Source organism: Phocoena sinus, chromosome 16 (assembly GCF_008692025.1).
Source record: "Phocoena sinus isolate mPhoSin1 chromosome 16, mPhoSin1.pri, whole genome shotgun sequence".
NCBI lineage: Eukaryota > Metazoa > Chordata > Mammalia > Artiodactyla > Phocoenidae > Phocoena > Phocoena sinus.
The window spans coordinates 76,131,502-76,232,725 of NC_045778.1; the positions used below are offsets into that span (position 1 = coordinate 76,131,502).

The 101,224-nt window shown below is 42.6% G+C and overlaps 3 protein-coding genes across 6 annotated transcripts; 1 reads left to right on the forward strand and 2 right to left on the reverse strand.

Moving 5' to 3' along the window:
* Positions 1-24,602: 24,602 nt before the first annotated feature.
* C16H10orf120 (chromosome 16 C10orf120 homolog) lies at positions 24,603-72,763 on the reverse strand. 4 transcript variants are annotated; one of them, XM_032607960.1, is made up of 6 exons: positions 72,648-72,763; positions 39,766-39,973; positions 28,345-28,521; positions 26,221-27,944; positions 25,938-26,013; positions 24,603-25,399 (listed from the first exon to the last, which is right to left on the reverse strand). In XM_032607960.1, exons 4-6 carry the CDS (start codon positions 26,418-26,420, stop codon positions 24,644-24,646), a joined length of 1,032 nt encoding a protein of 343 aa, XP_032463851.1. In that variant the 5' UTR covers positions 26,421-27,944; positions 28,345-28,521; positions 39,766-39,973; positions 72,648-72,763; the 3' UTR covers positions 24,603-24,643. The 4 variants fall into 4 exon arrangements, with proteins under 4 accessions (XP_032463851.1, XP_032463847.1, XP_032463850.1 ...); XM_032607956.1 differs by having other exon boundaries at positions 28,345-28,700; positions 72,648-72,760; XM_032607959.1 differs by lacking the exon at positions 28,345-28,521 and having other exon boundaries at positions 26,221-26,273.
* On the reverse strand, positions 55,445-56,820 carry FAM24B (family with sequence similarity 24 member B). The gene is made up of 2 exons (XM_032607603.1): positions 56,729-56,820; positions 55,445-55,628 (listed from the first exon to the last, which is right to left on the reverse strand). Exons 1-2 carry the CDS (start codon positions 56,818-56,820, stop codon positions 55,445-55,447), a joined length of 276 nt encoding a protein of 91 aa, XP_032463494.1.
* A 171-nt stretch (positions 72,764-72,934) lies between the features above and the next one.
* LOC116741830 (ATPase PAAT-like) lies at positions 72,935-90,906 on the forward strand. The gene is given in 7 exon segments (XM_032608926.1): positions 72,935-73,213; positions 73,991-74,194; positions 75,029-75,101; positions 78,157-78,363; positions 84,452-84,906; positions 89,710-89,905; positions 89,907-90,906. Coding segments are annotated over 7 exon segments (1,341 nt in total). The 5' UTR covers positions 72,935-73,049; the 3' UTR covers positions 89,949-90,906.
* The last annotated feature ends 10,318 nt before the right edge of the window (positions 90,907-101,224 follow it).

Genomic DNA, 101,224 nt, shown 5'->3' on the forward strand with positions numbered 1-101,224 from the left:
ACAGAAGACAACTCAACAGGAGGAAAACATACAAGTTTATTTAATGCAAGTTTTACATGACATGGGGAGAGACTTCATAAGAACTGGAAACCCCCCAAACTGGGAAACCTACTTGCTTTTATATGTGTTTCAACAAAGAGAAACAACGGTGGAAAAGTAATTACACTGTGTGAGGAAGACAAGATAATTAGAATTATTTTACCAAGGTCTCTGTGTATAGAATTCTCTGGACTCAACTTTATGTCCTGATGACAAGGATGTTATTTCCGTCTGGCATCAGGAGGATGCATTTCAATGGCAACTTATCTCCTGTTTTTAAGAAAAAGAAAGAAGGTCAGAGTGCACGTGAGTGTGTTGTTGCTTTGGATTTGTCTTTTTTCAAGTGTCTTTAAGTCAAAACAGTCAATATGCCATATCAACATACTTTCTGGTGGCAAGTTCTGAATTCCTTCAGGGTAAACGTGAAAACAGGTTCAAGATTTTAAATAGGCTCAATTGTTTTAAAGCTAAGTCATTTCAAACTTTAGAGTCACTCAGGAGCCTCTCTGGTTGAGCTGGTGCAGGGCAGTGATCTATAGTCCTCCTGTTCCCAACTGTGATTCTTACAGAGTCGACTCACCAGTCACTTTGAGAAATGTTCCTTTGCCTTTGGGTAAAAACCTCCCTGAAATTCAGCACATGACTATATGGATAACATAGGGAAAAATCAAAAGCTCACGTGGGTTCAAATAGAAAAGTAATGTTTCTAAGATCTGGCAACACTGATGACACAAAAATGGCCGGTAGGTTGAAGCTCAGGGGTCAACTGAGAGCTGGGAGCCGCCGTGTCCTCCACTGACATGACCTGCTGGGAGGGCCAGGAGCCGGCCAACCACATGGGGACTGACGTGCATCCACCCGCCCAACGACCACCAGCTAAGGGAGGCTGATGAAGACCTTCTGCTGGACCTGGGGCCCCGCTGTGGGAGACGGAAGGTGGACACAGCGCAGGCACTCCTGGATCTCTGACTAGATCTCCAACTAGATCTGCAGTATCTCTGCAGGAGATCCAGCTGGCCCAGGAAAGAGCCACGGGGAGGTGACTGTGAAACCACTAGGACCAGGAGAGGAGACTGTGGGGACAGAGGATGGGGAGAGGGCTGCGGGAGACACAGAGATCATGAAGATATCCCGCTCCAAATGGACCTACAAAACCAAGTGACAACACATTTATTGAAGGAAATGCTAAGCATGTTGGCCAAGGAAATCAACAACTGGCACAGAAGTTTACTCTGGGTTAGTGTGTTTGGGGAGATTGTTTCTTGTTTTTTGTTTGTTTTGCCTCACGTGTCTAAATGACCAACTTTATTTAATCAGTGATAAGTTTCCTCAAAGGTGTTCTAAAAGCCATTTGGCTCTTTTATGTTTTTTTTTAACATTTTATAATTTTATTTATTTTTTTATACAGCAGGTTCTTATTAGTTGTCCATTTTATACATATTGGTGTATATATGTCAATCCCAATGAACTGGGAAATTGAGATTATTTTTAACGACGTCACATTTACATAACATAAAATGAACCATTTCAAGGGTACTTCAGTGGAGTTTGGTATTATCACCGTGTTGTACAGCCACCAAGTCTATCTAGTTCTAACGCATTTTCATCAGCCCTAAATGAAGCCCACAGCATAAATGGTCATCTCTTTTCCCCTCCATCCTGTTGGAAGACTGACACTACCTTGCCACCACCCATCTGCTTCTGTCTCTATGGATTTACCTTGTCACTCCAGATTAATTTTTAAGAACACTCCTGCAAAGACTGTAATAGGAATCTTGAAGGAGATCAATGGTATCTTGAAGGCATAACTTCTGATATTTAAAAAAATAATTATTTATTTTGAAATAATTTCAAAGCCATATGGGCAAGAATCTTCAACAAAATGTTAGTATGTTGAATCCAATAGTGTATACACACGATCATGTGGGATTACTTATGGGTATGTAAGGCTGGTTGAACATTCAAAAGTCAATTATTGTAATCCAGCACATCAATAGGGTGAAAAAGAAAAATCACATGATCATAACAATATATGCATGAAAACATTTGACAAAATTCAACTCATTTATCATCAGTATTCAGGGTAAAATAGGAATAGAGGGAAACTTCCTCAACTTCAGAAAGAATATGCATAAAAACCCCATAGCAGGCATCATACTTAATGATGAGAAATTCAAATCTTCCCATGAATATCTGGTACAGGGCAAGTATATTCCCTCTCACCACTCCTTTTCAACATCATACTGGAAAGTTTTGCTTCCAGTATGCAATAAGGCAAAGAAAGTAAGTAAAAAGTATTCGGATTGGTAAGGAAGAGATTAACTTTGTTCACAGATGACATGATCATCTCTTAGAGAATATGAAAGAACTGTTAAGAAGAAAAAAAAAAACCTCTTGTAAGTAATACGTGATTATATCAAGGCTGCAGAATAAAAAGGTTAATATACAAAAGTCAATTGCTTGCCTATATATTAGCAATGAACAAACAAAATTTGAAGTAAAAAACACAATATAATTTACATTAATACCCCAAAAGTGAAATGCTTAGGTTTTAATCAAACAAAATTTTTACGTGATCTACATGAGAAAAACTACAAAATTCTTTTGAATTAAATCAAAGGATAGCTAAGTGAATGGAGAGATAATCCATGTTCATGGGCAGGAAGACTCAATATTGTCAAGATTTTAGCTCTTCCCAAATTGATCTATAAATTCAATGCAATCCCATTCAAAATCCCAGCAAGTTATTTTGTGGGTATGAACAAGCTGACTGAAAACTTTATATGTGGAGGCAAATGACACAAAATAGACAAGAAAATAGTGAAGGAGAAGAACAAAATTGGAAGACTGACACTATCTGACTTCAAATTTTCTATAATGCTACAGTTATCAAGACAGCATGAACAACTCATACAGCTTAATATAAAAAAAAAGCTCAATCAAAAAATGGGCAGAAGACCTAAATATCAATAGAAATTTCTCCAAAGAAGACACATAGATGGCCAACAGGCACATGAAAAGATAATCAATATCACTAATTATTAGAGAAATGCAAATTGAAACCACAATGAGGTATCACCTCACACCAGTCAGAATGGCCATAGTTAAAAAGCCTACAAATAACAAATGCTGGAGAGGGTGTGGAGAAAAGGGAACCCACCTACACTGTTGGAGGGAATGTAAATTGGTGCTGCCACTATGGAGAGCTGAATGGAAGTTACTTAAAAACCAAAAATAGTGTTAACATATGATCTAGAAATCCTGCTCCTAGGAATACATCTGGAGAAAACTCTAATTCAAAAAGATACATGCACCCCAATGTTCATAGCAGCACTGTTTACAACAGCCAAGACATGGAAGCAACCTAAATGCCCATTGACTGATGAATGGCTAAAGAAGATGTGGTATATATATATATATATATATATATATATATATATATATATATACACAATGGAATACTACTCAGCCATAAAAAAGAATGAAATAGTGTCATTTGCAGTAATGTGGATGGACCCAGAGATTATCACATTAAGTGAAGTAAGTCAGACAGAGAAAGACAAATATCATATGATATCACTTATATGTGGAATCTAATCATGTATCATGGTATTTACACAAAAATAATTGAAAACTTATGTTCACACAAAAATCTGCACTCGAATGTTATGCAGCTTTATTAATAATTGTCAAAACTCAGAAGCAACCAAGACGTCCTTTGGTAGGTGAATGAATCAATAAAGTGTAGTACATCCAGGAATGGAACATTATCCAGCACTAAAAAGAAATGAGCTATCAAACCATGAAAAGGGACTTCCCTGGTAGTGCAGGGGTTAAGAATTCACCTGCCAATGCAGGGGACATGGGTTCAATCCCTGGTCTGGGAAGATTCCACATGATATGGAGCAACTAAGCCCATGCACCCCAGTTACTGAGCCTGTGCTCTAGAGTCCACGAGCCACAACTACTGAAGCTTGCATGCCGCAACTACTGAGCCCACATGCTGCAACTACTGAAGCCTGTGCACCTAGAGCCAGTGCTCCACAACAAGAGAAGCCACCACAGTGAGAAGCCCGTGCACTGCAATGGAGGGTAGCCCCTGCTCACCGCAACTAGAGAAAGCCCACGCACAACAATGAAGATCCAACACAGCCGAAAAAACAAACAAACAAACAAACGAAACAAAAAAAAGAAAAGACAAATGGAAGAAACTTAAAGGCATATTGATAAGTGAAAGACGCCAATCTGATAAAGCTACATACTTTACCATTCCAGCTATTTGACATTCTAGAAAATGTAAAACTATGAAGACAGTAAAAAGGTCAGTGGTTTGCAGGGCTTAGGGAGGAGTGATGAATATGTGGAGCACAGAGGATTTTGAGGGCAATGAAAATACTCTGTGTGATATTATAATGATGGATATATGTCATTATACATTTGTCCAAACCCATAGAATGTTCGAACACCGAGAGTGAAGTCTAATGTAAACCACCGACTTCAGATGATTATGATGCTTCAATTTTGATTCATCAGTTGTGACAAATGTACCACCCTGATGAGTTATGATGATAATAGACTAGGCTATGCATGTGTGGGGCTTAGGATATGTGGGAAATCTCTGTGACTCCCTCACAATTTTGCTCTAAACCTAAAACTGCTTTTAAAAATAGTCTTATGACAGGAATTTCTTGGTGATCCAGTGGTTAGGACTCCGAACTTCCACTGCTGGGGCCTGCGTTCAATCCCTGGTTGGGGAACTAAGATCCCACAAGCTGCATGGCATGGCCAAAAAAAAAAAAAAAAGGTCTCATGAAAACAAGGGTAATGAGACAGATTTTTTAAATAACTATTTTATCCATTCATCCATTCATTAATTCTTTGATTCAATAAATGTTTATTGTTTGCCCAAAAAATGGTATTAGTAATTCAAAGTGTCCTGCATCAAAAAACCATAGTTCCTGATAGTTTTTTAAAGAAATATAACTCTCAACAAAATGAGTATAGAGGGAACACACCTCAACATAATAAAAGCCATATACGACAAGCCCACAGCTAATACCATACTCAATGGTGAAAAGCTGAAAACATTTCCTCTAATATCAGGAACATGACAAGGAGGTCCACTCTTGCCACTTTTATTCAACACAGTATTGGAATTCCTAGCCACAGCAATCAGAAAAGACAAAGAAATAAAAAGAGTCCAAATTGGAAAGGCAGAAGTTAAATGTCACTGTTTGCAGATGACATTGTAGTATACATAGAAAATCCTAAAGATAAAACCCAAGAACTACTGGAACTCATCAATTAACTTGGTAAAGTGGCAGGATACAAAACTAATATAAAGAAATCTGTTTCACTTCTATACACTAAACACAAACTATCAGAAAATGAAATTAAAAAAACAATCCCATTCACAATCACATCAAAAAGAATAAAATACCTAAGAATAAACCTAAGGTGGTAAAAGACCTGTACCAAGAAAACTATAGGACACTAATGAAAGAAACTGAAGATGACACAATCAGATGAAAAGATATACCATGTTCATGGATTGGAAGAATTAATATTGGTAAAATGACTGTAATATCCATGGCAATCTACAGAATCAAAGCAATCCCTATCAAAATACCAATAGCATTCTTCACAGAACTGGAACAAATACTTCTAAAATTTGTATGGAAACACAAAATACCCTGAATAGTCAAAGTAATCTTGAAAAAGAAGAACAAAGCTGAAGCTATCTCTCTGCTGCCTGATTTCAATCTATGTTATAAAGCTACAGTAATCAAAACAGTCTGGTACCAGCAGAGAAACAGACACATAGATCAATGGAACAGAATGGAAAGCCCAGAAGTTAACCCACACATATATGGGCAATTAACGTAAGATAAAGGAGGCAAGAATATACAATGGGGAAAAGACAGCCTCTTCAATAAACTGTGTTGGGAAAACTGGACAGTTACTTGTCCAGCAAAAGAATGAAACTAAACTACCCTCTTATATTGGTCACAAAAATAAATTCAAAATGGATTAAAGACCTAAATATAAGACTAGAAACCATAAAACTTCTAGAAGAAAACATAAGCTCTTTGACATTGGTCTTAGTAATATTTTTTGGATATGTCTCCTTGGGCAAGGGAGACAAAAGTAAAAATAAATAAGACTACTTCAAAGTAAAAATCTTTCACACAGGGAAGGAAACTATCAACAAAACAAAAAGACCACTTACTGAATGAAAGAAGATATTTGTAAATGATATATCTGCTACTGAAATAAGGAAGATATTTGCAAATGATATATCTGCTACTGAACTGAACTTGGGTCCACATGCCTGATGTGCAGCAAAGCCAATATATTGACACTGGGTTGTGGTCAAGGAAAGTACAGCATTTATTGCTGGGTGCTAAGCAAAGAGAATGGGCAACTCATGTTCATATGGCCTGAAATCTTGGATGATTTTCAGGGGAGGGTTTTTAAAGACAGTGTGAGGGAGAGGGTCACAGGGTGTGTTTCAGCTCATGCACAATTCTCTGGTTGGTTGATGGTGAGGTAACAGTGTGATGTTTCAGGAATCTCAATCATCAACCTTCTGGTTCCAAAAGGTCTGGGGTCTACATACTGGTGGTCAGCATACAGTTAACTTCCTTCACCTGGTCGGGGTTTTAGTATCTGCAAAACGACTCAAGGATATGGCTCAGGATATTCTCTATAGCCCTTAAGGAGGAACTAAAGGTCCTTGACTTTGTTTTATGGTTAAACTCTTATTATGTTGTCTTGCTTGATTGCTTTCCTTTGTTTCTGCATATTCTCACTTCTCTGATTAAATTTGTTCTTTGGAACTCAGGGAAGGTGTAGGATGCTAAATCTTCTCTCCAAACAAGAGGAAGGAAACAGGAGGGCGTCTGTCCCCAGGAAAGCCCTATAGGGTCCTATTCTATTTCGTGTCCTAAAAGGGATTAATATCCAAAATTTACAAAGAACTCATACAACTCAACGTGAAAAATAAACAATCTGATTAAAAAAGAGGGTCTGAATAGATATTTTCCAGAGAAGACATACAGATGGCCAACAGGAACATGAAAAGATGCTTAACATCACTAATCACCAGGGAAATGCAAATCAAAAGCACACTGAGATATCACCCACACGTGTCAGAACGACTATTTCCAAAAGAAAAAAGATAACAAGTGTTGGCATGGATGTGCAGAAAAGGGAATCCTTGTGCACTGTTGGTGGGAGTATAAGTTGGTGCAGCCACTATGGAAAACACAATGCAGATTTGTAAAAAAATTAAAAATACAACTACAATATTAACCAGCAGTTCCACTCCTGGGTATTTATCTGAAGAAAATGAAAAGATATATGCACTCCAATGATCATAGCAGCATTATTTACAATAGCCAAGATATGGAAGCAATTTAAGGGCCCATCAATAGATGAATGGACAAAGAAGAGGTGGTACATACATACGATGCGATGTTACTAAGCCATAGAAAAGAATGAAATTTTGTCATTTACAACAACATGATAGACCCAAAGGGTTCTATGATAAGTGAAATAAGTCAGACAAAGACAAATACTGCATGATTTTGCTTATAGGTGGAATCTAAAAAACAAAACAAATGAACAAACATGATGAAACAAACAGAATTACAGACATAGAGAAAAAACAGGTGATTGCCAGAAAGGAAATGGGTAGGAGGAGGAAAGAAATAGGTGACAGAGATTAAGAGGTAGATACTTTCAGTCACAAAATAAGTGAGTCACAAGTATGAAATATACAGTGTGAGGAATACCATCAATAACTAAGTAATATCTTTCTATGGTGACATCGTAACAAAACTTTGAAACGTACAGGAATATCTCTTCACTATGTTATGTACCAGGAACTAACATAGTGTTTAAGGTTGTTGTACTTCAAAAACAAACAAACAAACAAACTCACAGAATAAGATATCAGATTAATGGTTACCAGAGGAGGTGGGTAGGGGAGGGAGAATTGGATGAAGTCAGTCAAAAAGGACAAACTTCCAGTCATAAGAAAAATTAGTACTATGCATGTAATGTACAACATGATAAATACAATCAACACTGTATGTTATACATTAAAGTTGCTAAGAAAGAAAATCCTTAGAGTTTTCATCACATGGAAAAAATTTTTTTCTATTTCTTTAGTTTATAACTATATGAGATTATGGATTATCACTAAACTTATTATGATAAATATTTTATGATGTATGTAAGGTAAATCATTATGCTATACACCTTAAACTTATACAGTGCTGTATGTTAATTATATCTCAATAAAAGTGGAAGAAAATATAGGAATTCAGAGATTATTTAATAAAATATGATGGCGGATGCCCTGAAATTATCCAGAGTGAAAAAAAAAAAAAGTTTTCTGCTCAAAGGCCATAGTTTCAGGCAATTTTACAAGGAAATATCACTGTTTTCAATCATCTTTATCTTTTTTTTTATAAAATTATTTTATTTTATTTATTTATTTTTGGCTGCATTGGGTCTTCGTTGCTGCGCACGGTCTTTCTCTAGTTGCGGGAAGCGGGGGCTACTCTTCGTTGCGGTGCGTGGGCTTCTGACTGCGGTGGCTTCTCTTGTTGCAGAGCACGGGTTCTAGGCACACAGGCTCAGTAGTTGTGGCTCGCGGGCTCTAGAGCACAGGCTCGGTAGTTGTGGCGCATGGGCTTACTTGCTCCGCGGCATGTGGGATCTTCCCGGACCAGGGTTTGAACCCGTGTCCCCTGCATTGGCAGGCGGATTCTTAACCACTGCGCCACCAGGAAAGCCCAATCATCTTTACCTTATTCAAAATATCTTAGAGGAAGTAAAAAGCCTACCCAGATCGTTTTAAATTTAGAATAATCTCATAAAATTATGATCTGATGTGAGTAATAGGCAAGGACAGTACAGGAGAGGAAACTAGGCAAAGTTATGAACATAGATGCAAATATAAGATAAAAGAAAATGGAATAGGATAGAACTTTAGGGAACTGAATTTAGTAGTTTATAAAATATTCTTAAAAAGTAAGGTTTTACATAGATATAGTTGGATACTGCTACTAACCACTTCTTATTTAAATTTATCAGTAGATGAGATCATTTCCTTCTTTGCTGGTTTTTAAAGTTTTATTTTTTGTGTGTGCAAGGACTGAATTTGAATAAAATTAGTAAACAAGGGGGAAAAAAGTAAGGTTTTACCCTAAGAATGCAAACGTAATTTGAAATCAGAAAATCTATTAATGAAATTTCTCATATTAATAGAATTAACACTAAAATCCATATTAACACCTCAATGGATACAGAAGCAAATTCAACAAAACCGAATAGCTATTCATGTTGTAACAAAACGCTTAGAAACTAGTCATTGAAGGAAACAAGTTTAAGTTCATAACTCACAACAAGAAAGAACATACAGCAAAACATATAATTTATAACTGAGACGTCAGGAGCAAGCCTAGAACACTACAGAATGACTGTCATCAAGTTTAGTCAACGTTGGGTTGGAGGCTTTCCCCCAGTATAGCCAATATAGCCTTTCCTCTAAAGAAAAGTGAGATGGAGCAGGTCTGCTCAGCTTGGGGGGCTCAAACAGAAGACAGCTCTTGTTCTTCTGAGTCTCTAAGGAAACTTAGAAGCACTTTCTGTCCTTGGATTCATGAGACCTTAAATGGGTGAGGATGTTTCCTGCTGCGTGTGATTGAAACCCCATCTCAAATACCTTCAACAACAAGGACGGGGATGACTCCTGGGGCTGGAAGAGTGGAGGCTTTGGAGGTGAGGTTGCCCAGTGGCTCTGGACTGGCAGCCCCACCCTCCTCTTGCCTTGTGACTTGACTTCACTCTCAGTTGGGAGGAAGTGGAGAGCAGACCTCGCCCACCTCCCCTGCAGCCAGACCTTTCCTTTCACTTCAGTGGCCCATTTAGGGGACACGCTCATTCCTGCACCATCACCAACCAGGACGGGGAGCCCCCAGGTGACACTCACACCACCTCTTCCACCACTGAGGCCAGTTCTCAGAGCTGGGTCTGGGGTCAACCTCTCCCAAAGCCCATGGGACATTCAGGGGGAAGAGAAACTGAATAAACCTGTGGTTCTCTGTCAACGAGGAGAGAATCCATGCTGGGGAGGCAGCTTACAAAATTCCCAAGAGACCCTTGAACGCTTCCGTGAGAATAAAGCCTGGGTGCTCAGCAGGAGATGATGCCCATCTAGAAAGAGAGTAGATGGAAAGTTCTGATGGGGTGGAAGGCACTTAGGGGGTCTGTGAGCCAGGTGGAGACAACTTGTACATCTCATGGAGAAGGAGAGGTAAGATGTGCCATGGAGCAGTCCACAGGGAAGGAGCTTAGAAGGGGGGAGACCAGGCTTGTTTAGAAACCAGGTGTGACCTCTGGGGACAGAATCCGAGGGGCAAAGATCCTCAAAAACTGCTGTTAACCCATAAATTTCCTCCAGAGGACGTTGTGATTTTAGGAACCTTGAATTTCCCTGGAAAAGGGACCGTGCTTACTTTTTCTCCCCAGGCAGCCAAAGCCGTGCTTGGACACTGCTGGGAGGACAGGCGGCCTGACACTTTGGAGTTGAAGGCAGGTGCTTGGGCTGGGATGTAAGATGAGGAACTGCCTTTTCCCCAGGGTTCCCGTGTTGACTCAATTCTTGCATTTATATCCATTGGGGAGCTCATCCGTCCTCTCCACAGACCAGGGCTGGGTAGTATTCTGAGTAAAGGTGGCTGTGAGGGGTAACAGGGAAGGATTAGGAAAGGGATATTCTAGACGGAAGGAGAACTGTGAGGAAATATTATATTTTATATTGGTAATAACCAGGGAGCTTAACGACTGAAGCTGAATTCTCATTGTATCCTGAGAGGGAGAAACTGTCCAGTGCGCTTCCTCTCCCATTCATCAGCCAGGAGAGCTTGAGTGACCAGATGGCTCAAGGCAGCTTCCCTGGGTTCTGCTTGGGGTGGAATGTTTCCCCACACTGTGAACCCATTAGGGCCTCTATGAAAAGAGACAGGGATTGGAAAGGACAGGAAGTTTCTACAATCCCTAAGAAAAAGATGAGTGATGCAATAGGAATAGAAAACTGGCCCAAAGATACGTACGAACAGGCATTTCACCAAAGAGCTGCAGTTGCATTAGAAACATTAAAAGAGACCAACTCCCCCGGCAATTGGAGAAATAACAATTAAAAGAACTAGATATTAATTATAGGATTTTTGACCAACAAGAAATTTGGAAAGATTTGGTAAAATCCAGAGATGTTTATTTTTCAGGGAACTGGACTCTCATGTTTCTGTTTGGTTTGTAATCGCTAATACTCCTTCGAAGGCAGTTGGGCTGCCACTTCTCTTTATGGCTGAATGACTTCTATTGTATGGACAGACCACGTTTCACTTACCCATTCATCAGTGGTTGGACATTTGGGTGGTTTCCACACTTTGTCTCTTACAATAATCCTGCTACGAATATTCATGCATAATTTTCTGTGTGGACATACATTTTCATTTCTCGGGTAAATACCTAGTGGAAAGCTGGGCCATATGGAAACTCCTGTGGAGTCTGGTGAGGACCTGCTAGACTGTCTTCCACAGGAAGTTTCCCTGGGTTCTTATAACTGTGACACTCCTTGGACCGAGCCATGTGGTATTGGTGTCATAAATATAGAAGGAATTCCGACGCGTGTACCCATGTCATCCTTGTGGAGACACCACACGCGGGCTGGTATGTACTACAGCTGCTCCACCAATCCTGACCCACACCTGGAGCAGACTGGGGGCTGTCTATGCGCCTTTGCCCTGAGTGACAAAGGAGGGCTCTCAGAGAGACCAGGCGGCCAGGAGGTCAGACCTCATCCCGCTTCTGCCACTGTCACCCTGTGATGTTGGGCAAGTCCCTTGATCTCTCTGGGTCTCAGTTCCCATCCTGTCCAAAGTGTCGTGCGGCTTCTGCAAGTTACTAGAGGTGAAAGTGCTGTCACTTAACCCCAGGCAGGAGGTGCTCCCAAACAGGAGTTCCATGTGGCAGGTGGTCAACTTGCCACCCTTCATTCAGGACCACAGGAAGAGGAGAGGGAGAGAAGAAACTGCCCATTATTTCCCAGTCTGGGTGAGAAAGGACACAGAAGTGTCTGAGAAAGACAAGGGGTAAGTAGCAGGCAGCCTCCCTCCCTCTAGAGAACCCGAGGCTCCTGCAGCCCTGCTGGCCTGGCCTCCAGAGGGAGGGAGGGGATCAGGTGTCAGCGGCTGTGTCTATATAGCCCCAGGCCTCCAGGGCCAGGCTCATTCCTGAGGCTGCTGCCAGGCCTGCTAAGATGAAGCTGTCCAGCGCCACCCCTTGGGCCTTGCTGTTCAGCACAGGTAAAGCCTGGCCCCCAGCCCCTTACTCCTGGGCCTCTCTCTCTGCTTCCTGTTCAACCTAGAGATTCTATGCAGTTTGCTTGTTGCCAGCGAAGACAGTCTGCAAGATACTCTCCTCCAACGAGATGTCTCCCTCACCCTGGGCTGGAGGAGGAGGGGTCCAACAGGACGGCCATGACCCTGGGCTGAGACCACCTTGATTTTTAAACATTCTCTGGGCTCCCCTGTCTTTGTTCTGAGATGTTTTCTTGGGTCTCCCTGCCTCCCGCCTCCCTCCTGCCTTAAGCCAATGTCCCTGGGATGCACTGCGGGGCAGCCAGGGCTCAGCCCAGACCTGGATGAGGGGAACCAGACGTGTTTTCGCTTTGGAGGGGTTCTTGGAGTTGTGACTGTGTGGGTGCTTGGAGGGGGGACCCTGGCCGGACCTGAGCTGGAGGGGGTGACCAATGGGGAAACGGGGGCCCCTGAGGAAGCCCCAGGACAGGTGGGTATGCTCTGCACCTGCCCCCAGGGATTGAGACGTGGCAGCTACACAAGTTCGGGAACGAACAGCAGGAACAGCAGCTCCGTCCAGGGGCTGAGGATGTCCTGACAGGGAGAGCCTAGCCCTGCCGCTGGGACTGCCCTTGACCGCAGGAGGGAGAGCAGCCCTGATTCCCGATGCTGGGAGGAAAAAAGAAGCCGTCATTTCCTCAGGGAGACCTCTGGCTTCTTCTCCCTCATTCTGTGTCTCTGTCTCTTTCTGTCCTTCCCCCTGCTGTCCCCCTTTCTGCTCCAGCTCCTCTCTTCAGCTCTGCTCACTCTGCTTCCCTGCCCTCGCCCTATTGTTCCCCCCCTGCTCACCTTTGCCCCTCACACTTCGGGGCAGGGCGGCCCCCATCACTAGGCTCTCCCCTCCCCTCTGCTCCTCACTGCTCTCATCTCCTTCAGGCAATGCGGGTCGGGGCTGGAGATGCAGATGGTGGCAAGTGGAAGGACAGGTCAGTGCGGTCAGTGTGTGACCACAGACCCCTGTCAGCGTCCATCCCAGGCTGCTGTGAGGAGGACCTGTCCGCCTGGTCCTGGGGGGCGCCATTCTGATGGGACATTTTGTGGGCAGCTTGTGGGTAGAAATGCGTCCATCAGAGCCCTTCCTGCATCTGCTGTTTCTCAAGTGCCTTCAGTTCAAATCATCAATATGCCAAAATGGCATGTTTCAGGGTGACATGTCTCGAACTCCTACAAGGGGCTGCATGTTCCCTCTGCTTCAAAGCTGGGACCTGGGGCTTCCCTGGTGGCGCAGTGGTTGAGAGTCCGCCTGCCGATGCAGGGGACACGGGTTCGTGCCCCGGTCCGGGAGGATCCCAAATGCCGCGGAGCGGCTGGGCCCGTGAGCCATGGCCGCTGGGCTTGTGCGTCCGGAGCCTGTGCTCCACAATGGGAGAGGCCACAACAGTGAGAGGCCCGCGCACAGCAAAAAAAAAAAAAAAGCTGGGACCTCAGATTCTAGATCAGAGGGGTTCACTGTAGATGTGGGTCCAGTCTAGAGACGCCACCTGAAGTGACGGGGATAGTTTCTGGTTCTGCACTTGACACCTGCTTTCAGGCAAACCTTCATTTATATTTTCCAGAGCAGACGTGGTGGACACCCCAGGGTGGGGAGGTTTCTTTTGTGCCCCCCAATCCAATGCCACCTCAGGGCCCAGGAAGGGCAGCTGGAGATGGACTCCCAGTGTTCAGGTTGACATTAATGGTCAAATAGTTTCCAGAGCATTTGTTGATTTCTACTTACTGAGGAAAGAAGTATCTAGTTGGGAAAGGAAGTGGCTGTCATAGGATGTTGACAGTGGCGGGTAATGTACTGGAGAGGCTCCCTGGGCTGGCCACTGAGCCGTGTATGCGTGGATTATCCTCCAGAACCCAAGGAAGCCGTTACTATTAAATCCCCATTTTACAGATGAATGGACTGAGGCTTAGGGAGAGTAAATAACTTGTGTAAAGCCATCCAGCTCTCATGCCCACAGGACTGTGACCAGGGCCGTCTGATTCCTGAGCTGTGCTGTGCCCACTCGTCACACTGTGAGGATAAACCATAGGGCACATCAACAGTGGAAGCCATGTGATTGCCGTCAGAACAGCACAACAATCCATGAAAGTTGTGATATATAATATCCCAGCCCTCCCAAAATGTGATGAATTTGAAATATTCATACCAAATGAGATATTTAATGCACAAATCAATAATAAGGATAAAAATTAAAATAGTTACTAAAAAGTAGTGGAAGAAAGTCCACTAAGAAGATACAACAATCACAAATTGCACACTTAACATAACTGCAAAGCAAAAACTGATTGTGGTAGAAGGAGAAATGAATGTGGTGGGTGATTTTACCACAAAGTGTGAATATTTAAAATTTTGATCTAAAAGATGAATATAGGACTTGTACCCTAGAAATCATGAACTGTCTTTTCAAGGACGTGTTGAACATTCACAAAAATTAATCGTGTCATAGATTAATTTTTAAATCCAGTAATTAAAGATGTCATATAGACCATGTTTATAACTTCAAGGCAATTAAATAGTAAAATAAAAGTATTAAATTATTTGTAAACTTTGAAAATGAACTCCAAAATAAAATAATTCTTGAGAGGGAGGTAAAATGGTAATAGAAATTATTAAATGTTTAGAATATAATGATGATGGGGCTTCCCTGGTGGCGCAGTGGTTGAGACTCCGCCTGCCGATGCAGGGGACACGGGTTCGTGCCCCGGTCCGGGAAGATCCCACATGCCGCGGAGCGGCTGGGCCCGTGAGCCATGGCCGCTGAGGCCACAGCAGTGAGAGGCCCGCATACCGCAAAAAAAAAAAAAAAAGATAAAATAGGATAGAATGTTAAGAAATCGAATTTAGCAATGTAAAAAATAATCATGAAAATATAGGATTTATTCCAAGTACACAAGGATAATTAGAAAAACAGAAAATCTATGAAGGGTAGCAGAACAGGCCCCCCAAATATGCCCCTTTGGCATAAGGATTATTTTGAGCTGGTTATTTCTGAGAAACTGTAGAAGCAGGAGAAGGTACCCTTCTGTAAGGGAAATCTACATTCATAAAGGAAATTTCCACTAGAAAGAGTATTTGTAAGGGAGGAGAGCTACTCCCAGAGATCACTTTTTTTTCACCTGAGATTTACCTGCCTGGAAGGGTAAGAACTTTTGTTTCCCATACATTTTCTCTTCCCACCTGTCCTTGAATTGCCTTCTCTTCACCTACAATTCCTATCCTTTTCCTTAGCTCAGGATGGCTTATAAGTCCCAATCAGCTGGCCATATTTTGAGTCCCATATCTTTATGGGGCTCCATAAATATATCCATAATTAAATTTGCTTTTCCCCCCAGTGGTTAATCTGTCTTATGTCAGTTTAATTCTTAGAGCAGGCACAGAATCTAGAAAGGGTAAAGGGGGAAATTTTCCCTCTCCCACACTATGTGCACAGACAGCTGGGATGTAGGGGCAAGTGAAAAACAGGTGTATGAGTCCTTTCTTCCTTCAGCTATTAGAGGAATAGTTTCTATTGTTATAATATTTACCATTTGATGCTTATAAACCTGGTACTCACTAGGATGAAAATAAAATTAACTAACATTTCCCCCCCTCATATTTCAAGCCCTTGAATACCACCATGATTCTGAAACCAAGAATGCCATATGTCTCTTTAAAAGCAATAGTGTTTCAGGTTTAAATGGAAAATTTTCTCCCCTAAACAGGAAAGAATATCTTATACCCTCTATTTCAAAAATTGCTAAAATAACACCTGATATGGGTGACGAGTTGAACTGTCAAAAGCTGAGATGGAAAGGATGTCAGGGTAACGTATGGCTTAGAAGCTAAAAGCTATACTATTCACCAGTAAGAGCGCTTACCAAATGGTAAGTAATGAACCTAATTGGAATGTCTCGAACATTCACTGGTGCATTAGGGTACTCTTGTGGATTTTAAATCTTTTGCTTAATCTCTCAGGAGGCAATTACCACAGAACACAAAAGAAAAAGAGATGCAATCAGGGCATGATTTAATCTATCTAGGAATTTGGGTTTTTGCACTAAAAAGCAAGCCTTTTGAACTTCCTGGGTTTTTTCATATGAAGAATTCTGAGTTTGTACCAAAGATGAACAATAATTACTCAAACTGATACTGAGGCTCTTTTATTCAATGTGAATATGACAATGTAGCTCAGGGTAGCAGTATGGGAGCCATTGTTCTAATGGTGTCACGGTTTCCATGATTTGATTTTTCCAGTCAAAAAAGTTTAAGAATCGTTTCACGTAAGAATCGTTTTATGTAAACCTTTAGGATGGATGTTTCCAAGCATTATATTTTGCATATTTCCCTCTGGTTATCCTTGATATTTTTATCAGGTTGTCTTTTCTGACAGCTTTGCTGGCTTTTGGAGACTTTGATGAAACACTGAACTGAAGTAGCAGACATGCGTATTGTAGGGGAAGAAAAATTTTCTTCGACTTTCTTAGGATCCCTGGTTGGGTCTAAAAATTAAACTGACAGATTGACAGGAGAAAAGCATATACATTTTATTGAATTTTTACATGGGGGGCTTCAATCAGATTAAACCCAATAACAATAATAGAGATTCAGATATTATAAACTCTCAGCTGATATGAAGTAGTTACCAAGCCTCATGCTGAATTAACTGTTCTCAGTGTTTCCCACACATTTCCTCATTTAATCCTCCAACATCCCTGTGATTATTGGTCCCATTTACAGGTGAGGAACCTGAAGCTGAAAGATGCCTGGAACTTGACCTAGATCCCACAGCTCACCTCATAATGGAGCAAGGACTTGAACCCAGGTGTGCCCACCACCATAGCCCAGGTGGTCCTTGAACTCTCAGCATCTCCTTCAGGGCAGAATCTGAAGCCCTGTTTGCTGAAACTGGAGATTCATGGTGCGGGAGAGGAAGATAAACTTGGATAGGTGGGGCTCCATGGTATTAACATTTTTGAATATTTGTCTCATTCTTTAACCAGTTTACAAGCTTGTTGAGGGTGGAGTCCAAGTCTTCCTTTTCATCGCCACCTGGGGGTTTTATGTGGTCCCTCTACCCATGCACCCTGCCTTACTCCATCTCACTAGCTCCTCCCTCCTCTCTCTCCCTTCTTTCTCCCTTTTTCAAGAGGAAATGGAAAATTCCTCTCACTTCCCCATGAAGAAGGCTTACCCATTCTTTTGTTTTGTTTGAGGGGGGCTCCTCAAGTATCCCATTCCAGCTCAAAATGGATTGTAAGGTTATTTTTCCCCAAGAAAGACAATTTACCCTAAGATACATCCTGGTACCAGCTCTTAAGGAATGTAAATGTCACCTCATTACAGTGATGTAATGATTTATGGAGTACAGAAGGTGTGCTAGGCACTAGGGCTGCCAGAATGATTAAGTTGAACCTAGGCACTGGGGTCACACAAATGGCTCATCAGCCAGCGGGTTATACATGAGGAAAGATGAAACAGGGAAGGTGGAACAAAGTCAGATTGCTGTGGGATCCCAAAGGGGGGCAACAGACACAGTCTAGGGGTGAACTATAGCAGGAAGCACCCAGTGTCTCTTCAGGAAATGGAGCTGAAGGTCTGGCCATGTCCAAAGTGCTAGCCAGATGTTTCACCCCAGAATCTTCCAGCTCATTTGGTCACCTTCTTCAGACACCATCCTCGTAAATGAGCCCTCTCTGACACCACAGGGCTCCTGTGGGTCTCGGGCAAGAACAGATTAAAATCTGTACTGGTTCTAAGAATGGAAAAGACAATGAGGTCTGTTTCCATAAGTAATTCAAAATAAAACTGATACTAAACTTTAAGTTTAAGGAAGTCCAAAGAAGTTCTGACTTTTTCCAGTAATGACGACACTAAGCTTATGTGAAAATCAACTATCAGATTATTTTTTCCTCTGAAATATCTACCTATCATCTATCTATCTATCTATCATCTATCTCTTTTTGCCTCTGTATATTGAATAACCAATACTGGACTTTTGGGAAAAATTTAATCTATCACTTGTCCCACAAGGCTACTTTGTATCAGAGTTCTCAAGGAATAAAGAATTGTTACAAATTTCAGATTAAATTACTCCTTACCAGAACTCTCTTTGGGCTGATGCCCAAAGGCTTTCTAAGTTCCACCATAGTTCTTTAAAAAGTAAAAATAGACTTACCATGTGATCCAGCAATCCCTCTCCTGGGCGTATATCTGGAAAAGATGAAAACTCTAACTCAAAAAGATACATGCACCCCAATGTTCACAGCAGTGCTATTTATAATAAACAAGATATGGAAGCAACCTAGGTGTCCAATGATGGAGAAATGGATAAAGAAGACGTGGTACCTCTCACCACTCTTATTCAACATAGTTTTGGAAGTTTTAGCCACAGCAATCAGAGAAGAAAAGGAAATAAAAGGAATCCAAATCGGAAAAGAAGAAGTAAAGCTGTCACTGTTTGCAGATGACATGATACTATACATAGAGAATCTTAAAGATGCTACCAGAAAACTACTAGAGCTAATCAATGAATTTGGTAAAGTAGCAGGATACAAAATTAATGCACAGAAATCTCTGGCATTCCTATATACTAATGATGAAAAATCTGAAAGTGAAATCAAGAAAACACTCCCATTTACCATTGCAACAAAAAGAATAAAATATCTAGGAATAAACCTACCTAAGGATACGAAAGACCTGTATGCAGAAAATTATAAGACACTGATGAAAGAAATTAAAGATGATACAAATAGATGGAGAGATATACCATGTTCTTGGATGGGAAGAATCAACATTGTGAAAATGACTCTACTACCCAAAGCAATCTACAGATTCAATGCAATCCCTATCAAACTACCACTGGCATTTTTCACAGAACTAGAACAAAAAATTTCGCAATTTGTATGGAAACACAAAAGACCCCGAATAGCCAAAGCAATCTTGAGAACGAAAAAAGGAGCTGGAGGAATAAGGCTCCCTGACTTTAGACTATATTACAAAGCAACAGTAATCAAGACAGTATGGTACTGGCACAAAAACAGAAAGATAGATCAGTGGAACAGGATAGAAAGCCCAGAGATAAACCCACGCACATATGGACACCTTATCTTTGATAAAGGAGGCAGGAATGTACAGTGGAGAAAGGACAGCCTCTTCAATAAATGGTGCTGGGAAAACTGGACAGGTACATGTAAAAGTATGAGATTAGATCACTCCCTAACACCATACACAAAAATAAGCTCAAAATGGATTAAAGACCTAAATGTAAGGCCAGAAACTATCAAACTCTTAGAAGAAAACATAGGAAGAACACTCTATGACATAAATCACAGCAAGATCCTTTCTGACCCACCTCCTAGAGTAATGGAAATAAAAACAAAAATAAACAAATGGGACCTAATGAAACTTCAAAGCTTTTGCACAGCAAAGGAAACCATAACCAAGACCAAAAGACAACCCTCAGAATGGGAGAAAACATTTGCAAATGAAGCAACTGACAAAGGATTAATCTCCAAAATTTACAAGCAGCTCATGCAGCTCAATAACAAAAAAACAAACAACCCCATCCAAAAATGGGCAGAAGACCTAAATAGACATTTTTCCAAAGAAGATATACAGAATGCCAACAAACACATGAAAGAATGCTCAACATCATTAATCATTAGAGAAATGCAAATCAAAACTACAATGAGATATCATCTCACACCAGTCAGAATGGCCATCATCAAAAAATCTAGAAACAATAAATGCTGGAGAGGGTGTGGAGAAAAGGGGACACTCCTGCACTGCTGGTGGGAATGTGAATTGGTTCAGCCACTGTGGAGAACAGTATGGAGGTTCCTTAAAAAACTACAAATAGAATTACCATATGACCCAGCAATCCCACTACTTGGCATATACCCTGAGAAAACCAAAATTCAAAAAGAGTCATGTACCAAAATGTTCATTGCAGCTCTATTTACAATAGCCAGGACATGGAAACAACCTAAGCGCCCATCATCGGATGAATGGATAAAGAAGATGTGGCACATATACACAATGGAATATTACTCAGCCTTAAAAAGAAATGAAATTGAGCTATTTGTAATGAGATGGATAGAACTAGAGTCTGTCATACAGAGTGAAGTAAGTCAGAAAGAAAAAGACAAATACCGTATGCTAACACATATATATGGAATTTAAGGGAAAAAAATGTCATGAAGAACCTAGGGGTAAGATAGGAATAAAGACGCAGACCTACTGGAGAACGGACTTGAGGATATGGGGAGGGCGAAGGGTGAGTTTTGACAGGGCGAGAGAGAGTCATGGACATATACACACTAACAAACGTAGTAAGGTAGATAGCTGGGGGGAAGCAGCCGCAAGGCACAGGGATATTAGCTCGGTGCTTTGTGACAGCCTGGAAGGGTGGGATGGGGAGAGTGGGAGGGAGGGAGACGCAAGAGGGTAGACATATGGGAACATATGTATATGTATCGCTGATTCACTTTGTTATAAAGCAGAAACTAACACACCATTGTAAAGCAATTATACCCCAATAAAGATGTTTAAAAAAAAAAAAAGAAGACGTGGTACAAATATATAATGGAATACTACTGAGCTAAAAAGAAGAATGAAATATTACCATTGCAGCAACATGAATGGACCTAGAAATTCTCATACTAAGTGAAGTGAGTCAGACAAAGACAAATATCATATGATATCACTTATATGTGGAATCTAAATTAAAAAATGATACAAATGTACTTATTACAAAACAGAAACAGACTCCCAGACATAGAAAATAAACTTATGGTCACCAAAGGGTAAGCGGCGGGGAGAGATAAATTGGGAACTTGAGTTTAACAGATGCATACTGCTATATATAAAATAGATAAACAAGGACCTACTGTATAGCACAGGGAACTATATTCAATATCTTGTAATAACCTATAATGGAAAAGAATCTGAAAAAGAGTATAAATATATATACATATATGTAAATATATCACTGAATCACTTTGCTGTACACCTGAAACACTGTAAAGCAACTATACTTCAATAAAAATATTTTTAATTAGAAATAAATAAATTTTTAATTAAATTTCACCATAGCCTAAGGCTCTTGCAGGGCTCTTTAGGTCACTTATCTGTTCATCAAATATTATCATCTGGGTGTGTTTATATAACTCCAGGTAAGCAGTTAGAAGGAATACATACTTCATTCAGAGATTTTTCAGAAACCTTTAATAATAAATAAATCTAAGTTTATTTTCATATATACTTCCTAGAAGATGGCACACAGATACACAAACCTGTATGGTTAACTGTGGGTTATTTCTGGATGGCTCCAAGTAATTAATGTTTGTTGTAATTAAAATGACACTATCAACAAGGTTGTTAACACCTTCCCTGATTTATTCTCAGAGGTGACTACTGCACTCAGTGAAAATGTCTCCAGACCAGCACCACCTGGTGCTGTAACACAGTTCTTAGGTTGGGACACTAAGCAGATGGTGAGCAATGCAAACTCCACTGCAAACAGCTAGTTAAATGAATCCCAGAACTGGACCTTGGTGATGCTCTAGTTGATGAGCTCATTTAACTGCTGAGGAAGCTGAGTCACAGAGAGCCTTGTGGTTTACCCACACTTCCCAGCTGGTTGGTGGTAGATCTCTAAGAAGAGCACTGGTCTCGCTTCTCATGCAAAGAACTTTCTACCACATTGCAGAGCTGATCTTGAGCAATGTTTAGGATCCAGCTAAATAGCTTTAAAATGTTTTCAAACCGGTTTGAGTTTTCACGTGTTGCTTTGATATTCACAATTTTATAGCCATTGGAGAAGTTATATCAATATCGGAAAAAATACTTTCCTTCTCCCTAATTTCCAACTTTGCCCCAGTTGAAAAGTTCGAGCAACCCTTTGGTTTATACTGATTCTTCCACTGATGACTTTGGAATTATGCTACCTCTCCCTAAATCGCTCTCTTGGCAATAGCTGCTACCGATACAATACTTTCTCTTAACCTGTGGCTATGGCCAATGGAGTTCTCCTGGAAAATGGGAGAGGGTCAGCTTCCCGCCCATGACTCCCCCTCTGCTTGGAGGAGAGCTGTGGTTCTGAAAGAGCCAATTGCGAAAAATCCATGGAGAGGAACGATCTAGAAAGAATGCTGGCCTTGTCCCCGGAAGCTGTACCTGTGGGCAAGCTCAGTGTCTTTCCAACTGTGTGCAGAGTTGCCGAGGACAGTGTGTGATTAACCGGGGGATTCTTCTGGGTTTCAGATGCAGACAAGAAACGAATGTGTCATCTTCTCAAACACTGAAATATCTCCCAGATCTGCCACCTTGGGGCTGAGGCAGGGCCTTCATGGCAGTAGCAGTAACTGACCGCAGGGACCTTGGATTATCCTCCTGACACATCCAAAGGAATTGTGCCTGCTACAGCCTTGCGTGTCCCGTGCCTGCACTTGACTTGATGGGGAGGGTGTAAGTCACATGGCTGCCCAGAAGAGGAGGGCGGCAGAGATCAGGCCGGGAACAGGCTGGCTCTGCCTTCCAAGGTAGAAGCTGCATGTCTAGGGAAGAAGTGGGGAGCATGGAACAGACCTCTAGCCTTTAGGCCTGGGCAGCCTCTTTCCTGAGCAGGGTTCCTTCCCCCGATCTGGGCTACAGGCTGGTCCCAGCTCCAGCCCCAGGGGCTCTGGGGCAGACTAACTGCAGCCACAGTCCTGTCTGTACCAGCCTCCCTGAGCTCATGCCCTTTTGCAGTACGACTTTCCACCTCCTCCCAACAAGAGGTGAAGTCCATTTACACACCCTTGCATCTGGACCTGGCCGTGTATCTTGCTTTGGCCAACAGAGTGTGGCAAAGTGGTGGTGTGCCGGTTCTGGTCTTGGCTTCAAGAGTCCTTGCAGACTTTTGCTTGCTCTCTCGGCTCCTGCAGCAGCCCCGTGAACAAGCCTGGGGCTGGCCTGCTACAGCTGCTGGAAGAGGAAAGATGTAACCCATCACTCCCACTGACCCAGCTGATAGCTCTCCCCCGAGAAAGAGAACCACCCAAATGATCCGCCGTTGACTGCAGACACACGAGGAACTCAGCTGAGACCAGCCCAAATTGCTGACCCACAATTAGAATTATAACCTAAATTAATGAAAGTTGGTGTAAGCTGTTAAATTTTGGGGTGACTTGCTTCACCGAAGCAGGTAACTGATGCAGGCAGGTCCCATGGGAGTAGATGAAAATTTCGGAGGAGTCTGCATCCTGCGAAGGCCTGGGCTGCTTGGGGTCGGGGGAGCAGCTGACAGCCAACAGCTGCCTGACACCAGGAAACCTCAGCAGCTAGGTCTTACCTTGAGGACGCCCTGGAGATCGGGTCCTGTAAGGAGAAAAGGAGGGAAGCCACCAAACAGAAATAGACTCACAGACTGAGAGAAAGAACTTATGGTTACCAGGGGGGAAGGGTGGGGGGGATGGATAGTTAAGGAGTTTGAGATTGACATGTACACACTGCTATATTTAAAATAGATAACCAACAAGGACCTACTGTATAGCACAGGGAACTCTGCTCAATACTCTGTAATAACCTAAATGGGAAAAGAATTTGAAAAAGAATAGATACATGTATACGTGTAACTGAATCACTCTGCTGTACATCTGAAACTAACACATTGTTAATCAACTCTACTCCAACATAAAATAAAAATCTGGGGGCTTCCCTGGTGGCGCAGTGGTTAAGAATCCGCCTGCCAGTGCAGGGGACATGGGTTCGAGCCCTGGTCCGGGAAGATTCCACATGCCGTGGAACAACTAAGCCCGTGCACCACAACTACTGAGCCTGCACTCTAGAGCCCACAAGGCACAATTACTGAGCCCACGTGCCACAACTACAGAAGCCCATGCGCCTAGAGCCCGTGCTCAGCAACAAGAGAAGCCACTGCAATAAGAAGCCTGTGCACCTCAAAGAAGAGTAGCCCCCACTCGCTGCAAATGGAGAAAGCCCGTGCACAGCAACGAAGACCCAACCCAGCCAAAAATAAGTAAATAAAATAAATTTTTAAAAAATTAATAAATAAAATTTAAAACTTTTTAAATCAAATTTTTTTAAAGCTAAGAAAAGAAAAGAATGAAAAAAAGAGAAAGAGGGAAGCCACCTGGGGCAGAGCTGCAGGAATAATAAGGACCAGGGCACTCGGTTTCCATGGGGAATAAATAAACCTTTAATAATGGTGGGAAGCAACTTTGTGCATGTACTCCTTCCAGGCGCTGCCTTCTTCCAGGCAGCTGGCCTTTGACACATCACCGGGGTGGATTCCCCGTGATATAAAATCCTGATTCATCAGCATTAGGTCTCCAGGGAATTCGGCCAGGTGCAAAAGATTTCTGTTTGTTAAGCCAGCGATGGATCTTTCTGCTTTTTTTGGAGGGAGGAATGGTTTTAGATCATTTGGATGGTACGTTACACATTTTTTTGGTTCTTCTGACTTGAAAATTACGTTCATTTTTATTTCCTGTCTTTTCGTGGTTTTGCTCTCTGCCTCATCTCTCTTCTCTTGATGGGCATAGTCGCAGTGATCGGCGTCTCGGTCATCCTTGCCTTCCCCAGTTTTGTCCCTTGCCGGGAGGCCCAGGTCCCCTCCAGACAGAAGCAAAGAGCTCCTAAAACTTTCAATGTAGGGTAAAGGCTGCTTATTCCTCAGGGCTCGAGCGAGCTGCATTCGTTCTATGTGCTTGCTGACGTTCAGCCTCTCCCGCTGTGGCATTTTGAACTCCTCTGGGGGCACTATCACCTTCGCCGTCCATATTTTTTCTAGGGGTCCACAGGTGGCACAAGGAGGGGTGAGTTGCTTCCTATATTCCACCGCCCTTTTATAGTCTGAAGACAGCACCTTTAGTTCCTTGAGCATTTCCCGTTCTTCTTCTTGCTTATAAGTCAGAAACCTCCTGGCTGCTATGGTGTGAACACCACCTAGACGCTGACAACGGGAAAGGGATGGTTAAAATCTCAACGGGACAGGAGTAGGGGGGACCCACAGGAACAACTACCTAGTGGCACCTTCACCCTCCATCGCTGAGGGTGCCCGAGCCCCTGGGTAGTGAGAAAGAGCACAGATCTTTGGGGTTAGACGAGCCTGGGTTCAACTCCTGACTCTCCTTCTTACCTACTATGAATTTGAAAGAATTTTATTGATCTTACAGGTCCCTGTGAGGTCTCCATAAGATATATATGAAAGCAACTAGTGCAAGATAAGGGCTTGAGAAAAGGCAGCTTCCGTGATTTGTTATCACTTGTAGGTATATTCCTACTTGGGACTTCGAAATAAGAGAGTATTTTGCTTTTGCTATGCAGGTGTGGAAGCCACTAGCTCACAACGGCCAAGTAGTGGCCAACTCCAGTCTGCTGTTTGGGAGACTTACATCTCTATTGCTGGTGGTTTTTGAACCTCTGGCTCCCCTAGCCTAACTGCCTGGCTTCCATGGGGCTTCCCTGTGTATAAATTTCACAGCACTTACTAGGATCTCTTTTTCCAAGGGGGAGTATTTTCCGAGGGCAATGCGTGGGTCTGATTTGTAGCATTTGGTCCATATCCTGGAAGGCAGAGAGGTGTATTAGAACTCGGAAAGGGTCATCCTAGTTTTCCCTTTGGAATGGGAAATCTCACAAAGGGTGATTCTACATTAGTCAGGGCAGGGTCACTGTGACCAGGGTTTCTACAGCCTTAGAGTGGGCTCCTCCACTTGGCCTTGTTCTGACATGGGTGGGAAGGAATAGACCAGAAGCACAGGTCATACTCACCCCAATGGTGAAGCAGAACATGGATCCCCCTGGCAGCACAGGGAGTCTTTATCCTGAAAGGAATCGTTTATATTGAATACTTGGACTGGTGTTCCATTCTTATTTGACTTCCCCTCTGTAGTCATCCTTTCTTGGGCCCTTGAATCTCTAGCCCTCTGTTTTCCAGTCTTCTGACAGCCATTCTCCCATTCTCTGACCATACTCTGGCAATAGGCTAAGATGGGAGGTGTCAGTGCCTGGAGTTTCTTTGTAAGACAGTTTTAATGGGAACCCAAGGGACAGTCACACACTTCTTGCATCATAACTGGCCTACGTGGAGCTACTGTGAGGTCTGAGTTTAGGCAACAAATGACCCCTTGGGGTGAAATGGACACACACTACCATGCTCCTGGCGTGTTGGGGTCTAGAGGAATAGAGTGGGCAGAGAGTGTGGCTGGGAGGTGATCTGGCCACGTCACTGCCACTTATGTGCCCATAAAGACGGCTCGGTTCTTTCAGGATGAAGGCTCATCAGCTAACGTCTCTCCCTGCTGTTGGCTTTGCCTGTCCAATCTTAGCTCCGATCTTAGTTCCTCATGCTCCGTCCATGAACTCTATCTATGGTTCTTGGAATCAGCTTCTAGACATGCTCCCCCCTGTCTCAAATACCTCTCTCCCCCTAGACAACTTGCTTGTCTTTCAGGGCCCAGCTTAACTATTGCTTCCTCTGAAGATTTCCTTGCAGAATAAATTATCCCTTGGCCCACATTCTCACAGCACTTCCTGTATCATGCTATAGTGCTTTGTCACGTGTTGACTTGGTTGTCCAATAAATAGGTCTGTCTCTCCCTCGGCTCAAAAGCAGGTGACAATAGCATCTTGTTCTTTGCACTGGGGTTGTTTATCATGGGATCTAGTATAGAGCAGATGTTCAGCCTGTTGACCTAATAAGCAATCATCTTGGGTTCCTGCCCAAAAGTGGGGTCAAGAGTGTTGCTGCTGGGAATGTATATTGGCACAATCCTGTAGAAAGTAATTAGGCAATATATACCAAAAGTTACAAGTGTGTTTACCCTTTGACCCAGCAATTACATGTATAAAATAAAATACGCACAAGTTTGTCAGTGCAGCCTTGTGTGAGATGACAAACCTAATGGGAAACTCAAATGTCCATTAACAGGTGACTGGCTAGAGAGTTATGGTTGACCATACAATGGAATACTATATAGGAGTAATAGGACTATAGAAGTAATAAAAAGATCTTTATTTATTTGGAAATATCGCTGAGAAATATTGTTCGTGCAAAAAGCAAGGTGCAAAAGTATATAAATTGTAGACGACTTTTTTGTGTTGGAAAGGAAACTTGTATTTGCATAAAAAAACTCTAGAATAATACATACCCAAAAAATGATAAAAATGGTTACCAGAGGTGGGTACCTGGCAGATGAGGAAGAGGTGGGAATGAGCCTTTTCATTGTGTACATTATTATTTCGTCTTGAATTTTAGAACAATGTAAGCATACTACCTATTGAAAACATAAGTTTAAAAAGTAAAGAAGCAGCTTATGGAAGAAGTTGTCTCTGACAAGTACTGGTCCTAAAGCTTTCCTTTGCTTCTACCAGGAAACATCCCCACATGGGGATATTTAGAGCTCAGTCCAGTGCTCGTACCGATGCCAGCCACCCAAAATACATTGGTGCTCCTCTTACCTGGGCAAGTTCAGTTACCTGGAACAGCTGTGAACCTGGAAATAGCAACAAGTGCCTCTGAGCCTCCTGCCCTGTATTCATTGACTCACACGTTTGTCCTACGGTCAACTGCTTGCACAAGCCACACAACACCTGGCACATTGCAAGCACTCAACAAATATTTGTGGAACAACCAATGAATGATACATGATAGAATATTATGGGCCTATCAAAAAATCAAGTCTTTGTCAAATTTCCAATAGTATGCTCACGATGTAATGTGATATTTTAAAAAGAGAGAATACAAAACTTATATAGAGTATGATCCGGATGCTGTCAATCTACAAATATGCAGGAGGAAAAAAGACTAGAAGGAAATTCACAGAGACATCTGCAGTGGACTGTGGGATGATGGGGGATATTCTAGGCCTGGCCATGTACCAGCAGCCTGGTTACCTCCAGGTATTGAGATGGAGAAGCTATGGCCTTGTCCCAGCAGGTCCAGGTAGAAAAGGGTGGCACTGTCAGTACTCAGCTCCTCCAGGCATCAGGGAAAAGGAGAGTGAGAAAGGGCACCCTGCCACTCTGCCCAGAAGTGATGTCACCATGGCAATGATAGGTTTGGGGTGGGATCTAGAGACAGAGAGAAATTTATTTTAAGGAATTAACATACATGAGTGTGGGCTGGAATATCCAAAATCTGCAGGGTGGTCCAGCAGGCTGGAGACCCAGAGAGAGCCCATGTCGAAATTCAAGTCCACTGGCGGAATTTCCTCTTGTTCAGGGGACATAAGTCTTTGTTCTCTTCAGGCCTGATTGGATGAGGCCCACCATCATTATGGAGCAATGGGCAATCTGCTTTACTCAAAGTATGCTGATTTAAATGCTAATCTCGTCCAAAAACACCTTCACAGAATAGGATTTCCCTGGTGGTACAGTGGTTAAGAATCCGCCTGCCAATACAGGGGACACGGGTTCGAGCCCTGGTCTGGGAAAATCCCACATGCCGTGGAGCAACTAAGCCCGTGCACCACAACTACTGAGCCTGCACTCTAGAGCCCGTGAGCCAAAACTACTGAGCCCACGTGCCATAACTACTGAAGCCCGAGCAACTACAGCCTGTGCTCTGCAACAAAGAGAAGCCACCTTCTCTTCAAAGAGAAGACTCACTTATTAATCAGTCTTCTGTTGTTTACATTTAGGCTGGTTTTTTTAAAATTTGGGGCACATTCTTGTCATGTTTCCTTGCACTTATTCTGTCAGGTGCATACCTAAGAGTGGAATTGCTGAGCCCTAGGATACGTGTAGCTTTGATTTCCTAGAGAATTCTCAGCTCTATTCCAAAGTGTCTCTACAATTCACCATTCCACCAGTAAAGTATGAGAATTCACTCTTGCCAACACTAATGGGTATCTTGTGATATCTCACTGTGGCTTTAATTTGCGCTTTCTGATTACAAATGAGGTTGAACACTTTTTCTATTGCCCGTTGAGATTACCCTTAGTGAAATGTCTATTCAACAAGTCTTTCGTCTATTTTTTCTAGTATTTTTTTCTTATTGATATGTACAACTTCTTTACATATTCTTGATATAAGCCCTTTGCCAGTAACCTATGTTGCAAATATCTGCTCCTATTCGAGACTGGCCTCTCTCCTTTCTTACTTTTATGCCAGCTACACTCCAATTTATGAGTCTTTTCCTTGATGGTTAGTGCTTTTCATGACTTGTTTAAGAAATCATTTCCTATCCTAGGTAGGAATGATACTCTACTATATTATATTGCGTATATATTTATGAGTTCTCTTATATTATTCTCTAAAAACGTTTTTCTTTTGAACTTTCTTAACTTCCTACCCTCATCTTATTAACTTTAATGTTCATTTTCTACCTCTTTTTCTTTAAGTACATTTTCCAATTTATTATTATAATGGCTATCAAGGAGTATGTGTACATGTGTGTGTTTGCGTGTGTGTGTGTTTGTGTGTGCAAGTCATACACAAAAAGTCCGGGCTTCTCCTCCCCCCTTGCCACATCTGTCCCTTCAGTCACCTCCTAGGCTCTGGCTCCCTCTGGTGGATCTTGCCACTCACTGAAAGATGGCTCTGCAAAGACCCACCAGCCATCCCCTTACCCCTGGGCTAAGATTCCCTATGGAGACAGCCCCCTTGGTTATGAGAATGGTGCTCCTTTCTAACACTGCATTATATCCAGACTTTATATGAGAAGCTGTGTGCCTTAAAATCATAGTTCTCATTACAAAGCCGTTGGCTCTGGGCAGACCAGCCTCCTGGACAGTCTTCTAGGTCAGTGCTTCTCCAACATTAATGTGCATATAACCCTCCGGGGAGATCTAATTAAAATGCAGAGATTCGGTAGATTTGGGGTGGAACCTAAAGATCTGCACCTCCAACAACTTCCCAGGGGATGCCAATGCTGCTGGTCCAAGAGGAACAAAGTTGCAACTCAATGTGTGGGACTCCTCAGCACGAGGTGCTACTCAAAGTGTGGCTAGGGGGCCAGCAGCAGTGGTATAACCTGGGAGCAGGTTAGAAATGAAGAATTTCAGGCCTTGTCCCAGATCAACTGAGTCACAACCTGCAATTCAACAAGCTCCCCAGGTGAGTCCCACACACAGAAAAGTGTGAAAGGCAGCTGCTTGGCCCCGTGAGGAATCAGATGACACACAACCTCCACATGGACCCCCGTGGCGTCAGCCCAGAAGGCTTGTGGTCAGGATTCACCTGCTGTGCACCAACCTGTTTCTAAAATCCAGTTTCCCAGACTTACAGATATTGAAAACAAACTTATGTTTACCAAAGCGGGAGCAAGAGGGAGAGGGATAAATCAGGAGCTTGGGATGAACATACACACACTACTATATATAAGATAGATAACCAACAAGGACCTACTGTATAGCACAGGGAGCTCTACTCAGTATTCTGGGATAACCTATATGAGAAAAGAATCTAAAAAAGAACAATTGTATGTGTATGTATAACTGGACCACTTTGCTGTACAACTGAAACTAACACAACATTGTAAATCAATTATACTCCAATAAAATTAAAGTTAAAAAATGAATCCAGTTTCCAGCTTCCTGTCTGCTTCCTCTTGGCATAAGGATTGAGGAGATGCTGGCTCAAGCAGAGTTGTTACAAATAGTTACTTAGGAATAAATAGGTCCACTTTTGGAGCCTCTTTGGGAGGTCCACCCAGAACAGTGGAACCTATGGATAAGGCGAGGCCTGTTTCCATTTAGACCTCTGGGGAATGCTTGGTCACATGGAGGTGTCAGAAGCAGGGTCTCTAATTCTTTTTTTCTGACTGAGGGGGAACAGATTATTATCTGGGGAAGGTCAAGTCCCAAAAGGGTGATCTAATCAGACCTCAGAATCTAGGCCAGGATGACGATATTCCTGCCTGCATGTGTTTTTTATTTTTTCCCACCAGAATTTCAGGCCCACCAAGGAGGACTCCCCCTCCCCAGTGGAATCTGTCCCATGGAGGTGAGTTGAGGTAACAGACACCAGGGCACAAGAAGGAGGGTCTTCCCTAGCCCTTCCCTCACCGATTAACGCAGACCACTGTGCAACACCACCTTCTCAGTCTGAAAGGAGGCTTTGAGAATTCTCCTTTGGCTGCCTGTCTTGCTGTTAAGATCCTACCCAAGAGAGTCTGATAGGGTGTGGCCTGGGCATTGGGATGTTTGGATGCCCTCCAGGTGGTCTTACCATGTGGGTTAAGAATTACTGTCTTATAGCGACCTGTAGTTATCTTTATTACTATCTCACTCCTCCCATTAGAATGTAAGCTCCAAGAGACCAGGAACTTTTAAAATCTTACTTATTGCTATTTTCGCAGTCCCAGCATGGTCTGTGACACATAGAAGGCACTCAATAAATATCTGTGGAATGAAAAAAGAAATAGCTAAGATAGCACTGGAAGTGAACCAAGCAGCCCTGGGCCATAGGATATACTTTACCTACCATAAAATGTGCCTGTTTTAGACATGCAATTCAATGATTTTTAATAAATTTGCTGAATTGTATAATTCACAATTCAGTTTTGGAATATTTCCCCGAAAAGATCTCTCATGGTCATTTATAGTTAATCCCCTGGCAACCACTAGTCTACTTTCTATCTTGACAGATTTGCGTTCAAGTGTTTTCTTTTTTCTTTTTTGCGGTACAGGGGCCTCTCACTGCTGTGGCCTCTCCCGTTGCGACACGCAGGCTCAGCGGCCATGGCCCTCATGTGGGATCTTCCCGGACCGGGGAAGGAACCCGGGTCCACTGCATCGGCAGGCGGACTCTCAAGCACTGCGCCACCAGGGAAGCCCAAGTGTTTTCTTTTTAAAATGACCCCTTTCTAGCTTCAAATTACCCTCGCCTCCTTGGCTTTCTGCTGTAGGATGCGTTGGGTTTTTTTGTTGTCCCTCTGTCACCACTAGAGGCACTGCTAAATCCGTGCTCAGGAAACCTGCCCTCTTCCCATGAAGCCGGAAGTACCTGCCTAGGCTTGTAGCTGGGATAATGCCTGAACTCACTTGGAGAATCAGGCTGAAGATCATCTTACCTTTCCGTAGGCTAATGCAGAAACAACTTAGCAGTTCCAAGACTCTATCAGATTATGGAGGGAGGGTGTTAATTGCGGTTTCCCTTATCTTTAAATGACAACTTCCTGTATTAGACTGGCGTGCAGATGGTGCCAGGCAAACCAGACCATGATTCTGCTGGTCCCACTGCAAGCAGACAAAGCAGGAGACCAGGGCATGGACAGTTTCCTGTATCTGGAACGCTCCTTCCTGCCTGTCACTCCTTGTGAAATCTGGACACAGATAAAATAGGAGAGAAGACCCCCCCTTTCTGGGGCCACAGCAAGTCAAGACTGTAGGACTGTGGTGTTACTCTCCCTCCATGATGGGGAGGAGTGGGAAAGGGGATGGGTTAGGTTGGGGAAGGGTATGACTAGGCAGAGTCCGGGCTCCATTCCTGTCTTGTGCCCATGTCCCCCTGACATCTTATTTAGCTCTGTCCCCTGTCTGGGTTGCTACAAACTCTATCTGAGAAGTAAACAACCAGAAAGAGAATGTGAGAGAAAAGGAGCTGGCCACGTCTGGGAGGTACATCCCAACTAGCTCACCAGAGGCAGGGCTCACCAGGGTGCTCATTCGACCTGTGCAGAGTTAAAAAAAAAAAAAAGGGATGAAGAGGAGTTACTCAGGGTCATGTGATCTAGTGGCAGAGCTGAGTCCCCAGGGCAAGGAGGAGCCACCAAATACAGAGGCAAAGACCTGGCACATTTAGGGTCGGGATATAGTGATGGAAAGAGACTGGCATTTGACTGGTAGGTGGACAAACTTTTCACTTTTTCTTCTCTTATGCACAGAAGCCCCCCAGACAGTGGACTAACCATTAAATGTCTGCTCTGCACATTTTGCAAGTATTGACATTACTGGCAAAAGCTGCCCGTTATAGATGCACGTTACAGGGGTATCAAAGCAGGATACTTAGTCTACTTAAATGTCTGCTTGAATGTAATACTCCGTAAGGGAGAACATTTTTCTCTGGATATGCTTTCTTTGGTACTCACACATTCATACATATGTTCATGTGTGCACGCATGCCTCCACTCAAGCACGCCATGAGCTCAACTCTGCTAGATGTTGAGGAAACACAGAGGAACAAGACAGGACAGGGTCTCTCTTTTGCAGAAGATCTCACAAAATGGGGTGCCACAGGTATACAGAAGGTCAGTGTAGAATATAATAATGCACATTATAACTGGTGCAAGAAAGGTGGTATTCTGGCAACATTGGGAAGATTCTTAACAGCCAGGGGCTCAGAGAAACTTCCCATGGGGCAAACTATGGGTGTTCAGAGATAAGGTGCATGAGAATTTGGGGAAAGGCTATGCAAGTTTATCCACCTCCCGGGCTTTCTATTAATTTTTGGCCTGGAAGAGATTCTACAAACTGCAGTGGGCCTGGAGCAGTAGAGGAGATGGGTGAAGAGAAGCAGGTTGAGGGCGTTTGCTGAGTGGGGTGAGTCAGTGTTGGCGAGGGGTCTCTGCCCGGCTGCAGGGGAGAGTTGATCTCTCACACGGGCCTCTCCCTTCTGCAGTGGAACAAAAGTAGGAATGAGATTTGCCAACAGCAGGAAGGAAGTAAAATTTGCCGTTGTCCCACGGGGGTTTCCGTCATCCTGGAATCCCAGAGTCTTGCATCTGCTCGGTGGCCTCTCTGGAGCACTCACCGCTGTCGGACCCCAGCACCAGACAGTCTCAGCTGGAGACGCCAGGTCTGGCCACTCAGCTCCTCTCTGCCCTGTCCCTCCAGAAGAGTCCCTGGGGCCAGTGCTCTACCCTCAGGGGGACTTCACAGTTGAACTTCCCAGTTCCCAGCCTGACTTGGGGAAGGAGCAACCTCACCTTTGTATCCAGTATGTAACTTTATGCCAGGAACCTAAAGAGACAGAATTTGGGTAGACCCAGGGTCCTGTGCAACAAGTTGGAACCAGATGAAGGAAGAAGTCTGAAGTAAGAGCTCTGCACTGTCTCTATGTCAGAATTTGCTAATCCTGCGTTACTCCGGCATTTAATTTATCTGAGTGGGGATGTGTCAGGATCACCTTTAATAAAAGGATCATTTTGAACATGAAAAGTGGTGCTCGTCTACAGCACTGGCACCCAGACTTGGGAAGTGCAGATTCTTTGTTACAACAGGCAACATTTGAGAATTGTTCTTGGCTTAAGGTGAGGGTGAGGGTCCAGCAGGTCTGAGACATCAGACAAGGAAGGTAGAACGCGCCTTCAGCTCCTCTCAATGTAAACATCGCTCACATCTCTTTCTGGCAGGACTCTTGTTCTTTGTCTCTGTGACTCAAGATGATGGTAATATTTTAAATGGGTCTTTTCATATGCACGTCACTCAGATTGCATCTTTCAAGGTGGCATATAAACAATGTGACATTTGGAGAGAAGTGGAAAACAGAAACAGGCTTTTTAAAAAGTATGCATACAGGGCTTCCCTGGTGGCGCAGTGGTTAAGAGTCCACCTGCCGATGCAGGGGACACGGGTCTGAGCCCGGGTCTGGGAAGATCCCACATGCCGCGGAGCGGCTGGGCCCGTGAGCCATGGCCGCTGAGCCTGCGCGTCCGGAGCCTGTGCTCCGCAACGGGAGAGGCCAAAACAGTGAGAGGCCCACGTACCGCAAAAAACAAACAAAAAAAACAACCACTTAGCTGTCTGTCACGGTTTTGTGGGGCAGGGCTTGGATGGGACAGTCTTCCACTCCACATACCACTGAGCAGGGTCACCTAGTGGCTGGTTTGGACAGTCCAGGACAGCTGCACTCCAATGCCTGGGGTCCTCGTGGAGCCCTGGAGGGCTCAGCCAGGGGCCCTCTTCCTTTCCAGGCAGTCTCAGGGCCTCTTCACATTCCCAAGGTCTCTCCAGGTAATCAGACCTCTTACGGGGTGGCTCAGGGTGCCACGAGCAAGCCACGGTTCCCAGAGACAGGAAGTGGAAGCTGCCAGTGTCTTAAGGCACAGCATCGCTTCTGCCATACTCTGCTGGTCAGAGCTGTCACAGAGCCCACCCAGGTTCAAGGGAGGGAACCCACCTCGTGACGAGAGGCATGTCCGAGAATCTGTGGCCTTCTTTAACCTACCACAGGAATTCTCTCAGCACCTTCAGACTTTTCTCAGTTCGCACTAAGTACATGGACATTTCTAAGGAGACCCTTTACATTTTGCTAACCTAGTAGATGAGACTATTTTCCCCTGGAGGTCATCAGTATCTCCTTTTTTCTTCTCCTTCTGGGTCTTTCCACAGCTTCTCAGGATCGCGTAACAGGTAGCCGCTTGTTTTAAATTGACATGGTAATAACTCCATGCCAAGAGAACCATCATAGGAGATGCCAGGCGGTGTGCTCAGGAAAAGGCACAAAGAGGCTGGTGTAGCGTGGCTGAGGGGCTGCTTCCTTGCTGCTCAAGCCCATCCTGCTGCAGCCCCTTCCACAAGAAGGCAGGGCAGCCAGGACTCAATCGGAGGAGCGTCTCTGTCCTCACTGCAGCCTTGCCGAGGGGCGTGGCATTAGTACTTCTAATGCCTGTAAATGCTGACTTGTTGGTTTATGATTTTTTTAAAAATTTTGTTGAAGTTTAGTTGATGCACAATATTATATGGTACAGGTACATGACAGAGTGATTTACAATTTTTAAAGGTTATACTCCATTTATAGTTTTTATGAAATATTGGCTATATTCCCCACATTGTGTAGCTTATTTCATACATAACAGCTTGTACCTCTTACTCCCCTACCTGTATATTGCCCCTCCCCACTGGTAACCACTACTTTGTTCCCTATATCTGTGAGTCTGCTAAGAAGCATATTTTTAATGAAAATAACTGGATAGAAGTAGCAGAATAAATGCCGACATCCATATATAATGAAGGGGAACAATAAGTTTTGTGTAAAATTGTAAATGCTGACTTTCAGGCTGGGAAAGGGGCGTGTGGATTTGCCCAGGTCAGAGTAGGCAGGAGGGTGACAAGGGACTTGAAGAGAAGGTGGCTCGGTCCGTCTGGCCGTTCTCAGCCCGCTGCCTCTGGGCACCGTCCAGCAGCGGACACCCATGACGGGCACCAGCTCATCACCCCCTGCCAGCTCCCCGGGGTTTCAGCATCAGCGTGACGAGGCCCAGTTACTGTAACCTACAAGCGCAGTCAACACTAGCGCTCTGTGCCCGTCACCACTTCCCACCACCCATCGTGGGCAAGGCCAGGAATCTGTGCGATTCCAGGAGGAGGTGGGCAGGGGAGAACAGAAAGAAGAAAGTTAAGCATCTTCATAATTCGGCCACAGGGTCAATAAAACATTATGTTTCCAAATTTCCTCTAAAATAATTTGACAATTCTAAGTTTTCTACTTTTTTGTGTGGCGTGCTGCTTTACATATGTATGTTTGTGTGTGTGTATCAATTGATATTAACATGACAACTAGTATGGAAGAATTAGATTTTACTTGTTTAATTCTTTTGTTTTTATAAAATGTATTTATTTATTTATTTATTTTTGGCTGCGTTGGGTCTTCATTGCTGCGCGCGGGCTTTCTCTAGTTGCGGCAAGCGGGAGCTACTCTTTCTTGCAGTGCACGGGCTTCTCACTGCGGTGGCTTCTCTTGTTGCGGAGCATGGGCTCTAGGCGCACAGGCTTCAGTAGTTGTGGCACGTGGGCTCAGTAGTTGTGGCTTGCAGGCTCTAGAGCGCAGGCTCAGTAGTTGTGGCGCACGGGCTTAGTTGCTCCACGGCATGTAGGATCTTCCTGGACCAGGGCTCGAACCCGTGTCCCCTGCATTGGCAGGCAGATTCTTAACCACTGCGCCACCAGGAAAGCCCCTTGTTTAATTCTTATAAATCCAAAACCTGTAAGTTCCAGTTGCAGTAGATACTGAGTTGAAGAAAACACAATCTACCCAGAAAAAGTGATGAAAAAGTAGGGAAAGGGAGGTCCCAGTCATAACCTCCCAAAACAGTCCATCCCACCCCCATTCCCTCCATCTCAGATTCCTCAGACCCAAACCTCGTCAGACTCACCCTATCCCCAGGCATGTCCAGCCTCAGTCTCTGTCTCTCTTTCCCAAACCCTCATGTTGATCTGCTCTGCCTCTCTCCCAGCAAGCGAGAACCCTTCCACTTTAGAAAGAGCGAGGAGAGAGTAAACAGACAGGACAAAGATAATATTTTCTTCATCAGATGATAGAGGGAGGGAGAAAGGCAGGGAGCTCTCATGCATTAATACTTTTTGACCCATAAGAATTAGATTGAATGGACTCTCCTTCCCAGGAGACATTTAGGCTAAAGATCCATCCGACGGCAGCCTGACTCCACCAGGCCGCTGGCTGTGAGGCAGTCGTTAGTGATGCCATGGAGGCACATCCTGGCGTCCTTTATCCTGTCATTTCAGGAGGAAGTAACTCTTGTGGAGGGGTCATTTCTAGAGTCTCTGGCTCATTTTCCAGTCCGCTGCATCCAGGAGACTACCCAGCAGACGTCCAGTGTGTTTGGGAGATCCACGTGGATAAAAAATTCCGCATAGAACTCATGATTCCAACTTTGAAGTAAGAAAACAACTTTTAAAGGGAAGAGTCCACCTAAATAAGAGTATGGCCTTGTGAAATCATAATAAAGATGTTTCTTTTAGTGGGAAACATTTAGGGGCAAAACCAGAAGAATGCCAAATTCTTTCCAGTTTGAAGCTGGAGTTGTTTTTGTAGTGCTATCCAATGAGCTACTTCTAGCTTGAAAAATTCAATAAGTGGTTTATTAACATATTTGACTTAACATTCCTATGATGGTTTTTCTTTTGATTTTTTTCTAAAAATATCCTTATCAGCTTTGCCCTCACTATACACTGGGCACCAATATTTATTCTCTTAGACTTTCTTTTTCTTTACATTTTAAAGAAGCTTAAAAATTAAGAGGCTTTCCATACACATACATTAGCTGGCTACTCCAGCCTTGAGCCCCACATCCTCTAAATGTTGCCACAGAGTGAAAGGGGATGGTAGAGTCATTGCCTCATCTCTGATATAAAAAGGATAGAATTTCCTAAGTCATTGCCATTTTTTAACCTTCAGGACATAAAGTAATAGCTGACTTGTTTTAGTGTGCTCAGATTCTGTACTATGTATTGTGTATGCTTTGTCATGTTCCAGCATCACTTTAGCCCTACGATAGATGTCCTTCTCATCCCAATTAGAGACAAAGAAGCTGAGGCTCAGAAAGGTTAACTAACTGGCCCAAGGCCAACCTTCTAGTTCTGTTGGCTGTAAATGGCCTAGCTCTTCACCAGTATATGGTTCTGTAAGCAGAGTCTGTACAAAGCCCTTCTTGTTGTCTGTGACACACATCATGCTACAAACACAACAATACTGCGAAATGCTATGAAAATCCCCCTTTATCATGCACTGAATTGTTGCTTGGTCCATGGAGTCCAACATGCCCTGTGACAAATGATATCCTAGAAACACGTTATCTTTGTTGACTAAAATCCTAAGGACACAGCCCACAATGAAGTGAGAGCCTTGAACCCAAACCTCTAAAGCCTGTCATGTTATCAGTTATCCATTTCTTCAAAATCAGCTCTCATACACATCCTTTTGGATAATTACCAAAGTGCAAACATTCTTTTCTACATGCTGACATTATTTTAATTTTATTTTTTTTATATATATTTATTTATTTATTATGGCTGCGCCGGGTCTTAGTTGTGACATGCAGGATCTTCCTTGCAGCATGCGGGCTCTTAGTTGCGGCATGCGGGATCTAGTGCCCTGACCAGGGATGGAACCTGGGCCCCCTGCATTGGGAGCACGCAGTCTTAACCACTGGACCACCAGGGAAGTCCCTATTTTTATTTTAAAATCAAGTTTTTTTCTCCCCAAGAATTTGGGTATGAAAAATGTTGTGAGATACAGAGGTAGGAAAATCAGGCTGTGATGTTGGTTACATGCTGATCACTGGGATGATTTTACTGTTCAGATTTTATTTGCAGTGTATATTCGCATTTCCTAATGTTCCGTGTAAGTTGTGATTGGCCAAAACCGTTATGATTTTTAAATTTCTATTACTAAGTTGTAACCATAAGTCTCACACATTCCTCAAAGATAATAAGAGTTCTGTTAATAAGGCATCTGAAAAAGTTAATTGATATTTTATATATTAATATGCAAGTTAAAGTATAATCCAACTATTTAATCCTGTGATTGTCATACTTTTCAAACTTTAAGATCTAGGATGCCCTAACCTGCCGCTAACCCTCCGCTGTTATTCCCCCAGGCTGGAAGACATCCTTGGATGTCCGTATGACTCACTTGAAATCTTTGACGGCCCCAGGATTGCCTGCTGTCCATGGGCAAATTCTGTGCCTCAGTAGCTGTGATGTTTTTCTCCTCCTCCGACATCAGGACTGTGGTGTTCCGAAGTGATTCTGTGATCACCAACAGTGGCTTTTATGCTCTTTTCAATGCAATTCCGCAGGGCGAAAGAGTCAGGTGGGAAGCTTCAAGCAGGTTTTTGGCCCTGAAAAGACAGAACAGTTTTCTAATTTAAGGGATTCCCCTATTAGCAGAGGCCTGGGATTCAGTTTTAAAAGCACACACACACACACACACATAAGCCCTGCTGCATCGCTGCTAGATTTTTCCATTAAGAGGGCCTCATGAGCAATGAAATAAGGCAGTGACGTGCAGCCTGTATGTCGAACGGGCAGGCGGCTCCTCTCCACAGCTGCATCCGGCACTGCCGGCTGCCTGGGAACTGTCCAGGGTGCTGAAATGTAAAAGTCAAACTTGCAAGAATTCTCTTCCCTCCACCAGCTGGTTCACTCTACATCTTACCTGCACTGGACCCTAGACTCACCCAAATAAGAGGCTTGGGGACTCCTTAATGGATGGACGCTATAGCCTGTCATTCCAGGACCAGGTCCAGTTTGCACCCAGAAAGCATACTTACCTGCCGATTGTGGGGCCCCAGTAACTCAGGTCATTAGGAATTCAGGTGGAAACTCCCTGGGTGTATTTTGAAGCAGGGGGGTGTTTGTTTCTGAGTAAGGGAATTCCTTATATATTTTACCTTCAAAAGCATGCTTGAGATCTTGCCCTGGGGAGGCTAAATAAGGTCCAGCATTTGAAATCCAGACCATTCATTGACTCAAGATCATCATTTTCTCATCCAATAATCTTCACTAAGGTCCTACTCTGTGTCAGGCCCAGTTATAAGTGCTGGGGACACAGTAAACAGTACAATGTCCTTCCCCCGTGGAGTTTACAGTAGCGTGGATTTGGGTGAGTGGGGAAGGATCAAGACATAAGAAACAAGTAAATAAACAAGATGATTTGGGGGGTAGTGATAAGGCTGGGAATACAGAGCCAGATGGGATAGAAGACAGTGCCTGGGGTGGAGGAGGTGCTATTGTGGATTGAATGGGGATGGCGGCCTTGCTGAGGAGGTTATATGTGATGAGTGACCATGAAGGGGCATTCTAGGCAGAGAGAATAGCAATGCAAGGGCTGCTCCCAGGGAGGAAAGAGTTGGACATATTAGAGAAACTGAAAGAAGGCCAGGGTGGCAGAGCCTGTGGACACAGTAAGGGAAGACTGTCCCTAGGGCGTCTCCAGGAGACCACAGGTGACTCCAGCTGGACACAGCCCATCAGTCCAGAAAAAGCCATTCCCTTTGGGCTTTATGAAGTCCTAGACACCCTTGTGACCAAGTGCCTTCAGGGGACTAAATCTACACTTATCCAAGCACTTATCCAAGACATGTCCAAAGAAGCAGCTGGGAACCCATTTCCCCAGGAACCCAGCTTTGCAAGATCTGCAGAACCCAAGGTGTGCTGGGGCTAAGCACTGTGCCTTATAGCCACACTCTTGTTGGCTTGTCACCTCTGAGATACATGCTGCTAGAAGCCCCATTTTACAAATGAGGAAACTGGGGCCCAGGGAGATGAAATAACTTGTCAAAGGTTACACAACTAGGGAGCAGTAGAGCTGCGATCCAAACCCGCCTCTGTCTCACTCTTAAGCCCTTCAGCCCAACGTATTACGGAATCAAGACAGCCTTAAGGCTTCATTCTTGCATTTATTTCCCTTAGCCACAAATACAGGAGCTAGAAATCCTTCTTACTTAAAACTCCCTACACTCCAAAATAAAATCCTGGGCTTCCCTGGTGGCGCAGTGGTTGGGAGTCCGCCTGCCGATGCAGGGGACACGGGTTCGTGCCCCGTTCTGGGAGGATCCCACATGCCGCAGAGCGGCTGAGCCCGTGAGCCATGGCCGCTGAGCCTGCGTGTCCGGAGCCTGTGCTCTGCAACGGGAGAGGCCACAGCAGTGAGAGGCCCGCGTACCGCAATAAATAAATAAATAAAATCCTGCTTTGTTTAGAAGATGGACCGGAGCTGCGGCTGGTGGGTGGTTCTGGACAGTGTTCAGGACGCCTGGAGATCCTCCATGAGGGGCCTGGGGCACCGTGTGTGACCACCTATGGGACCTGAATGAAGCTGAGGTCGTGTGCCGACAGCTGGGGTATGGAAGGGCCGTCGCTGACCCTGGAACGGCCCACTTCAGCCTGAGCTCTGGAGACATCCTCCTGGACAACATTCAGTGTTCGGGAAGCGAGAACCACCTTGGCCAGTGTCCCAGCTCTGGCTGGTAGACCACAATTGTGGTCAGCATGAGGATGCTGGCGTCATCTGCTCAGATACCTCTCTTCCTGCGGCAGGTTCTTTCTGGTCTTTCAGCATCTCGGGTGGAAGGTGTGCACAGAGCAGGGCCAGGTGACCAGACAGATGAATGTCCCTTCAGCCGGGCTGGCAGAGAATGCTGAGAGCCACGCTCTCTTCTGAACACACACTCCAGGGCCACACAATTTTCCGGTCCTGTTCCTTGCAGCTTCTCTCAGGTCTGGAACTGCTTCTCCAGAGTCTAAACATGCCCTGTTCTTGCTTGTGTAAGACGAAGCCTGCCTGTTTGGGACTTGCCCACACTAGAAAGCCACCACTTGTCTTTATAAAATTTAACTTAGATTTCCTAAATTTACCTCTTTTTAATGCATGCAGATGCAGGGGACTGGGTTCCAGATGTGATTCCTGCACCCCCAGGTAGGTCTGACACTGAACCCATTATCTCTGCAAAGTGAATAAGAAATTTAACCTTGGGACTTCCCTGGTGGTGCAGTGGTTAAGAATCCGCCTGCCAATGCAGGGGACATGGGTTCGATTCCTGGTCTGGGAAGATCCCACATGCCGTGGAGTAGCTAAGCCCGTGTGCCACAACTACTAAGCCTGCGCTCTAGAGCCCGCAAGCCACAACTACTGAGCCCATGTGCCACAACTACTGAAGCCTGCGCGCCTAGAGCCCGTGCTCCCCAACAAGAGAAACCACCGCAATGAGAAGCCCACGTACCGCAACGAAGAGTAGCCCCCGCTCGCCGCAACTAGAGAAAGCCCGTGCATAGCAATGAAGGCCCAATGCAGCCAAAAATAAATAAATAAATTTATATTAAAAAAGAAAAAAAAAGAAATCTAACCTCTGTCTGGACCCAGACACTGGAATCACCCAGAGAGCTTTAAAAACTTCCGATGCTCAAGCTGCACCCCAGACCAGTCACATCAGCACTTCTGGGGTCACAGCCAGTCATCAGTGGTATTTAAAGCTTCCTGTGTGATTCCAACATGCAGCCAAGGCTGAGAACCAGGAGCATGGTCAACGAGCTAAAAGTCACATTTCAAAAATGAAATGGCATCTGAAACTCTCCTCTCTGGACAACAGATCACAGAGCGGCGGGAGGGCACGGAAAGAGGATGGTTCCATCACAGTGGCTGAGAAGAGGGTTGATACAGAGAGGAAGGAGGAAAGGTTTACCTCTCAGGGATACGAATTAGAGAGTGAAAGCATGCAAGTAAACAAAGAAGCACTGAATGTCGAACTCTCCCAGTGGGTAGAAAGCAGACTGGGGAAGTGAGAACATTTGGGGCTCCTCTGTGGGCCTCTTGGCTCAGCCAACACAGCAGGAATAGAGAAAGGTACACCTTCTTCAGGTAACCTACTCAAAGTCGATGTGCAGCAGTGACCTCCTAACTCAGACTCCTGCTGCATCAGAGCACCTACGGTCCTGCCTCCTGCATCTGCCTGCCTCTCCAGGACAAGTTCCCAGCCGCTTGCTTCCCTGCTCACTGGCACCCTGGGCCCCACACACCCTCCTCCCAGCCTTACCCGGTGACTGGTGCCACTCTCTGCCCTCAGTGGTGGCCTGGGTCGGGGAAAGTCGGGGTCAGGGGTGCTCCTTGCAGTGTTTGGGGGCCAAGCGAGGTGGCTAGCAGCTGTCCCTACCTTGGGCTGGCACCACTATGGTGCATTTGGAGAGACACGCATTGGGAGCCTCTTACCCACTCCAGTCCAGGTTCCGAGGGCATCCCAGGTGAAAGTTGCCATCCCTTGTAGGTTGCCCTTCTGGTGCGGGTTGCAGAGGCAGAACTATGGGAAGGGGCCCGTCTTACTTCATTGGAATACTTGTCCAACCTACCTTTCCCCACCATGGCTCTCAGCTTTCCGGGTCTGAAAGCTGCATTGTCCCTCTGCATTTTGGCACCTGATAAATTTCTACAGGCACTGTGGCGTGTTCATAAGCCCAGATGTTACTGTAGGTGATGCCTCATGACTGGTCAGTCTCAGGACAGCCCTTGGGTTGGTGGACCCCAGCACAGAAGAGAAAACAAATCATGTGACTGTGTGTTGTCTGTGATTTCCTGGTGAATCACTGCAAGAAGGGGAGAGGTTGCATCTCAGATCAGGGAGGAAAGAGGAAGGAGTGTGTCCACACCATATATTAAGATTCAAGGGTAGTAGCAGCTTCATTCATTTGTACCTAGGTATTGATATAAGGTGATGTTATCGTGCCAAGCTTTTTCCTGATTGTTTTGGTTCTGATTTTTGCAGCTGCCGTTCCCCAAGCACCTATCCCACAAGGTAACTCTTCCACTGAAAGTATAACCTATAAAGGGTGGAATCCTGGTGATAATTCATAAAAGTAGAATAGACGTCTGCTGTCCTGCCTGCATGAGGGGAAGGAGGTGGTGGGACAGAGCCCTCACAAGTAGATGGATTGTCTGCATCTTAGTTGGGCTGGTTTGCATGACAGGAAGCTGGGGAGAGCATTAAGGATGTGTCACTGGACACCCCACACCTGCCATGTATGTATCCAATCCGTTTCCAGTCTCACCTACAGTCGTAGGGTCCTGCCTACCTGTCATACATATCTCCTCCTCCCTCACCCCCTCTCAGGGCACAGCCACACACCAGCCAAGCCACAACCATGTCTACACCAGCCAAGCCACAACCACGTCTACACCAGCCAAGCCACAACCGCGTCTACACCAGCACGATCCCCTCCCAGTTTGTGATTCACTTCCGAGCTTGCTGGAGTTCTGGATTCTGTACTTGGGAAAATGCACGTTGCGTGCCTGAAGAACCCAGCCCCGGCTCTCTCGTTTGTTTTCACAGGAGGAAGTCACTTTTGTGGGGGAGTCATTTCAAGTCTGTCCGGCTCCTTCTCCAGGAAGAGTGTATAACCACAAAATCGTTTTTGTAGGTACATTTAACAATGTAACATGTCTCAAAGCAAGATCCCTAGGCTATTCATCTATTCTTTCACATCCCTGTTTAGACACATGCCAAGAAAACCCAAAACCAACATACTTGGTATTTTTGGAGGTTGAATCCATTCAAACCACCTGCATGATGCTAAGTGGCCACTTCAACTCCATGCTTCGCAGTTTGTCTCGTTGGTTGTGCAGACCACGGTCTTTCTTATCCCTTTCGCTCTAAAAATTCTAGTTTTCATCTCAGAGGTTTCTGCCCCAGAAACAATGCTAGAACCCCCCGGGTGTCTGGGAGGAGAGCAGGCCCCAGACATTTCCAGGCCAGCAGGGAGAACCCTGCAGCTGTCCTCTCTAGCCTTGGCTGGCCCAGCTCCCCCTGCAAACCTCATGTAATGACCACAGCACTGGGGCCAGAGGACACAGAAGTCAGGAACCACCTGCAGTGGTGACCAGCCCCAGGCCACCTATGGGAAAAACACCACCATAAAAAGGTCCTCCTGCATCTGATTTCAGAGTCAGTGAATGAGCAACCTTTCAGGTGCTGAGGACACAGCAGCCAACAAGACCGACAGGGCCACTGCTCCATGGCTCTTACATTCGAGAGAAGGGAGAGAGGCACTGGATAAACACACAGATGAGAGTCCTTTACAGTGAAAAGGGTTAAGAAGATAATCAATCAAGGAAGAGGCTAGAAAATGCTTTGGGGTGCCACTCTGAATAGGGTAGTCAAAGAGCCGAGGCCTGAACAAGGAGCTGGAGCCAAGTACAGAGGAACAAGGGCTCCGGGCAGGGGGTCAGCCAGTGCCGAGCCCCCAAGCCGACAGCCAGCTTGGAGAGCTCGAGGGACAGACTCAGGCCCAGCAGCCACGGGAAGCCCAAAGTTCGGCTCGAAGTGGGCAGGGCCATGTGGTCCTGGAGTTTAGCTTTCCTTCTTAGCTGCGTCCTCTCAACAAGGGTGACATCCCCTTCAAGGGGGAAGAGAGACATTGATTCTTAGAAGCAAAAAAAGGAAAACAAGGCAGATCAGTGAGAAACACTGCTGCAAGCTGACAGGGCAGTCCTTGGAGGGTTTCGAGGCAGACTGTCACTGGATCTGAGTTGCACAAGCCAACGCTTCCTTGAACAAACGTCCCTGGGCAGAGTGAGTCTCTGGCGACCCACCAGGCTACAGGAAGGAGGCTGCCAGAGGCAGTGGCCCCTGCTCATCAGCCTTCAGCACCCCCTTGGCCCCTTCAAGTCATGTTGGATTTAAAGGAACATGGCTGAGCATGAAGGTCAGCAGGGCCAGGCCCACAGCTCACAGGCAGCCAGGGACGACCTGGGGTCAAGAGCAGGGAGGAGCAGTGGAAGAATCCAGCAGCCAGCGTGGACCTCCCACCCCACTTCACATCCCACGGCCTGGCCCTTGCAGGAGGGAAGACGGGAGTCCAGACTCACACACTAGGGGCTCGCTGCATGCACCCCCAACTCCCAAAAACAAGGACATAAGGTCACCCATCACGGCCTCAGGTACCTGCAAGGTCATGCCCGAGGCCTCATGCCCTCCAGCTTCTCAGAAAACTGGCTCCAAGTGGGGGACATGAAGCAGGGGTCTCTGCTCATGAAGAAAGTACTTGTCAGGGAGCCAGGAGCACTGGTCACCAACCTGCCTCTCTCCTCCCAGGAAAGCCTCGGCTCTCTCAGCTACTCCAACTCCATCAGAGGCCAGACACAGGGCCACCCTGGCCAAGTCACTGTACGGCACAAGGTGCCTCAGCTCACGTTCACCTGCAAGGTGGATGGCCCGTTAGCAGGTGAAATCGTCCCTGGGGCTGACGTCCCAAGGGAGAATGCCAGCTACGATGTGTCCATATCATTTCTCGAGTTGCCCACGTCCCAGCACGTGGGGAGCATGGGGCCGCACTACGCCAGCCAGAGCAAAGAGGTCTTCCTCCAGGTCACACTCCATAGCCCCAGTCCCTGCCTGCGGCTCTTTGTGGATACCTGTGTGGCTTCTCCAGATCCTGGTGATTTTACAACTGTCAAGTATGATTTGATCCAACGAGGGTAAGGAAAATAGAAGGCCCTCGCTGGTTGACTGTTACATTTACGTGGCATTCTTTTGGGGACCTGTGGCTTCTTAACTGGTAGTCCTAAACCATAACATTGCGCAGAGAGTCCTCATCATGCCCCAGAAGCAGAGCCCGGGCCCTCACCATCCCTCTCATTCTAGTTGGGGACAAATAATCACAGGAAGTCTAGACAACTTCCCTTGAATCCCCAAAGAGTCCTGGGCAGAACCCTCGCTGTCTCAGACTCTGCTGTCTCATCCCAGCCTTTCATACCCATGCCCCCCTTCTCTTTAAGCTTTATAACTGTATTACACTCCCCATTCCTCAGGATATTTGGCCTACACTGATAGGCTGGTGGGTTACCCCAGGCTAGGCTCTTATAGTGATGAGATTTATTCTGGTGCCTTTGGTTAAACAAAGGATTTGCCAAGTTAGAACTCTGACAAGTTGTTTGCCTTTATAGCTCCCATGTCCCCCAACCAAGGCAAAATGCTTATGGATGGGTAACTGGCAACCAGTGTGAAGATAACAAAACCCATCACTTACTGATGGCAGCTGCAGAGTAGTGAGAGCCACAGCAGCCTAAAGCCCGTGAGAAGCATCGTGGTGCCTGTTTCCAAAAAGCCAGTGAGGGGCAAGAGGCAGCACCTTCCAGAGGCAGTGTGAGCCATGGTGCAGGAGGTGCACAGATGTGGCACTAAACGGCACTGAGTCAGAGTGAGAAAGCTCTTCCCTTTTCAATTCTCCCTTTTCAAAATATATCAAGGAGAGGGAGTTCCCTGGAGGTCCAGTGGTTTAAGGATCAGCACTTTCGCTGCCATGGCCCAGGTTCAACCCCTGGTCAGGAAACTAAGATCCTGCAAGCCACGTGGCACAGCCAAAAAAATATTATACACATATAGGAGAGAGGCTGGAATTTAACAACTGACATACTTTTCTTCTGCTTATTTTAGGTTTAATTTGCTCTCCTTTCTCTAGTTTCCTAAGGTGGAAGCTTAGATTATTGATTTTAGATCTTTCTTCTTTCATATACATTAACTTAATGCTATAAATCTCCCTCTACACATTGCTTTAGCTGCATCCCACAAATTCTGGTAAATTGTATATTCATTTTCACTTCGTTTGGAAGATTTAATTTCTCTTGAGACTTTTTCTTTGATCTTTGGGTTACTTGGTGTTGTTTAATTTCCAAATATTTATGATTTTTCCAACAACCTTTCTGTTATTGATTTCTAGATTAATCCCAAAGTGATCTGAAGATGTATTTTCTGTGATTCCTATTCTCTTCAATTTGTTATGGTGGTTTTTTATGGTCCAGAATGTAGTCTATCTTGGTGAATGTTCCACGTGGGCTGGAGAAGAATGTGTATTATGCTGTTGTTGCAGTGTTCTATAAATGTCAGTTAGGTCTGGCTGATTGGTGGTGCTGTTTGGGTCATCTGTATCTTTCCTGATTTTCTGCCTGCTGGATCTGTCAATCAGTGACAGAATGGTGTTAAAGTCTCCAACTATAATAATGGATTTGTCACTGTCTCTTTGCAGTTCTATCAGTTTTTGCCTCATATATTTTGATGCTTTATTGTTTGCCACATATACATTAAGGATTGCCACATCTTCTTGGAGGACTGATCCCCCTTCATCATTATGTAATGCCCCTCTTCATCTCTAATAATTATCCTAGCTCTGAAGACCGTTATGTCTGAAATTAATGTAGCTAATCCAGCTTTCTTTTGATTGGTATTAGCATGGTAAATCTTTCTCTATCCCTTTACTGTTAATTAATCTTTATATTTAAAGTGGGTTTCTTATAGCCAGCATATAGTTGGATCTTGGTTTCATTTTATCTACTCTGGCAGTCTCTGTCTTTAAATTGGTATATTTAGTCCATTCATGTTTAAAGTGATTATTGATATAGCTGGATTAAAATCTACCATCTTAGTGACTGTTTTCTACCTGTTGCATTTGTTCGTTTCTCCCCGCACTCTACTTTTGCTGCCTTCTCTGGTTTCTGGGTTTTTTTGGCTGCATTAGGTCTTCATTGCTGTGTGTGGGGTTTCTCTAGTTGCGGCGAGTGGGGGCCATTCTTCATTGCGCTGCACGGGCTTCTCATTGTGGTGGCTTCTCTCGTTGCAGAGCACAGGCTCTAGGCACACAGGCTCAGTAGTTGTGGCTCACGGGCTCTAGAGCACAGGCTCAGTAGTTGTGGCACACGGGCTTAGTTGCTTTGTGGCATGTGGGATCTTCCTGGACCAGGGATCGAACCCGTGTCCCCTGCATTGGCAGGCGGATTCTCAACCACCACACCACCAGGGAAGTCCCTTCTCAGGTTTTAATATAACACTTTATATGCTGGTTTTAACTGAGCATTTTATATTATTCCATTTCATCTCCTCTCTTGATATATCATTTACTGCTTTCCTTAAGTTTTTCAGTAGTTGCACTAGGGTTTACAAAATACATTTTAAAATAATTGAAGTTCACCTTCAAATAATGCAGCCACCACCTTTAATCTCCACTTTTGAAAAAAGTAGAGCAGGAAACAGCTCTAGCTATAATTTAATTACTTTGTCTTGTTTTTATTTTATTTTACAGTTCCCTTCTGTTTCTGGCCAAGAATGGTGGTTTGGCCAGGAACGGTGGTTTTTCCCCTCATGGTAGTATTATATGGTTTTTTAATAAACGAAAGGAAGAGTGGGTTGTGGGGAGAACTCCAGTTGAAATTCAAAGGTCTGTGTCCAAGCCTGATTATTTGAGCCAGAATTAATTCACACCATGCTTTAAGTTAATCCTCTTGGCCTGGGGTTTTTCTTGCCATCAGGTGCATCAAAGACAATACTTATGCCAACCTCCACTCCCGACAGAAGAACATAGCTCAGTTCAAGTTCAACGTCTTCAGCTTTCTCACCAGCTTTGATGTGATCTATCTGCAGTGTAAAGTTGCCGTGTGCAAAGTGGGGGACCACGCCTCCCGCTGCTCCCAGGGCTGTGCAGGGCAGAGTAAGAGGGGCGCAGGCCCCATGGAGGCCACAGTAGAGCACACTGAGTATTTCCAAATGGTGGGGCCACTGGAGATCCACAAAGGAACTGATTGAAGAAAGACCCTTGTGTGATTTCTCCAAGTTTCACGTCAATCTGTTAGAAATTAGAAGTAAATTCTATTTCTGCTCAGCAAAATAGTAAGTTTGACAAATCTGAGGTTGTCCATGTAGAGACAGGTAAAAGAAATAGCTAAAGAGGTTCTCTCTGAGGTTTGTTGCTAAGTAAGTCTTCTTCTCCGATTATTCAACTTCTAAGGCAGTTGCTCTCTTTGCAGCTAGAAGTCTTGCATTTTATAATTCTTCACTATCAAGAACTTGATCATTGTCTTAAACAGTGCAACATATTATAAAGAAAAGTTATCTCTTGATACCACATTGCCAACTTAAAGATATCTTTGACTCCTTAATGTTTAGATGCTAGTAGGTGTACCTTTTTGCTTCTGTCCCTCTGATGGTGTGAGAATTTATTTTCAGATCTTGCCAAGGGTCTTGTGAAGAATAAACTTAAGTGTCTGTCAGAAAGTCGCTGTTTTTTTTTTTTTTTTTTTCTTTAAACTACAATAATTGGTCAGTTGAATCAGTTGCCATTTACTCAAAACAAGCTTTATTTGTCTGTTTCAAAGGGAACAAATTGGGCCTTGGCTTCATTGAGTTTGGGTTAAGCTTGCAAATGAGACACTTAACGACAATCACGACAACCCCTCAGGACTGCTCTGTGAGCTACCACGCACTTAGTCTGTTTCCCAGATCTTCAAAGCATTACAGGAAACCTGAAAAGCACGCAAAGAAAGATTAGCATATTCCCACACGCTCCCAGAAAAGAAGGGCAGCACCCACTTAATTTAATCTTTTTATACCTTAACAGAAAGAGGCCTGCACTAGGCTCAGTACCCTCAAAGTTGTCTTTAAAGAAACAGACTTGGACACAGCCAGATTTTTTTGTTTTTGTTTTTCAATAAATATTCAGTAACTACATTAATGCATATATGTGGAATCCGAAAACACTGGTATAGACGATCTTATTTACACAGGAGAAACAGAGACACAGACGTAGAGAACAAACGTATGGATATCAAAGAGGAAGGGGGGTGGGTGGGTGGGATGAACTGCGAGATTGGGATTGACATATATACACTATTGATACTATGTATAAAATAGATAACTAATGAGAACCTACTGTATGGCACAGGGAACTCTACTCAGTGCTCTGTGGTGATCTAAATGGGAAGGCAATCCAAGAAAGAAGGGACATATGTATACATATAGCTGATTCACTTTGCTGTACAGTAGAAACTAACACAACATTGTAAAGCAACTATACTCCAATAAAAAATTTTTAGAAATATTCAGTAACAATATTTAAAATATGAGCCCTCAAGTCCAGGGTATCGTTCCCATCTTTGTCAATAAACAGCATGTGTGAGATGAGAATACAGTATTGTCAAGTCCCCCAGGGAGGAGGCAGGGTTTGGTGGGGCCTGGGAGTGAACCCCAAATTCCTGAGAGGTGAAAATCTGACAAGTGACCCAAGGAGGGACACTGCCTTTAAAGGGAGACATGTCAGTTTGATTACAAACATGCCCTTCACCAACAACTGTCTTGGTAAAAGTAAGTTTCCTGCTGATACACAGTGGAAGCTGACGATATGTGATTAACGGTCAATTTGATGAAGATGGCAATCTTTGTATCTAAAGTTAATTATCTCTCATGAGTAGCTTCATTCTCAATCACACGAAACAATGATTTTAGCATCTGGCATCTATTTCATGCAAGTGCTTCAGATGAAAAAGGGAATTTTTCCAAGTAACCAAGAGCTGCTAGAGTTTCCACTTTGAAAAGTTCATCTGCCCATTAACTGGTACCTATCCAAATCTTGTTGAGAAAGTGGGAGGGTAACAGTTTCCAAAATTAGCATCTTATGGCTTTTAGCAAATCCCTAATGTGAAAAGTGTTGACAATGAATGGACTGAATTTTTAAGAATAAATAAATAAGGGTCCAATGAACTTCCATTTCAGGTACTCTGGGTGTAGTTCAGTGGATGGGAGCCAGGAAGCTGCCCTTTCCAAAAGCACCCAGGTGATTCTTAGGAATGATGAAGTTTGCAAACCAAGGCCGCTGTTCAGCATCTTATGCCCCATGGATCAAAATGCACTTAACAGGGAAAAGCGTGCAACCCGGAAACTCCAATGGGTGCGGAAAAAAAACAGCCCAAGAGAAGCCTGCTCCCTCTAGCCAAAGGACCAGCAGCAAAGGGGCAGCCAGCCAATTCAGAAAACTTTTAGGCAATAACCTACCTGCTCTAAACACCATAGGTGAAACTATGCCCCACCCCCAGCCCAGGCAGCAAAGGTGAAGTAGGGAGCCTAGACTTCCACCTGCTCTCCGTGCCCCACACCCATCTCATCCCCTGTCCTCCCCTCCCTTCCCTTCCCCAGGGTGATGCCAGAAAAGGCAGAGTGAAGAGCTGGGACTTTCATCACCTCCAGGCAGCAAGGAGGGCCACCCTGCACCCCCGAGTCAGGTGGAGGCCAGGTGGGGAGCTTGGACTTCCAGCTCCACCCATCAGGTCTGAGGCACCCCTTTGAGTCTGCTAAGACTAAAGAAAAAACAACATTGATACATTATCATATGCTGATAGTGCATGGTACAGCTCGATAGCTGCACTACAAAGGTTTTTTTATTCCTGGTTATATGATTTTACACTCTCTAGTGAGTCACAGTATTTGACAGTTTTCTTCGTATTACACTATGGCACCTGACGCACCTCTGAATACGCCCCTCGCACGGCCACCAGTGGATGTTTAGTCAGTTCCTGACAGAGGGATGACTGACGGGCCAGTGACCAGATAATTTTTCAGCACTGTTTTTAAATACTTAATTTGATTTGCCCATTCTAAGTAAGTTCTTAAGTGTTTTCACATTGGGTTAGAAAAGATCTTATTCGTTATATGAACGAATGCAGAGGAGATTCACCCGCATGGCCACTGGGGCAAGTATTTGGAAGATCTACATGGAAATATTAAGAAGAAAATGGGGGAAATCTGTTTTGATTTGGAGCTGGAATTCAATCAGGCCCCTAAGAACTTGTTCGCTGAGGGCAGAGATGCTGTTGTATCCATGGTGTATCCCCAGCATACTGTATACTCATACACAGGAGTAAAGAGAGGGCCTCTGGGCATCAGGAATGTGGCTGCCTGTTTGGCAGCCCCCAGCCACCAGGCTCAGAGAGGTTAAGAAACTTCTCCAGTGGCACTAGCTTGTGAAAGGCAGAGTTGGATTGGAACCAACTGTGTCCAGTTCTAAAGCCCCTGTGTTACACTCTGTCCGTACTGCCAACCAGAGGGGTTTGTCTCAAAGACCCCTTACTCCATCTTGCCTCTCTCAAGGACCCTGCGATGCCTGGACTTACGGCATATTCCCCACATTTGGAACACACTTGTGCAGGGCCTCCCAGATGCTGGGCACTGAGCTGCCCACTGGGTAGGGTTCAGAGGGAAATTGGACGTGCTCAGGGGCTTGCTGGCGACAAGAGAAAATAGAACTGCATTTGAACTCCTAAGAAGGGGCAGAAAGCAGTAGGTGCCAGGAGAGGGAGGAAGTGCTCCAGGAACTCAAGAAGGACGCGTCACGTCCGGCTGGAAGGCAGGTTCCAGGGAAGGTGCAGCCTTGAATTTGCCTCTTGAAACTCTTACTGAGATTGGGGACACTCACCCTCCATCGAGTTTCCCAGACATTCCAAGGGCTACTGTGTGAGAGCAGCTCCAGCTCCCACATCCTTCTGGCAAATTTCACGAGCACTAAAGCGCTGAATACTACCTCATCAGCCAAGCCCTCTGCTGAGGACTGAAACTCAGCCAGGAGGTGGCCTCTTCCAAATGCTTAGTCCTACCATTGTTCTCTCCCTGTTAGCCTAGAGATAGTAGCCGTTTCCATCATTATTTCCTGTTACCCTTTCCATCCCTTTTAGCACGTAACCAACCACCTGTTACGAGTCAATTCTTTACCTTGAGTAAAACACATGATGCTCACTAAGCAAGGGTTTTGTTAATGAAAGAATGAATTGCGGGGACTTCCTGGTGGCTCAGTGGTTAAGAATCTGCCTGCCAAGGCAGGGGACACGGGTTCAAGCCCTGGTCTGGGAAGATCCCACATGCCGCGGAGCAACTAAGTCCGTGCACCACAACTACTGAGCCTGCACTCTAGAGCCCGCGAGCCACAACTACTGAGCCCTCGTGCCACAACTACTGAAGCCCATGCGCCTAGAGCCCATGCTCCGCAACAAGAGAAGCCACCGCAATGAGAAGCCTGTGCACCGCAACAAAAAGTAGCCCCTGCTCGCCGCAACTAGAGAAAGCCCACGCGCAGCAATGAAGACCCAATGCAGCCAAAAAATAAATAAATAAAAATAAATTAAATATGTGCTATCAACATTTCAAATTTTTTTTTTTAAAAAAAAAGAACAAATTGTGGTTACAAATGGAGAGTCTATGGTTAAAAGGGGGTTCCAGAGGTTCAGAGGAAAGAGCAGGAACAGAAGGGAGCAGACGAGCAGGAGTGACAAGGGGTGCACCCTCCTGCCTACTGCTGAGACCAGGAGGATCTGGGCTTCACCATTCAGTGGGAGGTTCCTGTTTGCAGTTAAAGACACTGACAGCTGAGTCAGCAATAATCAGCGTTAAAGTGATCCAAAAAGAAGAAAAAAGTCTGCTTCTGAAGATTTGGAGGACAGCAGGAGGAGGAATCTCAGGTTTTTAAAATGTCCTTTTGACACCACAGAGCTCAACCCCATGATTGCACATATCAGGCAACCTCAACCCAGAGGTAGCCCATCTGGCTGTTCTCCCTCTGGGATGAATGGAGTTTCCCTCCAGGGCAGTGTAACAACTGCCCATGGTAGAGTAGCTGGATGAGAGTGAATGAAGCCCTTAGAAGGAGGAGGGCCGACCGTGGGAAGTTTAGCAGGGTCTGAAACTAGAAACACTCTAAGGTCAATATTTTTTTTCTGGGGTTGGATATATAGGTGTATTTTCTACTCTAACTCTCCTTATATTGCAGTATAACTTTATAAGCTAGTTGTCCCAAGTCCCAAAGTGGGTACTACACAAATTTAAGTACTTTTATAACTAACAACAACAACACTGGAGGCAGAGAGGATTATTTTCAATATTTCAGTTATTCAAAAGTACATAAATATGTTACATAGCACATGATATAATGTAAATGGTATAAAACTTGACTTGAATAATAAAAACATTCTACTAATAAAGAAATATTGCTCACAAAGATATTTGTGCCCACCCAAGTCAGAGTCCCTCGTTTGTATCACAGAAGCACGGTGGCAGGGCATCAAAGCCAGCATACAAGTTACATTCATCACAGCATTGGAGGTTGGGATAAGACCCAGTGGTGATGGCCGCAGTGACCTTGTCCTGGGTGACCATGGCTGGATTATCTTTTAAGGCTGAAGAACTAGGTACCTTTGGAACTCTTAAGAAAAGACATACACAGAGCATAGGATTAGAATTTTTCTTCTCAGTCCATTTGTTACAACTTGTCAGAGGTATCTCAGAACCTTAGGACTGGAGCCAATGAAACACATGACACCAGCCCAAGACTAAAGTGCTCTGCCCCCATCCCAAGTTCCTGTCTAATCCCTTTCTCTCCTAAGATTGCCAGAAATGTAAAATCAGGTTACAGCAAATAAGGGAGTGTGAATTGCAAGTGTGGGTCACGAGATGGTCACTGCAAGTCCTCCAAGTGCAGAGCATGACAGGTGCCAAAGTCAGCCGTCCCCTGAGTGCTGGGATTCACCTTCCAGCACACAGGCCTAAGTTCCCTAGAATGGGAAAACCACTGCTTTTTTGTTTGTTTTTTCTCTCCATTACTAGATAAGGAATCTGAGACATGGAGAAACACAGTGCCTTGATCAAACACATACAAGCAGAGGAGGAGCTGTAAATAAAAGGCAGGTCATTGAAAGCTTGATGCAGGACTCTGTTCAACAACTTACGCTGCCTCCTTGGAACGTTAATGAATGGGAACACCACTGCTTCTGGCAACCAATCTCTCCCATATTTGAAGGTTCCTTTCCCCAAAATCTAATGCTCACTTTTCTGATCTACACTCCCTTGTTAGGCAAACCCCAGGATCTTCACATAACTCAGCTTCCCCCAAGTCCTATAGGCCCACCTCACTGTCCCCAAGGCCAAGGACACACTGAGAGCTCCCCAACTCAGGCAAGAGAAGATCAACTCAGCCCGTCCTCTGAGTGAACACAGGCAGAGAGACGCATTCACACAGTCTTCAGTCTGCAGTGTGTGGAATTAGCCAGCTGAGGTGAGGCCAAGTAACAGCAAAGCAGCACAGAGCCACCTGGCTGAGAACATTCTACTTATGAGCTCAGAGCCCCAAACAGGAAGGCGAAGAAACCAAGATTCTACACACACTGCCTTTGTCGTCTCAAACCCTCCCGCTGTTCCTGACCTCACCCGGGGTGCGGCCATGGGGCAAGGCATGACCCTACTCAAGCACAGAACCGCAGGATCCCATCTGAGGGAGTGTTAGCCACTCTTACCCACATCACTCACTTCAATGCGTTGGCTACTTTGTAGTAAAGACAGATGACAGCAGCCATCAGCACAAGCACAGCCAAAAGGATACCACCACCAATGCAGAACATAATTATCGTGTTAACTTGGGAAGCTTCACCTAGGCAGAGAAGTGCAGGCAAGCAGTGAATGTGGCTTCCCTCCCCACAGCCACCTAGCAACCTCAATATGCTTCCTTCAGTGGAGGAAGAATGAACCCAAACCACAGATCCTTATGCGTGTAAAACACAAATGAGTCTTCCCGGGGGGGGGCCCAGGACCCTAAGCTGGCCCAGAGATGGGGGAAAGGGTTCATTTCTAAATGAGATGGGACTGAAATGCAAAGTCCAGAGAGAAGGAAGGAAAGAAAGTGGGAAGAATCTTTTTCTCTCTTTCACATGCAGTAAAGTGCAGCTGTAAATAACCAGCCTGCACTCGAGCAAATGGTTTTATTCCCAAACACCTGGGCCTCCTGAAATAAGTTCCCTTTCAGAGTCAGAATTAAACTCTTCCCTGTACATCAGGCTTAAAAATCTTCTATGGCAATTATTAAGGGAATGACTTTTTTTAAATGTTATGTTCAGAAATACTAAGAATATACTAATCTATTTTGTGATATGTGTTTCAGGAAAAGGAAGCTTTCAATTCTCCCTCTGACAACTGCCATTTTTCCTCCTAAATGCTAAATCTTTCCAGGAAGCCCCATTTGTGTGGAATAAGCAATTTGTTTAATCTGACTCCCTGAAACTGGGGAAAAGTGAGCCAGAAGAGAGGAATAAACAATCCAACTGCCAAAGCATACTTACCAGTATCTAAGTCGCCAAAGCTGTATACATGCTGACAGTTTAAAAAAATTACAATTAAAATCAACTTTAGGGAACAGTACATCTTATCAGGAATTTCTCAAACCCTTAATTTGAGAAAGAAGATTCTAATTATCCTTGTTAGGAGTAATTGAGATATAAGTTTGAAGAGCTTGCTTTTAGAAGCACACTCTCCACCAGTGCGACCAGAATGGACAACCACTGTCCAGCTCCAACTTATATGCCTATCAGGCCTTAGGCTGTGTGACATCAATTCTTTGGACACCAGCTCTCTTTCATGGAGTTCTGAATTCCATTCCATGTTCAGATATATTTTAGCACCAATGGAAATGTGAATGCCCAAATACTATTTTAAATCATTTAATTTCAATCTCACCTTTTCAGGTTTTGTTTCTCTCAGAGGACCATTTAAGGTTTGACTGTTAATCAAAAGCAAATTTGGGGGGGAAAAAAAGCAAATTTGGGATTTCAACAAAATAAAAAGACAGTTATGTGGGGAGGCTAATATCTAAAAATACTCATATTTAAAAGTACAGTCATAGAAGGCTGGTTAGACTTTATGTTTTAGTAACACAATGAAATAGTATGTACTTGTAGCTTTGAACAGGATTTGGATATAGGTTCATTGACTTCAGAATATTATCATAATTTATAGTTAAGACAAAAAGATAGGATATCTGTTTTAAATCGGGTTTCTGTGATTTCAAGGTACTCACACCAGCAAAGCTGGTTCCATTAAATGAGGGAATTACTTTAACTACAAAGGGTTATTCCTTGCTGCTCTGGCCAAACCCTGGGTGAGGTTACAAACTGCAGGGGAGATATAACCCAAAATGGTGGCATAAGATCTCTGAAAATTCTCTTCTCTGTAAAAGCAATGAAAAATCTGGCAAAAAAAGAAATTGTCAGAATCAGGTTTTTCTGACTCTGGATACTAACTATAAGCTTTCAGCAGCTCAGGAAACATTTATTTAAGAACAACTGAATCTCAGTATTGAACAGCATGCTTTGTGGCACTGTTCCATCATCCACTCTCCAGCTCCATGGTAGCCTTATTTTCAACAGCCTAGATTCCAACGCAGTCACCAGAGGGAGCAGAATAGAGGTAGAGCCCTTTCAGAGTCTCATTCCCAAAGAACTGTCATTATCTGACTCATCTGCTGGTTTTCTGGAAGACGTCACTTGCTTGCAAAGCTATCTGCATTTGACCTAACTTGGAGTCCACTCAGTGCAAAAAAAGTCTTCTCCTCACAGAACTTTTGGCAAAACTTTTGACAAAATGTTTTAACTTCCTGGCTCTCTGAGGCATTGGATTATTTGCGGCAACTGACAGACTAGTCAAAAAGCTTAAAGGAAAAGCTGGTAAATTAGATGTCCATAGGGGTTCTGAACAGCTCTGACATATCCGTAGGAGTCTAGAAGTCCACGCACATGTATAGAGCCGTGTGCATGCAGGGCTGTGAGCACGCTCAAGAAAGACATGAGATGGCCCTATGCATTCAACCCCGGCTGACCGTGAAGCTTTTCCCAAGCAGGAAGTGAAGGCAAAGGCAGAGTTTTCAACTGCTTGGCTGATACTGTTGAAGACATGCCCCAGTAGGCACACAGAGCCCCTCATGAAAGACTGGGAGGTATACTGGTTCCAGGCATTTAAGGTAATCTTAAATGCTTAGTAGCCAATCATTAGCTGACTCCTAAGCTAATCAGTAGAGACTTCAGTGTCCACACACAATAAAGAATACAGACTTTACAATGAATTAGTTGAGAAAAGTCACTAAACAAACAACAACAACAAACCTTGGAGAATGGGGAGAACCTGATTTCTAGAGTTGCCATGTTATATTACTTTTTCTTGCTTTTTTTTGGCCATGGTGTGTGGCTTGCAGGATCTCAGTTCCCCAACCAGGGACTGAACCCAGGCTATGATAGTGAAAGCCTGGAATCCTAACCACTAGGCCACCAGGGAACTCTTTATTATCTATATTATTTTAAATGTGCAGTTCTCAACAAAAGAATGTAAGATATGCAAAGGAACAAGAAAGTATGGCCCATAAAAAGGGGGAGGAGGGAAGCAATCAATAAAAGCTTTCCCTGGGGGAGGGGGATAAATTGGGAGATTGGGACTGATATATACACACTACCTTATATAAAATAGATAACTAATAAGAACCTGTGGTATAGCACAGGGAACTGTACTCAATACTCTGTAATGGCCTATATGGGAAAAGAAATCTAAAAAAAAAAAAAAGAAAAGAAAAAAGAGTGGATATATGTATATGTCTAACTGATTCACTTTGCTGTACACCTGAAACACAACACTGTACATCAACTATACTCCAATAAAAATTAAAAAAAAAAACTTTCCCTGAAGAAGCCCAGACGTTGGCTCTACTAGACAAAGACTTTAAATCAGCTATTTTAAACATGTCCAAAGTAAACCAAAGTAAAACTTTTTATTTTAATATTAATTAATTTATTTGGCTGCACTGGGTCTTAGTTGCGGCACACGGGATCTTCATTGCCGCGTGCAGGATCTTTTAGTTGTAGCATGTGGGCTCTTAGTTGAGGCATGTGGGATCTGATTCCCTGACCAGGGATCGAACCCAGGAGCCCTGCATTGGGGGCGTGGAATCTTATCCACTGGACAACCAGGGAAATCCCCAAAGTAAACCACTTCTAAAGAACTAAAGGAAAGTATGAGAATAATGTCTCCAATAGAGAATATCAATAGAGAGAGAAATTATTTTTTAAAAGAACCAAATGGAAATTCTGGAGTTGGAAAGTACAATAACTGAAAAAAAAAAAAATCACTGGAGGGGCTTAACAATAGATTTGAACAGGGAGAAGAAAGTGAAGACAGGTCAATTGAGATTATCCAGTCTAAGGAACCGAAAGAAAAAATAAATAAAAATAATCATGGACCTTCCAATTTCCATTCCAAAATGTAAACAGCTCGGGAACTGTCATCCTCAAAACAAGAAAAAAAAAATGGAACAAATTGAAAATCAACAAGTCTTCTTAAGTTAACAAGAGGATTGAAGTCACATGGAAAATAGCCACCCCCAAAAGTTAAGAGACAGGTGAATACAGAGAATCATGGCATACAGTACACCAGGAGAAGAAGTCACTGCTGGAGCCAGCAATGGGTAGGAACAATTAAATAGTAATTGATGAATTACTGAATGAGGACTAGCTTAAGAGAGAAAACAAACAAAACAAAAAACAAAACAAAAACAACAAAACAAAACCAAAAACCTCCTGGAGGCTCAGTTTTGTTTTGTTTTGTTTTTGGTGGTGGGGGGCACACTTTCATGATTTAACGTTACCTCTAGGAACTCAATTAGGTTCTTATGGTAAAGACTGAAGAAAAAACCCCTCGTGCTTTGGTCTCCAATGACACCACATTGGAGGTGGCTTTATTACTGCTGGGAGATAAAGTCTTGAATTTCCACTAGGCTTCTTCTGGTATCACTGCATCAGTTAGGTGGAACAGCGCCTCATCTCCACCAGATGAGGGCGGAAGTCCAGACTTCCCAAGGTCTCCACTGACACCACAGGGGCTGGGAAGGGATGCAGGTCTCAGCTCTACTCAGGCTTCTCGGGCACTAACCTGGAGAGAGGGGGTTGGGACACCTCTTTAGAGCCTGGTGATAATGGAAGTCTAGTTTCTGCATGTAGTCTCTGCTGTGGGGGACAGAAAGGGGAGGAGAAGTGAGACCAGTTTTTTCTGTGGCATTTGGCTGGAACACAGCAGTTATTTCCTTCTTTCTAGGCTGCCTGTTTCCTGGTCCTTTGGCTAGAAACAGCAGGTTTTTGTTGGGCTTTTTTTGTCTGCACCCACTGGTGTTTCCAGGTTGCCAGCTTCTTCGGCTCCAAGTCTGGAAATATGAAGCAAAAACAAAATCCAGGGGACTCACCACCATGTTTCCTTGGATCTCAAGGTTACTAAGCTTGTCTGTTTTCGTCTCTCCATCTGTCAGAGTCTTATGTTTGTTTTATATGTTCAGGGTTTTTAGTTGCAGTTAGTGGGAAGCATAAGGAAAGGTACATCTACTCCATCTTACCAGAAGCAGAAGTCTCTCATGTGGGAAATTTTGACATCAACCCTCTACTTAATGACCAAAGCCACTGTGCCAATCCCGCTTGTCCGACCCTGAGAGTGAATGCCTCCTTAAATTGTGCACCCCAGGCACCTCACGTGTGTCATCCTAGACTGGGCCCTGTCATCTCATCATAGCTTATCTTTCCAGCCTCATTCCCCACTGCATTTCCCCACACCCAATGGATTTTCATGCCTGAGTTTTGGCTAGATGGCTCTCCAGTCTCTCTCCTCCTCTATCAGCTGAAATACTAATCCTGCAAAGCTTCACTAAAATGCCATCTCATCTGTAAACTTTTCACTGATTCCCATCTGCCCCCCACCCCATGTTAATTGCTCCTTTCCTTCTGTATCATGACCTTTGTTTGTACCTCTCTGAAAATTTGACTTCTGTTTGCCTTAAGGTTTTCCAGCTCCTGCTTTAACTCTGAACAGACATTTGTCTTGAGTAAAGGAACCTACTATGCTCACACTCACTGAACCCAGTACTTTGAGTTAAATTAACTGTGGGTTTCCTTCGACTTTTTATCTCACTCAAAAATGTTTTATTTTTCCAAGTTTCTTTTCTATTCCTTCCTATTGAAGCAGTAACAATTCTGAGGGACACAGTCTTGAATATGGTAAGTCACGATTAAGGAGGCAGGCTATGTTGACTTTCTTTACAGAGCTGACCACTTCATCTCTTGGTTTCCTTCTATTCCTGTAGTTACTTGACTGTTGAGTTACTTGATGACTCTGTACGTTTAAAGTGTGTTTTTGCAAGGTGTAAGTTTCATGAGGAACGAACTCTGGATCCCCAAGTATCAAAAAGAGAGCCTAGAATCCATTAGGTGCTAGCACATGTCATGGACGATGACTCAAATATGAATTTTATCAATCTGGTAACACCTTTCCCCACCTGAGCCTCTAAATTCAGACAAAGCAGTAAGCCCTGACCAGTATTATTTCATTTATTGATAAGGATATTTCACATTGTGTCACCAACATTAAACTATTGGCCTGACCATTTCTAACGTGTTTTAGTAACAGCTTTCTAGAGATGACTAGGAGGAAATAACTAAAACCTCTGTTTGGCAGATGAGGAAACTGAAGCTCAGAGAACAAATGACTCCCTTGGATCACTTAGCAAGTCACTGGCAGGACAGGAACTAGGGCCTGGTTCTGTCATCTTTCCCTCCAGCCCCTGTCCTCCCAGGTCCAACACCTTTCCAGCCCCCTGCCTTCTGAAACGGTTTGAAATGATATGTTGTTTCCTATTTCCAGTCCCCCCAAGTCTATTATCCAGAGTCTTTGATTTTGACTCTGCGCTGAAAGATGGGCAAAGAGATCCAGCTGCATTTCATTTAGGGAAAGGGGCTGGTTATTATCATTATGTTTTCAACCTAAGAGCTATCTCATTGGCAATTCACATGGCATGACTAGTCAAGAGTACTCGGACTGATGGGGACCAGGGGCCGTGTGTTCCAGATGACAAAAGGTAAGCAGTAGCTGTATTCAGAATCAGTGAGCTGAACGCTGTGATGTGATTACAGGGGCTTGTTTTCTCTCTGTGGGAAATTCTTTGTAATTCACACTCAAGGCCTTTTACCCAGGTCAGTTATTTTGTCAAGTGCCCATCCTGTGACTAACACCTGGGTCAGTTGGTTGCACACCCTCATACCTGCAAATTGTATCTACGGTGGCAGAAAGCAGCCCAGATGCCAGTCTACTGGGAGTAACCCTGTGAGGCCCCCTTACTTGGCCCAAGTCCCAGCTCTGTGCCCCTTCCACAGCTCCTTCTGCTCTGCTCCTGGGATTCTCAGCTTTACCTTCAGACACCTGCGTGGCTGAGGGCCTTGCTCATGCCGCATCATCCTGTCCACAAACAAGATGACGGTTATATTAATGAGCAATGGAGGAGTCCAAGACCAGGGAGTTTTGGGTGCAACATATTTTTCCATGAGGTAAAAATGAACTCGTGTAGATTTTTCCATTCAATTTTTTGTTTAATTCATTTTAATTTAGCTTAAGGAAAAATGTTTATTGAACTACTACTATGTGTCAACACTGTTTTAAGATGGGGATAACAGTAGTGCCAAAAAAAAATCAGCAGCCTTCTCCCTGTATCTTCATGTGTTCCTTTCTCTGTGTTTGTGCCAATCTCTTCTTATAAGAACACCAGGGGCTTCCCTGGTGGCGCAGTGGTTGAGAGTCTGCCTGCCAATGCAAGGGACACGGGTTCAAGCCCTGGTCTGGGAAGATCCCACGTGTCACGGAGCAGCTGGGCCCGTGAGCCACAAATACTGAGCTCTGCGCGTCTGGAGCCTGTGCTCCGCAGCAAGAGAGGCCACGACAGTGAGAGGCCCGCGCACCGTGATGAAGAGTGGCCCCCGCTTGCCACAACTAGAGAAAGCCCTCGCACAGAAACGAAGACCCAACACAGCCAAAAATAAATAAATGAATAAATAAATTTATAAAAAAAAAAAAAAATAAGAACACCAGTCTTATTGGATTATGGCCCACCCTAATGCCCTCATTTTAACTTGATTACCTCTTTAAAGGCCCTATTTTCAAATACATAATATTCTGAGATACTGGGGGTGAGGACTTCAACAAGTGAATTGGGAGAGAGGGAGCACAATTCAGCCCCAAACAGATATTTTCATGGGTAATTGACCTCCTTTATCATTTGAAATCCAAAGCTGTTGTCAGGTGAAGTAACTCTTCTTGCATGGCTACCCTGAGACTCTTGCAATTCCCTTGACCAGGTTAATACCTGAGAGGTAAATCATTTAAATAGGCCATTTTCATCCAAATATGGGTAAAGCAAGACTTAGCGTCTCCCCAGTTCCCACATCACCACTTTCACATTCTTAAAGATAGTTCCATGCCACGTATTAGACAATTAACCCAGAATTTTAGTTTTCTGCTCATTCTGACAGGGTCTCTCCAAATGCCCTCCGAAGACACATTTCCAAGGTGGTTTTGAGGAAAAACCACAAGCGTGGACAAACCTGAATTCTTATCCTACCTTAGTCACTCTATAACTTTAGCTAAGTGACTTAACATCACTTGACTTCAGTTTTCTAGTCTGTAAAATGGGGATATCACAGCCTACTTCATACTATGGCATGATGGTATTCTGGACATGAAGCACCTGGCACAGGCTTGGCATACAAGAGGTGCCCAGTAAATGCTAAATCTCAATTTCCTCTTCCCTTGTTCTTCCCATGCTCTGATCTCTCTCCTCTACTTAAAACAGCAAAAATATTTTGTACTGCCCCTAATAACATCACCATTCCAGAATATTTGGAAGCCCCTCTTCTCTTTTATTTCCTAGTTTGAGAGTCAAATGGAGGTCACTTCAATAACATTTAATTAAGATAATAATATAGTGGTTCTCAAAGTGTGCCTGAGGCCAGCAGCATCAGGAGCCGTATCTGGAACTTGTTAGACATGCAAGTTCTCAGGCCTCAGCTCAGAACTTCTGAGTCAGAAACTCTGTAGTGGGACCCAGCCATCTGTGTTTCATCAAGCCTTCTAGCTCACTGGAATGCAAGCTTATTTAAAGAACCACTGATCTATGTTTAAGAACATGGACCCTGGAGCCAAGAGTGCTAAGATTTGATTCCTCTTCCACTTTTCATTACTATGTAACTGTGTCTTAAGTGACTTCTCTGGTCATCAATTTTCACATCTACTGAATTGTAAGACTTGTAAGACTCCCTATCCAATAAACCATTAATGTCTCTGAGTCGCTGTCTCCGGGCTCTTTCTTCAGTCTCTCGGCTGGGCAATTACAAGGTCTGCAGGTCTGGAGGGCACAGCCTAACAACCACGCAGCTAATGTTGAAGTGTACTTATGTCCTCACAAAGTAAGCCACCAAAATTGATTTCTCCTTCCTGGAGCCCTTGGGGAGAAAAGCATTTATGATTTCTCTATGTAAAGAAAGATGAGTTTGGGACTTCCCTGGCGGTCCAGTGGTTAAGATCCCACATGCCGCACAGCCAAAGGAAAAAAAAAAAAAAGAAGAAGAAAAGATGAATTTACTAGAAGATTCTTTAACTGCATTAAAAAAAAAACTGTAATGAAACCTAACTTGTGATTTGTAATCACCACATATAAAAAAACAATCATTTTCTTTTATTTTTACTTTTGGGCCGCACCACGTGGCATGTGGGATCCTAGTTCCCCGACCAGGGATCAAACCTGTGCCCCCTGCCTTGGAAACATGGAATCTTATCTACTGGACCACCAGGGAAGTCCCCCCATTTTATTTTTCTTTCTTATTTTTGGCTGAAGGGTAATGCCTTGAAGATAAGGGCTTTTAAATTATTTACTTACTTAAAATCAACTCTTATCATAAGAGCAATACATGTCTGCTACAGAAAAATAAGAAAGCAAAGACAATTAAAAGAAAAAAATTCCGTAATCCAATCTACTTATGGAAAATAGCTGTTAACAACTTCACATATATATATATATATATATATATATATATATAAAATCATGGGTATCTTTCCTACAAATATGCCTCAATTAAAGAATTAACTTTGGGGCTTCCCTGGTGGCGCAGTGGTTGGGAGTCCGCCTGCCAATGCAGGGGACACGGGTTCGTGCCCCGGTCCGGGAGGATCCCACATGCCGTGGAGCGGCTGGGCCCGTGGGCCATGGCCACTGAACCTGCGCGTTTGGAGCCTGTGCTCCGCAGCGGGACAGGCCACAGCAGTGAGAGGCCGGCGTACTGCAAAAAAACAAAAAGAATTAACTTTGGAGTAATCCTTTGTATGGGTTGTATGGGTTTACAAATGTGTGTTCTCTTTAATATTTTACAATAATGAGCATGCCATAATTAACACTTTGATACACAAGTTTATGCATATATCTGATTATTTCATGAAGATAAATTCTTAGAACTAGAATTACCAGGTCAAGTTCCACATATTTATATAGTGTCGAACTGCTCTGAAGAAATGTGGTACTAACATAATCTTCCACTTAAGAGTGTATAACAGAAAATGTTTCTCCATATTATGTCCAGCAGTGGATAATTTAGTTTTAAAATTTCTGGCTGTGGCCTTTTGAAAGGAGAACTTAACTGATTTCATTTGAAACCCTGGTTAAATTTTTTTTTCCCTCAGCCTCAGTCAAATTCATCTGTCAAACATGGTAAAATGAAAAGGGGCAAAGGGACAAGGCTTCTTAATGCCTCCATCACGGCAAATGGCTTGGCAGCTCTGAGGGCCAACAGTCTTATAATTCTGGTCTCTCACACCATCTGATGAATAAGTTTGCTGCTGGCCTCCAGGGATACATATCAATTCCAGCCATATACAGATGTATGTGAGAATACCGTAGCTGTATGACTGGTTTATTATCAGCAGTTCCCAAAAAGGGAGTGTTCCCTTTACCCCACTTGTTCACAGAAGGTATACAGAGAGTACTATAACTAAAGCCCTTCACTGGGGTATCTCAATACACAGCACAGAGTAGGCATTGAGTAATTAATTACTCGTGGAATTGATAAGGCTGCTTTGCATTTCTGTTTGTTAAGATCATAAATGAGTTGATTAAACCTTCTCTGCTCTTCCCCCAAAATGCAAATTCTTAAGAGTCAAAGGACTGACCTGGATGAAGGTAAGTAGCAGGGCACTGTCACACACTCATAAGACAGGGGGAGACCCGACTGATTCTGCTGGTAAAGATAAAACAATCCACTTCTAGATTCAGACAGTTTATTATTTACAGAGACAGTGAAAGATGTGCCAAATCCCTGTTCCACACTCCAAAAAGGATGAGACCAAAGCAAGAGAGGCTGGATGCCTGCAGTGCAAGTTGTGGAGTATTTCGATGCTGAGGAGTCAGTACTAGCCTGTAGCTAAGTGGTTCTATATTCTGAAGTTTTATTTTGGAGGGGGGAAACGGGCAGGGAGGGGGCAAGGCAGAAAGCCTCAGAACTCATCAGAATCCAGAGACAATGAGAAACTGTCTCACGACAAACTCCCAGAGGAGAGAAGGAAGTGACAGAAGGTCCTATAACGATTCCTTACAAGCCTCTCATCGTCTCTTGATCTAGGAGGAATACAAAGCATTCTGCCAAAACTCAGAATAGCCTTTGCTTGCATGGCCTATGTGGAAAGGTGCAAGGATGCCAAGACACAATGACAGTGGGATTCTTTTCTTAATTTCTCTTTAATAGTACAAATTGTAATAGTACAAAGTTAACAGTACAGAATAGTAAAAATTCTTTTTAGTACAAATTCCATTTGTAAGTACAAGCCCACTGTTTAGTATGGTCCATGAGCTAAGAATGGTTGAGCTAAAATTCAAAATAATATTTCATGACATGGAAATTACATGAAATTCAAATGTCAGTGTCCATAAAGATTTTGGAACATGGTGATACTCGTTTGTTCAGAAGTTGTCTATTTTTGTTTTCATGCTACAACAGCAGAATTGAGTAGTGTCAACAGAAAGTGGCCCACAAAGCTTAAAAGATTATCTGGCCCTTTAAAAAGTTGGCTAATCCCTATCTAGCACCAGATATATCTTCTCAAATTGCTACACCTCCTCCTTTAATTTCTATTCAACCTGTTCTTTTGTCGTGATTTTAAACCAGCTGTCTCATATATACACTACTATGTATAAAATAGATAAATAATGAGAACCTACTGTATAGCACAGGGAACTCTACTCAAGGCTCTGTGGTGACCTAAATGGAAAGGAAATCTAAAAAAGAGGGGATATGTCCATATGTATATGTATAACTGATTCACTTTGCTGTACAGCAGAAACTAGCACAACACTGTAAAGCAAACATACTCCAATAAAAACTAAAAAAATTAAAAACCAGCTTCATATACATATGAAAAAATAAATAAATAAACCAGCTGTCTCAAGTCCCAAAGTGGATAATATAAAAACTTTTTAAATAAAAAAGTAAAAGAAACGTCACCAGAAAAGGATACAAGAGCAAAGAAATTTTTTCCATAATTGCATATTTACTGAAAAAGACATCAGAGGTAATGTAAATATGACCTTCTAAAGCAAATGAAGAAATAAGAATATACTTTAACTGAAATTCTAAAAAATTTTACTAAAAAGAAATTAAATGTAAACCATAAAGATATTATGAAGATACCTGTTCCCAGCATTTCCAGGTTAGACTCCTTCACTTTGGTCACAGAAGCATGTCAGGAGGTAATGGAGCCTGGCGTAGACAGGACATCCTTCACACAAATGAATTGTGGCAGGGGTGGCACAAGGGAGTCCACCTGTATTTGGTGAACTGCCACAATATTATTCTCTAAGGCTACATAACAAGTATCTAACAACTAAAGGGTTAGGAGATATCAGATTTTTCAGGATTATCTTCTTCCAAACTCTGTTATATGCCTTTTGTGTCAAAGTCATTGCTTTCAATATTTTTCTTCAATGCTCTAAAGATATATTTTTTAAAATTAGATTTGTGGAGTTTTTTCTAAGTCCATTTGTTACATTCATCGGGGGGTTCTGTCTGGAAGTTTTCTACTGAGGCAAATCATACCATGTGACCTCTCTCAATTCCTATCCAATCCCTTCCTCCCCTAACTGTTTTACAAAATGCAATGAGGCTAAAATAAATCAAGGAGAACAAACTGCAAACTTGTCACCATATTGCCACTTTCTGACCTCGTCAGTGACTAATCAACTAGACCTTAAAGGCTTAAAAGGTGCCTATATTCTACCATACCCTAAGATAGTGGTGGGAAGATGGACAGTAATAGAAGCTCTTAATCTTTCTGTGTCATGGAGAAACTTAGTCTGGTGAATCCTATGGACCCTTTCAGAATAATACATTTAAGTATTTAAATACATAGGATTACAAATGAAATCAAGCAAATTGAAATCATCACAAAATATTTTAAAAACCAAATGTATAATATAGTAGTATATGTGCTTCTTTACAATTAGATTCAATGCCCAGAATACTGACGGGTCTAATAACTACCACACACAAATCATGGCATTGTAGAGTTCATTATATAACTATATGTATTTGTCAAAAGGCAAAGAATTATACACTAAAATTTGTGACTCTTTATGTTGACTATACCTTAATGAAGCTGACTTATAAAAATAAAAATTTACAGTGGTAGTCTAATAACTATAAGTTTGAGGTTTTGATAAAATTTTGAGACAGCTCTAAGAATACTGTGATGTGAAAACGTCATTTATTTTAGTGACAAGGCGATAGGTGTTTCTAAGTCTACTAATTCTACTGTGGCTAGTTTTACTAATCATTAAACTGTTACATTTCAGTAGGAGGTTAACAAAAATAAAAGATGAGAATATCTTTCCCAATTTGGGTTGATGGCCCCCATGAAATATATACACGGAATGTATACACACAGTACACAGAAGGTAGTGAAACTAGAGAGTAGTGAGACTACTTGCAGAGCAGAGATAAACAGAGTATCTGTGGACATAGCTGAGGATAAGCAGCCCTTAGGAATCAGAAGGGTCTGGATGCCATAGTCACGCCTCCTGCTTACTTACTCTCACGAGGACATCCAGTCCTCAACTTGTATACAGCCAGCCCAAGAATTCTCCAACAGTAAAGAACCAAGGGAAGTTACACGGGTCTACTTCCAAGCTCCCAAGTTCTTCATGGGCATGACATTCCCCTGTATCACAGGTGCTAGCTTTGCCATGGCAACACCAAGCATGCTGCCAAACACCTGGCTACAACTAGGAATGGATCCTCCTGGTTCAGTCTAGGACCATATCCTTCCCCCAAACCCCAACGTCCCATAGTCCAGTAAGGAGTCAGTGGAAACAATGGGCATAAAAGTGACGCGGGGGTGTTGGGCCAACAAGGAAGGGCTTCTATTGTTATCCCTATCAATTCCATACAAAAACCCTCTACCAGGTGTAAAATACTTCCTAATTTCCATAAGTATACACACGGTAGGAAACACAAATGTGAGAATTATTTTATAAAGTCCCAAACCACAAGAGAATTATAGTATCTAAAAAGTGTAGTTCAGAGGAATTAGTGATTAATTCTGTAGCACAGTGGAGGTCTGTACTTGCTTTTGATCATGAACAGAATTTTCCCTGCTATCCAAAAGGAAAAGCATTGCAGACAGAGGGAAAAGCATGTGCAAAGGTGGAGGAGAATGGGAGGCAGGCAGGAGTAAGAGTACCAAAGGCTTTGTATGCCATGCTAATGAGTGACGTGACTCAGTCTGGCGCAGCAAACACCAGAAGGATCAGAGGGCAATGCAGAGGATGAAATGGAGGTAATTAAAATGAAGGTTCGGGAATTTCCTGGCAGTCCCGTGATTAGGACTCCCCGCCCGGGTTCGAGCCCTGGTCGGGGAACTAAGGTCCTGCAAGCTGTGTGGTGCGGCCAAAAAAAAAAAAGGCTAAAAGACCAATAAAGAAAATCCTGGAACTTTTCAGCTGAAAGTCAGTGCTGGAAAACAGAAAAGGCAGAGATGGAGAAAAAGAGGAAAGTTTTCCTTAAAAAAAAAAAAAAAAAGGAAGGGGGAAATCAAGACAGTGATTTATTGGATATATGGGAATAAAACAGGGGGGACCACAGAAGTCTTTAGTTTTCTGACCTATGGTCTTTCAGCTTTATTTAAGGAAGCCAAGATCCAGTTGTTAATATTGACCTTGCGCATAAATTGCAGATTGGTATTTCTGAAGAAGAGCCAGTTTTCCTTCGGGCTGTGCAAACAGTCTAACATGGATCAAAGTTACCTTACGACCACAAGAGGCAGGACATACATGACAAATACACTGCTTACCGTTAAGTCTGGGGGACTAATCTTTGCAATCATTAAAACCAGAACATTTACAGTTAAGGACTTTTAACTTTATAAATTCTGTACCTATCAAATCTGTGGTAGGTTTCTCTTTCAACCTTCCTAAGTCCATCTAACAAACACTCTGGATAATTACTTATAGAAAAATACATTAATAATTTTTCTAGCACCACTCCACAAGTACGTACAAAGAAGGCCAAAGAGCACTGCATTCTCATTAGGTAAATATCCCAACATAACAACTCAGATGAAAACTTAAGAAAAAGAAAATAAATATTACTTTGCCCAGAAAACCCATAGTAGGAAGTACTAAGACAAAATTAATGTGAGGAAAGATTTCTTTTTCTTTCTTTCTTTCTTTTTTCTTTTTTTGGCCACGCCACACGGCTTCTGGGATCTTAGTGCCCCGGCCCGGGATGGAACCCAGGCCACCGCAGTGAAAGCACCGAGTTCTAACCACTGGACAGCCAGGGAATTGCCGTAGCAAAGTTCGATGTCTATTTCCTACACAGAACACCACCAGAACTACAGAAGTGACGGGCCAAATTTGCAGAATGCTGACATTACAATTGTATTTTACTCTACTTCGCACTTCTTCACAAGGTGCGGTTGAAAGGGGGAGAAAGGCATCATAGGCCTTCCTATCCCGGGGGCATCTGGAAAGAGCCACCCGCTCCCACTTCCCCGGACCCAAAGCTTCAGGGTCTTTCAGCTCCAGCTCGCATTCTGCTCCACCGCAGACCCGAGGCCGCCGTCCTGCTCGCTCTTCCCGGGGCCGGGAGAGCAGACCCCAACCCCCTTCGGGCCCAGGCCTTTCTCCACCTTCCACCCGGCCCGGGGGACACGAGGGCGGCCCGGGCCACCTGACACGGCGAAGCGCCAGAGCCATACACCTTCCTCAGACGCCACTCGCCCCGGCCCCACACCAAGGGCGACACCGTCCCAACCTCCTCCTCAGCTAAAGCCGAACGACCGGCACCCACCTGACACCCTCGGAAGAGAGAGCGCGTGTGCGGAGCGGGCTGAGGACTTTCTGAAAAGGCGACTCCACTGCCCGGCCGCCGCGTCCCCAGCCCCCCGCACCCCACCGCAGTCCGCGGAAAGGCTCGGCAGTCCGCGGAAAGGCTCGGCGTCCGCGACACAGACAGCAAGGGTCGGGACGAGGTCCTTCAGGTCTCGAGAGCCACGACATCACACCTACCTCACGACGTACTCTTCTCACCGGACCGACCCTGCGGGTAGGTCCAGCCACCGGCATCCACACATCTCCGGGTCCAACGTCAAACTACCAGTGGATTCCCTCGCGCACCGCATCGCGCCTGCGCACAGCCCAGCAGCTGGACCAGGCTGTCAGTGCGCGTGCGCCGGACTCCAGCTCTCCCCCCCCACCCCGCAGATTTTGAACCCTCCGCCCAAACCGGCCGGCGCGCGCATGCGGGTTTACGGTAGCTGGTCTACCCCCACCCCAGCGAGAAGCTGCGGCTCTGGGGTTTGCAGCCGGACGAGGCGGAAGTCGCTCTGTTCCTTTACAGTCCCTCAGTCTGGCGGAAATTAAAGAGCTGTAAGAGAGGTTCCGGAGCTGGCCTGGCGTGTAGGTGGCCAGATGGAGACCGAGACCGCACACCCGCTACTGACCCGCCGCCCGCCGCTGGCCTCTTCCTGGGATGTCGCGTGCGGAGCCCTGGCCCAGAGTCTCCATCTCACCCGATCTGGTCTCGGCGCCCGGGACGCCGACTGGGAGGAGCTGCTGGCGCCGCCTGCTACCGGGTGCGCCGGGCCGGCGGGGACAGGGGTTGTGCTCGGTGCCAGCCACGCCCCTGGGGGAGCCGAGATGGGAGGCGGGGGGCGTGAGGGTAGAGGGTCTGGACCCGGAGCCGAGCCGGTGACGGGTCTGTGCGGGCGGCGAGGGCAAGGAGGCAGGACCCGGGTGCCGGGAGGGTGGGGGCGGGCCCGCGGGAAAGAGGAGGCGACTTCGGCGTGAGCGTCGGGCGCAGGGGACGGGGAGCAGGTGACCTGAAGACTCGGCTTTTCACCCCCTTCCCCCTTGTGTCCGTCACGTCGGCTCCTGAGGCCCCCTGTCGGGATCAGAACCGCCTTTCTGTCCCGAAACAAAAACCTCCTGTCCACCAAAAGAGGCATTAAAAAAAAATCCAGATGTCGAAAATCTTCCTCAGCTTAGTTTTGAAAATGGCACACTTTGGTCCTTTATTCCATTCTGTACCCCGCCCCACCCCCACTTCTGAACTGTTTTTTAATTTACACTAGCTGCCCAGTACATATATTTCATTAACTGGACAGGCAATTATAGGAGGTCGCTTAGAATGTATTACAGAAGTCAAGGGAAAAGAGAGTGGAGAGCCCTCACCTCTAAAGCATCATTTCCTTGAAAATTCTGTATTGAGCATTTCGTCAGTGCTTTGCAAGGCGCTTGGTCTCCAAATGCAAATGTAAATGAGTAGGATAACATGTCAACCCCTGTGGCCCATTAAGTGGGTTAATGACAGTGTTCAGAGAACTGTATAATATTCTTCATTTTCTTTTCAGCCAGGATCTGGTGATTTTGAAAAGGAACGTGAACAGCCAAGATGAAAACCCCTGCTTCCTTTACCTGAGATGTGACCCTCCTGGAGGTGAAGAAATCGTTTCTATTGGCATTTTAAGTTCAGCAAGAAATATGGAAGTATACTCAGGAGAGGAGTACTGTGGAACCAGTAGGGGCAAGAATGTTTGTAATGTTCTGGATAACAGGTTTGTGACGTATGCGTGTGGAAGTGTTCTTCTGAAGTAGTGTTTTATTTTCTTGAGCTTTTGTGAAATTTATTGATTCTCTGACATTGTATCTGACATTGGTGCCAGATACTAGGGGAGAGAAGATAAAAACATACCAGCAGACATAAATGTTTAGACCTTTAGGGATCTTAAAGACAGTCTAGATCAGCCTAGTTGTTTTTATAAACGTGAAAATTGAAGCTAGTGGAAGAGAGTAGTTGGTAAAAGATCATAGCTAGTTAGTGGAAGACCATGATCAGATGAAGTTCTGGTAAGTGTTTCTTGTCTGTTTTCTTTAACTCACAGCGATCTGTTTTCCAACAATTAAGTTGTCTATCAGTCTGGAACTTTGAACATTTTCCTGTAGGAAACTCTTTACACATAGTGCGTGAGCCCAACACTGTGCCATACCCGTATAGTTATTTAACCCATTTTTATACTTCTTGATTTTTTTTTTCTGATTTCTTACAAAGATTCTGACCTAATCTCTCCTTAATATGAATCAAAATACGAAGTGTTTTATATACCGTGCATGTTGGACATAATGGGTATGTTATTGAGCTTTACAGTGTGCTCTGTGCCACGTAAGTATACATTTGATATCTAATTTCATTTTCTCATATAGCTTGTAAGTGGCAAATGTTGTCTTTGTAGCCAGTGCACTTCAGTAGGAAGTCCCAGCTGTTTATCCCTCACAAGGAAAACTGAATCTCAGGATTTAAATATTGTCCTGGAAACCTTTATTTTAAAATGTAACTATGAAAAGTGATAGTGTGTGAAATTTTTTATAAGTTAATTCCTTTTTATTTTTAGTGAACATGAAAAGATTATTTTGTACAAAAAATATCTAAAATTGGAGTCTTCTACACATGCTTGTAAAATAAAGGTAAGTCATTCCTAAATGTCATTTAGTCATTCCTAAGCTAATTTAAAAACTACAGTTGTCTTCCTATTATATATACTTATTTTCTGTAGGTTTGGTAATATAGTTAGTCCAACTTGGTCCCTGGTTTTAGTTCAGAAATACTCAGTAAACATGTAAAAAGAAATTCTTTTCTAAAAAATTGTCAACATTCTTCTGTTAAAATTTGACCATTTATTAGCTGTGGTTGTAACCAAAAGTGGTGTCCAGCTGCTCGCCACTCAAAAGCCAATAAAGAGGCACTGTTGGTGGACAGGAAAGTTTGCTTTGTTTTGGATGCCGGCAACAGCAGGGGTGGGGCTTTGGGGGTGCTGGACTCCTGTCTGAAGGCCGACTGCTCCCACTGACCATCATGGGGAAAGAGTTTTTATAGACAGAGGGAGGGGGCTGCATGCAGAAACAGCACAGCCACCTCTGACAGTCATCTTGAAATTGGTCATGTGGTGGCCTGACCAGCATCATCTTGATTGTTCTTCAGTTCCAGGGTTGGTTTATTCCCTTTTCCTTGAGGCCAGTTCTCGGAATTGTGGCAACTTCTGTCGTGGCTACAGTCTGGTCACCATGTAGTTAACTTCCTCCACCTAGTGAGGGTTCCAGTATCTATAAGACAGCTCGCAGGATGTGGCTCAGAATATGATCTGTAGCCCTTGAGGAGGAACTAAAGGTCCTTGACTATGCTTAATGACTAAACTATTATTATTTGGTCTCCTTTGACTGTTTTCCTTTGTTTCTGCAGTTTCTCACTTGTCTGATTAAACTTATTCTTTGGCTAAAGTTTTTCCACAGACCAAAGGCAGGCTGAGGACAAGGGGGGCAAGGACCATAGGGTCCTGCTCCATTTCCTAGTCATGTCATGTACTGTTGTTAGTACAGCAGTATAGTACTTTTGAGCCTTAAAAACCTGAGTTAAAAACATTTTTTATCTTTATTTAAAACTTAGGTGCCAAGAAAACCACAAGCAGTTTTGGTCCCCAAATCTAGAAGGATAGAACACAATCAGGGAGGATTCAGACATGGGTACCACAAAGTTAAAGGAGTTTGGGTTGGTGCCTTCAGCCTGAAAAATAGTATTAAGGTGAATTTTGCTAAGGTCATCAGATCTAAGGAAATGGTACTGAGCTGGAAATCGAAAGCCCTATTTTTTAAAAAATTTTTATTGGAGTAGAGTTGATTTACAATGTTGTGTTAGTTTCAGGTGTACAGCAAAGTGAATCAGTTATACATATATCCACTCTTTTTTGCATAAGCCCTGACTGTTAAATGAGCGCTCTTGCTGCCTAACACAATAACCTTGGGCAAGTTCCTTCACCTTTTTTGACCTACCTTACGGGTAATATTAAGGAACTGAAGAAAATTCTTGGATTGATTATTGTTAATTTCTCAAATTTTGTGCTGATTATTACTTACAGAAGAGCACACAACTGATTATCCCAAGATGTTGTTTTAGGTGTATATACTAATAGCTTCTAAAGTCATTTAAATAAGGCAATGCATTCATCGAACAAATACTGGAGTGCCTGTTGATGCCAGATACTGTACTTGGCATTCAGGAATTGGCAGTTATGAAATATATTGGAATGAAGGCCTCACATCACAAATATTATAGTGGGCAACACATAATAGGTTGACTCAGTGTGTAAAATAGGTACTACATTTGCTAGTGAGAAAGGCTTAGGGGTTAAAAAGCAGAACAGGGGGCTTCCCTGGTGGCGCAGTGGTTGAGAGCCCACCTGCCAATGCGGGGGACGTGGGTTCGTGCCCTGGTCCGGGAGGATCCCACATGCCGCGGAGTGGCTGGGCCCGTGAGCCATGGCCGCTGAGCCTGCGCGTCCGGAGCCTGTGCTCCGCAATGGCAGAGGCCACAACAGTGAGAGGCCCATGTACTGAAAAAGAAAAAAAAAAAAAAAAAAAAAGCAGAACAGGGATAATATGGAGGTTGGAATGTGGGTGTTTACATTTCATGAGGTATTTACTTACTTGTTGATGACAGTCACATCTTGGGTACCACACTGAGTTTTTAGATCATGGGTCTGTGTTCGCCTGTGTCTTTGTGTGATATATGGGTTTGTTATGTCTGTGAAGGTGAATGGTATTTGAAACTGTGCTGTGGAAGTACCAGGGAGTGAGTGTTTCATTTAGGGAAATCCTTGAGTTTGTATGAAGGCTTCTTCTGGGCCAATAGTATATGTAAGTTAAAAGTAATAGTTACTGATGCATATGTTTGAGCACTTACTCAATGATAAGTACTGGAAATGTTAACACATAATCCTCATAACAACCATGTGAACTCATGTTACTCCTGACTCAAGTTTGGCATTTGCCCGTGGTCACCCAGGCAGAGCCATCAATGAACACAGGTCTCTCTGATTCTAAATGCTGTGTTTGTTCCACTTTGCTGCTTTGTTGTCCTGCACCAAACATGAAATGTCTTTTGGTTTAGAAGCATGGACAACGTGAAGAAGCATAAAATATTGGAAAAGCTACTGGGATAGAAGCCAGAAGAAACAAGCTCAGAGCTCAACTTTGCTAATAGGGTGTCTTTTGCAAGTTAAAAAAACCACCCTGAACTCCTCTTTTTATGTGTAAACTATTGAGCTCTCTTAGGTTGTATTGATATTCCCTACAGTTCTAAATTCTAAAATCCTGACTTATTTATATTTAGTATTTCACAAACACTTTGCATGTGACACTGGACAGTCTTATTTTGTATTAAATAATACTATAGCAAGTTTCAGTATGTTACGATCTCAGATTGGTATAGTTTATCTTTAATTCCCTAAACTAACTAAGTAAAACATTATTTACACATAATCTTTAATTTAAAAAGGACTTTTTGCATTTATATTGTTTTCTTGAGTCTTTTTTTTGTCTATGACTGTTCTAGAGAAACCTTTAAAATGTACTTGGAGTTAATTTTTAGATTCTTGAATGCTTCACTCTTCAGTATTGCCAAGAACTGACCTTAAATGATGATTATTTTTATTATCATTAATTTTGCTGAACTTTTGTATTATAATAGCTGCTCTCCTTTGGTGAAAAGCAGTGTGTGTTCATCAGTAAAGTTGTGGTACACGTGAGGCCACTTTCAGCAAATTCTTCAGCAGGCTGTCCTGCACTAGGATCAAGGATAGACCTGGAGAGGGTCCAAACTATCAGGGAGTGCATGGGGTCAAAGTTGTCATCTGGAGCTCAGCAACTGATGAATATGGTTATTTTCCAGCAACGGGTAAGTAGAAATGGATTTTTTTCCAGATACTGTTAAAATTCTTTAAATGATGTCTTCTTATAAGGACATGTAGAAACGTAAATCTTTTTATTTCAACTTTTGTTATTGATTTAACTGTAAGCTTTACTAACTTTTCTAAAAATAACATTATGTAGACCTACTCTCTTGCAAAAAAATATTTCTACTACAGACTTCACAATTTTCCATGAATTCACTCATTTATTCATTCAGCAAGTATTTATTTAGCCCCTTCTTAGTGAATACCACAGTTTTGGTTACTTTAGAAGATTCAAAGATGAATTAGTCGATAACCTGTCGTCAAGGATCTCTGTAGTCTTGTTAGGGGAGTCAGGGCATCTGAGTGAGGAATGATGAGGAATGCTAGGAAAGGCTTATGAAAGGAAGTAGCGTTTTGTCTAGGCCTTTAAAGAGGAAGGGTGGGGTTAGGCAAGTAAATTTGGAGGGATGCAACTTGAGAGATAGAGAACAGTATGGATTAAATCTTCAGTGCTAGAGGAATAGGATGTAGCTAGGAAATGAATACAAGTTCATTTCTCTGGAGTGAAGAACTGACAGGAAGTTTCAGGTCGACTGGGGCTGGATCTTAGAGGATTTTGAATGATGTTATAGAGTTTGTGGGTGTTTTTTAGCTCTGTTTTAATAAATTTAATCCGCTATTATGTGTAAGATGAGTCAGTAGGAAAGATGCGTCAACAGAAAGTGAGGCTACAGGAAGGAAAGCAGCTCTGTGTTATTTCCATCATCCAGAGGACAGTTAATGAGAGTCTGAACTTGGAAGGAGTAACCTGATGCTGGATTGTGAGATGCTACAACAGTGGGGCCATTGGGACTTGACAACTAACTTAAGATGGGTTCTGTGGGAGAAAAACAGAATCAAACGTGAAACTAAAGTTTTGAAAATGGTGATACCATAATATACATGGAACCCAAGGTGGGGAGCGACTTGGGGGAAAGGAGTTTAATTTGGGAGTGTTGAGTTTTAGATGTGAATAACACATGGCCTGGGATGATGATGTGAGGCTATGGAAACACAGGTGGGGCTGGTGGAGTGGAGGGAGGTTTGGGAGGAGCATGCCTAGTAGATGATGGGGAAGGGGGTGAGGGGAGAGATCGAAGCCAGGAAGGAAGACCCTGGGAGAGTAGGTGCGTTTGCTAAGAACATGGGGAGAGGAAAAGGGAACCAGAAGAGCAGGACACAGCAGTGCTTAAGAGTCGCAAGAGATCTGATGTCAGGAGACCTGAATTCAAAGCTCTTAGTTCTGTGTTATTTGGCATCGCTTCCTCTTTTTGAGGATAAATTTCTTCGTGTTTACAGTCTAAACGATAATACTGGTAAGATCATAGGATGAAAGTTAAAACCAATAATATGAGTTTAAAAGCTTGCATAACTTTTGTGAGATTTGCCAATATTAATTTAGGACGAGGATCGTTGGATCGACAGGCAGACACAGGAGAGCAGGAGAGTTGCTGATGATCTTGGAAAGCATGGAAAGGAGAGCTGTGAAATGAACAGCGTCCGTTCTCTCCTTGCTCTGGCACTAGCATCTCACCTCCATACCTCAGGAGGCTCCTAGCTGGTCCTCCTGCACCACGCTCCCTCTCCACAGTGCAGCCAGCATGACCTCATCGGACTCCACGTCCCCTGTGTCAAGTCCCCTGACAGCTTTCCCTGACACTCAGAACTAATCCAGGTTCCTTACGCTCTCATCTGAGATCTGGGCCCTCGTTACCTCCTCAGCCTCATCTGCTGCTGCATCTCCTTAGATGCCTTGCTCTAGACATTCTGATGTGGGCATTCCACAAACATCCAGACGTACTCCCACCTCAGGACCTTTGCCCTCTTAACTGTTCTCTTTGGCCAGAATCCTCTCTTCCTGGCCTTAGCAAGTCTGCCTTTTTCTTGCTATTTCAACCTCATCTTAAACGTTCCATCTTGAATGACACCTTCCCTAACCACCCTGATTAAAATATTAGCCTTTTCCTCCAAATCTGTATCATATATGTTCATCAGCGCTTTCTTGCCTGTTTTTGTTTATGTGTTGTTCTGTGTACCTCATTAAGATACAAGCTTTGTGCAAAGAGGACCTGTCTGTCTAGTTTATGGCTCCGAGTAAATTTTCTATAATATATATGCCCTTTGGATTATCAACTAAATACCCCTTGGAGATCTTCAGGGGGTCAGTTTGAATAGTGATGAGATGGAAACCAGATTTTGAGGGATTAGATAGTAAATGGGTAGTTAGAATGTGGAGGTAGCCAGGGTAAAGTGGGTTGTTTCAAGAATGATGGGGATAAGGGACCTGCTGGTATCAGAATCCCTTGGCATGTTTATAAAGTACAGAATCCTGGCCCTCACCAGTGAAACACTGGTTGTGACCCAGGACTCACCCTCTTATACAGGCAATGCCAGATGAGTCTTATGCATAGCATATTTTAAGAACAGATGTTTGAGGGGAAGGATCCAGTGGACATAGAGATTAAACATTTAAAAACAAAGTTTTTGTGTGTGGAAAATTTTGGAAACATTAGAGAGGGTTAATGAATTAAGTAAAATCAGTTCATGGACTGATTTTTATGTTTTAAAACCTTGACTTTGGAAAAGAAATGACATGAATAGTAGTTTGTGGGGTTTTTTGCCCATGTTTTTAGGGTTTTTTGTTTAATTCCCAAAATAATACATTTTCTTTGCTATGAATTTCCGTCCATTCACAAGTACATAAGGTCTATTGTAAGAGGGCTCTCCCAACTCTCATCCTATTCCCAAGCTTGGTGTGTGTCCTTGTCGCATTTTCTATCATATAGAAACACAAGTCCTCCAACCAACAGCACGTGTGTTGTAACCCCCCAACACACGTGCTAAATCATTATCTATGGGGACATTTGGGAAACCCCCTGGGGAAGAAAGAAGGTGATCCTGTTAAATCGTCTTTTAAACATGCTAATAAAAGTCTTCTTTCTCGTGGGGAGGCTATATTTATGAATGATTCTCACAGGATATACCTGGTTCTCTAGGATTGCTTTTGTCCACAAACAAGGAATCCATGGGACGTCTTCCTGGAAAGTGTCAGTAAACTCTGTAACTATCTGTTGAGTATAAAGTAGGGATGTTTCATGATCAGAACCTCTCCTTCTATGGAAGGGGTGTAAACCCACACTGTTTGGAACCTTCATATGTTAATTGGGGCAGGGCCTGTCCTGATGAGGAAAGAAAGGACCTGGGGAGCAGCTTTCTAGACTCCCTGCTTCACCTTTGCCTTGTGGTTCCTTGTTTCCTGGAAAGTTTCTTAAAGTGATTTCTTATTTCCTTGTGTTTGAAGTTCACATGTGCTGACTTTCATTTGTTTTTGCTTTAGCAATTTAGAATAATTGAGTAGGAATTCTGAATCAAAGTGCCTGGCATAGTTGTCATTTAATGTTATCTGAGGGAAAGCTGTGCCCCATTTTCTCAACAAAAATATATTCAGTTATTCAAGGTTTTCACTGTTTACCTTTTTCATCTTAAAAAAGTAAAAAGATCTTTTTTCTTGCATTTTCAAGGTGATACTTGTTCAAATTCTTTATAATTAAAAAAGTTAAAGACAGTGTCTTGAGAAATCCTACAAGATGTTCAGAGATAAACAGTTTTTCAAAAATCCGGGGGTCTATGTGTACATATATGAAATTAAGTATACACATGGACAAGTATGTGGACACAGTTCTACATAAATGCTTTCATGTTTTTTTAGGCTGCTCTGTAATTTTTTTTTTCACATAAAATATGACACGGACCCTAAACAGTAAGTACGTATGAATTATTTTATACATATTCTTCTGCCTACTTTTAAAAGGGTTTGAGGTGCCTTGCAAGACAACATACGACAGCTCAAGAAAATTAAGAATTGAATAAAGTCAAACAAAAGGAGCAGAAGAATAGTCATCAGCAACTAAGGTTGGGTCACTTACTGCACTGCCATTGAGATTAACCTGTGAATTTCTTAACATTTAATTCAAAGTGAAAAATAATCACCGTGAGAGCTTTTATCTGAGAAAACTATGACTAATTTTTATAATCAGTGAATTTATTATAATAAAATATTACTGTATATCAAAATAGAAAAACTCATAAAGCATATGTCTTAATTGCATTTGGATTTTTAAATTATAATTTCTGCCAAATTAATTTTCGTGTACGATTTTGACATTGATTCCATTATTTATGTGATTGCTGTTTTGTAGAATTTTCAATTTTCTATCATAAAGTTTTTTTGCAGTACCAGAATTTTGCCACTACCAAAAATATTTGAGTTTTTCCTTTATGACTGAGCAAAGCCCCTTTTCACCTAAGGAGAGTTGTCTAATTTTTACATTTTGTAAATATAGTTGTATGTAATCCTCGTTTTTAGGAATAATTTAAGATTTTTTCAAAACTTGCATTCAATAGAAGAAGGTAAGATTTCTTTATAAAGAGAGTTTCTCCAACAGGCAGTTCAGTAGAAGTTCCGTGGGGCCTTTGTTGTTCCCACCCTACCAACGACCCTGCTCCCGTCATTCCCCTATCCTGCTATATTTTCCCTAAAGTATTTATCACCATCTCTATTCACAGGATGTATTGTCTTTCTTTCTTTTTTTCTTTGTTGTTTGTCTCTCCCTGCTCCCTAGATTGTAGTGTCCACAGATCAGCAATTTTCATTTGTTTTGTTCACTGGCTTATTACCAGTGACTGAGACAGTACCTAACACAGAGTAGATTTGTGGTGAATATTTGTTGAATGAATGAGTTTGGGGCTGGCTTAATCCAAGAATCATTTTTTAGAATATCCAGAAAATATACGGACTGAGGGTCTTCACCTAATCTTGTGTAATTTTCTCAGTCTCTCTCACTAGATACTGAGCAACATTAAGTATGAGATGATATCCCCTATAAGAATCCCTAGTAGAGTTCTGTGTTTAGAATTTAGGATGGAGGTGTATAACTTAACAGTTAGATAGGCTAGAGGTACTTTTGCTTTTCTCTTGTGGAAAAATTGAAGAGCATAGCAAGAACATGGCCCTGTGTAGGAGACAGTGTAACCTGCTCTCAAAGGTGAGCCTGAGTCTGCTCAGGAAATAATATAGCATAGCCGGTTGAGTTGAGGCCACAAAACATAATCATTACCCTACAAATTATTAAGGCAGACTTAGCCAAAAGGTAGGTCATTTTAGTCATTGAAAATGTCACAGAAGTACTCATATAACATCATACTTTAAATATGTAACTATCTGGTCTGTCTTCCAGTGAAAATAAGTTGCATATCCTTAGGTTGGCTTACCATATGTGACGCTGGGCAGATGATTTTTTTTTCCTGTGTATTTTTTTTTCTTTTAACATCTTTATTGGAGTATAATTGCTTTACAATGGTGTGTTAGTTTCTGCTTTATAACAGTGTGAATCAGCTATACATATACATATATACCCATATCTCCTCCCTGTTTCGTCTCCCTCGCACCCTCCCTATCCCACCCGTCTAGGTGGTCACAAAGCACCGAGCTGATCTCCCTGTGCCACCTGTTTTACATTTGGTAGTATATATACGTCGATGCCACTCTCACTTCGTCCCAGCTTACCCTTCCCCCTCCCCGTGTCCTCAAGCTCATTCTCTACGTCTGCATCTTTATTCCTGTGCAAGGCAGATGATTTTTAATTCTATGAAAGTTATCAATTACTGTGACTGAATTGAGAGTACTCGATTTTATTACCGTAAATTAAGGAAACATTAAAATAAGCCCGTGCAATTTTACTAAGTATGTTTGTATTTATTTGAATATTTTCCTTAGCAAAACTACTGAAATGATTAGAAGTCCTGACTCTGGAGTTCGGTGGCCTGGGTTCCAGTCCTGCTTCTGCCACTGACTAGCTGTGTTACCTTGGCCAAGTTAACTTTAGTCTTGGTTTCCTAACTTGATATTGGGATAGTAGCTATAGCCTACTCCATGTGAAAGTTCTGGGGATCAAATGAAAGTAGGCAGGTTGCCTGACTCTGAGTTACTCCAGAGGTTACCTGTCATTATCACTCATGTTAATAATAACATTTCTTATTTCCCTTGCTTAGAATTGTATTCCCATCGGACAGCAGCTTCAGTCAGTTTTGGGAAGCACTGGATACAAGCACATGATCGGACTGCAATCATCATCTGTTTCAGGGGCCTTCGACAAGTCATCCCCCACACCTTTCCCTTCCAGGACTGGATTGACATCTGGAAACGTGGCCGAAGACTTAAAAGCTTACATTGATAAAAGTACGCAGCCAGCTGGTGGAGGAAATATGACAAGCCTCCAAAAGTGTAAAATTGTCTCACAAAACCATTCTCTTCCTGAGAATGATCTTAAGAATGCAGTATCTTCTTTGTTACCAAAGAAAGCAAGTGACAACTCACATATACCTAACTCTGAGTTGCTGCCTGTTCTGCAGAATCTGTGTAGTCAAGTGAACCATCTCCGTGTGGGACCCAACACCAAGTGGCAGGAAAGCATCACCAAGCCCGGCGAAGGCATTGTTGGTGTTACGTGAGTACCTAAGACAAGTGTGGTTTAGATTGGGGACAGGAGCGGGGAGGCAGGTGGAGGAAAACAGGTTTGTTTCAATAACTACTGCCTGAAAATGTTTCCAGAGAGGATTTTAGGAGCTTTTACATTTCACCATTAACACATAGGAAAGAAATACTCAGCAGAGTAGGATGGATTGCTTTGAAAGAAGTGGGTAAAACTGGAGGTGCCGAGCACTTCTCAGGCATCTGATGGAAGGGGTACAAGCAGCAGATAGGGTCAGAGTAGAGAGTTGTCTGCATGAATGGAGAGGAGCTGTGGTGACCATGATACGTACATTTTTTGCCTGATTGTATGAAGTGAGCCATTGTAACAGATTTCCTCTGTAGATCGTGTGTGACCTAGGCTAATTTCGGAGTCATCCAAACATTTTTCAGCTCTGGATTATTTCTAGTGTACAGGCCCTTATCCCCTGATCTCATAATTCCAGTTTTTTCCAGTCCTGCTTTGATTGAGGGGTGGCTGAGTGTTTAGTATGTTCCCCATCCTTTATATAGATGTAATGTGTCCAAATTTTGCGCTAGATTGGAATTCAGGACTCTAATCATAGTTCTAGCTTAACTATTGCTTTACTGTTTAAATCTCTTGGCTTAGCCTTTTTTCCCATGTAAAATGCGGGAGTTGTATTGGTTGAAACTTTCTTAATGTCTCCAGTAGCATTCAATTTGAGGAGCTGACGTTATTGAACAAGTGGTTCTTATTTGGGAAGGGTAAGGAAAGATAACAATAGTCTTTCCTTTTTTTGTTGTTGTTTTTTTGTTTTGGCCGTGCTGCGTGGCATGCGGGATCTTAGTTCTTAGTCTCCCGACCAGGGATTGAACCCGTGCCCCTGCACTGGAAGCGCGGAGTCTTAACCACTGGACCACCAGGGACGTTCCAGTCTTTAGTTGTTGATAGTCTAATCAATGTTAACTTGTGATATAGCAAAACAAAGCAAATGAACAATAAATCCCAAAGGAAAAAAAAAACCTAAACAGATGTAAAAACTGCTCCTGTGTCCAGCTGAGGTGGAATGTCCCCATTTCTCTCAGATCCCCCACTTTACCAATAAAATCCCTGGACATAATCCAGCAAACATACGAAGACTGTAAAAGGTGGAAAGAAGTCAGATTGCTCAGGGACTGTGAGGCTTAGTGTTCCTTGGTTCCTAGTTACCTGGGAGTTTCTTTCATCATAGATGGGTATAGGATTTTGTCAAATATTTTTCCTATGGCCATTCATATGATCATGAATTTTCTTCTGTAGTCTGTTCATATGGGGAATTACATTAATTTCAAAAAGGGAACCTGCCTTGTATACCTAGAATAAATCCCACTTGGTTGTGGGCTGTAATTCTTTTTTACACAATGCTGGATCTGATCTGCTAATATTTTGCTGAGTATTCTTGCATCTAATTTATTAGAGATACTGGTCTGTATTTTTCTTGTACTGTCTTTGTCCGGTTTTCACGAGGGTAATACTGGCCTCATAAGATGAGTTCTACATCTTAGAAGAGATTGTGTAAAATTGGTGTTATCTCTTCTTAAGATGTTTGGTAGAAGTCTCTAAGGAAAGCAGCTGGGCCTGGTTATTTCTTTCCTGGAAACTGTTAAATAACCAATTCGATTTCTAACATAGTAAAGTCAGTTCTCCCTGTTGATATGCAGGCTTAATATTATGCATATTGAAATCCCACCACAATATTTGGCAGACATAAGCAGGATCATTTTAAAAATTATATGAAAAACAAAAGAGGTAGAATAGCTAAAACAACTTTGAAAAAGAAGAATGAAGTGGGAGGAATTACTCTTCCCAGTGTCGAGTTTTATGTAGTTAGAGTATTCAAGATGATGTAGTGATGGCAGAGGGACAGTCACGTAGGTCAGTGGAACAATGGAGGGCTCAGAAATAGACCCACAAAAATATGCTCAACTGATTTTTGACAGAGTTGCAACAGCAGTTCAATAAAGGAAGAATAGTCTTTTTAACACATGGTGATGGAGCAATTGGATATCCGAAGGGCAAAAAGTGAACCATGACCCAAACCTCATACCTTATATAAAAATTAGCTCAAAATGGATCATAGACTTAAATGTAAAACATAAAGCTATAAAATTTTTCTAATAATACATAGGAAACAATCTTTGGAGACCTAAGGCAAGACATGACTTCTTAGATATGACACCAAAAGCAGGGTAATCAAAAATTTGATATATTAAATGCCATGAAAATGTAAAACTTTTGCTCTTCTCTGTTAAGAGGAATAAAATACAAATTACAGAGTAAGGGAAAATATTTGCAAATACATATCCAACAAATGACTTATATCGAAAATATAGAAAGAACTCTCAAAACTCAACATTAAAAAAATACAATTAGAACATGGGCAAAAGACATAAAGAGCTATTATACCAGAGAGAATGTACAAAAAGCAAATAAGCACATGAATAGAAGTGCTGTTGACCTCATGACTATTAAGGAAACACACATGAAAACCACAAGAAACCACTACACAGAATGGCTAAAATAAAAAGTTTAAAAATGGTAACAAAACCAAATACCAATGAGGATGTGGAGAAACTGGAGCTCTCGTACATTGCTCGTGGCGATTTAAAGTGGTACAGCCACTCTAAATAAGTTTGGCAGTTTCTAATGGCTAAACATAGAGTTACCATGTGACTCAGCAATCATACTCCTGAGCGTTTATCCCAGAGAAATGAAAACTTCTTTCCACATAAAAACCAGTACACAGTTGTTCATAGAAGCTTTATTTGTAAAAGCCAAAAACTACCAGTATGTCTGAAAATAGATGAGTGGTTAAATTAACCCTGGTATATCCATATCATGGGATGCTATCAGCAATAAAGAGGAATGACCTGTTGATACATGCAACAACTTGGTTGTCTATCAAAGGCATTATGCTGATTGACAAAAGAGAATCTCAAGAGGTCACATACTATATGATTCTGTTTGTGTAATAATAGAGATTATTATAATAATCTCAAAATAATAGAGATGAAGACTGTATTAGTGATTACCAAGTGTTAAGGATAGAGGAGATTAGGAGAGTGGATGTGACAATAAAAGGGTAGCAGCAGGGAGATCTTTGTAGTTAAGGAATAGTTCTGTCTCTTGACTGTGGTTTTTACCATCGAGACAGAACTTGATTCTGTCAAGAATGTGATGTTTACATGAATGTGTGTACATGTGATAAAATGTCATACACACACATTGTACTAACATCAAATGCCTGGTTTTAACGTTATACCATAGTTAGGTAAGATGTAACGATTGGGACCATTGGCGAATTATAGTATCTTTACAACCCCTGTGAATCTATAATTATTTGAAAATAAAGAGAAAAATAAAAAGCTCCTCGTATATTCTAGAGTAGTGGTTCTCAAACTTTTTGGTCTTTACCCTCTTAAAAATAATTGAGCACTCCAAAGAACTTTTATTTATGTAGGCTGTATAAAAATATTTATTAGTTTAGAAATAACAATAAGCTCATTACCTAGTAACATAAACATTTTTATGAAAAAATACCATATTTTCTTTTTAAAAAGTTTAGTGAGAATTGTATAGTTTTATTTATTTATTTGGCTGCATTGGGTCTCTGTTGCTGTGCGCCAGCTTTCTCTAGTTGCGGTGAGTGGGGGCTCCTCTTCTTTGCGGTGCGCGAGCTTCTCGCTGTGGTGACCTCTTGTTGCAGAGCATGGGCTCTAGGTGCGCGGGCTGCAGTAGTTGCAGCACGTGGGCTCGATAGTTGTGGCACGCGGGCCCTAGATCACACAGGCTTCAGTAGTTGTGGCTCACAGGCTTAGTTGCTCCATGTCATGTGGGCTCTTCCCAGACCAGGGATCGAACCTCTGACCCCTACATTGGCAGGTGGATTCTTAAACACTGCGCCACCAGGGAAGTTCGGTATTGTTTTAAATTTATGTAAAGCTTTATTAGCTTTGGATTGTATTCTCATATGTTGCATTATAGCATGTACAAACATACATAGCTAGTAAGACCACAGTAGAAATACTGAGAACAAATTGAGTTACCTCTGAGAAAAACATTTATCTGTACCGTAAACCTACTACTTTAAGGAATTCTAGGAAACAGAATATACAACCATACATGCTATTAGTTATCACAGTAATGACATTATACATGGTATAGCCTCTGGATAATTCATTGTACATTCATTGTACGATTCATGTTCAAATAATATTTTATTATTATTATAAAAATACTTTTGACCTCATGGAACCCCTGGAAAAAGTCGTGGAGACCCCAGGGTTTTGTGGACCACACTCTGAAGTTCACTGTCCTTGTCCTTCCACTGCTTTAGTAAGGTTTTTGGATGAAAAAAGAGAAAACTGTTTAAATTGTAGGGTTGCTTGGGGAAGCACTTGGAAGACAAACATGGAGACCTTAAAAAAAGTCAGTAAGATCGCTTTTGATTTGAGGCTCAAAACCAGAAAGACCCTTTCTATCTAAAGACCTGTTCTTTGAGGGTAGAAATTCTGTCATCTTCATATTTATATTCTCATTTCGATTTATGCTTAAATGTTTAAAGAATTTAAGAAGTAAGAATCCTTTGGGCATTCAGGATTGTGGTTGCCTGTTGCATATGTATTTTAGAACCTGGAAATATGTTGTAAGGGGACAGAGTATAGTTGTGGAGACAAATTTTAGCAATGTGTGTTGGCTGCTTGTGGTACTATAGTTTGGTTGTTTTTGTTATAATATTAGGGAAAATTGTTCTATTATTTTTTTTTAATTTATTTTTAGAATGGAAGAGCAATCCATTTGTTCCTACTTGGAAAAGATTCTTTCTAAAAATATGGAACTGATGGAAAAGAAACTTATGGACTACATTGATCAGCGAATATATAAACTCCAGGAGCACATAGATAATAAGATTGCTTTGTTAGTGGACTTGCTGCAAAGTCCCAACTCCCCACCCTCTGGCATGCCTCTAAGACATTATTTATGACTCTGGAGAAAGACTTTCAAATGGAGAAAGATAGCACTGAACATGTTCAAAGTACTACAGATATTTATTACATATTTATTACAAAGCCGAACCCCCCAAAAAAGTTTATGAAAAGCAGGTATTTAATGTCCTTTGAAATATTACCACTTACTTAACGTGACCTCACTGTTCATTTTTACTGCACTCGTGAATCCAGTACTGTACACTGAGTTAACGTGATAGGATCATAAGTTATTTTTGTTTGCAATATTTTTCACTCTCAGTGAAATTTATGTAAACTTCTGGATTAACTGTTTAAGATTTTAAGGATTTCTAAAGCAGTTCATTAGTTCGTATTGTATGTGTTTCATAGAAGTACATTTTTTATTTATACAAAGACTTTATAGTCTTAGGCGTCTGAAAAATAATGCTTAGAGTATTTGATAATTTTTCTTTTTCTAATCAATTGTTTTTGGAAAATTGGATACTTAAGACCTTTAATTCAAATCACTAGTTTACATTTTGTATTGTTTTTCTCAGTTAATGAACAAGGTGCAGTGTTTGGCATGTGTAAAATGAGTTTACACTGAGGTTAATATCATTTGTTTCAGTACAGTGTAGCAGTACATAGGGAAGTAAAAATCACAACTAGCCTATTCCCTGTTAGGAATATTATTTTAGATTTAATGTTTGATGTAAAATGAGAGACGTCATCTTGTTTTATCTCAGTCAACCCAGAAAATATAAGGAACTATTTCCCTTTCTGAGATGATACAGGTTCCTCTTTCCAGAACCTTCTTCTATATGTTTAAAGTGTGAAATTCTGAGGTTCTGCTTTGAAGGGTTAGGCATATGAATCAAGGAGATTGCAATTCTCTCAGGCAGACTTAATTTTTGGAAATTATAACTATTGTATATGTGTTGAAGGGTGATGTATTTGCATTTAAAAAATAAATGTATCCACTCTGGAAACTACTTGTCTAAGTAAATACAGATTTTTAATTTTCAACTAATCTTTGCTTAAAATGCTGTATTTTTATGAAAAAGGGTGTTTCACAATTGATATTTTGGTCAGTTCTTTAAAATGAGGGCTAATTTGTATACTCTTTGTTAATTTGTATCATACTACAAAGGTGACACAGTATATAGAACATAGTGTCACTATAGCCACTTGAAAATTTGCATATTTTTCTAGTATTTTCTAATTTATGGGACATTCACAACATACATAGCTGTAAGATAGTATTTCCTTTGTTGTTCAGGAGAAATCTGTCTCACTGCAAGCTGAACCCTTTAGTTAAGTTTTACAGCTTCTGGTGGTTGTAGTCTGTTGATTTACAAAATGCCTCCTTCCAGACACATGATTCATCTTACAAGTCTCATCTTGATTACATCTGAAACAGAAATATGGTCATGTCAAAAAGATGTATAAAGGTACAATATTGAAAAGAGATGATACAAAATATTCTTCAATTAAATTTTCCAGTTTGTAGAAGCCAAAATCTCTCTAAAGAGAGAAAGTCTTCAGTTCAGACTAACGTAAGCTAAGACTTTGGATTTGCAAGATAGCAAAATTCCCCTAAGCCTAAATTTCTGAGTCCGCATGAATTAATTTTAAAAATGATACCTATATTAGAATTTGAATACTTTTCCTCACCTGCTTGCCATTATTAATGTGCAGTATGGTGGTCCAGTTAAAATCCATTAGCTTAAACAGTCAGCTCTACCCACCACCAGTCCCTCCCATCAGGAAACTTGCACAAGCCTCTTAGATAGCCTCATCCACCAGAGGGCAGACAGCAGAAGCAAGAAGAACTACAATCCTGCAGCCTGTGGAACGAAAACCACTTTCACAGAAAGACAAGATGAAAAGGCAGAGGGCTATGTACCAGATGAAGGAACAAGATAAAACCCCAGAAAAACAACTAAATGAAGTGGAGATAGGCAACCTTCCAGAAAAAGAATTCAGAATAATGATAGTGAAGATGATCCAGGAACTCAGAAAAAGAATGGAGGCAAAGATCGAGAAGATGGAAGAAGTGTTTAACAAAGACCTAGAAGAATTAAAGAACAAACAAACAGATGAACAATACAATAACTGAAATGAAAACTACACTAGAAGGAATCAATAGCAGAATAACTGAGGCAGAAGAATGGATAAGTGACCTGGAAGACAGAATGGTGGAATTCACTGCTGCAGAACAGAAGAAAGGAAAAAGAATGAAAAGAAATGAAGACAGCCTAAGAGACCTCTGGGACAACATTAAATGCAACAACATGCACATTATAGAGGTCCCAGAAGGAGGAGAGAGAGAAAGGACCCAAGAAAATATTTGAAGAGATTATAGTCGAAAACTTCCCTAACATGGGAAAGGAAATAGCCACCGAAGTCCAGGAAGTGCAGAGAGACCCATACAGGATAAACCCAAGGAAAACGCACTGAGACACATAGTAATCAAATTGGCAAAAATTAAAGACAAAGAAAAATTATTGAAAGCAGCAAGGGAAAAAGAACAAAACATACAAGGGAACTCCCATAAGGTTAACAGCTGATTTCTCAGCAGAAACTCTACAAGCCGAAAGGGAGTGGCATGACATGTTTAAAGTGATGAAAGGGAAGAAATTGCAGCCAAGATTACTCTAACTGGCAAGAATCTCATTCAGATTCGATGGAGAAATCAAAAGCTTTACATACAAGCAAAAGCTAAGAGAATTCAGCACCACCAAACCAGCTCTACAACAAATGCTAAAGGAACTTCTATAAGTGGGAAACACAAGAGAAGTAAAGGACCTACAAAAACAAACCCAAAACAATTAAGAAAATGGTCTTAGGAACACACATATCGATAATTACCTTAAACGTGAATGGATTAAATGCTCCAACCAAAAGACACAGGCTTGCTGAATGAATACAAAAACAAGACCCATCTATATGCTGTCTACAAGAGACCCACTTCAGACCTAGGGACACATACAGACTGAAAGTGAGGGGATGGAAAAAGATATTCCATGGAAATGGAAATCAAAAGAAAGTTGGAGTAGCAATACTCACATCAGATAAAATAGACTTTAAAATAAAAAGAGACAAGGAAGGACACTACATAATGATCAAGGGATCAATCCAAGAAGAAGATATAACAATTATAAATATATATGCACCCAACATAGGAGCACCTCAATCCATAAGGCAACTGCTAACAGCTATAAAAGAGGAAATCGACAGTAACACAATAATAGTGGGGGACTTTAACACCTCACTTACACCAATGGACAGATAATTCAAAATGAAAATAAATAAGGAAACAAGCTTTAAATGACACAACAGACCAGATAGATTTAATGGATATTTATAGGACATTCCATCCAAAAACAGCAGATTACACTTTCTTCTCAAGTGCGCACGGAACATTCTCCAGGATAGATCACATCTTGGGTCACAAATCAAGCCACTGTAAATTTAAGAAAATTGAAATCGTATCAAGCATCTTTTCTGACCACAACACTATAAGACTAGAAATGAATTACAGGGAAAAAACCGTAAAAAACACAAATACATGGAGGCTAAAGAATACATTACTAAGTAACCAAGAGATCACTGAAGAAATCAAAGGGGATATCAGAAATACCTAGAGACAAACGACAATGAAAACACGATGATCCAAAACCTATGGGATGCAGCAAAAGCAGTTCTAAGAGGGAAGTTTATACCTATACAAGCCTACCTCAAAAATCAAGAAAAATCTCAAATAAACAATGTAACCTTACACCTAAAAGAACTAGAGAAAGAAGAACAAACAAAACCCAAAGTTAGCAGAAGGAAAGAAATCATAAAGCTCAGAGCAGAAATAAATGAAATAGAAACAAACAAAACAGTAGAAAAGATCAATAAAGCTAAAAGCTGGTTCTTTGAGAAGATAAACAAAATTGATAAACCATTAGCCAGACTCATCAAGAAAAAGAGGGGGAGGACTCAAATCAACAAAATTAGAAATGGAAAAGGAGAAGTTACAACAGACATTGCAGAAATACAAAGCATCCTAAGAGACTACTACAAGCAACTCTATGCCAATAAAATGGACAACCTGGAAGAAATGGACAAATTCTTAAAAAGGTATAACCTTCCAAGACTGAACCAGGAAGAAATGGAAAATATGAGCAGACCAATCACAAGTAATGAAATTGAAACTGTCATTAAAAATCTTCTAACAGGGGCTTCCCTGGTGGCACAGTGCTTGAGAGTCCGCCTGCCGATGCAGGGGATACGGGTTCGTGCCCCAGTCCAGGGGGATCCCATGTGCCACGGAACGGCTGGGCCCGTGAGCCATGGCCGCTGAGCCTGCGCGTCCGGAGTCTGTGCTCCGCAACGGGAGAGGCCACAGCAGTGAGAGGCCCGCGTACCGCAAAAAAAATAAATAAATAAAAATTCTTCCAACAAACAAAAGTCCAGGACCAGATGGCTTCACAGGTGAATTCTATCAAACATTTAGAGAAGAGCTAACACCTATCCTTCTCAAACTCTTCCAAAAAATTGCAGAGGAAGGAACACTCCCAAACTCATTCTACGAGGCCACCAACACCCAAATACCAAAACCAGACAAAGATACTACAAAAGAAGAAAATTACAGACCAATATCACTGATGACTATAGATGCAAAAATCCTGAACAAAATACTAGCAAACAGAATCCAACAGCACATTAAAAGGATCATTCACCATGATCAAGTGGGATTTATCCCAGGGATGCAAGGATTCTTCAATATACGCAAATCAATCAATGTGATACACCATATTAACAAATTGAAGAAGAAAAATCATATGACCATCTCAATAGATGCAGAAAAAGCTTTTGACAAAATTCAACACTAATTTATGATAAAAACTCTCCAGAAATTGGGCATAGAGGGAACCTACCTCAACATAATAAAGGCCATATACAACAAACCCACAGCAAACATCATTCTCAATGGTGATAAACTGAAAGCATTTCCTCTAAGATCAGGAAAAAGACAAGGATGTCCACTCTCACCCCTATTATTCAACATAGTTTTGGAAGTCCTAGTCATGGCAATCAGAGAAGAAAAAGAAATAAAAGGAATACAAATTGGAAAAGAAGTAAAACTGTCACTGTTTGCAGATGACATGATACTATACATAGAGAATCCTAAAGATGCCACCAGAAAACTACTAGAGCGAAACAATGAATTTGGTAAAGTTGCAGGATACAAAATTAATGCATAGAAATCTCTAGCATTCCTATACACCAACATTGAAAAATCTGAAAGAGAAATTAAGGAAACACTCCCATTTACCATTACAACAAAAAGAACAAAATACCTAGGAATAAACCTACATAGGGAAACAAAAGACCTGTATGTAGAAAACTATAAGACACTGATGAAAGAAATTAAAGATGATACCAACAGATGGAGAGATATACCATGTTCCTGGATTGGAAGAATCAATATTGTGAAAATGACTATACTACCCAAAGCAATCTACAGATTCAATGCAATCCCTATCAAATTACCAATGGCATTTTTTACAGAACTAGAACAAAAAAATCTTAAAATTTTTATGGAGACAAAGAAGAACCCAAATAGCTAAAGTAGTCTTGAGGGCAAAAAGTGGAGGTAGAGGAATCAGAGTCCCTGACTTCAGAGTATACTACAAAGCTACAGTAATCAAGACAATATGGTACTGGTACAAAAACGGAAACATAGATCAATGGAACAAGATAGAAAGCCCAGAGATAAACCCATGCACCTGTGGTCAACTAATCTATGACAAAGGTGGCAAAGAGAAAAGTCAGTCTCTTCAGTAAGTGGTGCTGGGGGCTTCCCTGGTAGTGCAGTGGTTGAGAGTCCACCTGCCGATGCAGGGGGCACGGGTTCGTGCCCCGGTCCGGGAAGATCCCACATGCCGCAGAGTGGCTAGGCCCGTGAGCCATGGCCGCTGAGCCTGCGCATCCAGAGCCTGTGCTCCACAACGGGAGAGGCTGCAACAGTGAGAGGCCCGTGTACTGCAAAAAAAAAAGGGGTGCTGGGAAAACTGGACAGCTACATGTAAAAGAATGAAATTAGAACACTCCCTAACACCATACACAAAAATAAACTCAAAATGGATTAGAGACCTAAATGTAAGACTGGACACTATAAAACTCTTAGAGGAAGACACAAGAAGAACACTCTTTGACACAAATCACAGCAAGATCTTTTTTGATCCACCTCCTAGAGTAATGGAAATAAAAACAAAAATAAACAAATGGGACCTAATGAAACTTAAAAGCTTTTGCAGAACAAAGGAAAATCATAAACAAGACGAAAAGACAATCCTCTGAATGGGAGAAAATATTTGCAAACAAATCAATGGACAAAGGATTAATCTCCAAAATATATAAACAGCTCACACAGCTCAATATTTAAAAACCAAACAACCCAATCCAGAAATGGGCAGAAGACCTAAATAGACATTTTTCCAAAGAAGACATACAGATGGCCAAGAAGCACATGAAAAGCTGCTCAACATCACTAATTATTAGAGAAATGCAAATCAAAACTACAATGAGGTATCACTTCACACCAGTTAGAATGGGCATCATCAGAAAATCTGCAAACAACAAATGCTGGAGAGGGTGTGGAGGAGAGGGAGCCTTCTTGCACTGTTGGTGGGAATGTAAATTGATACAGCCACTATGGAGAACAGTATGGAGGTTCCTTAAAGAACTAAAAATAGAATTACCATATGACCCAGCAATCCCACTTCTAGGCATCTACCCAGAGAAAACCATAATTCAAAAGGACACATGCACCCCATGTTCATTGCAGCACTATTTACAATAGCCAGGTCATGGAAGCAACCTAAATGCCCATTGACAGATGAATGGACAAAGAAGATGTGGTACGTATATACAATGGAGCATTACTCAGCCATAAAAAGGAACGAAAAAAAAAAAAGGAACGAAATTGGGTCATTTGTTGAGACGTGGATGGATCTAGAGACTGTTATACAGAGTGAAGTAAGTCAGAAAGAGAAAAACAAATATCGTATATTAACGCATATATGTGGAACCTAAAAAAATGGTACAGATGAACCGGTTTGCAGAGCAGAAGTTGAGACACAGATGTAGAGAACAAACGTATGGACACCAAGGGGGGAAAGCAGCGGGGGGGTGGGGGGGGATGAACTGGGAGATTGGGATTGACATGTATACACTTATATGTCTAAAGTTGATGACTAATAAGGACCTGTATAAAAAAATAAATAAAATTCAAAAAGAAAAATTCTTTAAACTCGTATTATTTGACTTTTTTTCCTAGGATCCATTCCTAATTACATAGAGTGAATGGCCAGATTTGAATGCTCCTCTTGCACTCTAGCGAGATATATTTAAAAAAAAGAAAAAAAAATCCATTAGCTTTAGAAAACCATGAAACCACTTTAAAAGAATTATTCCACCTCTTTTTTTTTTAGAATGCCACATATATTTTGTAGATTGATGACATTCTGTTTATTACCAAAATACAGCACAAATGAATTAATTTTCCTGGTTTCTGTTGCAAACAATGAAAATGTTTTTTAAAAAAAGTTAAAACATCAGAAAACACAAATAGGGCCTTCTTTATAAAAATTAAAATACACTTTAAAATTCTAGTAATTATGGCTGTAGTTATAGAAATGTTTTATCGTAATTTGTACATGTTTTGTAAAATAATAAAAGTAAATTTTATAACATTCTGTGATTATAATACTAAAAATAATTCAGATGAGCTTTAATTTCTCTTTCATCTTGTTAACCTTTCCAAGTTCTGAAGATCTAAATTACATTATTTCTGCCTATCTATCACTTATGTATCTGTCTTTGTGTGTGTGTGTGTGTTGAAAAAGACCTGACGGCAGGACTTCTCTGGTAGCTCAGGGGTTAAGAATCTGCCTGCCAATGCAGGGACACAGGTTCCAGCCCTGGTCTGGGAAGATCCCATATGCCGTGGAGCAACTGCACCCATACTCTGGAGCCCGTGAGCCACAACTACTGAGCCCACGCACCTAGAGCCCATGCTCCGCAGGAAGAGAAGCCACCGCAACGAGCAGCCCGTGCACCACAATGAACAGTAGCCCCTGCTCACCGCAACTAGAAAACGCCCACGCACAGCAACAAAGACACAACGCAGCCAAAAAATAAATAAATAAATTTATTTAAAGAAAAGAAATAAAGCTATAGTAATCAAAGCTATGGGGTACTGTTATAGAGACAGATGCAGAAATCAATGGAATTGAATAGAGAGCCCAGAAAAACATTCAAGTATATGGTCAAATGAATTTTGACAAGGATGCCAAGACTCTTCAATGGGAAAGGGACAATCTTTTCAAAAAATTGTGCTGGGAAAACTAGATATCCACATGCAAAAGAATGAAGCTGGACTGTTACCTAACATGACATTAAAAAAAAATAGATCAAAGATCTAAATGTAAACCTAAAACAGTAAAACTCTCAGAAAAAAACATAGGACAAAAACTTCATGACATTGGATTTGGCAGTGGTTTCTTCGATATGACATGAAACCCATGGATAACAGAAGAAAAAATAGACAAATTTGACTTCATGAAAATTTAAAAATTTTGTGCATCAAAAGACACTATCCATAATAAAAAGGCAACTCACACAATGGGAGAAAATATTTTCAAATGATATATATGATAAAGGATTAATATTCAGAATATATGGAGAACACCTAACGGTTCAAAACAAACAACCCAATTCAAAAGTGGGCAAAGGACTTGAGTAGACGTTTCTCCAAAGAAGATATACAAATGACCAATAAGCACATGAAAAGATGCTCTGTGTCATTAATCACTAGAGAAATGCAAATCAAGACTACAATGAGATATGACCTCACACTGATTAGGATGGCTACTATTGAAAAAACAGAAAGTGGTGAGGATGTGGAGAAATTGGAACCCTCGTGCGCTTTTGGTACACTGTAAAATGGTATAGTCACTATGGAAAACAGTATGGAGGTTTCCCCCAAAATTAAAAAGAGATTTACCATATGATCTAGCAGTTCCACTTCTGGGTATATACCCAAAAGAATTGAAAGCAGTGTCTCAAAGAGATATTGTGCACCCGTGTTCATATCAGCATTCTTCACAATTGCCAAAAGGTGAAAGCAACCCAAGTGTCCATCCATGGATGAATGGATTAGCAAAATATGGTATATACAGAGAATGAAAGATTAGTCAGCCTTGAAAAGAAAGGAAATTCTGTCACATGCTACAACATGAATGAACCTTGAGAACATTATGCTAAGAAAAAGAAGCCAGCCACACCTTATAAGTACTTAGAGTTAAAATCACAGAGACAGAAGGTAGAATGGTAGTTGCCATTCTACCATTGGGGGGAGCGTGATGGGAGTCACCGTTTAATGGGTATACAGTTCCAGTTTCACAAGGTCAAAGTTATGGAGATAGATGAGGGTAATGTTTGCACAATACTATGAGTGCATTTAATACGACTGAATTGTACACTTAAAAATGGTTAAGATGGTTATTATGTTTAACACATTAAAAAAAAATTGAGGGGGAGGGGAAAAAACCCTGTGTCCTTCTGTATCTCCTGAAGTTTTAATTTTAAACAAGAACTATGTGTTCCAGAAGAGAAGTAGTAGAAGACAAAGACAATTCTTTGACTTCTTCAGAGTCAGAATTCTTGAAATACGATGAAACAAAATGATTCCAACAGAATGCGGTCATTTTTACTGCAGATTTTCACTAACTAGAGACCCCTTTGTAGAGTTTCTATCAAAAACTTAATGTTTTCACTTTCACACTTTCCATCTGGATCAAGCCTGTGAACGGAACACATCTGTGGTTGGAGAAGAGCCACCGTCAAAGGGATCAACTGCTCACATTGGCATCACAGTTTACAAAGTGGTGACACCTCTGTTGTCACTGAAACCTCTGAGACTTAGCCACCACCGCCATTGTCAAACCACACATTATTCATTATCTTTTCACTTTCGAGAAGAAGCAACAGGCTTGGGGAGCTGAACCGCTTTGCCAACCATTCTATCAGGTAAGTGGGGAAGATGGGCCTGGAATCCAGGACTCCTTTCCTTCTCTTGCTTCCATTCTCTGTTCCCTGTGCCCATGTGGGTTTTGGTATAGAACCTTCTTACTTGGAACTGATCCCCTTTGACATTTGAAATCCAAGGCTGTTGAGAAGTGACGCCTCTTCTATGGCCACCTCTCTCAAGGTAAAGCAAGTACAGCATCTTCCTAGTTGTCCCTTCCTTTCCTCACATCACTACTTCCTCCTTCTTAAGGACAGTCCTACACCCTACATTGGACAGCAGCCCAGGATTTAAGTTTTTTACCATTTTGACATTTTCTCTCCAAATGTTCTTGGAGAACATATTTCCAATATGACTTAGAGGAAAAAACACAAGGATAGATAAGTCTGAGTTCTTCCATCTTGGTCGTTTAACTGCTGTATAACTTTGGGTGAGTGATTTAATATTTTATAACCTCAGTTTTCCCTTCTGTAAAATGGGTCTATCACAGTTTCCATCTTGTGTGAGGTTTATAATATTCTGAACATGAAGCAACTAGCACAGGCCAGGCACACAGGAGGTGTCCAATAAATGTTACTTGTTAATCTTCCTCTCCCCTCACTCTTTCCATGCTTTATTCTTTCTCTTTCCACATCAGGAATAATGTATATGATTCTTAATAACCCTAGAATTCTAGGAAATTTGAAAGTCCCCCTTCTTTTATTTCTTTGAGAGATAAAGAGAAGTGAATTCAATATCAACGCTGTAGAGCCATGATTCTCAATGTGTGGTTCTTTGACCAGCAGCATCAGTATCACCTCGGAAGTTAACCTCTGCAAATTCTCAGGCCCCACCCACCTTATCTGAATCAGCTAATTGAGGGGTAGGGCACAGCAGTTGTACTTTAAACTCTCCAGGTGCTTCTGATATCCTCTCCCACTTCCATTGGTATGTGACTTTGGTCTTGTTAAGTGACTTCTCTGGACTTTCTTATTCTTTGACTGGGGATTAGATTGCATCTACCCCCAAGGGCTGTTGAGAGGATTAACTGGGGCAGTTCTCATGAGGCCTGGAGATAGTCTTGCAGTTCACTGCCCTGTTCTCAGCTTGGCCTCACACTGAGGTCACCTGGGCACTTACAAAACAACAACAAAAACACCTGTGAGTGTATATTTATTTCCAAATAAAAAGTTGAAAGTAATCCACTGATGCGTGGGTCCCACCCCCAGAGGTTGTGATCTAATTCTGTTGTGTTTAGCCTGCAGATCTGGGTTTGGGGAAGCTC

What these genes read in the sequence shown, in the direction of transcription:
- C16H10orf120 (XM_032607960.1), bottom strand. Translation starts at nt 26,420, where the DNA reads ATGGTCAGAGAATGGGAGAATGGCTGTCAGAAGACTGGAAAACAGAGG. An exon ending in TGTTCTGCTTCACCATTGGG is followed by an intron (nt 26,014 to 26,220) that starts GTGAGTATGACC and finishes TCTGCCTTCCAG; the next exon opens with GATATGGACCAAATGCTACA. An exon ending in CCTTGGAAAAAGAGATCCTA is followed by an intron (nt 25,400 to 25,937) that starts GTAAGTGCTGTG and finishes TCCCGTTGTCAG; the next exon opens with CGTCTAGGTGGTGTTCACAC.
- FAM24B (XM_032607603.1), bottom strand. Translation starts at nt 56,820, where the DNA reads ATGTTCTGCATTGGTGGTGGTATCCTTTTGGCTGTGCTTGTGCTGATG. An exon ending in AAAGTAGCCAACGCATTGAA is followed by an intron (nt 55,629 to 56,728) that starts GTGAGTGATGTG and finishes TCTTTTCTTAAG; the next exon opens with AGTTCCAAAGGTACCTAGTT.